Here is a 117,901-nt window from a genome sequence, read left to right as displayed (position 1 = left end):
CTTTGGCGCTGCCTTTATGTTGTTGTGTCTGTATTTTTGGAGTGTAAGAGAGATGAAATAGAAATTGATGTGTAAAATATAGATTTTATTGTTCACAAAATAATGGTGTGAAAGGGAATTAAATGGGTGTTTCTTAATTGGTGTTTTGGGCTACACCTATATGGGGACCCCATATAGGTGTCATTATTATCCTGCCAAATAGACTGTGCAGGCAGGTCAATTTTGGCATTAAAAACTGGCTAATAGGCTGGGGATGGCAGCAGTATTTCCGGAAGCTTCATCTTCATTTGGCTTAGTCAAAATCACCGAGCCCGAGTGTACACCCCTTTAGGGGTTGGTGTTACTGTATATCTGCATTCTGTTTGCCTGATGGATAACAGCTGCTGATGCACAAGGTAATTAACCTCTCTTAAAATAATTATGCTTTATCCTATAATAATCCTAGGAACTTTATGTACTATCTTAAACAGCAAGTTCAAATATAGCAGGTGATTCAGTCCTGCTTGGTGCAAGACAAATTTGTTACTGTGTCCGATTGTTGGAGTTTGCAGATGCGCGGATATGTGCATGTGCAAACCCCTTCGGCGAGTTTCACACTTGCTGGAGCGTTCACTCCAGGATGGATAGGCCGGGGGTGGACATAGGGGACCATCCAGCATTTCATGGGCCGCACCCTTAGTAAAAATGGGTGTACTACTGCGACGCAGTTGTGTTGATGCCTACTTGGAGTGCATGGCTGACGTCAACACCCGCCCCGAATTTGGCCATCTCTGGCCAGAATAAAAGTAAGTCTAAACCAGGCATAGCCAAACTGGGGCCTCCAGCTGTTGTGAATGAAAAAAAATGAACAGGTCTGAATCAGGCCCATAGTCTCCATTCCATCTATTCAAATGAAGTAATTGATACTAGTGGAATAGGCTTTTTGCACCAAATCAGTGCGGCTGCATTAAATGTTGGAAACCTATTCGTGAAAGGGTTTACCTTCTCTCAGTATGCCTTATCACCTCTATGGCAGCCATAATGTATGGCTTAGTCAATAGAGTAGAGAAAGTAAGTTAACACCTCTGGAAAGTTTATCGTGACAACTCCTTCCCCTGTATTCGATTTCTCAGTTGAGTAACAATGTGTGGCCATGTTGTTTTCTTCTGTCTGGTCCCTGAAATGCACCTCTGGGAGTGATAGCAGGGATGGCAGTGGCTCCCTGAGGACATTTAATGCTACAAGCATGGAGCCTAGTGTCTGAGCAGTGTTCTCCTGCCTGGTTTCTCATGATACTGCTCCTCAGTCAGAGGGCGTAGGCAGAATTATGTTGTTCCTTGCACCCTTCAATAGCAGTCTGAAGTGATGATTTTTAGTTCTGACTCATTTCCCTCTAGTGTGAGGTCAGGGGGTCACTTTATTATTAACCCCTTCCCGACATTTGACGTACATTTACGTCATGGCCGGGAGGTACTTCCCGACACATGGCATAAATGTACGTCATGAGTTTAAACTGTCACTGCGTCTCGAGACGCAGTGACAGAGGGACGATGTCTGCTGTCCCTGACAGCAGACATGTCCCTGCATGCCCAGGGGGGGCTGCGATGTCGCCCCCCCGTCGGCGATCGCTGTGATTGGCTGTTCAGTGTGAACAGCCATTCACAGCGTTTTCCTGTGTTACCAGCGAATCGGACGCTCGGTAACACAGGTGTCAATCACCGCCGGGCGTCAGGGGGCATGAGGGGGTCATCGGTGACGATGACACCTCACCCCACCCTCACCCCACCTGCCCCCAAGGCTGTGATTGGTCCGTGGGACCCACGGACCAATCACAGCCAAGGCGCGACATTTAAACTGACGGTGACTGCGCTGCAGACGCCATTCCGGTCTGGAATAGCGTGCAGAACGGTCACCGTGCCTGCCTGCCGTGAATACCGACCTGATCCTTGCTAATACTTACCTGATCCTTGCAAATACCTTACCTGATCACCTTATCACTGCTTGTAGCGTGCTGGACGCTTCCTGGATCTGACTTCCTGAGACTTCCTGCTGCTGCTGCAGTGTGATAGAGAGATAGAGAGATAGAGAGATAGAGAGAGAGATAGAGAGAGATAGAGAGAGATAGAGAGATAGTGACAGAGAGAGCTATATTTTGTGTCTGCTACCCCCCCTTTTTGGGGGTGCAGGGGTTTTCTATATATATATAACTGTCAGTGCTGCTGCTGCAGTGTCATACAGTGATAGATAGTGATAGATAGTGATAGATAGTGAGAGGTAGAGAGATAGAGAGATTTGTGTCTGCTACCCCCCCTTTTTGGGGGTGCAGGGGTTTTATTTTATATATATAACTGTCAGTGCTGCTGCTGCAGTGTCATAGAGTGATAGATAGTGATAGATAGTGAGAGATAGAGAGATAGAGAGAGATAGTGACAGAGAGTGATAGAGAGTGTATATTTTGTGTCTGCTACCCCCCCTTTTTGGGGGTGCAGTTTTTTTTTATACATATAACTGTCAGTGCTGCTGCTGCAGTGTCCTAGAGTGATAGATAGTGAGAGATAGTGAGAGATAGAGAGATAGTGACAGAGAGTGATAGAGAGTGTATATTTTGTGTCTGCTACCCCCCCTTTTGTGCTGATCAGTATATCTGTGCTGATCAGCAACTTTTTGGGGGCGCAGAGGTTTTTTTTTTTATATATATACCTGTCAGTTGCTGCCAGTTGCACTGTCAGTTGCACCAAAGGTTGTGCACCTGCTGTCCCTCACTGGTAATCAGTGTCGCATCACTGATCACCTTTTTTTTTTTTTGTGAGTGCTGTGGGGTCTTTTTTTAATTTTTTTTTACACACACTGATTTTGTGGGTGTCCTGTGGCCACTGTGCGCCGATCAGTGACGTACATCACTGATCAGCTTTTTCGGTACAGGGTTGATCAATTTTTTTTTTTGATCAGATTCCTGTTGCCTTTGAGCGCTGTTCAGTGACAGACGTTACTGACCAACATCTGTGCTCAATTTTTGGCGCAGGACCTTTTTTTTTTTTTTTTAACCCCTTCAATTTTTTATTTTTAACCCCTTCATTTTTTTTTTTTTTTTTATTGGTATAAAGTATTTTTTTTTTTCTGCACCACATACACACTACATACCCCCCGGATTGAAATAAAGTTTGTACCCCCCCCTACACTATACACGTGTTGAAACATTTCACTACCAGTAACACAAAAATAAAAATGGCATCCCAAATGTCCTCCCAAATGTCCTCCCAAATGTCCTCCCAGTCATCCAGGAGAATGTATTCAGTGGAGGAGGCATATGCCATGCTTGCCTCTGACTCTGACACAGGCAGTGATGCAAGCGGGGAATTTGAAGGATTCGTCTTAAGCTCCTCTTCCTCCTCTGGTGATGAGGGACCCCCTCAAAGACGCCCCCGTAGATCAGCTGAGATTCCCCCCCCAATAATTGATCTAGTATGGACCCCACCACCAGACAATTTTGAGCCCCAGGTTCCTGAGTTTTTGGCCATGCCAGGAATCCAATTTGATTCCACAGGTCTCAGAGAAATTGACTTTTTCAAATTATTTTTCTCTGATGATTTTATAAATTTAATGGTGGACCAAACTAATTTATATGCCCAGCAGTTTATTGCTCAAAACCCCACGTCATCATTTGCTAGGTGGACCCCTGTAGATGCAGTAGAGATGATGACGTTTTGGGGTCTGGTGTTTCATATGGGCATAGTAAAAAAGCCAGAAATTAGGCAATATTGGAGTACAGATGTTCTGTACAGTACTCCATTTTACCGTATGGCCATGCCCCGGACTCGATTTGAGACAATTCTTAAATTTATACATTACACCGATAATGCACAGTGCCCACCCAGAGATGATCCCACCTTTGACCGGCTATTCAAAGTCAGGCCGGTCATTGATCATTTCAGTGCCAAATTTGAAGAGGTGTACATCCCTGAAAAATTTATTTGTATCGACGAGTCCCTTATACATTTTAAAGGAAGGGTTAAATTCCGCCAGTACCTTCCCAGTAAGAGGGCAAGGTATGGCATAAAAATGTATAAACTGTGTGAAAGCACCTCAGGGTACACCCACAGGTTTAGGGTTTATGAAGGGAAGGATTCAAGAATTCAACCGCCAGAATGCCCCCCCTCCCTCGTAGGTGTTAGTGGGAAAATTGTCTGGGATTTAGTGCACCCCTTCCTGGATAAAGGTTATCACCTCTATGTGGATAACTTTTACACTAGCATCCCCCTGTTTAAGGCCCTTGGTTCAAGAGGTACAGCAGCTTGCGGTACTGTGCGCAAGAACCAAAGAGGCCTCCCAAAAACGCACATTGCCCAAGTAATGAGAAGGGGTGAAAGCAGGGGAATATGCACCGAAAATATGTTGTTGGTCAAATATAAGGACAAGAGGGATGTCCTTATACTGACAACAATTCACGGAGACAGTACCACCTCCGTCCCTGTACGAGGTACCAGTACCCACACCTCCAAACCTAATTGTATCCTGGATTACAATAGGTACATGGGCGGAGTGGATCTTTCAGATCAGGTACTGAAGCCGTACAGTGCCCTGCGGAAAACAAAAATCTGGTACAAGAAGGTGGCCGTGTATATCATCCAGATGGCACTGTATAACGCTTACGTGCTATTCCGTTCTACCGGCCAGAGGGGGACATTTATGCACTTTCAAGAGGAAGTCATAAAGGGCCTAATATTTGGGAACCAGCAGGCAGAGGGCCCCAGTACTTCTAGTACTGGCCCCCGTATTGTACCAGGGCAGCATTTTCCTGATGAAATCCCCTCCACTGGAAAAAAGGGCAGGACACAAAAAAGGTGCAAAGTTTGCTATAAAAAGGGAATAAGAAAGCAAACTATTTTCCAGTGTGACACTTGCCCCGACAAACCCGGCCTATGTATAAAGGAGTGTTTTAAAATATACCACACATCTATGGAATATTAGGTTCATAATTTCACCGTGCTTCGGGGGTCTTGCTAATGCCACATAGCACCCACCATTCATTCCACCAGAATCTGAGCCGCAAAATCCAAAAATCACTCCTTCCCTTCTGAGTCCTGCCATGCACCCAACTGGTATTTTTTGGTCACATGTGAGGCATTGCCGTACTCGGGAGAAATTGGGGCACAGATTTTGGGGTGCTTTGTCTCCTTCATTCCTTGTGAAAATGAAAAATTTTGAGCCAGAACTGCATTTTTGTGTAAAAAAATGTAATTTTTCATGTTCACTGCCCAGTTTTATCAAAATTGGTGAAACCCCTGGGGGTTTGAAATGTACACTATACCCCTAGATGAATTCCCTGAGGGGTGTAGTTTGCAAAATGGGGTCACTTGTGGGGGGGTTCCACTGTATTGGTGCTTTGGGGGTCTTGCTAATGCGACATAGCACCCACCATCATTCCACCAGAATTTGTGCTGCAAAATCCAAATATCACTCCTTCCCTTCTGAGTCCTGCCACTTTTTGGTCACACATGAGGCATTGCCGTACTCGGGAGAAATTGGGGCACAGATTTTGGGGTGCTTTGTCTCCTTCATTCCTTCTGAAAATGAAAAATTTTGAGCCAGAACTGCATTTTTGTGTAAAAAAATGTAATTTTTCATTTTCACTGCCCACTTGTATCAAAATTGGTGAAACCCCTGGGGGTTTGAAATGTACACTATACCCCTAGATGAATTCCCTGAGGGGTGTAGTTTGCAAAATGGGGTGACTTGTGGGGGGGTTCCACTGTATTGGTGCAACATAGCACCCACCATTCATTCCACCAGAATCTGTGCTGCAAAATCCAAAAATCACTCCTTCCCTTCTGAGTCCTGCCATGCACCCAACTGGTATTTTTTGGTCACATGTGAGGCATTGCCGTACTCGGGAGAAATTGGGGCACAGATTTTGGGGTGCTTTTTCTCCTTCATACCTTCTGAAAATGAAAAATTTTGAGCCAGAACTGCATTTTTGTGTAAAAAATGTAATTTTTCATGTTCACTGCCCACTTGTATCAAAATTGGTGAAACCCCTGGGGGTTTGAAATGTACACTATACCCCTAGATGAATTCCCTGAGGGGTGTAGTTTGCAAAATGGGGTCACTTGTGGGGGGGTTCCACTGTATTGGTGCTTGGGGGGTCTTGCTAATGCGACATAGCACCCACCAAAATTCCACCAGAATCTGAGCTGCAAAATCCAAAAATCACTCCTTCCCTTTTGAGTCCTGCCATGCACCCAACTGGTATTTTTTGGTCACATGTGAGGCATTGCCGTACTCGGGAGAAATTGGGGCACAGATTTTGGGGTGCTTTTTCTCCTTCATACCTTCTGAAAATGAAAAATTTTGAGCCAGAACTGCATTTTTGTGTAAAAAATGTAATTTTTCATGTTCACTGCCCACTTGTATCAAAATTGGTGAAACCCCTGGGGGTTTGAAATGTACACTATACCCCTAGATGAATTCCCTGAGGGGTGTAGTTTGCAAAATGGGGTGACTTGTGGGGGGGTTCCACTGTATTGGTGCTTGGGGGGTCTTGCTAATGCCACATAGCACCCACCAACATTCCACCAGAATCTGAGCTGCAAAATCCAAAAATCACTCCTTCCCTTCTGAGTCCTGCCATGCACCCAAATGGTATTTTTTGGTCACATGTGAGGCATTGCCGTACTCGGGAGAAATTGGGGCACAGATTTTGGGGTGCTTTGTCTCCTTCATACCTTCTGAAAATGAAAAATTTTGAGCCAGAACTGCATTTTTGTGTAAAAAAATGTAATTTTTCATTTTCACTGCCCACTTGTATCAAAATTGGTGAAACCCCTGGGGGTTTGAAATGTACACTATACCCCTAGATGAATTCCCTGAGGGGTGTACTTTGCAAAATGGGGTGACTTGTGGGGGGGTTCCACTGTATTGGTGCAACATAGCACCCACCATTCATTCCACCAAAATCTGTGCTGCAAAATCCAAAAATCACTCCTTCCGTTCTGAGTCCTGCCATGCACCCAACTGGTATTTTTTGGTCACATGTGAGGCATTTCCGTACTCGGGAGAAATTGGGGCACAGATTTTGGGGTGCTTTTTCTCCTTCATACCTTCTGAAAATGAAAAATTTTGAGCCAGAACTGCATTTTTTTGTAAAAAAATGTAATTTTTCATTTTCACTGCCCACTTGTATCAAAATTGGTGAAACCCCTGGGGGTTTGAAATGTACACTATACCCCTAGATGAATTCCCTGAGGGGTGTAGTTTTCAAAATGGGGTGACTTGTGGGGGGGTTCCACTGTATTGGTGCTTGGGGGGTCTTGCTAATGCGACATAGCACCCACCAAAATTCCACCAGAATCTGAGCTGCAAAATCCAAAAATCACTCCTTCCGTTCTGAGTCCTGCCATGCACCCAACTGGTATTTTTTGGTCACATGTGAGGCATTGCCGTACTCGGGAGAAATTGGGGCACAGATTTTGGGGTGCTTTTTCTCCTTCATACCTTCTGAAAATGAAAAATTTCGAGCCAGAACTGCATTTTTGTGTAAAAAATGTAATTTTTCATTTTCACTGCCCACTTGTATCAAAATTGGTGAAACCCCTGGGGGTTTGAAATGTACACTATACCCCTAGATGAATTCCCTGAGGGGTGTAGTTTTCAAAATGGGGTGACTTGTGGGGGGGTTCCACTGTATTGGTGCTTGGGGGGTCTTGCTAATGCGACATAGCACCCACCAAAATTCCACCAGAATCTGAGCCGCAAAATCCAAAAATCACTCCTTCCGTTCTGAGTCCTGCCATGCACCCAACTGGTATTTTTTGGTCACATGTGAGGCATTTCCGTACTCGGGAGAAATTGGGGCACATATTTTGGGGTGCTTTTTCTCCTTCATACCTTCTGAAAATGAAAAATTTTGAGCCAGAACTGCATTTTTGTGTAAAAAAATGTAATTTTTCATTTTCACTGCCCACTTGTATCAAAATTGGTGAAACCCCTGGGGGTTTGAAATGTACACTATACCCCTAGATGAATTCCCTGAGGGGTGTACTTTGCAAAATGGGGTGACTTGTGGGGGGGTTCCACTGTATTGGTGCAACATAGCACCCACCATTCATTCCACCAGAATCTGTGCTGCAAAATCCAAAAATCACTCCTTCCCTTCTGAGTCCTGCCATGCACCCAACTGGTATTTTTTGGTCACATGTGAGGCATTGCCGTACTCGGGAGAAATTGGGGCACAGATTTTGGGGTGCTTTTTTTCCTTCATACCTTCTGAAAATGAAAAATTTTGAGCCAGAACTGCATTTTTGTGTAAAAAAATGTAATTTTTCATTTTCACTGCCCACTTGTATCAAAATTGGTGAAACCCCTGGGGGTTTGAAATGTACACTATACCCCTAGATGAATTCCCTGAGGGGTGTAGTTTTCAAAATGGGGTGACTTGTGGGGGGGTTCCACTGTATTGGTGCTTTGGGGGTCTTGCTAATGCGACATAGCACCCACCAAAATTCCACCAGAATCTGAGCTGCAAAATCCAAAAATCACTCCTTCCCTTCTGAGTCCTGCCATGCACCCAACTGGTATTTTTTGGTCACATGTGAGGCATTGCCGTACTCGGGAGAAATTGGGGCACATATTTTGGGGTGCTTTGTCTCCTTCATACCTTCTGAAAATGACAAATTTGGAGCCAGAACTGTATTTTTGTGTAAAAAAAATAATTTTTCATTTTCACTGCCCAGTTGTACCACAATTGGTGAAACCCCTGGGGGTTTGAAATGTACACTATACCCCTAGATGAATTCCCTGAGGGGTGTAGTTTGCAAAATGGGGTCACTTGTGGGGGGGTTCCTAACTTTTAGCATCTTATGGTGCCTAGAAACCTACATGGTGCCTAAAAAATAATCTCATAAAAAGGAGGCTCCAAAATCAAGTAGGTGCTCCTTCTATTATGAAGCCTGTGGTTTGGTCACCGTGCACACTAGGGCCACATATAGGATATTTATGAAAACAAAAGAATTGGGGGAATCAATTTTCAGTCACATTTCTCTAGTAAAATGTACTGTGTTCCTTAGAAAAATGTATTAAAATTGCAAATCTGCAAAAAAAAAGAAATTTTGAAATTTCACCTACACTTTGTTTTAATTCCTGTGAAACACCTAAAGGGTTAACAAACTTCCAAAATGCTGTTTTGAATACTGTGAGGGGTGCAGTTTTTGAAATGGCATCATTTATGGGGGTGTCTCACATACAAGTCCCTCAAAGTCACATCAGAACTGAACTGGTCCCTAAAAAAATCAGTGTTTGAAATTTTCTTGAAAATTTGAGAATTTGCTATTCATATTTGAAGCCTCCTAGTGTCCCAAAAAATTAAAAGGAAGTTGAAATAATGATGTCAACATAAAGTAGACATATGGTCTATGTTAGTTATTCACTATTTTGAGTGGTAAGATTATTTGTCTCACAAGCAGAAAATTTAACATTTTGCAAATCGCTAAATTTTCCATTTTTTCACGATATTTTGGTATTTTTCACAAAAAAACACAGACTGTATCGACCCAAATTTACCACTAATTTGAAGTACAATGTGTCACGAAAAAACAATCTCAAAATCACTGGGATAAGTAAAAGCAAAAAAAAGTTATCCCCACTTAAGTGAGACATGTCAGATTTGAAAAAAAGGGCTCTGTCAGGAACGCAAAAACTGGCTCTGTCAGGAAGGGGTTAATAATTTGTTGTAGACTTGTAAATCCAGATGAAGACAGGAGGCATGGCCCAATGTGCCTCCATAGAGGGCAAACATTGCAACTGGGAGTGTTGACAGCCAGTCCTACAAGAGCACACATACTTTCCCTTCATCAGTGCGCGTATGCAGTGACCATTTTTATTTTCCTCTCATCTCATTACTTAAAGATCTGCATGCCACTGTGATCAGTACTATGCTGAGGATGGATGAGTGTTGTTGCATACATTTTGCATACGTTGCATCAATTAAATACAGTTCACTTTGTTACCTAGCACTGCGTGCAAATCTATAAATACGTTGGGCTGTATTCATGTAAAGAATTAAATCGCAACTGGATAATATGATTAATATCACTACATAACTTATGGTGTGTACACACGACAGATCCTGCAGTGAGATTCGAGTCCCGATGCGATCAGATTGCATCGGGACTCGCATCGCACGGCATGCATGAGTGGCACAATTTAGACTATATAGTGCAGATCTGCACTATATAGTCTTGCCTGCCTTTTCTATCTGGCTGCTGATTTGCGCTCACACGGGAGCGCGCATCGGCAGTGCATCGGGCTCGCAAGTCTTAAAAAAGCATGCGATTTGCATGCAATATAGCTTCCGATGTTCACTATATCGGTAACATCGGAAGCCAAATCTTACCATGTGTACACACTATTAGTGTATCATATCGATGTGATTATATAGTAGTGTTTTGTAGCCGTTCAGTGGCATCCCCCCAATAAGTAGTCCCTCCAGAATCCCGGTAAGCAGCAAATTTCATGAGGATGGTAACTCTCCTTTATACTGCGCATGCATCGACAATCTTCAACTCCAGTCCAGTTACTTCTCTGGAATTGTATTGTCGACAGCGACCATGTTGATGTTCATATCTATCTTGATCATATGTCAACATGATAAACTGTCAACATAGTGGTTAAGTGACCTTTTGCCTGCTCCCAGAGGCAGCTTCAACATCTTCTGGGTTCTGGTGGTGCGAGCTACAGTCCTCCTGCATAACAGCCTAACCATCACGGTCGGCATCCTGAAACTAATGACATTTCACATGTTGACATTTAAGATGTTGACAGTTTGAGGATGTTTCTCTATTGCCTGCACTTTGAATCATGTAAATACTCTGATGTTGACATTATAGTGTTGGCCCTATGAACATCAACACAGGGTTACTGGCAACCATTCAACCAACTACTATTTTCTATATACATCATTTTTTATAGTACTAAAACATTGTTCTTTATTTGATGCCCTCTCCACATGATTGCACACCTGATTCCACCTGAGGATAACCAGTTTTATTTAGACTTGTCGAGAATATGCAGGCTGGGGTGCCATAATAAAGTGTGCTTGTGATAAACTGATGATCAATATAAAGTTATGTGATGGATGTATAAAGTAGATTAGAATAATATATGTAACACCTAATGTTACTCTGTACATTTTTTTTCTTTTCATTTAAAGACACACATACTCCATAGCATGAGCCTTCTCAAGCAGGTGGCACTTTTACAGATGCATGATATTTCACATGGCTGAGCTATCTCATAAATCATGTATTATGTGAATCTGGGTGAAGGTCTAACACTGGAAACATAATATATGTGCAGATATTTGCATTTCTGAGGTTAGGTATTTCTCACCAGTTTGGGTGCTCTTGAAGTTCCGAGCTTGCTTGACTCTGGCTGAAATGCAGAGGGCCTTTGACATGCTGCAGTAAAGACTTATCTCTCCAAGCTCAGGGAAGTTGGTTAAAGTCCAATCTAAGGCTATAGATGCAATTAATATATTAGCATGAATGTAACAAATCTATACTAAAAATAATACTCTAAAGTTAAAGTGCATATTAGCATTTATTCTATGAAATTCATTGTCCCATCAATTGTGAAGGTAAGTGATCAACTAAATATTTGTGTTACATTGTGAAATAGAGATTTCTTTGCTGAAGGAGCTGGTTAACGTGTGCAAATAAGAGTTTTTAAATGTAAATGCTCTCTGTATGCGTGCATTGACTTCTACAGGAACATAGTATATTGTTACAATTCTATTTGTTCTATGTAGATTAAATCAGTTTATTCAGTTTCACCCAGAATGGTTTATGGACATAGCTGCACTTAGAGACACATATAACATGTGTAATTTACCTTTCTAAATTAAATGTCATATTCACAGTTTGTTGAAATTGTCCTTTTGCTTGGTACTTACAATATTTTCTATTAAGTTTTCCTTTTAATCCAGTTTACTGATAAATATATTTATTTCTTATATACATGTTAAACATTTTCATACTGTTAATTTGTCGGTCTATCGTTGGTCTATCGGAATTAAACATTTGTCATTTGATTTTATTTTTCTGCATTCGTTGTCTTTAATAGTGGAGTCAATGCCAACATTAATGTATACCATAGAGTGCACAGGGATATTTTATCTTTATGTAAGTATTGTTTATTTATTGCATATGAGACATTCACTGGATTTCTGGATCCCCAAATCTTTTGAACTCTTGGATTTATGTTCTTTGGTTTTATGGATTGACAGAGTCAGATGCTTCTAAATATGTGTGATAGACTTTTGCTTAAATGCAGTCAACTAGTATTACAGAAAGCACGTGTTCCTCTGGTTCCATTAATATAATGCTGATGCAAAGCTATATGTTTATCTTTATACTTTGGGGCAGCACGGACGGTGTAATGGTTAGCATTACTGCCTTACAGCACTGAGGTCATGGGTTCAATTCCCACCATGGTCCGAAATGTGCAGAGTTTGTACATTCTCCCTGTACTTGCGTGGGTTTCCTCTGGGTACTCCGGTATCCCCCACAATCCCACAAAATATACTGCTAGGTTAATTGGATCCCAACAACATTATACCTAGAATGTCTGTGTGTGCATGTACATGTGGTAGGGAATATTCTGTAAGCTCCACTGGGGCAGGGACTGATGTGAATGTTCAAATATTCTCTGTAAAGCGCTACGGAATATGTATGCGCTATATAAGAAACTGTTAATAATTATAATAATACTTAGTGTGATTATACAGTAGAACCAGACACCTTGTATTGGGGACTTCTTATAAAAGCTGGCCATACATCAGATCAACTTTCCGCTAACCAGTTGGTTTGTAGAATAAAAATCTGGTACTGGATAGAAGCAAATGTAATTTGTAATTCAGTAATTTGTCCCAAATGTTGGCCTAGTGTTTGGTCTAGTTAGCTTGTTGCCAGCATTATAATATGCTGATAGGCAGGTGGCTGATAGAAGGGTGCACGGAAGGCAAAATAGATTTTTAAAATCAATGAGTAGTCCACAATTTACATGTGCAAAGATTATTAAGTGATGATGACATTTCGAGTGAAGGCCCAAGTGTAGTTTACAGAATGCATCTTGTTTGTCATTTAAAAATAAACATTAAAGGGATAATGTATCAAAGTTTTGAGAGTTAAATAAAAACAGCCTAAGCTTCTAACTTGATTGGTTGGTACTTTGTCCCTCTTTACTTTATCTTTCTCCAGGCCATAAAAAGTCTCTTCCCTATTTATTCTAAACTCTAAAATTCAACAACTTATAAATCATACCTAATGGCAGGCTACCCATGCCCTGATCAAGCAATTGTGAAGACCTTGACGTTTGTACAACATAATTAATTTTGTAAATGAAGATAAGGGGACAATAATTTACTTTTACTTTTAATATCATTAAAAAGAAACCTTTGAGGACACATCAATATTAACAGATAGTCAATACTTAAAGAAGATCTTATGGATGCCTTTTACACCTACGTGTGTACTTCACATGTTCTTGTGATCTGTGTGCATAGTCCTTGGTGCACTGAATCCCCCTTATTATACTGCTTGTGTTTACAAAACCCTTAATAAGTCGTTGTCTGGCAAGGTGGAATGTCTGGCTTTATCCCAGCAGCCATACATACCAACTGTTTGATGGATGTCCATCAAAGTTGTATTTGTGTTTACACTATGGCAACGGATTGTCTTATATTTATAATATGCCAGATAGATACACCATTCTACTATCAAAGGACTTCAGCAGCATATGCTCTTTGCCCAATGTAATTCCCCACAAAAATGCACAGAAAAAATGTATTGTCAGCATGAATCATGGGAACAAGGCTGAATTACTTGTTATGTGCCCTGGGTCTCTGCCTATGACCCATGGGCTCCTCGGGGACCTGCCTGCTAGTAGGATTACGCTGCTTGTTTTTATATTTAGTATAATACCCATCTAAGTGCACTTAGGAAGGAGGATGGAGTGGGCAATAAAGGCATATTGATCCTTCTGCTGTGTCGGCACTGCCAATCATTGAGTTGTCCACAATTTACATGTGCAAAGAATATTAAATTATGATGACATTTCTAGTTTTGCCCAATGTAATTCCCCACAAGAATGCTTTTGCTGGATAGACCCAACAGTTATACTTTCAGGAATGGACCTTGCACTTAAGCTAAGTACACACACAAACATTTATCTGTCCAATCTTCTGGTGGGAACAAAAATCTGGAACTGTAAGGGAGAAAATGACAATCAATCAATTGCTCCCAAACACTGGAAAATTGATAAAAATTATAGTTTGGTTTAATTTGCTAAATCAAACAACTTTAACCAATTAATCTGAATTACTATTGTTTGTTTTCCAGCATTTAGAAGAAAATGGTTGTCTCATAGGCTCCCATACATTTTTGTTCCCACCGATAGATTGCACAGATACATCTGTAGGTGTGTACCCAGCATTACACAGTTGTGTGTTGCAATATCTTATCACCTCTGTTCTTACCAGTACAGAGAACGTACCATTTAACTGCATCCGATCCAGCATGACCGATTCTCACTTAGATAATTTTCAATAGATTGCATAATTTAGTTTATGGAGATAGTAGACCAATATTTTGAAACCTGTTACACTTCAGTATATGGGGAACTACAAGCCACAGAATGCCTAGCATACTGTTATCTGTAGTTTCACAGTAACAGGACGGAAACATGCTGCTTCAGATTACTTTTCTTCTGAGCCTGGATAGCATAAGTAGTAGAGTTCTTTGGGAATGTAAAGATGGCTGACTGGGAAGACTGTGGAGGTCAAACCCACCACTGCTTTGTATGCTAATGACTGGCATTTTACATACCCCAAGTATTAGTTAGAATATATATCTAAAACAGTCTTGGTATGTATTTCGGGCAATTTACATTTAATAATATTCTAAAATATAAATTAGGATTCTTCACTTTAGCTTGGGCAACCATCAAATCAAATCATACTAAGAACTACAGAATATTCAAAATCTTTGCAAAACTGTATGTCCAATACAATTATTAGTGACTATTGATTACATATTATTATAAGCTGCCATATAACTCAAACTTTACAATGTTCTATATAACTAATGCTGTGTAAATAACTAACTGTATTATACACTACTACAGTGAACTCACTTGTGGTATATTACTTAATCCTCATTTTGAAAGAAGCTATTTATTTAAAATTCAGAGTAGATGTCATTTCTCTCAGGATGTAAACGTCACAGTGTATTTGCCCCTCACATTTATCTGCAGCCAGAAGCTGGGATGGTCTGTGTCCTCTGTAGCATCTACTCACACTACTTTATGGTATCTAAGTGATTGGATTTTTTTTTCACAGCAAAACTTTTTTCTCTCTGAATTATACCAGCTCTCCTCCCAGCCATTCCAGGAGGGTAGACAAGTATTCTATGTCATTATTCTGAAACATTAATACGATTTAAATTTTACATTGTTATACTCATACATAACCAGAACCTATTTATAGTACTCTGCAGTAGGGGCCTTTAACATGGTCATCTTTGGTATGGTATTTGCTAAAACCTTTCACATCCAGGGGGAGGAGCAAGGAGGGTGGCTTCATACTGTCACTATCCACACCACCACCTATTGCCTGTAGTAACCAGTGTACATTTGAACCTCTGCCTTTTACATGATGGTCCTTTCTCCAACTTGGAAATAAATATAGAAATAGATCTTCTGCTGGAGAGCAGTTGCCATTTTCTTTTAGAGCACATTCCACCATATCCATGGTGGGTGGAGAGTGATGATATCATCCTTTTTTTGTACACATCTAGCCTCAGCTCAGGGTTCGGGGAAGTCACAAAGATTGCCGGGAATGTACCCGACATTGGGCCTGATTCAGTACTGGTTGTACTTTTGCAAGGATTATGGGCTGTGCCACCATAATGGTCGTTCTCTGACTTGCATTGTCCCGACCTCGCTCCAGAAATGGTCGGTTACCACCCCCATCATTCCTTAGACTGCGGTCGCAATGTGTATGTGATTTTTTTTTTCAGACCTGCGGGTCTGGCTGGATTGGGCCCATTCAGTCAGCAAGTAAGAATTACATTTTGTTGGCATAACATCCCAGTTTGCCTGTGTTTTCAATGCAAATATATAATATATTCTGGTGATTTACATATTTATTTCTTTGTAAATCTCTGTTTTCTTATTGCAGGGTATGTGTGCAAAGGGGAAATATGTTGCAACATGGCTGTTCGTGTGTTCACTGCTTTGCACGCAGATCAGTCACATCGATGCACAGGAGGATTCTGAAGAGCAGTCAGGTAAAAACCGATTTTTTTTCTTTCTTGGACTAGGAAATTATTTTTTTCTAGAATTTTATTTTTATTCCTTTAATTATTTAGCAAAATTACAATGTGGTAAACAGGGTTGCTGAAATATGATACTGAGTGTGTGCCTGAGAGGCATAACCACACACCCCTTTAGCAGCTGGCCCATGCCCTGCAAAAATGCCCAGATTCTAGATTGCTCAGAACACGTCAGCATTATGGGTGTGGTACAGTGGTCCGACAGTCAGGATCCCGACAGTCATTAGCCTGACATCGCATCCCGACTGGCCGGACCCAGACAGCATGGTGAGCGAAACAAAGCCCCTTGCGGGCTCGCTGCAGGCTACGCGAGCCACCTATTCTATTCTCCCTCTATGGGGGTCATGGAACCGTCGGGAACCCGGCTGTCGGTATTTTGACAGTCGGGATCCCGGCATCGGGTAAATGCCTGTTGGGATCCCAACTGTCGGGACCCCGTCCAGCACCCAGCATGATAGCTCAGCTCACAGCATGCTGGATATTAATTGCCAGGTTATAGCGATGCATGGGACCATGCATCACTATCACTATTTTTTACCTATTCATAACCCCACTATCCACTATGCATGGAGTTGATGTTATATAGTGTGGCGAGCGCAGCGAGCCACCGAGCCCGAAGCGTGGCGAGTGTACGCGGATTACTGCGCTCGCCACACTATATAAAATCAACTCCATGTGTAGTGGATAGTGGGGTTATGAACAGGTAAAAAATTGCATGGGAGCACATCGGATCAGCCGATATATATCGGCCGATATCGCATCCGATATATTGGCCGCTGTGAAATGAAACAAGTACCCTTTTAACTTACATGCTAAACAGCCAGCGCTGGTAATATATTATATACGAGTTACTGCATCACTGACCCCTTAATACCCTACACTACAATAGTGACGCTTCTATACTCTAAACTTAATCACTGACTCCTATATTCTCTAAACTACATCACTGACCCCTCGATACCCTACACCACATCACTTGCCCCTCAATACTTTATACTACATTACTGATCCTGGTGCCGAAATGCCAACATCGATGAGGCTGCTGGCACCAGAATCCTGAATGTAAATATGTGGGGAGTGGTAGCAGTGGCGTAACTATAGTCCCGCAGCCCCCGCGGTGGCGGGGAGGCGCTAAGAAGGTGTGGGTGCCGGGGGTCTGCGGGGCTATAGTTACCTGCTGTTGTCCGCCCGCCGGTGCTTCTGGGTGCGGGGAGCCGGGGGCTGGCTGCTCCTGTGCCGGGTTTTCCGGCTAGCTGTCAGTGTGGCCAGGACCCTCCCCCTGCTGCTCCGGCCGCCGGGTAGGTGAGACGCGGCTTCTACTTGTAAACACGCTCCCCACATTGGCTGCCCGGATGCCAGCGACGCGCACCCCGCCAGCTGGTACCTCCTGCCGCTGGCGCTTCTGTCGGGTCCCGGGCCGGCTCCGGCTGCTAACAGAAAGTGTCACTTTTTATTAGCAGCCGGAGCCGGGAGAGCCGCGGGGACCCGTCAGAAGCGCCAGCGCTAGGAGGTACGGGGGGGGGGGGGGGGGTTTGTAGAGCTTGTTAACTATCCTTGGGGGGGTTTGTAGAGCTTGTTAACTATCCTGGGGGGGGTCGCTGACTAAATTTGTGGCAGGGGGGGCGAAAAATTTGTAGTTACACCACTGAGTGGTAGCATTAGGCCAGGTGTGTGTGTGTGTGTGTGTGTGTGTGTGTGTAGGGGGGTTATTTAGGAAAAGAAAGAAAGGTGAGTATGTGTGTGAACTTGGTTGGGGAGTATGTGTGTGAACTAAAAAGGCTGTTATTAAAATTATACTTCTCTGTTTGTATGACTCTTGCTTTACACATTCTTTTTACAGGTGAACTACATGACCCAGCGGGCATATTAATGCCCCTCCATGGTGGGTCTTGTAGTTCTATAAAACAAATGTTTTTTGTTTTTTTTTTCAAATTTTTACACACATCAGTCTGGCATCCACTGGCCTGGGTCCCCGGGGACAGCCCCGGGCTTCAGCCCTGTATGGGGGAACCCCCTTTAATGGGGGGTTCTGAGTCCCCCATGGACCCCCTGACCAGCCGTGGTGCGCATGGTATGGCTAGAGGAGCTTATATAAACAGTGTCCCCTGGCTGTGGCATGACAACACTGGATGTTGGAGCCCGGTGCTGGTTCCAACATATGGTACCACAAAAGCTGTCATTGATGATAAATGGGGCAATACACGATATTAAGAACTGGGGTAGGTAAACTTTTGATCAGGGTCATTTGGGCAGTTCCTGTTGTCATTATGATTTAAAAAGAGTAAACACAGTTGTTTGACAATAATTGGCTTCACCCAACCACTAACCAGGAGTGAAAGAAAAGTTTGTGAGTTATCATTCATATTCTCTCACAAATGGCCAGAAAATCACAAATTCTGCTAGGGTATGTAAACTTATGAGCACAACTGTACTTTTAAAGTATAAATTTCATTACTATTTCTTTTTATTGTACAGGGGCACTAATCTTTATATATTAGAATGGGTGCACTATGGCCCTTATTCTGAGTCGGACGGCTGTGTGTTCGGTTGGACGGCCGATGTATTGTGTTTGCGCATGTGCAGAGGCGTTTCTGCGCATGTGCGAACGCCGCGCACGTCCGAATATGGCATGAATTCCGTACAGAAAACAATCGGTCTGAACCATCCGAACAGGGGGTGGAGAGGGGCGTGAAGGGCTTTATGGGCTCATTATCATAGGCATACGCCCCGCGTTTCATGGGCGTTCCCATGAAAACGCTGGGTTTACGTATGGTAATCCAGCCGTGATGCACGTGTGGGGGCGGACAGCTGACATAGCCGGATGCCAGCTGCCCGCCCATATCCTTGCGTTCACACAGAGAAATGTCTGAGTAGTCTGGAGCACTTGGAGCTGTCTGACCACTTGGTCCATCATTCGATGGTCGAAGGATGGGGGAGTTCCCACAGATGGGGGAGTTGTTCACATGAAACATCCACTCGCGGTCCGTTCGCTCTGCGTCTTACCGCATTCGGACGGTGTGAGCGATCCGTACGGTAGGCAGGGCTAATAACACTCGGTGGCCGTTTGAAATACGCATCCGTCCGAATTAACTAGAATAAGGCCCTATGTTAGGATGAAGCCACTATGCTTTATACAGTGTATCTGTTTTATTTATATTAAGACTGGCACACAATTCTTTATTTACGTTCGATAAGTTGCCTTATGGGGCCCATACACCCGCTGTTTATCTGTGCAATTCCCCAATCCCCTGACCCTTATGCCTGGGATTGGGGATATTAAACATGCTTAAAAACCCTGATTCCCTGATCTAAGTGGGGATTGCGGAATCTGGATTTTTTTTTACATGCTAAATAACCCTGATCCCTTGGCGGTTCGACTATCATCACTAGTCGGCGGGACGGAAATCCAGCAGATCGGGGGAATGGAGGTCAATGGTGTATGGGCCTCACTACTCTTTATATTGGGATTTTGGCCACAATTGTAGTGCACACTGTGCTCTTATGGCATTGCAACTTGCATGCTGGCACATGTAGTGCTGTAGTAGCACTATATTTTGAGAGTATTAACCAGCCAAGGTTCTTAACCCTTTGAGTGCCAAGGCAAATTGTTGAAATACGTGTGAAAATTGCCAAGCAAACATTTTTTTTCATCATAATGACCTGTAATATTTACCTTATACAGGAAATATAATCTTTTTGTAATCAGCATTTTTAATCTGAATTTATAAAATAAATGTGAGCAGCGCGGAAATTTTTAACGGATAGTTTGCGCAGAGATGTTGGCACTTAAGGGTTAAGATAGTTTCAGTGCTAATCAGCGTTTGACAAGTTCGGTACTCTATCAGGCTGGGCTTTGACTAATTGTTCGGTTATTAGTTTTTACATCACTTATTTATTTATTTAGTTTCTGTTGTTTAGTTTATTTTATGACAAGAAAGACAGTTGGGTATATGTGATAGGGCCCGAGGTGCGGGATGCTGGACAATCTGAGTTTACTGGAGGCGCGGGATGCTGGACAATCTGAGTTTACTGGAGGCGCGGGATGCTGGACAATCTGAGTTTACTGGAGGTGCGGGATGCTGGACAATCTGAGTTTACTGGAGGTGCGGGATGCTGGACAATCTGAGTTTACCGGAGGTGCGGGATACTGGACAATCTGAAGAAGTGAGTGAGATATGTCCCTCTGTGCGCCTAGGCAGCCTGAGGGAAGGTACACCTAGATGATATCCCCAAAATATCATATGACAACAAAATACAAGAAAAGTGAAGGTGTTCCTCCCAATGGCGCCCTGATAGGAAGAGTACGTCCCTATTACTAAAGGGACGGTCCTCTTCTCCGTGTGTGTGAGATAGTGTATAATATCCCAACGTTCCTCCTGATGGAAAAGGGGTCCTCTTCTCCGTATCAAATAGATAAGCCAATTGTAATACTGATTCCCTTGGACCACCCGCAGGGGACCGAATTCCTTCCAAGGATGTAGATACCGGAAAAAAAATGGATGAAAAAATGGTACATAGAATAATACCATTTATTGAACACAACATAAAATTCCACAAAATGTGTTCAATAAAGGGTATTATTCTATGTACCATTTTTTCATCCATTTTTTTTCCGGTATCCACATCCTTGGAGGGAATTCGGTCCCCTGCGGGTGGTCCAAGGGAATCCCGCAGCATCCCGCACCTCCGGTAAACTCAGACTGTGATGTTAATCCCGCCTGCCACTCTGCACCCCATACCAGTCAACCCGCACAAAAGATGTTGTTTGTTTTTCCCCACTGGGGCATGGCCACACCCCCTCCATTTTACTGGGGCCCGACCGACCTGTCGGCGCCTCTGCCTATTACAGATATGCAGTGGCATAAGTTCGTCCCAGTTGCCCGGAGGCAAGATAAATATTGGTGCCCCCCCCAACACACACACACACTATCTTATATAAATATATGTATGCATGTGTGTATGTTATGGATATTATGTTTAGAATAAAGTGTGACATCTATGGTCCTGCTAAGAGGAGGAGTCAGCCACAAAAGCAATATCAACGGCTTTCAATTAACTGATTCAAACTCGCAGGGGAGGAGAGGTGCCCCCTTGGGAGCAGGAGCCCGGCGGCAGATGACTCCATTGCCTCCCAGAGTTCTGCCTCTGCAGATATGCCCCAGTATGTGATTTGAACTATCTTGCTTGTCAGAGCAGATGAACAGATGGAACAGGTTTTAAACCATACCACCTATCATTCTGTGTGTTATTATGCAGGGTGGTCTATTTGAAATACAAATAGGTCCTTATTAAGGTTCTGCACAGAAGTCTGAAAATCAAAATCACAAAAATCGCACCCCAGAAGGGATGATTGTCAAGTGGGGGGCAATGTGGCAATTGCTGGGACTGCGCCGATTCCTGCAATGCAATTGCAATTAGAGTGTGATCTCAGTGCAGGGCGGAACTTCTCATACCGGCCTGCCTTGTCCTGTGCTGGGCGCCTCCCACCCACATGCAATAGAAAGCAGTTGAGTTGAGAGATAGCACACATATAAATTCTGTATTGACAAAGCGTATTACAAAGAATCAGTGAACTGTGTAGATTCATCAACACAGAGAAAACATTAATTGTATTATTCATTTTTGTATCACTTATTAAAGGGAAATGCTTATTTAACCATAATTCATGACAATGTCACATTATAAGACAGGCAGCATAGTGATATCATTTACCCATGATGCAGTACTATAATTATAATGGGCAGTGACCACCCTTTATGTGACGATTGCAAGCCTGCTCTAGACTTATTCTTTTATGATATGTAAATAATATTACTGTGAAAGTAAGGCATGCATTCACATTAAATGATGTATTTACAAGTCTGCTAATTACACAACTTTCTATGACGTGGGTAACCTCCTGACCTGTTCAGGGATACGTTGTCTGGCCTTGAAAGGTGTCCTTAATCTGTCTGCAATGGAATCTGCAATATGACATAGGGGAAATTAATGCTAACAGCCATTTCCCATAATTGCAGCAATCACAGCTTGTTAAAATAAATAGTGACCAAATGGGCCAGTAAATGGCTGCATGATTGACAAGCTGCACCAACAATGTTAAAAGGGTGCATACAATAATATCAACTTTATCTATTCTATATTAAAATTACTATTACTGGAATGAAGGCGACAGCTGCACTGGCAAAGATAAATCATTTTGTTGAAACTCATATCAAAACGCGGTGAGGCTAGTGCACTGTGGTTCATGTCATGCTACTAAGTGCAAAATCACATCTTACTGAGTCCCCATGGAAATGTGTATATGTAAAGTGACCTTTGCTAACATAAGTGATTAATAAACCAAGTCACAAGGAGGGCCGGTGCAAGGCACCGGAGCGCCCCAGGCCAATCAGCGTGCGCCGTGCGGCCAGTGTTTTCAAAACAGAAGCGCTTCCTGCGCCGCCGCATAGCGCTAGCGGCTAGTTATTTCTTATTCACTGAAGCTTTATACTCAGCGCCTCATGAATTACCCGCGCGGCAAGGACACCACTGCAGGCTTCTGTCAGAAGCCGGCATGGACCCCCTTTGCACGGGGGGCGAGGGGCAAACTGCCGCCCTCCAGTGGCCGGCGCCCTAGGCAAATGCCTAGACCTGCCTAGTGGTGGCGCCGGCCCTGGTCACAAGACATTTTAATAAAATGCATTTTTTTAAACTTTAGGCTATGTGTGTGTGTATATGTATGTATGTGTGTGTGTATATATATATATATATATATATATATATATATATATATATATACACACACACACACTGCTCAAAAAAATAAAGGGAACACTAACATAACACATCCTAGATATGAATGAATGAGGTATTCTTATTAAATACTTTGTTCTTTACATAGTTGAATGTGCTGACAACAAAATCACACAAAAATGATCAATGGAAATCAAATTTATTAACCCATGAAATCCTGGATTTGGAGTCCCACTCAAAATTTAAGTGGAAAAACACACTACAGGCTGATCCATCTTTGATGTAATGTCCTTAAAACAAGTCAAATTGAGGCCTAGTAGTTTGTGTGGCCTCCACGGGCCTGTATGACCTCACTACAACTCCTGGGCATGCTCCTGATGAGGTCAAGGATGGTCTCCTGAGGGATCTCCTTCCCAGACCTGGACTAAAGCATCCACCAACTCCTGGACAGTCTGTGGTGCAACGTGGTGTTGGTGGATGGAGCGAGACATGATGTCCCAGATGTGCTCAGTTGGATTCAGGTCTGGGGATTGGGCGGGCCAGTCCATAGCATCAATGCCTTCTTCTTGCAGGAACTGCTGACACACTTCAGCCACATGAGGTCTAGCATTGTCTTGCATTAGGAGGATCCCAGGGCCAACTGCACCAGCATATGGTCTCACAAGGGATCTGAGGATCTAATTTCAGTACATAATGGCAGTTAGGCTCAGGGCAGCCGAGAGGAATGCCGGGCCCCGGTAAAATTTTGGGGGCGTGGCCTAAGTGTGTGTGTGTTGTGGGAACCTCCCACACTTAGGCCACGCCCCCGAAATGTTTAGAATAGGGTGAAAGAAAACTCTAAAAACTGTAATCTCAGAAGCAGCACACACCTACAGCATGTGCTGTGCTGACAGCAGGCTCAGCATGACCTCTCACGCTGTCAGTGAGATGCTGTCAGCACAGCACATGCTGTAGAAGTGTATGCTACTGTTGCTACCCGGGAGGGATGGAGGTGGAAGGGAGGGGTCAGACCAGGGCCCCTGCGGGGCCCCTTCAGCAAGCGTGGGCCCGGGTAATTAGTACCTGCTCCCCCCCTCTCTCGGCTCCCCTGGTTAGGCTACCTCTGGCGAGCACAATACAACAGCAGAATTTGAGCGCTAGGGACTGACTATGATGTGTCGTGAGCAAATGGCTGCCCTGTGGTGGAGGGATGCCACCCTCAAATAGAGCAAACAAGGAAAAGAACCACTAGGCACCATTTGCACACACAAAGTAACAATTTAATAACACATTAATAACAATTCACAGTAAAACAATAAATTGCATGCATGCAAATAATTTTAAAAAATTACATTAATGTAAGTGCACTTAATTCTCACAATACTAAGCGCTTATGGATAAAGGCCTTAGTTACCACTGTGGTTACGAGGGTTGCAGGTTACTGTGCACCAAAGTTTGTAGTGGCTCGCTGTCACTCCCAGGTGTAACCAAAAGTGTCCCAGCAGTTGACAAGAAAAGGGGGGTTCAATTGTAGCTCACAATTGGTATGATTGAGAGTGTATTGCTTACACTTGTGAGCCCCTATATTGCAAGCAACTTGTGGCACTCCGTATGGTGAAAAGAGTCCAGGGCAAACGGGGTGGGGGGTTTGAGAGCAGGCACAGATGCAGTACTCACTGACTTGAGATGGTATCAGTCCATTGCTGGCGGTGTTTAACCAGCGGGTCAGCCGCTTGATGCGCCTGGAGTCTGCTGCCGCTGTGCAGCGTCTGTCTGCCTCCACGCTCTATCACCCTTCAGCAAACCAGGTGTATGCTGGATGAGATGGATCCCAGCACGTCCGTTCTGGCTGTGAGAGTTCTTGATGTACTCGCAAGGCAGGGTGACCGTGCAGCTGAGTCTGTGCAAATGACCCACCAGTTTGTGCGCTGGAAGTGCCGTAGCGTGAGACCGATGTAGAGGGTTGCAGGTGTCAGCGGCAACTCACGGACCTCAGCTTGAATGAACAAGGATCCTCAAAAACGCGTTTCGCCGCGCTCAGGGCGGCTTTTTCAATTCTGACCTCTGGCGAGCACATGGAGGACTGTGCAGCCCCCCAAAGAAATGCCACCCCACACCATTACTGACCCACTGCCAAACAGGTCATGCTGGAGGATGTTGCAGGCAGCAGAATGTTCTCCTTGTCATCTCCCAACTCTGTTACGTCTGTCATGTGCTCATTGTGAACCTGCTTTCATCAGTGAAGAGCACAGGGCGCCAGTGGCAAATTTGCCAATCTTGGTGTTCTCTGGCAAATGTGAAACATCCTGCACGGTGTTGGGCTGTAAACACAACCCCCACCTGTGAACGTCGGGCCCTCATACCATCCTCATGGAGTATGTTTCTGACTGTTTGAGTAGACACATGCACATTTGTGGCCTGCTGGAGGTCATTTTGCAGGGTTCTGGAAGTGCTCCTCCTGTTCCTCCTTGCAGAAATATTGATATTGGTCCTGCTGCTGGGTTGTTGCCCTCCTATGGCCTCCTTCACGTCTCCTGATGTACTGGCCTGTCTCCTGGTAGCGCCTCCGTGCTCTGGACACTACACTGACAGACACAGCAAACCTTCTTGCCAAAGCTCGCACTGATGTGCCATCCTGGATGAGCTGCACTACCTGAGCCTCTTGTGTGGGTTGTAGACTCCGTCTCATGCTACCACTAGAGTGAAAGCACTGGCAGTTTTCAAAAGTGACCAAAACATCAGCCAGAAAGCATAGGAGTTGAGAAGTGATCTGTGGTCACCACCTACAGAACAACTCCTTTATTGGGAGTGTCTTGCTAATTGCCTATAATTTCCACCTGTTGTCTATTCCATTTGCACAACGGCATGCATAATTGATTGTCAATCAGTGTTGCTTCCTAAGTGGACAGTTTAATTTCAAAGAAGTGTGATTGACTTGGAGTTACATTGTGTTGTTTAAGTGTTCCCTTTATTTTTTTGAGCAGTGTATATATGTATGTGTAAGACAGAACAGACTTTTGTTTGCGCTGTGTGTAGCAGCTGCGCTCTACAAGGTCCCCCTGTTAGCGGAGGACAGTACAGTTGGATAGAAGTGGAAATAGATATGGAGCGCGCTCAGTAGTAGCCACCACCTTTATAAACAATTTATCAGTGGATATAAGTTTTTTTCAAATTTATTAAAACATACCAGAAGACAAATATACATTATGTCCATTGAACAGTTCTTTCAAGATGGAAAAGACCCATGTTTTTGTATGTTCTAAAGGCCCCCATCCACTAGGGGGAGGTATCGTAAGCGATATCCCTCCAACTCCCCTTGCAGCAAGATCGCATACAATACATCGATTCCGGCTTTTTTGCATACAATTATATATTCATGGCAGCCCCGCTGATCTGCGACTGCGATGCACACGGGAATGTGCAATTGCAAGAAAAGGTGATGCGATGTGACACTTTTCATGCAATCCGTCGCATCAGTTCATCGGAATTCAGTGACGGATTGCATGAAAAGTGTCACCCCCCCCGCTCCCGCCCCCCCACCCGCATACCATGCTATATGGTATATGCAGCGGCCAGGCACAGGCAGCAGGGCATACATGCGCCCCCCTCCCCCAGCAGACTCACCTCTCCTCGGCGGTGACAGCGGCGCCGGACTCCACGCTGTCGCGCTGCTGCATCCTATCCAGGTGGGCCCTGCATGTGTGTGATTGGACAGCGGATCCATCACTGGATCCGCTGACCCAATCACATCTGGGGGCGTACATTCATACTGGTGCCCCTGTCATTGCGGCACCAGTATGAGTGCCGCTTCCCCATTCATTTTCAATGGGCTTTTACAGCCCATTGCTGCACCCTGCCCCCTGCCCACCCCTACCCGCCCCCCGCTGCCCGGAGTTTTAATGTTAACAGCGGGAGGCACCTCTCCCGCTGCTTCCCACCCTCACATGCAGCAGTGTAAGATGGTAGGAGGCAGCTGGAGAGGTAGAAATGATGAAAATAATAAAAGAAGATATATAAATATTTTCTTTTTATTATTCACATCAGTATGACAGGGGAGGCTCTGCCTCCCCTGCCTTCCCTGACTGCACGTCCCTGTCGGAATTGCATGAAAAGTGCTCATACCATACTAGTGGATAGGGGACTTTAGATTTATGCATTCTCCTCTTTCCATACTTGATCTGTTTTTTAATGTTATAAAGCAATATTATATGCATTGATTTTAGTCATGATAATGATAATAATGAATGTACCAGGCTTAAGAGTTAATATGCTAGTACACAGATGGCAAGAAGGTTTGATAACAAGTTATCGTGTAAGTCACCTGTTAGAGTGAGTTGCTTTAACCTGCTGCAGCACAAAAACAAAAGGTGTCACATCCCTACACTACTACAGAAATAAACAACTAAATTAGCTGCGCTAAAGCAATAGAATAAAAAAAAAAATTGTAAATACACATCATTATAACAAAAAAAAAAACAATTTAAAAATAGAAATAAAATATAAAAAGATACATAAGGTGCATTTAAAATGGTATATTCCCCCGCAGGATTTTTTGGTAAGTATCCTATCACTAAGTCCTAGTATTAGAAGTCCTTCTGTGAGTCAAAGGGGAAGAATGAATAGGTCCAGTTTCCTCAGCGATTGTTGGCGAGGTGGCTTGCCTCTTTAGGGATGAGATGTGCTGTATGGTGTCAGCAAGCTTGTTTTAAATCTCCTCCTGATGCCAATAATAAAAGTGAGGTAGCTCCTGGGCAGTCTCTCCACAGCTGTACCACTGTATTATTGCAGATGTGGGGTCCGTTAGTGGTGAATCGCAAGGTAGTGGGTGATATAACGCCTTTCCAACTGACGTGTTTAGTTATAATTTTTTTTTTCAGACCTTGATAAAGCTGTAACCCTACATCTGCCCAACCTGCGGTGCAACATGTTTTTGGCCAGTGAAAAACATGAAACAGACCCATAATACATTATTCAGTCAATAGTTTAGTACCATTATTCCGTCTTGTAGATTTTGTCCATATACTGTCAAATGGACGTCGGAACGTCCTGACTGTCGGAACTGTCAAGCAGTGGCGTAGCTATAGCTCCGCATCCCCCACGGTGGCGGGGAGGCACAGAGAACCTGTGGGCGCCGGTGATCTGCGGGGCTATAGCTACCACTTACCCGCTGCTGTCTGGTGCCCTGCCGTCACGGTCCCGTATCTCCCGGCGCCGGCTCCTGCTGCTATAATGAAAACGGACTCTTAGAAAATGGCTGCCCCCATACTGCAGACAGTATGGGGGGGGGGGGGGGGGGGCGACAATTAGGTAGTTACGCCACTGCTGTCAAGCTTGACTAACTTGACAGTTGGAATGCAGTGTTCTGGCTGTTGAGTGTCATGGCGTCATCAGGCGTGTTTGCGAAAACGACAGTGGATTGTCGGAAAACGTCCGTGAATTCGATAATTAGCAGCCGTTTCCGACAAAACAGATCTGGCAGAAATAGCGGCCAAGATTGAATCCTCCCAAAGTGTCTGATTCAGGGTGGAGCGCACTGCCGATGTCAAACTCATAGAAAGCCTTACATGGATGAAAAAACACTGCACCTGCCATATTGCTGCTGTTAGTTTTGATGGTACAACCGTTAATGGCGTCTAATAACGCACCAGTTGCTATTACAGCTTTTACAGATGCTGAGAGTGAGCATCTTAGTCCTTGCATATTCAGGGGCATGGATGTTCACCAGGAAAGGACTTTGGGGGTAATTCCCACAGCGACCAATTATCGATGATCCGAACATGCATATGGGCCGCAATGCACGAGCGGCATTTATCTGTTCTCAGGCCTCTGCACTTCGCTCAGCAGCGATCAGGTCTGAATTAGGGCCTTTCTAGGAGCATTTGCATAAAGAGACAGAAGAGTGGCCGTCCATAGATGTAGACAAAGCCACTTTAGCATCCACTTCTAAATCAGCCCCCCAAATGTCTGAAAATATGATTGGGTCAGTAGATGTAACCAAAGAGTTTATTACACATACATATTTTGTAAATAAGGAAATTAACTGCTTAAGTTCTTCCCCTGATGTGTTCTCTTCTCTACAACTAGGTGACAATGATTTCCAGGAAGAGATATATTCAGAAGAATATGATTATGACAGAGGTCCATACAACGGCCACCAATCAGGAGATGATTACTTAATTACAGGAACAGATGTTCCAGATGAAGTTACGTTTTCTGGCTATTATCCCGACACTCAGCTTGAAACAGAAGAGCCAGGCCCTTATCCAGCTCCTACAGAATCCTTTTTTGCAGCAAGAGATGTAACTCCAATTACAACAAGACTTCCATATCACCGTCATACTACTTCAAGTGAAACGGAGGACAATCTGCCAGCACCAGAACTTTCCTATCAGGATGGGGGTATTTATTTTACTTGCATAATTATATATAATTCAGCTAATAAAACATTTGTTAAATTCCATACTAAAATCCTGTCATTGCAAAGATAATCTTATTTTAACAAATTACCTCTATTGATTTGAATGTGACAGCAGTTGTTGCTGGGTCTTATGATGGGATGTGGTCATTTGGTCTACAGCATGATGGTCGACAGTCATTAGGTTGACACCATTAGGTCGACATGGTTCTAGGTCAAAAGGTCATTAGTTCAACAGGTCATTAGTTCGACAATGTCTAGGTCGACAGTCAAAAGGTGGACATGGGGTTTTTCACTGGTTTTTGAGCCAACATGTGCCGACAGGCGGTATTTCATGCCCTATCATCCACTAGGGCATGGTGGGAGAAATATTTAAAAATAGTGTGCCGAGCGTAGCGAGGCACTGTGCTCGGTGCATTGTGAGCACAGCGAACGATGCGAGGGGATGGGGTGCACTTTGAACTGTGTCCATGTCAGTTGACATTCAGGTAAAAAAACTGTAAAAAAAACCATGTCGATCTTTTGAGTGTCGACCTAGACATTGTCGAACTAATGACCTTTCGACCTATAACCATGTTGACCTAATGACTCTCGACCATCATGCTGTAGACCAAATTATCCCAACCCCTTATGATGTATATATTTTAACTTTCTAAATCCGGATTCAGTAAAATTGATTTGAAGCTTTAGAGAGATAATAAAATATAGGATATCTCAGTAGGGTGCTATCGTGCTTTGGCATCTATATTATTTAGAAATAATTTGTCAACATTCTTTTCATCTGCTTTAATTTTTGAGTCATAGAATATGTTCAGGGCCAGCAACAGAAATATTAGAGTTGGGACACTCAAGTCCACGCCAACGTGGATAGTGGGGGTATGAACAGGTCGGGAGGACGTGTACTGCATCCCCTCGCCACACTTCGGGCTGCCGTGGATAGTGGGGGTTTAAAATGGAGGCATTTGCCCGTATGTAACATGGAGCACTGGGAAATGCATCCTTTATTGTGCATGAGATGCACTTTCGCCCGCACCCCCTTTGTACACGAGACGCATGCGCGACCAAACCCCTAACCCTGACAGTCTCCCTGAAGCGGACATGGCCAGGCTTGCCATACCCTGCCCCGTGAATTACTGAGACGCACTTCCCTATGAGACGATCGTGTGTCTCAGGCAGATGGTGGTGCCGTGAAACTACACAAGTACCTTGCCTGGTATACCGGTCCCCCTTGTACAGTCTGCACCGTTACTAAGCCTGAATATGGCTAACTTTTTTTTTAATGCTTAGATGTTAGTATGGTACATAGTAAATACAAGAATACTTCCAGTGTTTGCTCATCTGTCTTTATGTGCTCTCTTACTTTAGCAACGGATTTAATTGACGAGTTTCGGGTGGCCAGTATTTCTGGAGTGAGAATCACTACAGGATCACAAAGTACTTTGAAAGCATATCAGCTTGGGACTAGAGCACATGTTACAAGACAATCACGGTAATGTATCTTCTAGTTCAGACATTGGGGTCGATGTAGTACGGTCTGAGTTTGGAGGTGTGGGGTGTTTGATCTCTGACGTATTTTAAAGCAACAGTCATTTAGTTAGCGTTTTTTTGATTTGTAAATGATTGCCGCTTTAAAACAATGCCGAGACAGGCCGGCATCCTGCACCTCCGGCAAACCCAGACCCTATTACATATGCACCATGTCTTAAATCTAGCTATAAGAGATTGAGGGGAAGATTTATCAAAGTCTGGAGAGATGAAGTACCAACCAATGAGCTCCTAGCTGTAACTTTTAAAACACAGGCTGTGATGACAGACAAGATTGATTGGTACTTTAGCTCTCACTACTTTATTTTTCCAAGCATTGATAAATCTCCCCTTATCTGCCAATCTAACAATATTTGCCAAACATCATTGTGTCAGCTGGAAAATTATCAGCAAACGTAATTAATTCCGATCAGGAATGATTGTATTCTGACCAAATGTACTCGATTTCAAGTTGGCTGATGCCAGGATCTGCCCAGGTAGATATTTCCTAGGTGCCCAAATGTCATATTGTTTTTCAGGCTGTCCATTTAACAAATGGATCTGTTTAATTTGAACAATTGATTTATGGACACAATCAAATAATTTGGGGATCATTTCATACTACAGTACAGTGTATGCCCAAGTATGAGCAGCTTCTAGATAACAGACATACATATGGTGAATCTATGCTGCAGAGGGTATGGATCATAGGGTCAACAGCAGTAAGTTTGACATACATTGTGTCTACTGAAGGTCGACACGAGTCAACCCATGGGAAGGTCGACATGTCATTATGTGGACACAAACATTAAGTCGACATGGGCTCGGTCGACAGTCAAAAGGTCAACATGGGCATTTTCACTTTTTTTATCCCGAATGTCAATACAGTTGACATAGCACTAAAAAAGTGCACCGCCTCCCCTGGTGTGGCTCGCTGCGTTCGCCATGCTGCGTGTACACTATTTTATTCTACCACCATGCCCTAGTGGATGATAGGGCATGAAATACCTGTCAGCTCAAAAAAAGGGAAAAACCCCATGTTGACCTTTTGACTGTCGACCTAGCCCATGTTGACCTAATGCTTGTGTCGACCTAATGACATGTGGACCTAAGCCCATGTCGACCTTCCCATGTGTCAAACTTGGCTCATGTTGACATTCAGTGGTCGACCCAATGCATGTCGACCTTAGTGCTGTCAACCTAACAACCATATACCGCTACAGAAAGCATTCCATATGACCAAAGATCAACTTCCGTATAATGATGTAGTCAGAACTGTCCTATGCTCTTCAGTCTCTCACAGCTGAAAAAGTGGAGAAGTTGCCGATAGCAACCAATCATCTTTTTTAATCATTTGATAGAATATACTTGAGAAATGATAGTTAGGACTTTATTGGTTGCTATGGACCAATTCTCATCTCATTCACTATTCAAGTCTTTAGAAAGTTTGGTACATTTTTCCATGTTGACTCAGTTCCCTTCTGTACATCATCATGACGCTGTCTTTAAGCTGGCCATACATCTACAGATAGATTGTCAGATTGGGCTCGTTGGAACAAAAACCTGGTAGTATCTGAGCGACAGTTTTTGGCAGTTTTCCAGCATTTCAAAGCAAATGGTCAACTGTCATTTGCTCTCATCCATTACCAGGATTTTGTTCCAACCAGCCCGATCTGACAATCAATCTGTAGATGTATGGCTGGACAGATGGACAGATCACCATCTTCCACACGGATAGCACACTACTTCTGCTGTAATCTGTACTGCTGTGAGAATTTTTGTTATACAGTTGTCTCCATGTTTTTTAATCCACAAAATTTTAAAATGTAGGATACAATTGACACACACATGATGAATTATAAAGCTATTCTAACTTGTCAAAAGCCTAAATAAACTGTACAGCTCTGGCACATTGCATATTCAGTGGTACAGGCTTTAATTGTCCAAATGTTTTTGTGATCATGGCTCATCACTTAGTATCCTTGATTATTGTAAAAATAGGTGATACTAAATAATCTGATTTCATGATTAGCTTCATTTTGGTTCTGTCTCTCACATTTTAGGCTGATTTTCCCCAATGGATTACCACAGGAATTTGCTCTGGTCTCTACATTCAGAATGAGTGAGAGAACAATTGAAGACATGTGGAACCTATGGGATCTTCAATCAAGGAATGGGGCGGAGCAATTTAGATTGCGTCTTTATGGAGAGATGAATGCTGTAGATGTATACAATGCAGCAGCCACTGGACGAGACAAGGTCACAACATTTGAGAATGTGGAGTCACTCTTTGATGGAAAGTGGCACAAACTGTCTTTGAGTGTCCGGAGAGATCAGCTAACTCTCTATGTTGACTGCAAGCAAGTTGGATCTTCTCCAGTCAGTCTTTATGGTACAATTAAGACAGATGGAATCAGTACTTTGGCTCGGAGGATCAAAGATGATGTAACAGTTAATGTAAGTGAACAATATACATTTAAAGTAATTCTAAGCAGGGGTAACCCAACAAAAAGGTGGGTGGGTCAAAATAAAGTCCAAATTCCTTGCAGCCTACTGACTTATACAATACAGAGAGCATTTCAGTGACTGATCTAGGATACAGAGAGCATACAGTGAACACTATACAATAGAGAGTGTAGCTTGCATTGTCGTAAATACATAAAGCATTCTAGTGACCACAATATAATACATAGAGCATTCTAGTGACTGCCACAAAATATAGAAGGCATCCTTGTAAATGCCACACAATAATACAGAAAGCATTATAATCACCACCATCCTATACATTGAGCACCTTTTTGCCTGCCATACAGAATATAAATCATGTTTGTGACCATCCCAGAATACAGAGCGTATTCTAGTCACAACCACACAATACATAAACCATCCTTGTGCTCCAATACAGTTTGAACTCTAGTGTCTCACACAAAAAACAGGGAGTATTCCCCCACACAGACATATCATGTCCCTTGTATGTACCTGTACTGCTGGCAGTTGCATAGATGCCTGTTAGAATGTAGCTTTTTCTGCAACATGAACAGTAAAAAAACATTCCAAAGGGTATAAGTGCTAATGTGCTGGAACCGGCATGATTTCATCAGTATTCAGATCTAGCCATGCTCATGTATACCATTGACAAACCTTAAAATCTTGCTCTAGCTCTATGGCAGGTGTAGATTTTCCATTTTGAGTATGGTCTGCTATGTGGCTTGCTGTGTGTCTCTATATGCAACTACCTTTAACGACACCCATACGACAAATGTGCAACACTACCCTTAAGACACAATGGGTGAGATTTAATAGGATGAGAGATTCAGAAAGTGAGAGATTTGGTAAGAAATCTCCAGGGTTTTTTTAAAGCGGCAATCATTTACACCTAGATTTACAACTAGTTTTACAGTGTAAATGATTGCCGCTTTAAAAAACCTGGAGATTTCTTACCAGATCTCTCACTTTCTGAATCTCTCATCCTATTAAATCTCACCCAATACCTCAGTGCTTATTTTAAAGCATGTCACCTCACAGTCATGGACCATGAACGCCCTTTGCATTGATGTTACCTTGTGTCTAAATTTGTTCTGCTGCAATGTAATAACAAAATTGTGATACAGACACAGTGTAACGCATTTGCAGATGACAAACATTACTGTACAGCATCCTAATTTGCAGCTGTGTACAATCCGAATGCGGATCACTGTGGCTTAATTTGCAGCTTTGTCGTATCAGTGGCCCTTATTTAAATCTGATTGTAGTACATATTTGTTCTCAAAATGGGCAAAACCATGTGCACTGCAGGTGGGGCAGATGTAACATGTGCAGAAAGAGTTAAATTTGGGTACGGTGTGTTGAAACTGAAATCTAAATAGCTGTGTAAAAATAATGCAGCCAGTATTTACCCTGCACAGAAACAAAATAACTCCCAAACATGTTACTCTCTCTATACATGTTACATCAGCCCCACCTGCGGTGCACATGGTTTTGCCCATTTTGAGAACAAATTTGTACTGCGATCAGATCTGAATAAGGGCCAGTATCAGGAGAATTGCGACCTAATTCATAGCTGTGTCCAATCAGAACCATAGTTTTTTTTTTTTTTTATACTATAAGTCCATATAAGTCCATTATACTTGTATTGTGCTGGAATACAAGTCATTTTAATTTGTTACTGTAGGTTGACTTACAACAGCTTGAACTCTCGGCAGACGCACAAAGAGCAGGAGAAGCCACTTGCTGTGAATTGCCTGAAGTAGTGAGTATGGAGGATCCACATTGATTCTAGCTGTTCAATATTGTGTTTATCTAATACAGAAGACCCACATTCAATGATTAAAACCATAAAGACAAGTTGCTTTAAATTAAAGAGTTACTGAATGACTACTCTGTTTATTGGGAATATTATTATTATTACATTTCATTTATAGAGCGCCACAAGTGTTTTGCAGTTCCAAAACACTAAAAGGGGCACATTAAGCAGCACAATTCTTAGTGCACAATACAGCTGAGATGTAGATAAGCAAAGAAGTTGTCCACATGCTACCAGGGCAGGATGTCATTGGTAGAAATGAATGGACATGGTGGCTTCAGAGGAGGCACAGTCCAAAATTCAAATAGGGGAGCACACTGACTGCCAGTGATTTTGTTTGGAATGGCAGTTGGTGAGGCTCCCCTATTTGTATTTTGGACTGTGCTGCACTTTCTGGAGCCACCACTGTACACGAAGAGATGTGGGTATAGATGGTAGCTGAGTAAGAGAGCTGTAATTGATGTACAAGAAAGAAGGCTGTGTGTACAGGAGGGAAGAGGGTCCTGCTCCAAGGGGCTTACACTCTAGAGGGTGGGGGTGACACAAGGTGCAGGCAAGGAGGCTTGAAGGCAAGAAGTGAGCATGGTAGGGATTGCCAGGACATGAGGGGGCAGATAGGGATAGCGGCCTTGGTACTAGGTTATGCGGAAGGGAATGCTTTGATGGAGAAATGGATTTCATTGCGCGTTTGAAACATTGCAAGGTCGGGGAGAGTCTTATAAAGTTATGGAACTCTCTAAATTGAAGGGGGTCAGCATGGGAAAAATCTTGGATACGAGATGCAGTGACCAGGTTATAGGAGATGCGATGGTCATTGGTAGACTGGAGAGGTCGGGAGGGAGTGTGTAGGGAAATGAGGTTGGAGATGTAGGGAGCAATGGAGATGCTTCGAGTGTTGCCAAGGGATGGATACCTTTACATATTATAATATATAATATAGTACATATTATAATGCTGTTGTATATTTGGTCAAGTTGTATATTATTTGGTTTCTGAATCTCTCATCCTATTACATTTCACCCACTGAGTCACTGCTGGTAAGTATCAAAATCATTTCTGGAGCATATTCCTGAGTGTGTGCATGTGTCCTGCTACAATAAACATTTTGTTTTAGCGAATATTAACAAAAAGCCATATTGACACTTTATCCTTTTTTCTTTGTGCAGAAAGATGAAAGGGTGAGTATCCATATAGTATGCTTACACAAACTAAACTGAGCAGCTTATGGATAGGTTTAATTAAGCATTTTATTTTTTTCTTCAGTGCTCAGAGCTTGATGAAAATTGCAACTGCCTGCCTGGTGAGCCAGGTTTTACTGGATTCCCTGGATCAAAAGTAAGACTATACAAGTAATATTGTACATTAATAATGCTTTACAGCATGCCAGTAATAGCATCTGAATGTGTCTGGTTTATTTCCTAGGGAGAAAAGGGCAGCCAGGGACCAACAGGTTACATTGGAATTCATGGTAGACAAGTAAGTAAAATAAATGTAATATAAATGTAAAATTACGCATAATGTACAATATTTGTTTTTGAAGCCCCCCAAGCAACAGTATAGCATTCACAAAGCATTGGGTCGAAGTGAAAAAAGAGCCTATCAATGGGCTTGTTGTTTAATCACTACTGTGGTAGCTGTGGCTCCTGTGACCTTACACTGCAGCTCCCATAGTCCTGTTCCTTTAGTTTATCCAGTAGAACAGTGGTTCTTAAATTCTGTTCACCGGACCCCACACAGACCAGGTTTTCTAGGTCACCTGGCAGGTGTGCTGTGTATCACCAACTGTCAATTTAAAAAAATCTACAGGTGACCTGGAAAACATGAACTGTGTGGGGTTCTGAGTAGGGTGGCCAATCCTCGGATCGGGATCGACTGGATTCTGGGATTTGGTCCCAAAATTGACAGGATTTGAATCCCAGGATTGGAGATTCGAATCCCGGGATTTTTTTGGGGGGGGTTAGACTGCACCGACTGTGCCCGTCCCAGCTGTGTGACTCTGTGCAGAGTGACCTGGTCAGAGGTCACACTGCCTCCCCTCAAATAGGGGAGGCACACCAACTGCTATTCCAAACTAATTAATTGGCAGGGGTGTCAGATGACGCACCAACCGTGGAAATTGTGACAGTCACTATACTTACATCAGAATCCCGACTGTTAAATGCCTGACAGTTGGGATCCTGACTGACAAGGCTATTCTCCCTTGTGGGGACCCCCATGCTGCAGCCCCCCACCCCCACCTCTGGATGGATATATAGCAGAAAACGATTGGCTATTCAAAGTAGCAAACAACTATGTAATACTGTTTCTTTTTCATTTTATAGGGTTACAGAGGCTCTAAAGGCGGACAAGGAAGAAGGGGTGATACAGGGCCCAGGGTATGTAGGGGTGCTAAAGAACATGCAACTTTCCTTCAGCTTGCTAGAATTGCTTTGAATATCTTCTCTTAAAACATTAATCAGTTGATGTATCAAATAGTGAAAAGAGCAGAGAAGTGGACCAGTGGACAAGTTGCCCATAGCAACCAATAAGCTTACAGGTAGCTTTGATCAATTACTTTCTATAAATTAATAGGAGTAAGCTGGTTGGTTGCTATGGGCAACTTATGCACTTTTTCCATTTATCCACTCTTCTTGGCTTAATACATGAACCCTTAAGGTTCAGTTAATATGTTTTTCTCTGTTAGATTTACATACAATAGTGATTAATCAAAAAGTGTTATTACTTAAGTCCTACTTTTAGAACTAGCATCATTGTACCTTTTTTCAACATTTTGTGTATAAATAAAAGATTGTTGCTTATTTTTGTATATGTATTATATGTATTTTATACATGCTTTTTTATTATTATGTAGCTATCTCCAATATATCTTCATACATTTAGCCTTAATATGCCATTCAATGCGAGATGCGTATGTGGCTAGGACACACGAGGAGACTGTGCTCATTAATAAATATGTAATACTTGTATATTTATATACACACACACACACACATACAGATGTGTCCATATTGACTGTGGCTGTGATGTGATCGAATTGCAGTACAGGGTAAAATTTGGCAGCTCCTGATTGTAGCACTATGTAGATTCAGAGACTCAGTAGCACACAGATATGCAAGTGCATACCTCTCAACTTTCATTGGTGATCCAGCGGGCCCTTCTGGCACGGCGCAGCCACGGTCCCGGAATTTTGGGGGCATGGCCTCATGGAGAGTGGGTGTGATCTTCAAATCACGTCACATGTGCAAGGCCACTACCCCTTTTGCCGCTGCTGCCTGTCTGACTGCAGGGAATAGACACTATGCGCATGCACACAGCATCTATTCCACGCTGACAAGCAGGTGGCAGCGGGGACTCCCAGCTACCCCCCCCCCCCCCCACCACCACCACCACGGGACACTGCTGGGGCAGGCCGCGGGAACGTCCCCGAAAACTAAATTAATCTGCACAGACTGCTCATGTGTCCTAGTTACATTGATACATTTTTGGTAAAAAAAAAAAGAAGAAATCTAGATGCCCAAAGTTTCTCATTCGACCTGGCAGGCATGCCAAAAGGGGCTGTCTGTTGTGACTGCAGCAAAGGGGTATGAGGATATATCTATATATACTCTAAATTACTCCTTTTTATACTAAGCCAAGACCAAATGTGTCAAATTAAAGTTTCTTTATTAATACAGTAAATAGAATCGAAACAGCTACAGTAACCTTCTTTGTTGCTTATTTTATCACACTGTATAACCTGGTTGCATGCTGTAAATATTTAGGTATTTAGGTATAGGTATTTAGTTTTCTTTATGTCGTACAGTTAATATATATAATATATTTCACAATGAGCTACTTATTTCTTATAAGATTGTCTGCCACAATAACTATGTTGTAAATAATTGGTTACTGTTATCATGATTATAAGTAGGGATCTATTCATTGTCCAACAGGGAGACCCAGGTCCCGATGGCTCTGAAGGTCCTTCTGGATTCACAGGAGACATAGTAAGTACAAACTCATTTATTTTAGCTAGATAACAGCAAACTCTTACAAAATGCATTGCCGTTTCTCATACTAAATGCTAGTTATCAACTTGGAAATTTGATAATATGCTGCTGTCGGTGTTTATGCAAGGTTTACCACTCTGTAAGCTGCCCTATCTCAGAAGAAAGGACCACATATACACATCCTTTATATAGATGTATATAGGTTTACTCAAAGTTAATCAAAATCCACCTACTGTACATTTGTGGAGAGATCATTTCCTTGCTGGTGATGCACAAGAAATGAACCATGTTCATGTTGGATAATAAACTTTTCATAAGCAAGATAAAATAGCTTGCATGTGTGTGTGTGTTTTTTTTTACAGGTTTAGTAAATAGAACATATATATTATTGTTACCAGTTTTTTATATAGCACACACATATTCCACAGCGCTTTAAAGAGAATACTTGAACAATCACATCAGTCCCTGCCCCAGTGGAGCTTACAATCTATGTTGCCCACAACATGTACACGCACACACAGACATTCTAGGGTTAATTTTGTTGGGAGCCAATTAACCTACCAGTATATTTTTGGATTGTGGGAGGAAACCAGAGTAGTCGGAGGAAATCCACGCCAGTATGGGGAGAATATACAAATTCCGCACAGTTAGGGCCATGGTAGGAATCGAACCCCTGACCTCAGCGCTGTGAGGCAGTAACACCATCCGTGCTGCCCGCATATAGAGAAACTTTTTTTTATATGGATGATAAAATTTTGGTTCTCCTACAGTGGGTCATGTTGGGAGGGATATAATAGTATAGATATGTTAAGTATACCATTAAAGGTTCTGCAGTTTCCCTGGATTGTACATACACAGTATATCAATTGCAAATATAAATTAAGTAGGCTGATATATAATTATATAGACCGAGTTCTTAAACATGATGATATAGAACTTGGATAAACCATCAAGGGAAGGTCCTCAGCAACATGTTTATTGGTACCTACTTGTTCTAGGGTTACTCTGTGATAGGTTAGTAGATACAGAACTTCCCACAGGGAATCCGGAAGATTCACTGTGAGGTTGAATAGGTAATCATCACTTTTGTGTTCATTCTACCATCCTGAGACTTTCACTAGTGCCTTATTCCCAACTTCTGTATTGTTACTTGTTCCAACATGAGTTCTGTCACTTATATTCCCAATGTGCCAGAAATATTAATCCTGTGCAGGACGCTCCCATGCCTCCTTCTGCTTATGACGGGCTATGCCTTAATTACTGCCTTTGCCCATATTTCTCTATGCTTGAAATCTCATATGATATATTGCTTATATCTTATATGATACAGGGACACCACCGATTTGCCAACACCCTTGGTCCCAGAACTGTGCCAGATTATGCATTTTAGTGATAATGTTAAATACATCTTGGACTAATGATGCACCTTCATCACATTTCTAAAACAATAAATTTTACAGTTTAGTATTATAGAACAAACACAGGAGTGTACAGTACGCTCACAGCAGCATCCTGACGGCTAACTATGTAGTCAGAAACATACCACCACCACCACCAACACCTGTGGGCATTGCCTATGTGTGGGAAATTTGTCTGGATAAAAAGAGGTGTCGGGCCATCAGTTATTGGAAAATCTGTGTTGTACCTGTGCTACTATCAAGGGACGCATACAGCGAGCTAGTCTGATAAATGTCTTCAATTTGTGCAGGGTTTTTATGGTGTTCCTGGAGAAAAAGGTGTACAAGGTATACTAGGAAAGAAGGTAAGAGATGACCAAGATGGCACAGTAACCCCACCAGATCATAGGAGGTTCCAAAAGAATTATAGATTAGGTCTGACATTTAGGGCAGACCAGTGTGATGTAGAAATGTCAGCAGTTCAGTGCAGTGCATGGAATAATCCAACACTGATAGATTCAACCAGTGACTGTCCACATTCCCAAGGCAGATATGGTCCCTAAGAACTATAGGGCCCTACAAATGAGTGACATCCCTTACGAATTTTTTCCAAGTTATCTCCCTGGACAACAGCTTATAAATTGGCATTACAATCAATGTCTTGTTAGCAGCAGAAGTGCTGATGGCAAAAAGTCTGATCATAACTTTGTGATAAGAAGTAATGTGCCACAGCAGAGCTTCTAGAGGAGCCAGGTGGCAGGAACACAATGTGATCTGTTTCAGCATAAAACTACTATAGAGAATTATGCAACAATTGGAGAGGAGAGTTTTGCAATTGTGTGGGCAAAGGACAAACTACAGCTCTATTGGTTCAACTGGACCTTTACAGTGGTGAATGATCACCTTAAGGGACATTGACATCCTTTTGCAATTGAACCTTGCACTTCAGATGAATTACGTTAGTAATATCCACAAACAAGGAATGCAATAATGAATAAAAGTATATTGAAAAGAATGGGTAAGTAGATACAAAATGCTCGGGGGAAGTGGGCGGGCAGCTGACATCCAGTGATGTCAGCTGCCCACCCCCCCGCATGCCTGCCTCGACCGCATTTGAATTAGAATGCCCAGCGTCAGCGTTCTCATGGGAATGCCCGTGAAACGCTGCACATTCCCATATGCTAAATGGCCAGCCCGGTGCCTCAAGCCCCCGCGCTTCGCCCGAAAAGATGGGTGTGTGCACCCAGCGAACAATTTGTTTGCCATGGGTGCACATACCCAGCACATGCACATGTGCAGAAAGGCGCAAAGTGCAAACAGTGGCCCCGTGTGAACGCACGCGGACCAACAAACAGACCTGAATAAGGTCCTATATATGTAGCAAACGTCAAATAGTAAAAAACTAAATAAAACACTGACTTTATTGACTTTAAAAAATCATATCAAAACAAAATCAAGAGAGATATGCTTAGAGAAAAAATAATTACTATGTTATTGTCATTATTTGTATTATTATAACTACTGCTAAGGTGCATACAAACGGGCAAATTTCAGCCCTATTTCTAAGCGATCTGACTAGATCATTCAAAAAAGGAGCACGAAAAATAAAAATAGGCAAAGCCCCGCTCAGCACGAATGCTCAGCACAAAGCATTGCGGTGTGCTCAGGGGGTGCACTGTGATGTCTGCTGAGCGTTCCTGCTACCAGCACAAAGCATTGCGGTGTGCTCAGGGGGTGCACTGCGATGTCTGCTGAGCGTTCCTGCTGTAGCACGCCGCTCAGCAAAAGAACAGGGTCGCGCCATGTGTACAGGGCTTTACAGTACTAATACTATTATTATTACTCATAATGGTAATATTATAGCATATCTGCTAACTGATATTGTACATCCATGTGACAAACAGAATGAGACTGTTAAAATTTACAGTATGTGTCCCAATAAGAGTCCACTTTGGCTGTGCCAATTTTTGTACAACCTTAATGTTGTGCTGCCTACTGGATTATGTTTGGGGTTCAATCGGCAGCAAATATTTTTGAAAAACTCATGTTGACCATGTGACTCTAAAGCTGGCGTCTAACTTCCGTTACTGTCGATCTAGATGCGGTCGACTATCTTTAGGTGTCTAACTAGATGGGTTTGACTAAGGGTGGTGGACCATAACATGGTTGATCTAGACAGCATTGATCCGTATACCATAACCCTCTATGACAGAAGGAGGTGACGTGCAGAAGGCTCCTAGTAGGAGAGCACCACCTTGTGCCAATAGTGCTAAAGGTTGCCTACCAATGTGAGCGTATATATGAGGCTATATGGTGGTCTTGTACCAGATAGGGCTGTTACACCACAATTAAGAATATCATCTTTTCCTTATAGCATATACGGTATATATGTTGAATGTATTTTTTCAACACTCTAATTTAACAGTTTTCCACTACAATAGATTAGGCATAGAATAAATGATCCACAAATTTTGAAGATACTAGATTTGTGGCTCTAATAGTACTTGCTATGTTGGGTTGCTGTTTTGCATAATATTACCAATGATCTGCTATGAAATGCAGCTTGTTAGCAAATACTTATATCAGAATAAGACACTGATCAAAAGAGTAGTCTGATATGAGTTGTTATATTACAGGGTGAGCGTGGACTTACAGGACCACAGGGAGAATCTGGGGAGAAAGGAGATGAGGTAAGTTTTTAAACTACGTAAGAAGATAACAAAATGGCTGAATACAAAACACATTGCATTTTTTTCCATTGATCATTAATGGGACTGGGCTTAAATTCATGAAAAAGAGATATCGGTTCTTGTTTAGTTTCACGCCGGTTTCCGGGTTCGGCGCTCGGCAAACTTTCTAAAATAAAGTCCATGCCAACGTGAATAGTTCATACCCCCACTATCCACGTTGGCATGGAGTTCATTTTAGATAGCGTGGCGAGCGTAGTGAGCCACTGAGCCCGTAGCATGGGCAAGCGAAGCAAGCCCCGCAAGGGGACACAGACGCTGCTGCGACTGAGACGCTGCCGCCGTGAAACTAAACAAGTACCGAGATATCTTGTTACTGTCATTTCAATCATTGCTGAGTCTTGCGTCTTGTGTAACAGGTGCATGATATATTGCTGCAGTATGTTCTTATCACAGTACATAATATATTGATTTTTCCAGAATATATTTTTCTATGGTGCCATTTGACGTAAAACTCATGCAGTGTCATTCTTAAACATAAATGTATTTTATTTTTTAAGCTCCAGCAAAATAATTATGTAACCTGATATCTTAAGCCCATACAAACGATACAACTTTTTTTTACAAGATATCAATCTTTTGAAAGAGACCTTTAAAAAATGTTTTTATTATGTACACTCAATAGCGTTAACGATGTGCACTCCTGCACATCATTAACGATGCCTCTCTTTATCGTCGAAACATGCAGGTCAATTTTGGCTATGTAGCCAAGGACTTGCATGTCCAGCGGATGCGGGTGAAGTCACTGGACGACATCATCGATGATATTGTCCAGTGTGTATTCACAAAAATGGCCGTGCTGTGTATGGAACTTTAGACTATATTTTGAGATTTAATCATAACATGACAGCTTCTGATTGTTGTCTCATCTTACAGTTATACCCCTTTTCCGCCTAGGATTTTTTACCCAGAATTTTGCCTGGTGGTTTCTGGCTAAGACCCTGTTTTCACTGCACAGTAGTCCTTAGTTTTTGCTGGGTTGTCTCTGTTGTCACTGAACCCTGTAAAACCTGGGAAAGACCAGTAAAACCTATAGATGTCATTCAAAATGGTTACATCAACAGTCAGCACTTTGGAAGGACCAATGAGCATCTTTTGGATTTACCCATGTATAAACTCCCAGTAAAGAGCTGTTTCCACCATTTGTTACAGGTATACATGGCAATTACCCAGTTTTTTCGGCAGTGGAAAAGGGGTATTAGATATTCTATCATAGGTAGAAACATGTATACCTAGATTAATATAGCAGCATACATGTTATACATGATGTTCTTTTCTATTTTAGGGGTATATTGGTAAGATTGGTAGTGATGGCATTGATGGACCTCGTGGTGAAAAGGTAAGCAATCTCTTTATTTTAATAGTTGACAAATATACACCTTATACTTGCTTTATTTATGTCCTTATACCATTTTATGCCGTCTTATACTGCTTTTAAGCCACTGTTTCCCTGTTTGAATTGAAATTTGATGTTTCTTACATGGGGCACAAAATTCTGTTCACGAGGTCACAGGGGCCCTTATTCTGATTGAGTAGGATGGCTCCGAATGGGGGATGGATGGCCGATGGTTGGTGTTTGCGCATGTGTGGAGGCGTATCTGCCCATGTGCGAACGGCTTACACGTACGAACATGGTGTGAGTTCCGTACAGAAAATGATCGTACGGAACCATCCGATCTGGGGGTGGAGAGGGGCGTGAAGGGCTGTTTAGGCTCATTAACATATGCATATGCCCCGCGTTTCATGGGCGTTCCCATGAAACCGCTGGGCGTACGTATGGTAATGCGGCCGTGACGTACATGTGGGGGGCGGACAGCTGAAATAGCCAGATGTCAGCTGGCCGTCCATATCCCTACTTTCATTGGGATAAATGTCCATGTGGTCTGGAGCACTCTGCTGCCTGGCCACTCGGTCCATCATTCCATGGTCGGCGACCATCGGAGGATGAGGGAGGTTCCCACAGATGGATGAGGTGTTCACGTGAAACATCCACTCGCGGTCCGTTCGGTCGGCGTCTTACCGCATTAGTTCGGTGTGAGCGATCCATATGGTAGGTGGGGCTAATAACATTCGGTTCTTGTCCGAAAAACACATCCATCCTGGGACAGAGATTTGTACTGGAGTTTCCAGCAAACGGACAGGCAGACACTGTATGCTTGGACCTCTACTACCTGTTTCTTTCAGCTGTCCTACACCTACCACAGAGCTACAACAAAAATGAACTGATTGATACAACATTTTATCATTTATAATTATTCAATTTTAAAAAGACTGCAGAACCATTTACTCCAAAGTGTAAAAATCCAATTAGGAAAGTTTAGAACTATCATCATATGGAGGTATGGTTAGTCACTGATTATTTTGAGTTAGTTCTTCACTATGGTGTACAGAGAAATGTAGAAAGGTATAAAAACTTAATTTACTGCATATTGTATGTTTGTTTTGTCCCTTATATAATGTACTTCACTAAATATTTAATGGAAATGCTAATAGAATATTATTTTTAAAGGGATCACAAGGACCATCGGGAAAGCAAGGACCAGAGGGACCAAAAGGACAGAAGGTATAGACTCCCTTATTCTTCATTTTGCAAATATTTCTGTTTAAAAGATTAGGGATAATGATGATAATCATACTGAGATATATCACTGGTAAACAGTTAGTCTTGGGTAATGTACAAGGTTTAAAATGTTCCAATGTCTTGGCAAACTAGGGAAAGTAAAGTGGTAGCCAACTGAAAAATCTACATTTACAAGGCTATATAGACATGGCGTGTATATCTATTTCCAAATGAAGTTTCCAGTCGAGTCTCTGAGGAACAGAAGGGCTCTTTCTTCAGATATATGTGAAGTAAAAGTTTGAGAAAAACAAGCTTACATCAGTTGGCCACTAATCATGAGTCCATGTCTTAATACTCAAGGACATAAAGTGGAGTCAAAGACTTTTCCTATTCTACGTTGTTTACGAAATTTGTTTTATTGAATTTTTAACAAGTTCAATTTAAGGATTTGTTAATAGCATTGTATTATTCAACATTGTTTGTTTTAAGCGAAGTTTGACAAGCGAAGTATCCTTCTACTTACATTTCTGTTGCAGAAAAATAAGCATTAATAAGCATTGGATATACGCTATGTTCAGTGGCGTAACTAAGTTTTGGGCGCCCCCCCGCCGTTAGGGGGGGCGCCCCCTGCCGCCCATGCAAACCCCCCCCCCCCAATCCCCTGAAGCCTTACCTATCGCGCTGGTCCCGGTGGCTCCGTTCTTCTTCTGCTGAGGACCACCACAAAATGGCCGCCCCCATACAGCAGACAGTTTCAGAGAACTGTGTGCTATATGGGGGCGGCCATTTTGTGGTGGTCCTCAGCAGAAGAACGGAGCCGCCGGGACCAGCGAGATAGTCTGCGGGGGATTGGGGGGGGGGGGTGTAACTATAGCACCGCAGCCCCCGGCGCCCCCACATGCACAGCGCCCCCCCGCGGTGGCGGGGGCTGCGGTGCTATAGTTACGCCGCTGGCTATGTTCTCCATAATGACCTATGTCATTAATGTGAATCTCATACTTTATGAAGTAAAAGAGTGTGCCAGCGCTGGCTGTACCAATAATTAGACTACACGGTTCTCTAATAAAAATAAAGACAATTTTATTAAAAATAAATAATTAGGTAAGTGAATCGTTAGACATTAAAAATCTAAGTGCACATGTACTTGTTAAAAATTTATATCACAGGGATATCTTGCGTAATGTTTGTTTGTAGGATTTCCCAATAAACAAAGCTGATGAATTATTTTAAGTATATTACCATCCGAAATCTTCTGCTAGAATTGTATCCAGATTTTGGTGACACAATAGTCCTGGGTTGCCCTATAATTTCAAGGGCTCAAGCTTCCCAATACGACGATCTTCCTCTATAGGCTGGAATAATTAGGAATAGTGCAGGTATCCCAAATTGGTTTGTATCCAGATGATGGTATATCTGCACTATTCCTAAGTATTCCAGCCTATAGAGGAAGATCTAATTCTTTTAGGAAAAAGATATAGGGCGCCTATGTGTTGGTTCTCCGCAATCACAGAGAGGATCTGTGATGTTCCAACAATTCATCATTTAAGATCAGTGATCTTTCATTCAGTCCTCCCTTGGTAATGTGCACTTACCTGTATTATCTATCCAATCCCGTGAGTGAGCTCATTAACTAAGATTATTTTTACTTATATTAATTTTATGTATTGAAATGTAAGTGTATTTTTAATATCTATATAAAACCTTTATTATACTTGTTGTATAGTATCATTCATTGAAGATGAGCGCTGCTGTACTGTATATATTTTTGCCTTGTTTCACCCCGTAGGGATTGACTAGACCCCTACACTTTAGCAGCTGCTTTCTGAGAACCAACATATATCATAGGCGCCCTATATCTTTTTCCTAAAAGAATTAGATATCTTCTCCCTTTGATATCACTTCTGTGGCTGAGTTTTGAGAAATATACTGGATGAAATATGTGTTATCTCTCTCTCTTTCTATCTCTCTCTCTCTCTCTCTCTCTCTCTCATATATATATATATATATATATATATATATATATATATATATATATACCTATCTCTCTTTCTATCTATCTATCTATCTATCTATCTATCTATATATAGATACAGACATACATAGATTGTGATATAGATATATATAGAACACACACACACACACATATATATATATATATATATATATATATATATATATATATATCAAACAGAACAGACATGTATTAGGTTGTGGGGGTGCACAATATATATCTTGACTCCGAGCGAAGTTACACCACTGGCAAAGTATATTTGTTTTTATAGTTTTATGGTGCCCACACATGGGGCCTTATTTTGGTTCATTCTTTCTGACAAAATCCTTCTTAGATAGACAAAACCATGTGCACTGCAGGGGGGGGCAGATGTAACATGGGCAGAGAGAATTAGATTTGGGTGAGTAATTTTGTTTCTGTGCAGGGAAAATACTGACTGCTTTATTTTTACACTGCAACATAGAGCTCACTTTGAAGTAAAACCCCACCCAAATCTAATTCTCTCTGCACATGTTACATCTGCCCCACCTGCAGTGCAAATGGTTTTGCCCATCTAAGAAGGATTTTGTCAGAAAGAATGAACCAAAATAAGGCCCATGGTGAGATGTGTGCTAGGTGCGATTTGTGCTTACAATTTGGGCTGTACACTGGGTGCGATTGTAACTACATGAGTTACAGGTTACATGCAATCTAGTTTAAAATACCTGCCTGCCAATACTTTTTTATCTTGTGATACGGACTACGCAGGAATGCGCCTTGCATCGCAAGGCAAAATAAACATGGTGCGATTTGAACTAGACGTGATGCGATTTGAACTAAAAATCGCATGTGATAATCGCAGTGTGTGAGCACCATTTATCATAGATAATTGAATATGCCCAAGTACAGTCATACACTTGGCGTGGGTGATTATAGTACATTTATTGACAACCTGTCTGAAACTCACACAAATGGTATAACAGGTGCATTTATGTTTTATGCCATTTGTACATCCTACCACACATCTTCAAATTTCTACATCTCTCCTTGTGGGCATAAGACATAAAGCACACTTGTGGTTATTGATATTTAATAGAATAATAAGTAAACATTTAAAGTAATTACGGTTTTAATACGTTCACTTATCTTAAAGTTTTACTGTAAAACAAATTTATGATGTAGTTGTCAGAAAGTCCTAAGGTATCTCATTTTTGTTTTCCCTACATAGTCCCAGCTGTCAATATCCAAAATAAATAATGTGTCATTATGCTAGTAAGAAGTCTCACATGCAACACTGTTAGGCGAGGATTAATGATGCATCATTTCTATCATAACAGGGGAGCAAAGGCACTGTTGGATTTCATGGAAGCCAAGGAGAACGAGGATATTTGGTAAGCAGAATTTACTTGATTAAGGTGCTTACACATCAGTAGACTACACGTAGGTTTATTTAAACTAGTATTTGAATACATGGCTTGATAGCCCACTGTAATAGCTAGTATTGAATTGTCCTTTAATGTCACACACATTTATAATATTAATAATAACAATTGAGTGTTGTCTCTTAGGGAGAATTCAATCGCTGGTAAAGGGTGTAGATAGTCACTGTCATTTAAATGCTGACAACAGTAGCCCATCTTGCTCCCTTCACCTAGCTTGATGTCAGGTCAGGTTCACACAAAAGTACTCGCTACAATATGAGGCATCAAATACTTTTGTGCAAGATCAACTTCTATTGAAATGCTGATTTGGCCAGGAGAAAGGATTTGCCAGCAATTTTTTTTTCAAGTTCTTTATTAGTGATCCAGTAGCATATTACACACAACAATTTATGGAATTTACATATTACCAAAATCCAAGGAAAAACATAATAAAATTATATCCAACATTGTCATCACTTATTCATTCATACAATAAATTTCTCATCCCTATGGAGCATGCTTGTGGGGCTTACCACTCAACGACTCTAGAACAACAAAAAAAAATTGCAAGCAATTTAATTTCCCCATAGCCTGTAATAACAGGACCATATTGTTATTGCATGTAAAGCAGGTCTCCCTTCCAAAATATAAAGCCACACTTTATTTCTTATATTCATAAATGTACTCTGGCAAATATGATATGCAGTATTTATAGCAACTTGACCTATGTTCATCTACCAATCTAAGCTTTCATTTTTTCCTTCAGGGCTACCTAGGGATTACAGGTGATCCAGGAGAGCAAGGAATAAAGGTGAGGTGGTCATGCAAAAGCATAATACAGTATATAGAGGGGAATGGAATGGGTGCCGGAGGATTCACTGGCAGTTGGGATTCCGACAGTCATTACCCCGACGGCAGAATCCTGACTGCTAAAAGCCTGACACACAGGCAGCGGGTATTCTCCCTCATGGGGTCAATGACCCCCATAGAGGTAGAGGTAGAATAAAATAGGGGGCACCTTGCATCCAGCCCCCAGGCACCACCTTTTTACAGTTGTACAAAAGTGGTACTCCCCCTAGCTCAGGCATTCCCAACCATGGTCCTCAAGGCACACCAACAGTGCAGGTTTTCTAGATATCCAGGCTTGAGCACAGGTGACTTAATAAGTATATGAGGGATTCTGATTAAACCATCTGTGCTGAAGCCTGGATATCACTAAAACCTGCACTGTTGGTGTGCCTTGAGGACCGTGGTTGGGAAAGCCTGCTATACCACTGGGCCTCCCTGCTTTAAAATTCTCTGAATATTCTCCTTTATGAATCTAGAACATGGATTTTCAGTATTTGTTTCTGGAAGTTTTACGGTTGCATGCAGTGCAAACCTACGTGGTTGTATGAAAGCAAAGGGACATCATTCTGACCAAGGAAGCCTGATTCACAAACCTGCAGAGGGGGTGTGAGCACAGGGCCGGTGCAAGGTTCCACAGCGCCCTAGGCATACTGTCTGCCCCCCCCCCCCCCAACTAACACGGCAGCCTTGTTTAGACGCTGTTCCTACCTTGTTGAGGTGATTCCTGTGACTATGTTGATGATGAGATTCCCATCTGTAAGCTTTTTTTTTTGTATCTTATATAGGATGCTTGTTATACTATGTTTTAGTGCATCCTAGTAAAATTGTATTTTATATGTACTGTAGGCTCCTTGATAAAGGTCCGTATCTAAAGGCCCGAAATGTGGGGGCATGATGGATAAAGGAACATCTATTAAACTGATGTTCAAGTTGGAATAAAAATACACTATTTTGATTTTTATAACGAAGTTTGAATTACTTGTTATAAAGGAGAATGCTCCACATCCCACTGCTAATAGTGGGAACCCACAGACTATATATATATATATATATATATATATATATATATTAATCAGGTTTGCTTGGCACTCCTGCTTGATTGTACAGCTTGGATGGTGCCCGGTTTTCCAAACGGAATATGTACCAGATACAGATATCACCGGCACTCATCACAGATCATGGAAGTCAGCGTGAAATAAATGAGCTCAACCCACTGTATTGGGCTCATTTATTTTATGCTGACTTCCATGATCTGTGATCAGTGCCGGTGATATCTGTATCTGGTGTGTATATATATATATATATACACATACATACACATGCGCGCGCGCGTATAATCGGAGAGGCAATCACCCTTCCACCAATCTTTACTCAGGTGCCCTAAATAATAAATAGGTATTGTATATAGAAAACAGCGGCACTCGGAGACTGAATAAGTTTTCAACAATTCATATATTCAAGTAAAGTGCATCAGTGTTCAAAAGTGCATAAATGGACCAATGTTTGGGGGCCTTATGACCCCTTTGTCAAGATGAAGTAACCATGAGATCCCCGATGTTTTCCATTTATGCACTTTTGAACACTGATGCACTTTATTTGAATATATGGTTTGTTGAAAATGTATTCAGTCTCTGAGTGCCGCTGTTTTCTAATCACTGTGTGTGTGTATATAAAAAAGGCTGCTCTTGCTCGGCCTCCCTCCCTCACCTTTAAGAAAAGTGCGGGGATTCAATCTGGGTGCTGGTCGGCTCTCTTTCCTGGGAGCCACTGCCAGACGCCCCTGTCCGTGTATGTGATTCTGGTCAGTCACCTCTGCTACCGGCCGCGGCCGCCCGGCTTCTGCCTGTGTGAATGCCAGAGGCGGCGCCACTAAGAGCAGGCTGCGGTAGCGTCAGGCTGCTCAAGCGTGCGGGCGATCAGGCGGATAGGGAGGGTAGCAGTAGTGGGCAGACGGGAAGATGGGGAGGGTAGCTGACGGATGGATGAGGAGGGTAGCAGATGGAGGGCAGAGAGGCTAGTTGCTAGTAGGCAGTCAGCAAGTATCTTGAAGCAGTGGCAGATGTTGCGTCGGCCACTGTCTTCTTTTTTTCTACAGGCAGTAACAGCGTAACCCCTCAGGTTCCAGCACCCATAGGCTGCTGCCTTATGGAATGCCAGCCCTGCGTGGGCAGCCACCATAGAGGCTTAGCTAATCATTAGAGAGTGCATGGTTTGGGTCCCTTGATAAATATATATATATATCAATATAGTGTATGTATAATAATGTACCAAATGCAATGTAGAAAATATACCATAGCCCAGTGCAGTATAAGGGAACATATATAATAAATACTACAGTGGCACAGTCTGGAACCTGATCCCTAGAGGAGCAGGAGAGGCCCACCAGTGATTTCCCCAATATCCCTGTGGGGTCAGAACAATACTGCTCACAAATCCCTTGCCTTAAAAGCTTGGACTGCTACATTTAAGGGGATTCTTTGATTAGCGGTGATGATTCTGATCGACATTCATTAGAAAATGAATTCCAGAGAATAAAGTCTGTTTTTTTTTTTACATTGATGTAATTGCACAAATCAGGTCACACCCAGTACTTTACAAGATCAGGTTGTCACACTGGTAGCCATCTTAGTTCACCCACTAAGAGGGGGCAATGACATACAGTAATTAGGAGGTGATTTCATGTGTGATGTCTCTTAAAAATAGAAATCCTAAATGTAGACACATTTCCTGAACTTTGGGCTAAAAACAATACTAAATAAATGAAACTACAACTTGTAGAACCCTTCCCAGGCCCCTGCTTGTGTGGAAAGGAAGACACCTGCATAGTCACATGTGTATGTCACCTTCTGGGTAGGCACATATCTATTCTATAAAAGATGCATTACCTAAAACATTGCAGTACGACAACATGCTGGGTGAATGAATCCTTTCTCTTTTTTTGGTAAACTAGTTGTTTATCTTTCTCCTCAATTTTTACCAAAAGTAACCTCCCTGGTCTACTGCTCTGAGGAAGTGATTCTGCTTACCTTATGCAGCTCTGTCTAAAAACTGAGAAGGAAAAGATTCTGCATTCACTAGATGTCAAAATAAGTCTAACAGAGCCTATTCATAGATTTTTCCTGCCCAAGGAAAGCTTTGGCCGCCTCGAAGAAGATGATAGCCAGATGGCTGCTGCAATCGACTCAGGAAGCATACATTGCTGCAAAGAAGCGGCCCTTTTAGAGGCACATCCATGATGCCTATTTCTACATTCAGGTTGGAGAATGTAAGACAGCAATCTGTATTACACAATGCATTATAGGGTGATTGTCAATACATCAGAAGTAGCTGATCATTTGGTAAAAAGTGCGGCAAGAAATAGTTAGTCTTCCTTATGCAGACATTTAGTATTATCTTCCAGTGTGTACAAGATATGAAACATCTAATTAATTTTTCCTCACATTAAATATGACCTTGCTAGTACATACCTGAAGACTACACCCCTCTAATCTATCTGTCTGGTTCTGGAGACAGACACAAGACTCTCTCACTCCTCGTCCTATACTGTTAAGCAAGAGTGAGCAGCAGAAGTCCTGTGCACTGTGGAAATCCCATGTATGTAAAAAGCTGGTGGTCACCAATACTATATTGGAAACTGGGATACCATCAGCTTTATAACATATGTAATATAACACTGATCACTTTGTGCACTATAGAAACCAGTTAATAGCAACACAATTTTTTCAGCAGTATTGTTCACAACCTTTGTCACTATTAAATCCTCTTATACAGTTGTGGATAGATGATTTTGTATTGCTCTCTATCTGATATTCATGTATCAGGTTTTCAGGGTGAGGGTTACAAGTTCACTTTGCAATGCCTTGCACCCTTGCTAGTGTATACCTGAAAGGCCACCCCCTCTACAGGCACAGACTCTCTCACACCTCGTTCTATACTGTTAAGCAAGACGAGTGAGAAGCAGAAGTCCGGTGCACTGTGGAAATCCCAACTTATTGTCAAAAGTTGTTTGTATATCATCGTTAATACTACATGGAAAACTTTATATAATTAATATATCTTATGTCCAATTGTTGTATAAGACCAATAATTATTTCCTTATCACCAACTCTTATTGAATGATACTCACCAAAATACTGATTAAGGAGATATGATGGTCATTTTTCTACATTTTTGAAATTTTTATATCAGTATCTTACAATTTTTTTTTAAACAATTGCATATGAATTTGAGCCATAATTTTGTTGGTGCAATCAGTACTACAGGTTGAGTATCCCGTATCCAAAATGCTCGGGACCAGGAGAATTTTGGATAACGGATTATTCCGTATTTCGGAATATTTTAATATTTCAATGATGTATTTTGAAGTATCTTGCATTTATGCTGTATAAACACATAATATACACACAAATATATTTTATTACCACATAAAATACACACAAATATATTTTATTTGTTCAAAAAATCAAGGTTTCAAAACGTGAAACAAAATGTGTTTACTATCTCAGCACTGAATTTGAATGCCAAGCAATCATTGTCTTGCACATATATAGTGCCAGTTACATATCATGTCCCCAGTGATGCTGTTACAAATGTCCCCAGTGAGTTTTTAGCAAAAAAAATAAAAAATTTCACTTTCTGGAAAGTCCGTATTTCGGAATAATTTGGATAACGGATATTCGGATACGGGATACTCGACCTGTATTAAAAATATATATACACAGGCTAATTAATGCACAAGATAATTTTTCTTCAGGGGCACTTTATTTCCATACGTTAAAAATTATTTTCAATAAAATGTTTTAACTGTATTTAAACATATTAGATCTATAGATCCAGTGTGCACCCCACCGAGTTTCTTTTTCTTCTTCTTCTTTTTTTCTATAAAGTAACTTAGCCATAACGTAAGGGGGGCACCATTGACCATCACATAAAATACACCTGGAGCAAGTGTGTGGGCTGTTGGTGAAGAGTGATTAGATTATCTCTAATAAGGTCAGTTAGGATCCCCAGATCCAGAGGCGGAACTACCATTGGTGCAGCAGGTGCATTGCACCGGGGCCCATAAGGACTAAGGGGCCCACTGCTGCCAACCACTGCTGTGTGGCATATTGTGAACTTATGTTGGACTGGAGGTAGGAGGCCTAAATTATATTTTTGCACCTGGGCCAACCACTCACAAGTTCCGCCACTGCCCAGATCATTATTATTGTTTCAGCAATACAATTATTTCCCTAAATACCTAGTGCGGATCCCCATGCTCTCTCTCCATATTGACATTTGCCATGTTGATACTACTGTCAGTAGGTCAACAGTGTGCTATTGCTGGAAGGTCTATCCATAACACTTCTCCTAATACATAAGCATAACCCTAATCCTAATGTTAATGTTGACACGTGGGGGAAATTTACTAAAGGAAAGTTGTAAAAAAATAGGTGTATTTGTATCTAGAAATACACTTATTTTTGACATTACTATCCCCAAAATACGGCAATTCGTATTCGTATTGATGTTCTATCAATACGAATACGAATTGCCGTATTTTCGGGATAGTAAATGTCAAAAATAAGTGTATTTCTGGATACAAATACACCTATTTTTTACAAATTTCCTTTAGTAAATTTCCCCCACTGTGTCAACATTTTTCAGCTGTCAAGATTCTGATGACTGCCCTCACCAGAGGTGTAGGATGAATTTTAGCAAGTTTTAACAAGATTTTAAATGGTGCCCATTAAATTACAGCTAATCCTAGTCCCACATGTCAACAGTTCTTGGTTTGTTAAGACAGTTAGTAGATTTTAAGAAAACAAAAATGTATGACTAGATGGGCCTGTAGTTTATTTAACTTCTCTACATTTTATGTTTCTATGGGCAACAGCACACCTTCTAGGGCATCTGTTTTAGCTTTAAATTAGGCCAAAATTAAGCCTTAACATTAAATACCAAAGGATCATTTAAATGATTATTCCCAGTGCATAACTGCTACAAGGGTAATGCTCTGACCAGGAAATATTGTCTTTCATCACACACTGCACATAACCTAGCCTCCATCTGCTGAAAACCTTGGTTGGGACCTTAGGCTAGAGCCCTCTACTGGAAGCCTCGCCCACTACGCTCAAAGCCCTGCCCCTTTGGCGGTCCCAAGTCACAGAATGTGAAAATTGGGAGGTATGCTGCAGCAGTCTTTGTTCAGGATATCAGCCACTGTAGCGTGTAGCTGAATTATGATAATCACGGTAGAAGTTATCAGTCCATGATGGTGATGTTCGTAGGATCCCTACCAAGGCCAGTCCCACAGATAAGGACACCAGTGCTATTTCTGACAGCTATCTCAGGGGGATCACTGCAAGCTCATAATCAAGTACAGCACATCTCCATGCTAGAACCACAGTGTAAATTCAAGTGAATGGTACTATAATGATGATAATATATTCTTGCTGGCTTTATAAATGTAAAAAGGCTTTCTAGTGAAATTCTGTATCCTAAGACTATAGTGTATTCACTACAGTGCATTGCTGTATAAATATTTCTTAAGGGGCCCAGACCATGCACTCTGTAATGTTAACCAGGCCTCTGTGATTGGCGAGCGCAGCGAGCCACCGTGCCCGAAGCGTGGCGAGCGGACGCGGTCTCATAAGAAAAACGGGAGCCCAGATATTACATAAGTACCAGTGTCTGGTACTTTATCACTGGCTAATCGGCTCCTAAATTTCAAGTTACAGACTGGGTTTCAAAAATGACAGTAAGGAGCTGTTTAGCCATGATGAAGTACCTGCCACATTATCACTTAATTGGGCTTAATAAATCTGCCAATGAACTGCATTCCCCTAGTCTAACACTGCATGCATATACAGAAGCAGAGTTCAGTCATGCATAGAATTAGCCAAATGGGCTTGAATGTCATGGGTGACCATTGTTTCTGCTCACATTATTGTGAGGCATCTAACTGAAATCTGCAAAAAGCCCTGTTTGTTCCCACATTTGTGGCAGTGCATAAAACAGTGTAAAGGGTTTAGCTGCTCTATACGTCTAAACCCAACAACCAGTTACTTGTGCCCAATTAGCAAAACTGAATATATTCCCACCACTCTGACCAGGCAAAACCGTGCCTTGTAGGCGATAGCACCTTTAAAAAGACGTATGAGTCCGCCTGGTATCCGTGCACTTCTGCCAAACTCCCCTGGCATTACATTCTGCCCAGGGTGTGCATATATAGTACAAAAAGGGTGTATTTTGTGCAAAAGAAAAAAACACGCTTGTTTTTTTAACTCATTTGTACTTATTCTAGAGCAGATTATGATTGTTTAGCAGCATATAGGAATTATGATAAAATGTCTAGTGTCAGAAAGCTAAAAAAATTACCTAACCATTAATGGGTTACATAAATAGTGTAAGCCTAAATAAATACTATGATATTGATAATAAAGGAGTGGCCAAGTTGTAGACTTTTCTTATTACTCTATCAGAACATTATTATGTGTCCAAGAAGGTTTAACACTTGGCAAGACTGACAACTTAGTTATAATAGTCCCATTTATAATTAACTATTACTTTTGGGCTCTGTCATATTTATGTAGCGAGCGATCACTTTGTAATAATAAGAAGAAAGTGGAGAAACTGAAGAAATATTTTTGTTCTAATTGGGCAAGTCTGACTAACTCGTTCTTTCTAGACATAGAAATGAGATTATACACTCTTATGGGGATTGGTTACTCCTAGATGTTACCTGGTGTAGTGCCAAACTACATTGTGCCAGAAAAAATACCTGCAGACACAGACAGGCAATTAGCAAGCAGTGATTATAGGGACCTTTGATGTTGTCTTATATCAACTGTAAATATACAACTATACTGTTATATTTGATGGTAAGTTTACGTATTTGGTGGGTGTTTGGAGGATCATTAGGCATATTGTGCTGCAGAATGCTGGTTACTGCAATAGTTGTGGATCATGTAGCTGCATAGGTGCTGGAACAGGGGGTTGAGGGGGCAATTCAACCCCTTCCAGAATATTAAAGAATCAGAGTACTGGTTGGCAGGGCATAGTGTGTCCACCATCTATAGTTAATACAGGCAATGTCAGGATGGTGATAATACCCTTTCCAGCTGCTCCATCTACTTATTCCCCACAGCCCTTATCTGCCTGCCTCCAGGGCCCTCTTACACCCAGCTCCAACCCTACAGTGTCTGGCCAATTACTGTGGGCTGGACCCTCCTCTGGTAGTACTCTTTGCACCTCTCACCTCCCAGTAAACATATTATCCTCCCTTCAGCTCCCCTTTGTCCCACCACCATTTTCCCTTGCGGCAGTTCATGACCTCCAACCCTTCCCAACCGGGTTTAGCTGTATTATATTTATTTCCACACACAGCCTCGACCAGGGTAAATTTTTGGAGTGTGGCCTAATTGCTGGAGGCATGGCCCTGAAATTAGGCCACGCCCCCAAAATGGGCCCGGGTAATTAGTACCTGCCCCCCCCCTCCTCTTGGCGGCCCTGCACATTACTGAGATGGCCTATTATCAGAGCATTTGTCCTTGTTTGTGATTTTTGATACATGTGGCCAGAAATGTATTTCTTATTGCCCAAATAGCAGCAATAAGAAATTCTATTTGTTGAGTATAAACCAGTGGCATCCAAACAGGGATGCAGGTCCCTCCCATATGCCACCCAAGGATTTACAGGCCAAAGGTTAAGGGGTGGAGATTCTTGTGCTCCCTGAGCCCCTCTAAGTGGGAGTGCATGGAGGTATTAATTCTGCAGTGCAGTAGTGCGGACACATACAGGGGTAGGACGGGAGTATTACAATCAGCTTTTAAAAGTTTCTCAGAGTCCAGTACAACAGGACAAGCACACTGTACAGTATATTATACACCACAGAAAACCATGATCTCACTGGGGCTGATGTAGACTATAAGCATTCTTGCCTAGAATAAGAGAGATTACAGTAGGAGGCCTTGGGGCAGATGTATTATAGCAGCGCTAAGCGCTCCGCTATAATACTTCCTGCTTCGCCTCATTAACGAGGTGAAGCAGGAGGGGAGACCAACAAGATGTATTAACATCTTGGCTACAGAAGCAGGAGAGCGCTATCTCCCCCCTCTGGTGATGTCCCCTCCTGGAGATAGCGCATCAGTTTACACTGATGCGCCATCTCCTTCCCCTCGGCCGGCTGGACTGGGCATGCGCGGTATCTCGCTACTCACGCGAAATCCCCAGCGCAGCCCAGAGCCAACAGCAGGGACATCGCACTTGTATGGTACCCATGTCAATCGATGTCGACAGACACCAAAAACTTGAGAAACTCATCTGTCGATCTATAGCCTGTCGACCAATAGTGGTCGACCCATTGACTGTCGACCTTATTACTGTCGACCCTGGGACCCATATCCTCTACAGAAGTGGTCATTAACTGTACTGGGCTGGGCTGTATGAAAGCCAGCACAGCCCAGTCTGAGGATGCTGATACTGTTCCTGAGGCCGGAGTCCCTCACTGTCAGAGTCCAAGTCTGTGAAAGAAGCTGCCCCAGAAACTGTGGAAAAATGCAGCTTGCCGTGGTACTTCCAGCAGCCAACTGAATTACCGCCGCTGTCAGAATCCGAATGTGTAAGTGCAACGTCACCCAGGAGGCAGAGTAGACTGGCATGGTGCTGCCAATGGGACCAGTGTAAATGTGAACTCCCATATCCGTAGCTTTTAATATCTACCTGCTGGCCGGCCTCCCGCACGCCAGCGGATGTTACACACTGAGCCTGCACTTGTTTTCATGCAACCTGGCCCCAGTTATTAATAGTGGGCTGGGCAGTGGAGGGGGAGAAAAAAATTATACACTTGGCGGACAGTGGCCCCTTTTTGCGTGTTGGCTCACTGGGAACCTTCTGTGTGGGCCCTATGACAGTCCTTTCCTACTTATATACTGTATATGTGTAAGTTATAATGGGAAGCGTATCTTTGGGTGCAGTTTAATTGTGTTGCCATGTTCATACTGTACTGTAATTGTTCTTGACCCAAACACACACATAAAATATTGATAATTCTAATAATGACACCAGTGACACTTTTTTATGTAATAAATGGTCATATGTCCAACTCTAAATCAGGTCCTTTTGTTCATAATTATGGGTCATCTTCATTATAGAGTATTTATAGAACATTCCACCTAACTAATATACACATTTGTTTTTACTTCAGGGCATAACAGGATTGTCTGGTATTCCGGGTTTCCGAGGTACACATGGCAAGGATGTAAGTTACCGGAGAATGTGTTCATGTTTAGTCTGATACCCTATGTATTGTCTCGTAACTCTACCATCTGTCAATTTCTAGGGAGCTACTGGTGTAAGCGGAAAAGAAGGGGACATTGGAGTTATTGGACAGAAGGTAAGTTATTGCATACCTACTGGCTGATATTAGGGTTAATATATGTGGAGTGGTCCTGCCATGGTTGCTTGCTAAAAAAAATAACTATTTTTTTCTGTGTGATGACCCCTGTAAGTTAGTAGTCAGAAACCACCATTACTTTATTTTATTTACCTTCATATAAAGGTGGCGCCCATTTCTGTATCATGGCTGTTCATTGGACCGTTGGGTTAAATGCAATATCTCAGCTCAGAAAAGCCACAGAAAGCTGGGATAAAAATCATTATCAGCACATTTCAAGCTACATTTTTGTCAGATGTTTTAAAAAGACTATATTTAGCATTGTATTTCAGTGGGAAGAAACAACTTTTTAGAGCTGTAATTTTGTTTGACAATAGCTATATATGCAAATATTTTCCAATTTAATTTTGAGTTATCTATCTTGTCTATTTTTTTTTTATTAGAGCACTTTGAAATAGATTTTTTTTGTTATTTTTGATCTCTAATATCTCTGGTCGGTGACCTGATAAAAATTTTAAATTCAGAATATATACAGTACTCTATGAGCGTTAACTATAAAAAAAAGAAAAAAAGAAAACTCAAAGAATACATACATACAGAAATGCAGAAATTGCTTGTTGTTATCCATTTCTATTTTTATTAATCTCATTTTACATTATGACTAAAAAATGTTTTAAATGTAGACTTTTTAATTAACCTTAACCTGAACATTAACCTTTAGAGGAATTACATATATTTGGTAATATTTTGCAGGACTGGAGTGAAGCGGTTCAGAAATCCAGCATGTACTATTTCAATCCCAATGAATATTAAAAGGGTGCTAATATATGTTATTGGTGCAAATTGAACCATAACTTTACATAGCTAATATCTATTATTAATATTATTATTATTATTAGTGGTAGTAATAATAATAATTATAATAATATTAATAAAAAATATATTTACGTTATGTAATATGATGTGAAATTTGGGAAAAGGTTTGAAAATAATTATACTTCCTAATAATGCATACATATCTATATAACACTCATTAGTGTTATAAACCGACTGTTTATTTGTATAATTTATTTGTATGTCACATTTGTTTTAGTTTGTTGATGATCTCCAAAAAAGTATCTTTTAATTACAGGGAGACAAAGGAGACCAAGGACCACCTGGCCCCCCAGGTATTGAAGGGCCCATGGTATGTTGCAGGAAGATGTGTTTCAGTTTTTATACTGTATATATAGTAGTTGCACAGTTATTGCATTCATATTTTTATCTTGCCTTTCTTCATTTATCTATGCGACGGGTTCTCAAAGTCGGTCCTCAGGACCCCACACAGGGAATGTTTTCCAGGTCTCCTCACAGAATCAAAAGTGAAATAATTAGCTCCACCTATAGATGGTTTTAAAATGTGTCAGTGAGTAATGAATGCACCTGTGAACCTGCCAGGTGACCTTGAAAAATGTGAACTATGTGGGGTCCTGAGGACAGATTTTGAGAACCCCTGATCTATGCAAAAACTAAATCCTCACTATTTAAAAAATATACAGTATCTTCGTAGAAACAGATAATTTCTGGAGGTCCGTAGAAGTTGGTAGTAGATTTTTTTCTTATCAGTTATTTCTAATTGCAATTATTGATCATACAAGTCACCAATACTGCGTGGATGTCTGTGAAGGTTTATGTACAAAATGACCTGTGTAACTATTGTTGCTTATTTAAATAATCATGCTTGACATGGACATTCCTCAATTGTGTTTGTAAGTGTGGAAATTTTAATAATAAAAAAAAAAGGTCTTTTGGCATGACCCAGGAGGGACTGATTGCAGTTCCCATTATTTTTACACATGCAATTCAATTGAAATGTTTCTTGGTAAATACTGTGCTACTACTGCTGTGATATTATTCATATTAAAGGGTACCGCAAGAAAAAACCCACTGCCAATAGACACAGGCAAAATTTTAACTGGATTTAAGATCATTTAAAATATTGTAGAGCTACTGGAGCTTCACGTGATTACTCAAATTCTTTTCTCGTACAGAATTTTTTTTTATCATAGTTCAGGACCCTAGCTAGCAATGAAAATCTGGAGTATTTGAGGGTTTATAATAACTGTGTAAAGAACTTGAAGTAGCTCATTAGAATTCAGGAAAACAGTATTTTATTTTATTTGCCTTTGTCATTAAGGGCCAGATGTATTAAGCTTCAAAAAGTGATCAAATTTACAGTAATAAACAACCAGCTAATCAGCTGCTACCTGCCATGTTACAGTCAAGAGGACAGGTAGGAGCTGATTGGCTGGTTGTGTATTACTGTTCATTTTATCTCTTTTTGAAGCTTGATACATCTGGCCCTAAGTTGTTAAAAAAAAACACTCAAACTTTTTTGGTCACTATAGGGTTCAAAAGGTGCAAGGGGTGATGCTGGGATCCCTGGAAAAGCAGGACCACAGGGTCTCCAAGGTTCCAAGGTAAGTGACCTTTTCATGGACAGCAAAAGTTAAGTAGTCTGGCATAGTAACTATAATTCATTTATTTATCTGTGTGTTTATAGGGCTCACAAGGCGATACTGGAGATGATGGAGCAAAGGTGAATTTTATGTGGCCATTTTCAATTTTGTTCTTCTGTCACAGAGATAAGGTTTCAGCACACATGCAAGTTGCAGCTATATTATTCAAAGAAAAAAAAACAGACCCATTCAAGCATCCCCAAATTGGATTATAAATATTGCAAATTACTATTTATTTCATATTAAATTGTCCTCTGTAGGGCAGCTCCCTGAAATATAGATTTACTAGCATTCTTTTTTTAAGCTGGTGGATTTATTTATTAAAACTTTGGAGAGAGATGTGATTTTTTTTTTTAAACAAGTGATGACCAGTATAATTTCTAGGCACTTTGAAGACATGACCCATCACTGTCTTCTGCTCGCAAGTTATTTTTGTACCCATTTTAAATGAAATCTTTAGAAGTGATCATGGCAACATTTATATATTATTTGCCTAATTATCCTGATTAAGTCATCAGGATTCTTAGGTTTCTCTCAGTAGATAAAAACAGAAATTTGAAAAAGTCCCAAGGCGCAAAGTCCGATTCCTCCTGCCACACAATGGAAGTAAGGACCAGCAAAAAGTCCTTGTTTTGATCTATGGATGAAGATGAACCGGTAGTGTAGAGGCGCTTGAATCCTTATTTGTCCAAGAATTGTGTATCCCGGTACGAACTGATTGTCCTTATCATCCACCCTTACTATTGGTGACCCAGCCTTGAAAAAGATACCTTGATGCACTTGAACACCTACCACTTTGTGTGAGTGAGGGTACGCTAGCCAATATTGGGCTTCCCCCCTTAATTCTTTCACTTTTGGTTAATTTTTTTTGACTCGGCAGTCATTGTTTTTCTTGTATTTGTGTTTCCTTTCTATCGTACATGAGAATCTTCATGTGAGAGTTTGCCATCTATACTTGCTCAGAAGGGAATCACAATTCTTGGACAAATAAGGATTCCAGCGCCATTACACTACCGGATCATCTTCATTCTTTCAGTAGATTCTGATACTATGAAATAGCCTTTTATTTGGCCTAGCTAAAAGTTGGGAATACTTAGCCTATGGGATACATTTATCACTGTGCAATTTTCCTGGTGATTTGCAAATTAACAGCAATTTACTATTTTGTGCATGTATGTGTGTCCCCCAATCTGAATACACTCTGGACAGGTGGACTTAGCCAGTTTAGCCATAGTTTAGCCAGATTTTGAATTTAACTGGACTAGTAGCTCTCTCTATTAGACCTGCAGCCCTCTTTATTGAGCTGACAGCTCTCCTCACAATATCCACTTCCATTGAATATTGGTGGAATATACACTGGCTTTGCCCCTCTCTGTAGTCTCTCTCTTTGATACTCACTCCCCCTTTTGGTGTCAATTCCTCACTCTTGGACACTTCTGGGGTCAATTAATTGTTTCAGGCTCCTCTGGGACTGTGTAATTTCAGCACCTGGGAAAGCATAGTGCTGTCCCCTGCGAATACTCCTCAATTATATTTCCACAGGGCCGGCCCTGACCAATCTGGTGCTCCCCACATTGTTCTCCCCACACCATACTTTGTTCCCCATCCCACACTCTCATACTCCCAATCCCACATAGTACTATGGATGGATATCACATTTATACAAGGCAGGAATGTAAATAATGAGTAAACAAAGTTTGTGAAGGATATAAAATAAGGTGGACCATGGATACTTGCAATACACAATATGCAATAATATCATATGTGCCACTCCGTCCCCTGCATCCTGTTTACAGGTGCTATGTGCTCAGTCTTCCCTGAGTAAATAGCACAAACACATTTTTTTTTAAATGACCACGAATATAGCACTGAAGAAATTAAGTGACAGAGAATAATGAAGTCAATAAATCACTCCCTGGATTTGTGTGCCCATGCTGCATCTGATTTAAACAAATGTGGTGCTGCTGACCCAATTTCCAAATCCAAGCTCAAATGGCTCCTTGGCATATTACTAAGGGACGAAGGGATGGGCTGGTGGCTGTAGTGGGTTGAACTAGTGCAGAAGATGGAGCAGGATTGGCAGGACAGGGGCCAGGCAGCAGGGGAGTCTCTTCTCTTCTTCACACTGGGTGGTGGAGTGTAGATGCTCTGCATGTAAAATGAGGTCTGACATCCCACACAGTGTGACGTTCCCCTTTCCCTGAATCTCCAGTGGCTACTGCCAGTGTCACCAGAAATTGCTTTGTAAGAAGAGCCATGTTGACATGCTGTTGATGCCAGCATGTTCAATGTTGACATTTCAATAATGTGTATATCATAACTGCCGACACATGTCTTTATGCCCTTAAAGTGTTATGAAATTTCCTAGAGCCCAAACTTATTATAAATCAGACCCCTTAATCTGGAAGCAATGCTCAGTGTTTCTACAGCAAGCAGCAGCAGTTATTTTTGTTTCACGAGTAAAGCACACTAGGCTTTTAAGCATACTGGCGGCGGCAGGGTGTCGAAATCGGTAAGTGCATACACTGATGCCAGCAGGGAGGGAACGATGGCTGGGGAGTGTCAGGGGGAGCAGCTGCAGCATGACCATCTTTAACGAGAACCAACCTCATCTGTAGATTTAAGACAAGGGAGGGGGTTGGTTATGACATGGGGAGCGGGCATCATTATCGATATTGCGTGTACAAACTAGACGAGGAAAGTATATTACGGGGTAAGATTTTGCGATAATAGGACAAATAAGCAAACAAATTGCTAGGACTGTTTTGAATATCTAAAATATGTATCTTGCAGGGAGACAAGGGAAGACAAGGTGCCAAAGGAAAAATTGGAGCAAAGGTATTTCTGATCAAAATGTTGTAAGATGCACTAATTATGTGTAAAGCATAAGGTCATTGCCTATGGGAGATATATTGAAATTTCTGATAACGAACATTTTTTTATTATTATTATATGCATCAAAGCAAAGGGGGTTGTTCAAAGTTGATCGCTGTTGTGTGAATTTACACAGTGAATGATTATCAAATGACTGTGAATGTGTTTGGATCGCACTATGCATGCATGAGGCCAAACAGAGACAAAATATTATGAAAAATCGAATTGCAATCTCCTCGCAACTTGCTGCTGTTTATTAGCGGCAACCTGCCATTTTCTAGGAGTGTCAGAATAAACACAGGCGTGCCCAGGCGTTTTCACAGAGGGTGTTTGACGTCCGCTCCAGCCACGATTAGCCTGTCTCTGCCGCAGGGTTGTGGAAGGATCAGAGTTACACTTCCATTGACTAGGAAAATAAATTGATGGGTGAGTGATTTGCAAATGGACTTGCAGCTGGCAACCAATCAGCGATCCATTAGCAGGTCATTCGCAGCCTTGGCACTTTTCGGGCACTATCTGATCGCAGGGCTCTGCAGATTCTGCACAAATAGGGTTGACCGATAGAGTGCATACACACTGACCGTTATAGTTTACGATATCGGTCATTGACATCACCCACCCCTCTGCTCCTTACATTCAGTCTCTGATGATATTGTAAGATTGAGCTGCATGTACAGATGGCAGGGGGGGGGACATAAATGATGCTCAAGAGCTCGCATTGTTAACAATACACGTCACTTTATGCTTTTGCAGGGTTGGAGTGGCCCACAGGGGCAATCCCCTGGTACATTGTTTGCACTGGTGTCCCTGTCACTTAAGGACATAATAAAGCACATACTTCTGTTACTAATGATGAAATAGTCTTATGGACAATTATTGATATGTAGGCCCCAAAGTCTCTAATTAATCCATTGTATAAACTAAAATAGTCAATAACTATTTATATACTTATATCACAAAATATAAATATTTCTTAATATTATATCAGTCAAGCTAAATAGCCATAACCTTTGACTAGCGTTTTAAGCATTTCATATGATTTAGTTGTATATTTTAATAGGTCTATTACAATGGACCAGTAGAATATTACCAACGGGTGCAGGGTGCCCACAGCCAGCCCTGGCCACCCACCACGCACCCACCATTTTACACTGCTGCTGTCAATAACCTTGCAGTCAGACTGTGACTGAGGCCTAGCAGATGCCGATGCTGACAGGGATATTCCTTTCTTTGACTGTGAAATAAATGTAGGGGTGTTTTACAAAGTGTGGGTTTATAGAGGTGGAAATGTTGGCCATAGCAACCCAGCAGTTTCTACATATCATTTTTCTAGCACCTACTAGAAGATAATAGCTAGAATCTTATTGGTTGATTTTGGCTACATCTTCACTTCTGTAACCCTGCTTAGTTATGTCCATATAGGCAGCTGCACAGTTTTGAACTCAGCCCCTGGCCTCACATGTTGCAGCTCTCCTCATTCTGGACATTCAAGACTTATTGGCCCTTATTCAGATCTGATCGCAGTACAAATTTGTTCTGAAAATGGGCAAAACTATGTGCACTGCAGGTGGGGCAGATGTAACATGTGCAGAGAGAGTTAGATTTGTGTGAGTTATTTTGTTTCTGTGCAGGGTAAATACTGGCTGCATTATTTTTACACTACAATTTAGATTTCAGTTTCAACACACCCCACCCAAATTTAACTCTCTCTGCACATCTTACATCTGCCCCACCTGCAGTGCACATAGTTTTGCCCATTTTGAGAACCAATTTGTACTGCGATCAGATCTGAATAATGGCCATTGTCCTTGAATACATTATAAGACCTTATGTATTAAGAAATAAACATGGTTTCGATTTTATTTATATTTTTAAAAATGAACAATGCCTAAACATATTGTTGTTCTCAATTGACAGTTGAATAAATGTTTAGTGTAATAATTGTGATCCTTTGTTTTCTTTACATTTTATTTAAACAGGGGGATGCGGGTTACTATGGAGATAAGGGATCAGTAAGTAACTTTTACTTTCTATGATGATCAAATCCTTGAAACTACCGAAACACAACAATTCATGTCCCACATTCCAAGGTTTGAGTATTATGTTGGAATCATAACAGATACCAATGGCATTCACATTTATACAGATAACTAGCAAAATACTAAACCTATTCATCAGTGCTCAGTTACTGCATGTAGTTGCTGTAATTAAATTAACATGCCCCCTTTTGTAAATCTAAGGGTCTGATGCTGGTACATACTAAACTATGTACCCAGCATGGCATCAGGAGCAATGGGAACCTGGCATTGGCAAGTGCGTACATGTTTGCCGATGCCAGCCATGATAAGCAGGGGGGGGGGGGGGGGGGGGGGGTGGTGTTGTTACTATCCATGCTTTCCCCAGCCATTAATTCTCCCAACCAGTTTCTTCCTGTTAATTACTCTGAGTGCGATTACAGGGCACCTTGGCACACGTGCTCTGCAATCTCGGCACGGCAATCTGCCAATCAATCTGTTGCGTGAACATCAATATTGCGTACAAACATAATCTAGCCCAAAGTTAGAACGTCAGATGAGAGCACTGCTTCATTATTTTGGACTTTCCCACTCTCTAAGTTCAGCTTTTCCCATTTTCTTCAAATGTATTGCTCACGTGACTTCCATTTAGATCTCATCGGATCTGGGATATTATATGGGTATCAGGGCAGCCTTTACTACGCACTTTATATTGATTTTGTCATTTTTAATATATTGATTCCTTCTGCTTACACCAAGTCACTAATTTAGTTCGCCTTGTGTAAACAGCAGTTTATTTAAATAAATAATTTAATTTAAATAATAAAAAAAAACCTGAACAGCTTCTGAGTAGGGGTGTAACATTACCCCACCTTCATAATGCATGTAACTATATATGTGTGTGTTTGTGTATAATCTTTTAAACTTTTTGTTTGCTGCAGCAAGGAAAAAGGGGTCGTGTTGGACCAGTAGGTTCACTGGGCATGGTAGGCGTTCCTGGATCCCCAGGTCCAAGAGGCTATCTTGGTCCAATTGGAGAACAAGGAGAAAAGGGTCTTCCTGGGCCTCCTGGATTACCTGGGCTTCTGGTAAGCAACAATTATAGGGTGGAGAAATGCATATTCCTATATCTAGGTGCTGCTAGACCAGGTCTGTAGACAGCTGGAATAGCTAAATAATGAGCTGAAAATTACCAAAATGCCCCTCTGACCCTTTTACATGCCTCGCATATGTCCCTGCATGTAATCAGACTTCCCCACATGCCTATCAGCCCCCCAACATACTATCAAACTACCCCATATGCCCCTTATAGGCTCAACATAACTCCCACACATACTGATCAGACTTTCCCTACATGCCCATTAGATCTCCCCAAAAGGCCTCTCACCTCACCTCCTGGTGTAGTTCATACAAAAAACAGAAAGGCAAGAGAGTGCAGTCTACTCTCTGCCTGCCCTGATTGGATGACCCATTTGCCTTGGGGCAGATAGCTTGTGCTGGGCTGGGGAGTCCCCTGTGCTGACCCACCAAATGAAGTCACCTGGGTGATGTTGGTGAAAATTATGCTAAGCACCTCAATATTACTCTATTAATTTGAAGAGTGTATTATTTTTATTGTTCTAATGAGCAGTGCTTATTAAAGTGTGCACTGGCATTTTCTTTGTTTTCCACATTTAAATTGACAAAGAACAGAATAATGTAGAGTGAAGGGAGATCACCCCATTCATTCATTGCTGTGTGTTCTGGTAAAGGCTATTACTCTCATAAAGAGACTTTTTATAATTAGGCAGAACGTCTACAGCAGGGGTGGCCAACCTGTGGCTCTAGAGCCGCATGCGGCTCTCCCCCTGTTAAAGTGCGGCTCCTGCTGCCCGCCGCCCACCGTCTGTCCTCATCGCTTATCTCTCCTACCCCTCACTGTGCATCCTTGTGACTGGGTCATCCGCCAATCAGAGCTCGAGGGCCGGCAGCCAATCAGGAGCCGGCCCGCGAGCTTTGATTAGTGGACGGCCCAGTCACAGGGAAGTGAGGGGGGGAAGGAGACGCGCGGTGTGCTGTGCTCTCCTCCCCTCGGTGACATGACAGGACTGCAATGGGACGCCAGACTGTCCTCTCCCCGCCCGGCAACAGCAGCAACAATGGTGAGTGCTGCTGCTGGGAAATTAGCACTGTGGGGCATAGCAGTTTGTGGCACTGTGGGGGCATAGCAGTTTGTGGCACTGTGGGGGCATAGCAGTTTGTGGCACTGTGGGGGCATAGCAGTTGTGGCACTGTGGGGGCATAGCAGTTTGTGGCGATGTGGGGGCATAGCAGTTTGTGGCACTGTGGGGGCATACCAGCTTTTTGTGGGGGGCATACCTGGCACCGTGGGAGCATATGTGTATCTGGCACTATTGGGGGCATATGTATATATGGCACTGCACTATTGGAGGCATATGTGTATCACACCCATCCAAGGGGTCCAAATAGACCATGCCCCTTTTTTGGCACGCGCGTCAAAGGCGCGCACACATTGTTGGCTCTTTTGCTTGACTACAGATATTTTTCGGCTCTTTACCTCTGACCGGTTGGCCACCCCTGGTCTACGGTATCTGAAAAATATTTTTTTCCAGGTTTACAGCTTTGTGCCTTTCATAAATAGACCTCTAAATAACTGCACAACGCAGTATTGTATGGTATTTAACATATAAGCAGAAACTGAGCCAGATTCCAGGCCTACAGCTCCAGGCCTTAACATAAACATAGGCCCTTCATCCTAACAGCATGATGATGACCAGCTGTCCAGTTGGAAACACACTTGGCCAATAATCATAAGTATCCAAATTTTATTTCCAAATTTTAGGAATTTATGAAGACAGTGGGCCTGTTAGTGTAGGGCTGTACATGTCTACATGTCACTGGCCACACCCACACAGCACTGGCCACACCCACACAGCATGGGACACAGCTTTTCCACTTCTCACTTAAACATTTTCAGCTCCAAGCTCATGTGGCCTTTAAACCATGGCATGGCGTCAATGGGGACCATTCTACACAATAGGGGTATTGCCTACATTCTCTACATCATGGAATAAATAAATAAATGGCAGTTGGAAAATACACAGTAATTCTTTATTTTAACTCACAGGAAAAAATTTCAATTTTCAAGACAAATATACTGTATAATGTACTGTATGCCACATTATTTCTTTATTTATTCTGTAGACTAATATAAAACAGACCTGTTACATGCCTATTATGCCATTTTAGTCCCTTTTTCACCATTGTACCACATGCTGTCGTTTTGATTTAGATTAAGATACTGAAATCTAAAAAAAAAAATTTTTTAAATTGAATGTCTAATTTCTTCTGTCAGGGACCTGACATGCCAGATCGTATAGTATACGAGCTGTGCCGCAAGGTGGTAATAGAAGCAACATCTCAGTATGCTGCAAGTATAAGAGGAAAGTGTGCAAGTGCCTGTCCAACTGCTAATGCAGGATTGATTGGACCACCAGGAGTACCGGGGGCTACAGGGAAAGCTGGAAAGAAGGTGAGAACAAACAATGCGTCTATGAATGAACATGTGGTTCGTAAGAGGTACACTTCTGGTTTCCTCCCATGCGATAAAAATGCCATTATTGATTGCCATATATTGCTCTTTGAAACCATGTTTTTTTGCAGGACTTTTGTTGTGGCCAAGTTTAGCACAAAATATATTGTAAATACTTCACTTGTACTCCTTGGTCCTAATTAAGGAGGCCAAACCCAGGCTGTTTTTTCAAATGCTGGGATTTGAGATGGAAAAAATGCTCAATACCAGGAATAGAGTATGGATCGCTATAGGGAGCAAGTGAAGTTGGTGTGGGGAGCAGTGCAGATGGGTGGGTGTAGGGAGCAGTGAGGTGTATGGGGAAAACAGACACAATGAATGTAGGGATTGTTCACATGACACTTACTATCAGGTGGGTAGCCATAGAAACAAAGATAGTGCTAGCAGGATTTTAAATGTACTGCTGGCCACAGCCAATCAGGGCTGCTTGGCCCAACTGCTCATGCATAACATAATCCTGTGAATCCTGGGATTGGAGGTTCCAATCATGGGACTGGAGGATTCAAATCCCAGCATTTTTGGGCTAAGATCCCACCGTTCCTGGTATAGGCCTCCCTTGTCCCCGATTTTCTGATAAGTATATAAACCTGCACTAATACAAATATCTGCAGTTTTGAATGAAGGATGAGCATAGCACCATTTCTCTTTCCACAATGTTGACGCTGCTTTTGTACCAATTTATAATAGTGACCTACCCAGAAATTATTATGTATTGTGTAAAATAGTAGTTATACAATATACTTATTGTCACTACATTTCATATGTAGAACTACTGTACAATATTCAGATGTATTTGTTTTAACAGGGAAAAACAGGTGCTGCTGGAATAAATGGAAAGAATGGACCTAGAGGTCCAGTTGGTGTTCCTGGACCAAAAGGAGCTGATGGTGACCGAGGTGAGCTTATGGTGATGACATTTTATACTGCCAGGACTATTGTGAATAATTATCATTTTTATGTTCTGATGGATTTTTTTTAGGTAACAAAGGAGAGAAGGGAAACAGAGGAGATGCAGGTATTGGACTTCCAGGCCCTGATGGAGTGCAGGGCCCAATAGGTAAACTAACCTTCTCAGATCTGGAGACAGCCATTTATGCTATGTGTGTTTATGTACATATAATCTATCTACCTATATACAACTGGGCTGGCCAGACCGGTCCTCGAGATCTAACATCTGCCAACAGTTCAAGTATTCACCTTTTCCACCTTTTATACTCCTCCTTGTGCAGCCAGTCCCCCGGACAGGGAATGATGTCCTCACCTACGTTACGCACAAAATAGTGTGCGTGTACGCGAGTGAGCGTCGCCCGGCAACCAAAATAATAATACTAATAAACAAATCATGTTTAAACTGAAGGACAACAGATACTACCACCAAAAATTTAAAACATGAAAAACAAAGCAAATACATTATACATAAATGTATAAAGTCAATGGGACCAGAGAGATCAGTGCAAGTACATGTGAATTTATAAGACCAGAGCTGACACTGGTGTCTAAGCGATGTGGAGCAGGAGGACACAAAGTAATTGTTAGTAAGAACATGGACACAATGTGCTCCAGTCTGCATTTATTGCCAATGGAATGCATAATTAATGTGTGTCAGCATTATGCTCCAGGTCGTAGTCTAATGCACCCTGTACTCCGTAGCATGCGGAGAACCTAAGTGAACTAAGTAAGTAGGGATAGAGAATAAAGGGTGCTCAGGAGAGTCAGAAAACACCACACGATAGGAGGGTGGAACAAATGCTATGCAGGTTAACTGTATCTAACATATAGGCGGAATGCCTTATAATGGGAGAGAACAGACATAGGGCCAGATTCTGTTTGCATCGCTCCCCCGCGTGTTTACATGGGGGGCGATGTTTAGCATTTGCGCATGCACATTTATGTGCATGTGCAGATGCTTGGTGCAAGCAGGCACGTCAAACTGCTTATTCGCCGTCCTATTTGTACCTGGTGGCGGCAACGGGTTGTGCCCATGGGAACGCCCTGATGTCAGCGGATGCCAACTGCCCGCCCTCTTCCCGAACAGGGAGGACGCATACAGTATCTAAGACACCAGATTTGCGTGCACCTTCCAAATCATTCGATGGTCGGCGACCATAAAATGAGTTCTCCCCGCACCCGAGGCTGCGAATGGATGTTTATGCTAAACATCCATTCACAGCCGTGCAGGGGGAACTTGGCAAGTGAGAGGGGATGGCCATTTGTGTGGGCGTCGGGGGTGACTTATTATCCACACATAGTGTTCATTCTAGCACCCGCTATCTTTGAAAACCCATGCAGTTCCTCTTCCCTGCCTGGGATGTCGCTGTCTACTGTGGTGTTTCTAGCACAGGTCTGGTTTGCATATCAGTGCTGATATACATACCACACTGTGCTAGAAGCACCACAGCAGACAGCGACACCCCAGGCAGGGAAGAGGAACTGCATGGGTTTTCAAAGATAGCGGGTTCTAGAATGAACACTACACACAGAAAGCTGCGAAATTCACATCTTTGCGTGTGGACCAGAATAACCTCCATAATGTGCAGAAGTGCAAAACCCTAAACTCTCATGTCTGATAGACCCTATGCTACATCTGTATACAGCAGGTCATTGGCTCAGGTTGGCTGTAAATACAAGTATAGGTAACATGGTGGCTACAGGAACGCAGAAAACATGGCATGCTCGGACCAAAAAACTACATTCTGTAGTATAAATTGACTGAGGCAGGTAACCTGTGTGCAACCTGGAGAAGAAATATACAGAATTTCTATGCCATCAAGTCCAATGGGGCATGTAAGATATGTACCAAAGGGGTGCCGGACGGCTCCCCGACAGTCGGGATTCCGACAGTCATTCCTTCGACGTCGGAATCCCGACTGCTCCCTCGTGGGGGTCCACGACCCCCATAGAGGGAGAATAAATTAAGTGGCGAGCGCAGCGAGCCTGCAAGGGGCTTCATTGCGCTCCCCCCGCTGTGCAGTCGGGATTCCGACGCCTGACTAATGACTGTGGGAATCACAACTGTCGGTATAATATACCACACCCGTACCAAGGTTAATGGAGTAAAGTAAATAGAGCAATTGTTCCTGGTCATGCAAGTTCAGCAATTCATAACAAACAGTTCAGGAACAAACTTTTGTTCAGGTAGTGCGGAGAGACCATGTTCCGGCTGTGTATGAAACATGCTGTAGAAGTTTATTGCTCTTGTCACCTCCTTTAATGCTGGGTTGTATTGTACCTGGTCAATCATTTTCTTACCTAAGGGTCGCTAAATTGTGTCTGGCTTCTCTGAAGTGTCCTGCCACTGGCTGTTCCTGGGAGGGACCCTCGAGTGCCTTTCTGATAGAAGTCTTATGCATAGACATATGTTCTACAAAGGTTACAGTAGTTTTTCCTATATACATGAGTCCGCACTGGCATCTAATGAAATAGACCACAAAACAACTGCTACAATTGCGAACATGTTTGATGGGGATCTTTGTACCCATATGTGGATGGTGAAAAGTGCTGCGGGTTTCCATGTAGCCACAAGTGGTACAACCAGTGCATTTATAGAACTTTTTTTTTCTGGTTAAGAAGTTGGTGGTTGCTGCAGGTTTCAGGGTAATGACATCATTTTTTACTAAAAGATCTTTGAGGTTTTTGCCCCTTCTAAAGCTGGGCATTAGGGACCAATCCTTGGTAAAAGGGAGTTCCGGGTCTGCTGTTAACACACTAAGGAGATTTTTAGCAACGTTGGGACCAGGGTCGTATTTGTCACTAGGCCGTGAGGCACGGGCCTAGGGGCGGCACCTATTATGGGCGGCAGCTGACAATCCCTCCTCTGCACCCATTGAAGTTTTTTTTCAATATAGTACTGCGGGCAGTCCCGCGCTCCCCTCTTCAGCACCGCAGACTCAGAGGAAGTATATAGAGCCACCCCCCCTCCAGCACTGCTCCAGTCCCACGCTCACCCTGTAGTGCGGTTCCAGTGTACTCCCGCCAGCAGCACCTCCCCGCACTCCCCCCTGCCTCCAGCACCGCAGCTGAAGTCACGATCCGTGTCCAAGTTCCAAGAGCCAGTGAGCCAAGGTCCTAATGTAATCCAGCAGCATCACTTCAGTCCTGTTCGCACGTGCCGTTCCATGCTCCCCCACCAGTGCTGGTGAGAGGGAGAAACTGAGCCGGTGAAGGAAGACCCGACGACCCTGAGCAAACCCAGCGACCCTGTGCTGCCATGGCTCTCAGGTACAAAGTAGTGTGACCAATACTACTGTGTACTGTGCAGGGGATGGGTGGGATGGGATATTAAGAGGTATAAGGTGTTCCAAACCCCTGCGCGCTCTCTTCTTCCTCCTCTGTCTCCCCCAAGCCCTCTTCTCTATTTTTCTCTCCTCACATACCTGTCTCTCTCATCTCTTCTGTGCTCTCTCCACCTGCCCTACCTCTCTCTAACTCTTTCTCCCTTCTCTTGTCTCCTCTCTTTCCCTCTACCCCGATCTCTCCCCCAGCCCCCCTCATGCCTAAAAAGGGGGGCGGCCAAAAGAGTTGTGCCTAGGGGCAGCCTGACCCCTAAATCCACCCCTGGTTGGGACACAGAGTGATACTGTTGCATAAAGATCAATCTGTCTGAGGTTTTAGTGTTTTTTTTTTTTGCTGTAAGCAATGCATTTCTTGGTAGTGCCAGGGCTTTAGATGTGGCTTGCAAAAGTTTTTTCTTGTTATAGCCACATTGTATGAAATGCTGAATCATCAAGTCTATTTCATTGCTGGCTTGATTCACCTTGTCCAAAATTCTGCAGAATTGAGAGAATTGTAACCCCTTGATACATACGGGTGGATGATGGCTGCTGTGATGTGTTTCTTGTGTATCAGTTGGTGCAGCTATGTGTTCCCCATATATCAGTGGGTGCAGTAATGTGTTCCTTGTATGTCTATGGATGAAGTGATGTTTTGTATCTGGGTGCAGAAAAGTGTTCCTCCTGTATCTGTGGATGCAGTAATGTGTTCCTTTTGTATCTGTTGCTGCAGCGATCTGTTTATTGTATACAGTACCAGTCAAAAGTTTGGACACACCTTCTTATTTAATGGTTTTTATTTATTTAAATAATTTTCTACTTAAAAACTATGAAAGAACACATATGTTGTGAAAAAAAAGTGTTAAATCAAAATACAGGTATGCTTTACATTCTAGTTTCCACAAGTAGCCCCCTTTTGCTTTGAGGACAGTTTTGCACACTCTTGGCATTCTCTCAATCAGCTTCATGATATAGTCTCCTGGAATGGTTTTCCAACAGTCTTGAAGGAGTTCCCAGAGGTGCTTAGCGCTTGTTGGCTGATTTACCTTCACTCTGCGGTCCAACTTATCCCCAACAACTCAATTGTGTTTAAGGTTAGGTGATTGTTGAGGGCAGGTCATCTGACGCAGCACTCCATCACTTGGTCCAGTAGCCCTTACATAGCCTGGAGGTGTGTTTGGGATCATTGTCTTGTTGAAAAAATGCTGGTCCCAGTAAGCGCAAACCAGATGGCATGGCGCTGTAGAATACTGTGGTAGCCATCCTGGTGTGTCCAAACTTTTGACAGGCACTGTATCTGTGAGTGCAGCAATGGGTTCCTTGTGTGTCTATGGATGCAGAATTTTGTTCCACATTTTTGTGTCTCTATAGGTGAAACAATGTGTTCCTCATTTAACTGTGGGCACAGTGATGTTTTCATTGTGTATCTGTGGGTGCAGTGATGTGTTCATCATATATCTGTGGGTGCAGTGATGTGTTCCTTGTATCTATCAGTGCAACTATGTATTCCTCATGTATCTGTTGCTGTTCTTGCATTTCTATGGGTGTAGCAATATGTCTTTCGTGTGTCTATGGGTGCAGTTATGGGTTTCTTGTGTATCTATGGGCCCAGGGCCGGCTCTACCACTAGGCAGCTCTAGGCAGCTGCCTAGGGCGCCAGGATATAGGGGGGCGCCACCAAGTCTGCCTATCAAAAAATAAAGGAGGTCTGTGAGGATCCTTGTTGTACTTAATGTAGGTCGGTTGCTGTGGAACCTCTACGACCTCACCTCCATACTTTCTCTTGAGGCATACTTCCCTATTTGGCTTCCCTGTCTTCCTGTACTCTGTTGCGGGTGGCAAAAGGGAGGGTGCTGGGGGCCTCCAGAGAAAGCAAGAGTCTTGCCCTCCTACCTGGGGGGCTGGGAGGACCACTCAATTTTGGGAGGCTCCCTGCTATTCCAGAATGTTAATCAATTATGCATCAAGGGGTTGAAAAATGTTTATTGGTGGCAGTATGGGGGGGGGGGGTGTGGCAGTGGGCTGGAGTTTTGCCTAGGGTGCTGAGAAGCCTTACACCGGCCCTGTATGGGCCCAGCAATTTGTTCTTTGCAAGACATAACATTTTTCATGGATTCTAGGTTGGACAGTAAACAAGATGATACATATGACCATGAAAAATTGGAAATGAAACCATTTTTACCTCAGACACTAAAGCAAAAAATGGAGAATCTATTATAATACATTTATTACAAATGAATTAAAACAATGCATGAAAAAAATATCACAAAGTGTATTTCATATGAGAATTCTCAAAAAACATGATATGGGGAATTTAAAATTAAGAATGGATTCCAGCTAACTTTCAGATGTGTTGGAGAGAGTCAATTGTTATCCCGAGAACACCATGGAATGTATATTTACCAGAAAATGTAGATGTCCTTGAATGAATCAGGGCTTATACCAAGTCCCGGTGATTGGCCAGTTGTGGATGCCAATATAAATACTCCAATTTGGAATGGTGCCGTTTTGTGGTATAACTATACTCAAATTGAGTCCTGCAGAGTGGTCCAAAGTGATGGCAAAGAAACTGGTCCGGATGGAATCTGGTGTAATGGCTCCAAGTTGGAGAAAGGTGTGGGATGGGATGTCTCTCCAAAGATGAGCTGGAATACTGGTGCTGTTGCTCTGATGTGATATTTTATTCATGCATTGTTTTAATTCATTTGTAATAAATTTGTTATAATAGAAACCTAGCGCTGTATCATAGATTCTCCATTTTTTGCTTTTGTACCTTTTGGGAGCCTCACACCCTCCCGATACAGCTGCTTTAGCAACACCAGTGGTTCACCTTCCTTTACTTTACCTCAGACACTGACTGCTGCTGTGCGGTGCACTCAGAGACTTTGGCTGGCATTTTTTTTGTCTCTGGTAGTATAATGTACTGCATATAGAACTGATTACTGTTTCTTTCTATAGGTTATCCAGGATATCCAGGTGTTGCAAAGGATGGAATAGCTGGACCACAAGGTCCACTTGGTAACAGTGGTCGCCCAGGCCAGCAGGGCCATCCAGGCTCAGCAGGTGTCCCAGGATTCTGTGAAGCCAGGGACTGTGGAATTAATGCTCCATCAATGCTGAGTGAACAGGGACTGAGGAAACTTTTCTAAGTAACCATGAGGTAGACACAGTAGACGACAAGACAGTAACTGGGTTAGTTTTTTCTCTGCTTGTGGGGTGATTTCAACCAAGGATTTGTAGTAATAAGGCTAATGGACATGCAGAAACAAGGGATAATCCTACAGCCATGCAAACACTTGTTGTGTGGTCTCTCGTGCTGTTTCCATAAGTGGATCCCTTTCATCTACCTAATTCTACATTTCCACTGCACTCCTTGAAAATCAAGAAATAGTAGGACAGTTCCCCTTATTGGATGATTGTAATGAAACAAAGAGAAGTGATTTCAATGTATAATTGTGAAAAGAAAATCCTATTTAAGAATGTGTTTATATACAGAAGGTCCCAAATACGTAGGTCATATTCCAGCCACACGTATGGCCTCATGATATACTGTAGTTGTAAAAAAAATGAAAATAAAAGCAACTACTTTGACCTATTTGCCAAAAAGATCAAGTGTAAATGAATAAAATAATATTTGTATTGTATTGTCTACAGAATGATTTATTCGTATTTAAAAATCATTGAAATACTTTTCCTTCCTAAACTCATGAATTCATTTTCTAACAATGGGGCAGATGTATTAAGCCTTAACAAGAGATAAATCCAAGGGTGAGTGATAAGGAGAGATAAACGTCCAGCCAATCACCTGCTAACTGCCATGTTACAGCCTGTGTTTGAAAAAAGTCAGTAAGGAGCTGATTGGCTGGACGTTTATTTCTCCTTATCACGCTCGCATTTATCTCTTGTTAAGGCTTAATACATCTGCCCCAGAGTGCGATGTGTTTCATATGTAGTTACTTTGTATGTGGCACGGAAGCCTGACTCGCTGTATGCCATTGAGAAAATGCAAAGAATCAGGGCTGGAACTACAATGAATCCAAAAGAACCAATTAATGGATAAATATGTTTATAGATTTAAAAGTGATATCACGTAATTAACATTAATATACACATACATGTAACAAAATACAATTAAAAGAAATATAAAAAAAATGGGTAAACCTCACTCGCAGGATGGAAAGTAAAGCCAAAGAGATTTTATGGTTCTATAGTGAACAAACCAGTTGAAGGTAGGTATAATTTACCAAAGTGGTTTATATTGGTAGCACTGCTTGTAATGGGATGCAGTTAAAATCCTGGCGGTCGGGATCCCGGCGTTCAGAATCCCGACGCCGGAATCCCGACCGCCGAAATGCCGACACATTCTCCCTCCCGGGGTGTCCACGACACCCCTGGAGGGAGAATAAATTAGCGTGCCGAGCGTAGCGAGGCACCGGGCCCGCTGCGTGGCGAGCGCAGCGAGCCCGCAAGGGGGGGCGATCCACGTCCCCCCCTTGTCGGCATTTCGGCTGTCGGGATTCCGGCGTCGGGATTCTGAACGCCGGGATCCCGACCGCCGGGATTCAATACTGAATCCCTTGTAACAATAGTAAATTGGGTCTGGAAGGAAGTCACTGGTCCTCTCTATTTATACGGTATCCCAATCTGGTGCCGCTGGAGGAATCTGTGGAGCAACAAATGTACACAGACTTTCAGATGGTGCCCAGAGTCCTCTCTGGTGATGCGGCACCTCCAATGGCCGCTGGAGGATGGTGGAATGGGCAATTTCAATGAAATGATGGAATCGTCCTCTTTTAGGTGACTATAGATGATAAAGTTCACCTAGAGGTGTCCAAATGTTGAATATCCAGTTGGGGTCACAAGGAGTCCTGTAAGGGAATCCCAGGGAACAATGATCAAAGTTGATATAAAAGCAGCTTCTGGTAATTGTATATCCAATCCTGGAGTTGAAGGGGTAAACGCTGACGAGTTTCGCCACTGGCTGTGGCTTTTTTAGAGGTCTATATGCCTTTGTAAGATTCCGAAGGGCTAATACAGAGATTTGTGCATATGCATGCGGAAAGCCGATCCGACCATTTACTTTATGCCAGTTGTCCCAACTGTAATTTCTAGTTTTGGCATTTGGCCCATGCCTGGTACAGGAGATCCATCAGACTTCCCTTACCCATATACACATCCCTGAACCACACAAGCATTACATACGTTTCCATGTCAGGGCGGTTCCATGCTCTAGCATTATTATCCAAAACACCCATTTTCACAGATAGATACTGTAGATCTGGCCAAGTTCCAAATCAGTGCATACATTTGAATGTGCTCTGTATGCAGAAACCTACCATTTGCGTTGGTGAACAGAGATCCATGCAACTATATATCAGCCCCATTGTCACTAGTACTTTTTTTTTATTAAATAAAAGGCTACAAAACCTAACATATGAAGTTACTTTATATAAGAGAGCTACTAAAAACACCACAACCTGTTTGTAATTTACCTTTTATAACAAAAAGTAGAATGTGGAAACACTAGTATATTGAACCTACACCTACAGGTACCAGAAAATGCAGAGAAAGGTGTATTCCACCATCCATACTTTATGATTATACTTTTCGGAGGACCGACATTTCTTTATTTAAATTATTTTTTTTTTTAATGATTTCATGTAATATTCTATTTTGGTTTTGGGGTTTTCATAAGCTGTAATCATCAAAATGACAACAAATAAAGGCTTAAAATATCTCACTTTGCAAGTAATGAGTCTATGTAATATATTACTTTCACCTTTTAAGTTGAATTACTGAAATAAATTAACTTTTGCACAATATTAAAATCTTTTGAGTTTCACCTGTATGTATGTATGTATGTATGTGTGTGTGTGTGTGTGTGTGTGTGTGTATGTATGTATGTATGTATGTATGTATGTATGTATGTATGTATAGCCAAGCAATTAGTGTGATTGTCCACACACGCAACTGTTAAATTGTCCCGTCCAACAGTTTCAATCGCACTCAGGGTCCTTGTATTGGCCCGGCAGCTCCAAATCACCTGGATTCCGCAGGTGTACAAATCTAGAGAGATGAACAAGAGCGCTTCATAGTGCAGTATGAAAAATTGGTTGGAGTGGTTACACTCGTGGGTGCTGGTGCTTCAGACGCATCAGATGGACAGACTCCAACGCCAGGCCACGCCCCAACGCGTTTCGTAGTCACGTACTTTGTCACGTACACCTGAATGACTTCAATTCATAAAGGAGACCCTACACGTTTCGTCCAGAATAGACTTAGTCAGGGGTGGATGGGATCTATTCAGATCTAATGAAGGAGATCCTTTTTTCTCAAAATCAGGTATGGTAGGTGATGGTCTTAAGAGCAGGGTGTGGCAAATAATGCCATAAAATAGACAAAAAATGCTCCTAGTGCCAGAAAAATGGGTATTAACTCAAGTTATTTTTCTGCTCGGACAATTCCTCCAGATAGCTTGTACCTAGCGGTACGTTCAGGAGATTGGAGTAATCTGTATATCCCGTCTGGGATATATATAGTGAATAGAAGAAGTTTTTGTACCTGCGCACTGAATCTATTTGTGTTTTCTTTGACTAGCAGCTGCACTTTGAACGGATGACTGGGTCCGTTTGTACAAGATACTGGAATGGGTGGTGGTGCCGCGCTCTGTCACTGAAATTCTACAGATGTTTGATAAAATGATGTTCTTTATTTGTTTTTGTGAAGGAATTGCATTGGCGATAAGTGAATTGTGACATCCTCTACTCCACAGTAATTAATGTACATTTTAGCCCTATTGTTCCCTATGTATGTCTGTATTTCCCAGGACTTTATTCATGTAAGCATTATACCATTGATACCATTTGCCCGTGCCCTGACAGGAAAAGGGTTATCATAAACTGTCCTCCCAAAAGGCAATCTCCACAGGGGGTGATCCAATTACCCTGCTATTTTGCTGCTATTTACAGGAAAGAGATAGCAGAGGAACCATCTCCACAGGGGGGTTTACAATTCTTTGTAAACCTCTGGGCTCTAGCAGACTTTGTGGAACCAGACACAGCAGGGGTTGGGAGCAGCAGTTGGACAACTGTGGATTGAAGGTGGGATATACCTTATGCTTGAATCCACCAATCAGGAACTTGGGCAACCCCACAGATGATGCGATCACCGTGGGAATTTGAAATGTTTTAAAAAGTGTTTTTTGGTCAGACCAGGGAGAGCTGAAGGAGAAGAGAGGAGGAAGGAGGTTAGTCGCAGTCTTAAGGTTCAGAGGTATGCTCTACCTGTGTCTTGTGGAACGCCTCATCCTCGCTTCTGTGGAGTTGCCAGTGTTTTGTGGACTTATACAGTTTTCTGCTATCACAGCTGTGTGGACAAGTGATAGTTTGCCCTGTGGAACTGATCTGGGACTGTGACTATACAAGGACTGTCTGTTTGGGCCTGCTACCTGAATATCTTTCTACTCTGCAATTTACCTTTGCCACTGTTTATTGTCTATTTGTGCGTGCTGTGGAAAATAAACCATTCTTCTGGTTTCATCTGCTCGGTGTCTGAGTGATTGAGGAACTCGTACCCTCACATTTGGCGGCAGCAGCGGGACCACTCAGACACCAACCTTCGAGCAACGAGTCATAAACACCTCAGGGAATGGATCCAGCACCACTATGCTACCGATACAGCAAAAAGGATCAACTGCAGGATCTGTGCCGTACGAGGCAGATTGAGTTTGAGGCATTGGACACCAGAGCAGCATTAATGGCAAAGCTGGCACAATGGGACCAAGAACACCCTGGACAGGAGGACGATGAGGACCCCGTCCTAGAGCGGAACGAGGTGCAGGGGGCCAACAGGACAAATGCTTCAGGGGCTGCGCTGCCTGTTGGAAATGCAGATCAGTTGCAGGACTTGCTGGCAGCTCTGGGACAAGGAGCCTCAGTTTTGGGAGCTGCATTGGGGTTGCAGTCCTCTATACCCACTACGGCAGCATCAGTAAGCCAGGTGGCCAGGCTGAGATATAATGACATCCCACCTTTTGATGATGCCGGTTCGGATATTGATACCCATTTGCAGATGTTTGAATCTGTTATGACTTTGCATGGAATTGAGGCAGCAGAGTGGCCTCGATTTCTGTTCCCCAGTCTGAGAGGAAGGGCTCTGGAAGCATTCCATGCCCTGAGCCCAGAGCAGGTGCTGGTATATGAGGAGGTACGAAGTGTCCTGCTTGCTAGATATGCGGTGACTGCTGAATCATACCGTGTGAAGTTTCGCACCATAACCCGAAAAGGCGATTCTTCATTTACAGAGTTTAATAACCTGTTGCGGAGGAACTGTGATAAGTGGCTGTCCGTGAAGCAGGCCCTTACTGTAAAAGATATTAAAAATGCTTTTATCTTGGAGCAGCTGCTGAACAAGATGCCTCTTGAGATCAGAGAATGGGTAGCAGATCGGACCCCTACCACCCCCGAGAAAGCGGCACAACTAGCGGACGAGTTCACAGCTAACAGGCCTCGGTGGAGAGGGGCCAACATCGAGGAAAAGACTAATCTCCGACGGGCCCAGCCAGATCGGGATCTACCGGCGGCCCCCCAACGCCCAGCTCCACAGCCCCCCAACCCCCGGCCTTGGGGACCCGAGCTACCAGGAGCCCGTCGCTGCTACAACTGTGACAAGGTGGGTCATGTCCGCCGAGATTGCCCCCGGGGAAGAGGACCATTTCCAGGTGCCCGACATGCCTTGCCTCGAGTAGCTGTGTGCCAGGAACCATCATTTGGGGGAGGGGGAGGGGAGTACTGTCCTGATGCGCCAGAGGCGGAGGAAGTAGTATACCAGGTGGAGGTGGTAGCAGCTATTGGAAAAGCCACCCCGGATAACATGAAGCCACATCTACAGCCTGTAAAAGTTAATGGGAAGGAACTGCAGGGGTTAAGAGATTCGGGTGCCTCCATCACCCTTATCCGCCCAGAATTAATCCCCCCCTGCCAACTACTGAAGCAACGGAAAATTAAGATCTCCATGGCAGGGGGGCAGATCACTGTCATCCCCATGGCCCGGGTACACTTGGATTGGGGTCAGGACTCTGGGGAAGTGAACGTGGGACTTCTGGAAGGGCTCCCCACCCATGTTATTCTAGGAAATGATTTGGGTGGTGGATTGGCCAGTTGTTTCGTGGGAGCTATCACCCGGAGCCAGTCACAGGCTGGAGAGATAGCACCTGAGGGCCCTCTCCCGCCAGCACCAGGAATTACTGCTACAGCCCCTGAGCCACCGCCGGGTAAAGATCATGGAAACGCGGATGGCCTATCCCGTCAGCAGGAACCAGACCCAGTGCCACCTAACACCAGGAGACCAGCCCTTGCCATTACCCAGGACACCAGGAACATGGACTAAAATGTGGGGGAGGAAATGTGAAGGAATTGCATTGGCGATAAGTGAATTGTGACATCCTCTACTCCACAGTAATTAATGTACATTTTAGCCCTATTGTTCCCTATGTATGTCTGTATTTCCCAGGACTTTATTCATGTAAGCATTATACCATTGATACCATTTGCCCGTGCCCTGACAGGAAAAGGGTTATCATAAACTGTCCTCCCAAAAGGCAATCTCCACAGGGGGTGATCCAATTACCCTGCTATTTTGCTGCTATTTACAGGAAAGAGATAGCAGAGGAACCATCTCCACAGGGGGGTTTACAATTCTTTGTAAACCTCTGGGCTCTAGCAGACTTTGTGGAACCAGACACAGCAGGGGTTGGGAGCAGCAGTTGGACAACTGTGGATTGAAGGTGGGATATACCTTATGCTTGAATCCACCAATCAGGAACTTGGGCAACCCCACAGATGATGCGATCACCGTGGGAATTTGAAATGTTTTAAAAAGTGTTTTTTGGTCAGACCAGGGAGAGCTGAAGGAGAAGAGAGGAGGAAGGAGGTTAGTCGCAGTCTTAAGGTTCAGAGGTATGCTCTACCTGTGTCTTGTGGAACGCCTCATCCTCGCTTCTGTGGAGTTGCCAGTGTTTTGTGGACTTATACAGTTTTCTGCTATCACAGCTGTGTGGACAAGTGATAGTTTGCCCTGTGGAACTGATCTGGGACTGTGACTATACAAGGACTGTCTGTTTGGGCCTGCTACCTGAATATCTTTCTACTCTGCAATTTACCTTTGCCACTGTTTATTGTCTATTTGTGCGTGCTGTGGAAAATAAACCATTCTTCTGGTTTCATCTGCTCGGTGTCTGAGTGATTGAGGAACTCGTACCCTCACAGTTTTACAAATGTAGCTTTTATACATAGAGCAATTGGCCTTTTCAATACACTGTTCAGTCAATTGGCTGAAAAGAGTGCATTCCTTCAAGGTCAATAGATATGATTTACAAAGTGGTACATGAATGTTGTGCCTGAATTACACAATAGCAGAATACAATTAAATGGAAAAAAATGTGAAAATAGAAAAAATGTTGAAGAATTAAATAAATTGGGTCATGGATTGGATGTCCAATAAATTGTATGGTGTGTACACTCAAGTTGGATATGCACACAATTAAGTGGTAATTCCTGAAAAAAAGGCTTACACAGTCTTGCAATGTGAAGCGGCATCCCGCTATTTGTAATCCTTTATGATTTGAGATGCTTCCTAAAAAGGAAATGATGATACCTGTGCGTGCGTGCGGTGCTTCGTATTTTTCTGCTCGGACAATTCCTCCAGATAGCTTGTACTTAGTGGTACGTTCAGGAGATTGGAGTAATCTGTATATCCCGTCTGGGATATATATAATGAATAGGAGTGCTCCATAGTGCGTTTATCAAAAGGTATAAGAGACGGCTCACAAAACCGTGGTATTAAACAGCATGAATCTCTGTGTATCCTACACAGATTGTAGGAGTGGTTACACTCTCTTTCTCACACTCAGATGACTCTGGGCCTCTAGGCTAGAGCCTAGCTGTGGGGAGGAAGGTTTAGAGTTATGTTGCGAGGGGGTGGGTTGGAAGGCAAGGGGAAAGTAAGTGTACTTACCCGACCCCTGTTGGGATTCCTCCATCATTATGTCCAAGTCGGTATTCTGACCACCGACATTCCCAACACCAGTCATTCATATGTATCCCTTTCTCTGTATCTGGCTCATAGTACATTTTGCAGCACAATGTACTAAACATAATGCTTATGCTAAAGGGAAAACTATTTGAAAGGTTTTGCCTATGCTTTTAACAAGCATTGTTTCTTAATGTTCTTTTGGTACTTGTTTCCTAGAACGGCGCCCATCGCGGGCATTGCATGTACATCGCATGCCATTATAATGGCATGCGATGCGAACGATGCAATGTCCGCGATTTTACATAGAAATGCATGGTAAAATGTAAATCGCGTCGGTCGCATCGCATGCGGCCAAAAAAAATCGCATGCGATGCGACCGACGCGATTACCGATTTTACATAGGGAACAATGTTAAATGGCCCAATTGACCCGATTTCACATAGGGAACAATGTTAAATGGCCCACAGACCCCAAATAGCCACCCTGAAGTGGGAAATGGCCCCCCCAATTGTTAACGCCACCCCACGATCAACGTCAACCCGAAGCGTGGCGAGCGCAGCGGTACGCGTCCTCCGACCTTTTCATACCCCCACTATCCACGTTGGCGTGGAGTTGAGAATAGAAAGTGTGGCGAGCGCAGCGAGCCACCGAGCCCGAAGCGTGGCGAGCGCACGCGGATACCTGTGAAGCCCGCGAGGGGATGCGTATAGCTGTGAAGGTATCCGCGTCCCCTCGCAGGGCTCGCTGCGCTCGCCACGCTTCGGGCTCGGTGGCTCGCTGCGCTCGCCACACTTTCTATTCTCAACTCCACGCCGACGTGGATAGTGGGGGGTATGAAAAGGTCGGAGGACGCGTATCGACGCCCCTCGCGGGCTCGCTGCGCTCGCCACGCTTCGGGTTCACGTTGATTGTGGGGTGGCGTTAACAATTGGGGGGGCCATTTCACACTTCAGGGTGGCTATTTGGGGTCTGTGGGCCATTTAACATTGTTCCCTATGTGAAATCGGGTCAATTGGGCCATTTAACATTGTTCCCTATGTAAAATCGCGGTAATCGCGTCGGTCGCATCGTATGCGATTTTTTGGCCGCATGTGATGCGACCGACGCGATTTTTTTCCTTGCGATGCCTAAGATCAATATCGTGGGCACCGTTCTAGGAAACAAGTACCGTTCTTTTCTATACTATTCAGTTTTTAACACATGTACTGTATAACCTCAAACAGATTACATGAAATCTCAGTTTAATGTAATTTGTTTTCAACATTTAAAAGTTGGTGCTATACTCCTGTGGGCAATACTCACATTAAACTTACATGAAGTCTACTCCTATAAAGAAAGGTGTATTGAGAATTGTGCCAGAAAAGGAAGAAAACTTGGCAAGGATGACATTTACCTCAAGGCGTTTTTTGTAACCAGAACATTCATCAAACCTATTTAATAGCGTAAAATAATATTTATATCACAAGTCCTCTCATCGGTTCTCAAACAGCCTTCCAGGTGTGGCAGTGGAATTTAGGAAGTATGGTTCAATTTAAACTCTTGTTCAACTTTCTTGAAAATTTACAAATCTGTCTTTGTTTGATGTAGAAGAATGTTTTTTATAGAAATGTCAGCAGTAAAGTACATTTGAATTTATTAATTGTGTCTCATAAAGTACACATGTAAGAATGGAACCTGATAGGAATCTAATCTATTAGTTTTTCCAGTGTTTGATTAAGGACTGATGAACACAAGTGCTATTGAACGTTGCACTTAAGCCAGGTATACACTGGGCGATAAAATGAGCAAAATCGCTCATTTTAGCCCTTCTGAATGATATTGCTTAATACATCGCCCAATGGGGGTTATTCTGATTCACTCAGAAAGGCACAATCACTCTCTAATGGACAAAACCATGTGCACTGCAGGTGGGGCTGATGTAACGTGCAGAGAGAGTTAGATTTGGGTGTTTTATTGTTTCTGTGCAGGGTAAATACTGGCTGCTTTATTTTTACACTGCTATATAGATATCCGTTTGAAGTACAAATCTAACTCTCCCTGCACATGTTACATTAGCTTTTTTCGAGTGAACCAGAATAATCCCCAATGTGTATGCCCTGCCTGATAGCCGAAGCATGCTCCCTTAGGTCATTAACAACCCCCTCCATTGTCTGTGCTTGTTAATGATGGCCCCCACTCCCACCCCCCATCGTTTCCTACCGGCTTAGTAAATGTACAGATGTAGTGCCGCTCAATCGCCAGCCCCAGCCAGGGGGCAGCGTGCACAAGATGCTCCTGCTCCCCGTGGCAACAGAGGTTCCCCCGCCATCCGCCATCATCACCGCCGGTCCCCATCGCCGCCCGACCCCCCCTAACCCTGCCCGTCTTCCTGAAGTGGAGACGGGCAGGGTACCGCCGCCCAGTCACCGAGACACACGTGTCCCAGTCTGATGGAGTCCCTTTCTGCCGGCTCTCGCCAGCAGGGACGTTCTGGCGAGAGCCCAGCAAGCATGAGAGGGGCTCCATCTGTATATGTTCTTGCTGATACCAGCATCCCCCTGGGTCTCTGCTGCTGCTGATATCTGTGTCCATGTCGACTATGTCCACATTCGGGACAAAAAATGTGAAAGACTCATGTTGACCTATTAACTGTCGACCTAATTCTTGTGTCTAACTTCCAACCCTGTCAACCTATTTCAGTTGTGGACCTAAATTGACCCAATGACCGATACTCATGTACACTGCTCAGACAATGACATCATAGATATAAGTCACTCATAAAAGTCATCATGCTATAAATACAGTATATAGATTAATATAAACAAAATAATGTATTTCCCCACATTTCTTGCAATTTCAACAATGTCATTGTTGGCAAATAAATGTACATTGACTTAACTAAACTAACTTAGCAATTAAGTCAACTAAATAAATTGTTAGTGCCTAAAATAAGAAAATTGATATTATTATTAGAAGGTTGTATACTTTACTTCCAATGACTCAACTAATTCAAGTTTAGTTTATTTGTTAAATTGAGCTATCAAGGGTACTAAATATTTCTGCCTTCAGGCTTGTGACCTTGTGGAAAGACTCAGTGTTCCACGGACCTCCCTGCAATGCAGGTACACAGCCAGAAAGCCGTTCCGTAGCGTCATCATGTCATTGATTAAAGGAAAATAAAATCCAGGGCTAATGCTAAATTAGTGCTATTCCAGTTGGGGTTGCATAAATGGTCAAAAAATACTATACACATGACCAGAACAATGGGCACATGCATATGCGTTAATGCAGGTTTATGTCAATCTGCCACCGAGATGTGTGACCAGGGTGTCCTAATGTACCCCAAACACAGAAGGTTGTGTCCCTGCATTTACAAATGGATGCCACCTGGAACACTGGCATGTGTGCTCTTACAGAAAGAAATGAAAATGAAAAAGTACATGTATATTGGAGCGCACCTCTACAGAAGTATATAATATTAAATTATAGCTGATATTAGTAAGAATTAAAATCATGACTTAAAAACCAAAATACCCCTTTCACACTAAAACGCGAAAGGGTCTGCCCGGATCCAAATCGCAAGGCCCTTAACCCTGGTAGCTACCAGGCTTATTCCCAGGTCAGGCCTGGGATGCCTCCAGTGTGAAAGGCATAACCAGGGTCACAATGACTTGGGTCATGCCTTAAAGGAGCTGATTGGCTAGCTCAGAAATCTCCATGCGTCCAGGGTTCCATGTATTGTAGAAAGCCTTTGGGTCCAGTGTTATTAGCATAAAAGAAAAAGTAATATTAGGGCAGATGTATTAAACCTGAAGAGATAAAGTGGAGATAAAGCAAATGGTTATAACGCATCAGCCAATCAACTCCTACCGATGGAGCACCTACCAGCCAGCCTGAGGATTCGCTAGATTCCCTGAGCTGGTGCAGGCTGGCGATCAGGAGCTCCATCTGACGGGGATGCATGAGCGTCTCACATGCTTGCGTGGCCCCATCAGCATGGCAGCGTGGAGCGGATTACCTGCCTGTCTCTGCTTCAGGGAGACGGGCAGGGTTAGTGGGGGCTTCAGGCGGCAACGGGGGAGCAACCGGGAGCCGGCAGAGGCGGACTCCGACAGAACGGCACGTGCAAGCATCTCACGATGGCGAACAGTGGCAGATGGTGATTCTATCACCAGGAGCAGCTAAAATGAGAGCTGCTCCATCTGTAACTGTCATTTTTCAAACATAGCTGATTGGCTGGTGCGTTATCACCTTCCACTTTATCTCTTTACCAGGCTTAATACATCTGCCCCATTGTCAGTAAATGGGCCGCTGGCATCTGTAAAAGTCAGGACTCAAACATGATTCAATACTTTATTACACACTCACGTGAACTCACACGCCACACTAACATAGTCCTTGCCGTTATCAGTGCTTGGTCCCTTTGTCCAAGTAGAATACGGTCTTCAGAAAACAATGAAAAGCAGCTTTTAATCCATGCCAGTCATGCTGTACTACAGAATCCAGAACATTTCGACAAATGGTTCTCTTAGTGCAGTGATGACTAACCTTGAGACTCCAGCTGTTGTTGAACTACACGTCCCAGCATGCCCTGAATCAGTTTTAGCATGGCCAAATAGTAAAACTGTATCAGGGCATGCTGGGATGTGTAGTTCAACAACAGCTGGAGTGTCAAGGTTAGCCATCACTGTCTTAGCGGTTAGTGCCACAGAAACACCACTAGCTACTTGATGCATGTGCAGAGCAGCTTAGGAAAATGACATCTGGGGAGGAAGTAGTATTACACTCTCCAGCATCTCAGTGCGCTATGATGCGACTTAATTTGCAAAGGTGTGATGTAACACGCCAAGCTATGACCAGACTCAGACATATAAGGCACAAATAGCCAGGAGAACTATGGATACTAGACATAAGAATAAATATCTGTATCTTTTTGGATGCATTTGTCATGTAGTTTATTCCACCTCTGAGATCTTACAAAATAATATAACTAGTATATAATTAGTATATCCAGCATTGTGTCTGATTGAATACATTAAAGAATATGCACTTTTAAAAACAGGTAATGTCTGATGTTTAAATTTTTGCGTATTCTTATGTCACGTAAAGGGCAGGATGTACTAAAAAAAAAAATCCATTTTCTGGATTTTTACCGCATTTTCATATGCACCAAAGCCCCTCATGGTGGAGCTTCGCTGCGGGGGTTAGGCCAAAACCCATAGAAGCCTATGGGCTTCTCTTCAAGGTGCTGCTGTGTGAGAGATCCGACACGGATCACTCCCAGCATGCCCCGCGGTCGCCAGCTTCTCTGCCCATGGGGGACTTCACGTAAGAAACAAGGAAGTCAAGCAGCGGTGGCGATCGCAAAGGGCGAAAGAGCTGCCCTTTTTTTTGCGTTGTCGGTACATATGGGATGAGCATTGACGCAATGGGCGGCGGGATGTACCACCGCTGCTTAGTACATCCCGCCAAATGCAGGTATTCAATACTTTAATTCTCCTTGTGCAGCGAATCCTGTTTTGGATTCGCTGCACAATCATTAGGTTCCGGATGGCTGCAGCATTCGCTGCCAGCCCTCCCTCACCCCCTATTCAACGCCTCAGGGGCTTGCTGCCCCTGGCGGCGAATTTTAACCCCCCACGGGGAATGCCGCAGGGAGCCGGAGGACGGCTGCAGGCAAGGAGATGGAAGCCTCCCTGCCTGTGCCGGACACTGTGGAGGTGATGGAGGGCTGTCGGGGACACAGGGAGAGCCCCCCAGAGCTGGCAGGGGGCTGTGTTAGGGAGCCGCTACACACTGGTCCCGATTGTGCATATGTAATGATCGAGACCAGTGTGCAGTGAATATATGAATATTAATGAGCAGCTCCCGGCTCGGCCCCCTGCTGGTGAATGTGTAAAAAATAAAAAAATATTGTTTAAAAAAAAAATATTAAAATATATTCATGTGCTGCAAGGACATGAATAAAAATAGCATGCCCCTTCACAGAAAAGAAAATCTGATTTTTTGACACCAAAATAAAAATAAAAAACTTTATTTTCAAAGATCACATTCCAGTTCACCTAAAAAAAAAACGAACGTTAAATGGAGAATCCTGGCGAAAATCACTGGAGAAAGCAGTTCTCCACTTCAGCATTGAATACACTCTCAGCGAATTCCACTGAAAACCCCATTGAAAACCACCGGCAAATCGCGGTGAATCACAAACGGCGAATCGCCAGACATTCGCTCTTCATTTGCGAATTGTGTCCATTCAATAGGGCGAATTGTTTTTTCTGTGAGAAGATTTGCCAGAAAACAGGCGAATTGCCAGATTCGCTGAAAAAAATGGCAAATTGAAGGCATTGAGACTTACCACCCTTAACTGGATTAATCTTTACCACTTACTGTAATTTTGGAGAATCTTGATCATATGTTCATACATTATGGATATATACTATCCCTGCATTACAGTAGTGTAAAAGCATCACTGCGAATATACTTAAATGTGCTGCTTTAGGTTTATCCACCCACTGTGATCAGTATCACTTTTACATAACAGTAGCAGGACTATAGCTGTCCAGGATAATTACAGTATCTACATTGAGAGATGTACAAGAATACAGGTGAAACATCCAGTGATATACCATTCATAACAATAGAAATAACAAGAAAATCAGTCCCAAGGAGCAACCACTCTCTTTCTGCTAAGTCCTGAGTTGGGGATCACTATACAATCCCTGTAGAGCAGTGGTTCCCAACCCTGGTCCTCAAGTACCCCCAACAGTGCATGTTTTGCAGGTCTCCACACAGAATCACAAGTACTATAATTAGCTCCACCTGGGGATCTTTTCAAATGTGCCTGAATAATGAGTGCATCTGCCGGGTGACCTGGAAAACGTGCACTGTTGGGGGTACTTGAGGACCAGGGTTGGGAACCATTGCTGTAGAGTTTGGACGCCAAGAAGAAAAGAACCAAGGGCGATAGAGAGCTTAATCCACAAACATAATCACTTTCACTTAAGGTCTGTCACATCCAAATTGATCTCATTGAAGGATATATAAAAAAAGACAAAAGATAACAAGTGTAGATCGTCTAAGGCTTGATTGACGAATGTTTGTGGATTCAGCTCTCTATCGCCCTTGGTAAGGAGAAAATCCTTACCATTCATAACAAGTTAGAATGTTGGAAAGGGGAGATTTAGCATTTAGATATAAAATACATTACCAACCAATCATCTTCTGTCACGTTTCGAACCATCCTGTAAAAATGATGATTAAAAGCTGATTGGTTGGTTCTTAAAAAGCAAATAGTGGGGGCATACACATAGTAGCAGAAAAAGTACCATATAGTGAAACATTTATTTTACCCCTTTTAAGATGAGTCAGAACCGGGGATATTGCTGAGTGAGGTCCCAGCTCTGTGTAAAAGGTTTGACCCTGGTCTTGCATCCATAGTCCGACTGCTGGGTAGGCTTTAATGTGAAAGGCAGACCCGGTCCCCGATCATTCATTTTAAAGTGCAAAATTGAATAACAAAACAAACAAGGTGCTACAGAAACAAAAAGTGCACCCTAAATTTAAATAAAGTGCACGAAAAATGTATTATATATGACCAAGTACTTTCCTCCTAATTGTCCAAAGAAGAGAGTCCTTGATTTCCCTGTAAGTTTTTTTCTCTCTCGAAATGAATGGTCAAAAGGTCCAAATTGATTGTTCCGAAGTGATGCAAGAAATGTCAAAATACAAAAAACAACAATGTGTAATAAAGTCTTTTTAAATCAAGTTAATTTACCAGTGGTCTTGTTTTTTTCTTTAATTTGTACGTGATCAAAGATCTACCCGACTCACACTAGAAACGTGATTTTAATGTGTTGAAAGGTTTCTTTAAAATATGGTTATCATTAAAGGTGTACTGCAAAGATGCGTACCCTCACTCACATGGGTGGTATGGAGATAAAACATATAAAGGTTTCTTTAGCATCTTTAAGACTAGGAACCATGAATAAGAGGGTGTACCCCACTCACTATTGAATAGGCTGTTTCAATCTTATAAAGGTTTCTTTATCAAGATGTAGGACATAATACATCAATAAAGGTAAGTAACTTCAAATCCATTAACTTGCGTACCCCAGTAACATCAGGAAAGAGAAACCCTATAACGGTTTTCTCTTTGGATGTGAGTGTGCACTTTGTAACAAGCTGCATGAAGTTTTATTTTGCAATTCCACACCCATATTTTTCCACTGATTACCTGGATCATACATAAGAGGCTTCATAAGATTGGCTGGCCCAGGATCCCTTGGAAATGATGTAATCTCTAAGAGCCTTTTGTAAGCAGAGACAGTTGAGCTCTGATGGCAGTGTGAAATGAGCCATGTCCGATCTGTGTTCAGTATCTTGTGCTGGACATGGTTCGGAGTTGGGGCTTCAGTGTAAAAGGGGCATTACTTACAATAACTTTCTGAAGGTTCTTTTACATTTCTTTTTTGCAGCCTGTTTACCTCAGTAATGTTCCTAATGTGTTGATGTGTGCAGCATACTGTATCAATAAAACTAGATAAGTTTTGCTCTTTTACAGTGGCGGCTCTTACCCTTTTGGAGGAGGGGGCTGCCGCCGCTGCCACACTCCCCGCACCTTCCGGTCCCGGCCACCGGTCCCCTGCACGGGGCCAGCGCATGCGCAGTGACTTCATACATACTGTGCATGCACTGGCCCAAGCCTCTATGGGCTGCCTTTGCAGCATCCCCCAGAGGCTTAATCAGGTTCCCGGGTCCGGCGCACGCACAGTCTCGTCTGCGGAACTGCGCAACCCGTTTTGTGGGCAGCCTATAGGTAAAAACCGACATTGCTCTTTTATCTGCTAAAATGTTTTGCCTTTTCCAAATGCCTTGTACATTATAACAGTTCCCTAATCATCCACCAGATGGTAATATACTGCACTAACCTTAATCAGACTATAATGAGATTGAAAAATACAAGAACATATCTAAAACCTGCATCTACTGTATAAACCCCATAACAACAGACTTTAATGCATATGTCCTTGAATATCAACATAATTTGACCACTCATCTCCTCAAAACACCTTCTCAAAGCTAATGTAAAATCACAACAAACACCAACAGATCAGACCCTCTGAAATTGCTGTTTTTTGAGCCCACTGCTTATTGCACACAATTACTCCAACAAGCTCAGATAGGACCAGATGTACTAAGTTTGAAAAGTGATAAAATGAAGAGTGATAAACCTCCAGCCAATCAGCTCCTACCTGTCATTTTTCAAACCCAGCCTGTAACATAGCAGTTAGGAGCTGATTGTTTGGCTGTTTATCACTTCCCATTGTATCACTTTCTGAAGCTTGATACATCTGGCCCATAATGAGAACTGCTTATGAAATAATTTATACCAGTGGAAAGGAATTTCAATTGGCTGAATAAATTATTATACCACAACAGATTGATAGGCTCTCTAGAGAACCAGGAAGGGAGGCCAATCTCAATCTACTTTTTGTATTCCTCGGTTTCCCGCGATCCCAAGTTTGAATTGTACTTCCAAGTAATAGGGAGCAATGAAAGTGGATGTAGGGAAACGAGAGGAAGGGTATAGGGAGAAGTAAAGGGAGCGCAGGCAGCCAAAATGGCGCACGGAGCGGCATAGGGGGGCGGGGCAGTGGCGTACAGCAGTCCGAACGGCATGAGGGTCAGGGGGCAGGCAGGTATGCCTGACCCCCCCCCCCCTTTTCACACCGGGTGCTCCGGCCAGCCAGTCAGGGAGAGCAGGGGGGAGTCTGGCCGGGAGGGGTTTAAATAGCCAGGCCAGTGGGGGAGGCAGCATTCAGCACAAGCAGAGCCAGGAAGCAGACCCCACCCACCCATCCCATCTAGGATTTATAGGGTCCGGGACCCATAAGCATCAGCAGCTTACAGCCGAAGCACAAGCCACTGAGAGGACAAAGGGCAATGTCTCCTTACCTAGCTTTGAGCACCAAAGGGGATATCCATCAGCCAGGGACCAGAGCAGGATATTAGCAGTCTTTGTCATACTGCTTCACAGCTGCGGGCAAACGGAAAAAGTGTGGAAGGGGCTTCAGCGACTGAGGCAGCATACAGCCAGCATCCATACGGCTCGAGAGGAGAGGCCACAACCAGCATATCAGCAGCATGAAGACATGGCTCAGGCAGAGGATACAGACGGAGGAGCGAAAATCACCAGCGGCTTCCAGTCAGGGATCGGAGCTGAGCAGCAGCAGTCTGTGTCATCCCGCCTCGCAGCTGCCAGGAAAACTGCAATAGCAACGTCGTCACCAGAAGACATGGGGAAACCTATCCACGCCATCTGAGTGAGTACAGAAGCAGAATCCAGCCATTTGCCATACAGCTCCCAGGCCTGGTTCCCATAGCCAGCATGAGCACAAGGAGGAAGTGGGGGAGGAGTCCAGCAGGACAAAGGCAGCAGCAGATTCATTGAGGAAGCGGGGGAGGATTTCAGCCACAGCAGAGGAGTTCGGCCAGAAGGGGCTCCCCCTAGTGGCCGCATCTCATCAAAGCGTTCAACATTCACCAGCGCAGAGCAGCTAACACCACAGCGCAGCAGTAAGGGCCGGCTGCAGCCGCACACTTCGTTTAGAAGAGGCAGGAGCAATATTTTTATCAGGGTGAGCATGTTTATCAGCACAGATGGAGGGGATACAGCAGAGGGCATCAGAGTCCGCCTATGTGTGGCGTCAGGAGCCGGGCAAGGAAACACGGCGAGGCTGGGGCCTTGGCGACACTCGTGGATCACCAGATAGGAGCACATCACCACAGATGAGCAAATACCCACACGGAAGGAGCACATTCATCAGGCCGAGAAGGCATCAAGGCAGGCCATCTGGCCACAGCGAACAGGCAAGGACAGCAAAGTACGGGCACCGCTATGATCGGCGTGGCTTCAGCATTCACGGCGTCTCAGCCAGAATCCATTTGCTCACCTCCTTGCGCATTGTTCGGCGTGGGTAACGGGTGGCATGAGAAGAGGGTTTCCAAGATCGAAGCAGGAGCAAAACAAACGACGCACAGGATTTGGTAAGACAAATGTTGATAACCTGAAAAACGTGTAGTATGCCGAGGTAGATAGTATACAGAAAGTTTGCAATACTATGTACTATGCCATGAGCTGTATATACATTATCCAGAATGTTAGCAATGGTAGTTACTGTTTCCCTTGTGGCGCCTTATAAATAAATGATAATAATAATGATAATAGTATGCCAGTATGCATTATCCAGGATATAATATGCCAAGAAAGGGAGGCAATAATTACCCAGAATGTTAGCAATGCTAGGTAGCATGCCAAGGGACGTAGAATGTTTAACAATGCTAGAAAGTTATACATTATGAGAACCAGAATGCTAGCAATGCTATGGGCGACGCTGTAGGGGTGCCTAGGATGGGTTGCAAAATGCACTTATATTAAAAGGCAGGGCCTTCTAGCATAACCCCTGTGGCACCATATAAAGGAAGGATTATTATAATAATAATAGTATGCCAGTATGCATTATCCAGGATATAATATGCCAAGAACGGAGGGCAATAATTACCCAGAATGTTAGCAATGCTAGGTAGCATGCCAAGGGATGTAGAATGTTTAGCAATGCTAGAAGGTTATGCATTATGAGAACCAAATACTAGCAATGCTATGGGTGATGTTGTAGGTGTGCCTAGGACGGGTCAAAAAAGGCACGCGTCCCGGTACAGAGTGACAACAAAACAACATATGTGCAATCTATATTAAAAGGCAGGGCCTTACGGCCATCAAGAGGGGTATAATTTAGCCACCGTAAAACTGTTTTTAAGGACATTGGCTATGGATTGTCGCGCGCAATGAAGTATAATGGACAGTTTAAGTCATTCCTGAGAGACCATAGGAATTCCTTTGTTATACGGCCAGAGGGCAGGTGAGTAGTTGCCACGGTTTTCACGGCAAGAAGTAGCCCTGCTGGCCTAGGAAGGAGGGGGGAGGTGGTGTCCCTCACCCCCCAGGGTGATAACAGCCACACAGATCCTATGCTGGGTCTGGGAGGAAGGGAGAGGGGGGGGGGGGGGGTTGTGTACCTCTCACCCCCCATAGTGATAACAGCCACACAGATCCTATGCTGGGTCTGGGAGGAAGGGAGAGGGGGATGGGGGGTTGTGTTCCTCTCAACCCCCATAGTGATAACAGCCACACAGATCCTATGCTGGGTCTGGGAGGAAGGGTGAGGGGGGTTGTGTTCCTCTCACCCCCCATAGTGATAACAGCCACACAGATCCTATGCTGGGTCTGGGAGGTAGGGAGAGGGGGGGGGGGGTTGTGTTCCTCTCACCCCCCATAGTGATAACAGCCACACAGATCCTATGCTGGGTCTGGGAGGAAGGGAGAGGGGGGGGGGGTTCAGTTCCTCTCACCCCCATAGTGAGAACAGGCACACAGATGCTATGCTAGGTCTGGGAGGAGGAGGGGGGGCTGCGTTCTCCGCACCCCCAAAGGTTGGGCAATCTGTATCGCATATGCAGGGCCATAGGGTATGCATGGTTAGAGAGATCAGTACAAGTAATGTTCTCATGGATATCATGGCATTTCATGGAAGAGTTGGGAGGCAAGGGGGGAGTCCCGGCAGCGCAGCATCCCCTTGTGTGGAAGGGCGCAGGGGAGGGGCAATCAATCACCCCTCGTGCCACGGCAACAGCCCCAACATCGCTCGGCTGGAAGAGCCCAGCGGCATGCCCTTGTGCATGTGGAGCATTGGTAAATGGTCAGAACAGGGCAGAGCGTTAGCAAACAGGCAGGCAGAATGGATTAAGAAAAAGGGAGCGTGCCTAGGGATGGCAGCAGTCAGGTAAAAATTGTTTTCAGCACAGCAGCGTAGGTCTGCAGCCACGGCGCAAGGGGGCACCACAGTGAGATGGATGGTTTTGGGTCAGTTACAGGGCACTGACCGGAGCTACCTACACCAGCCAAGGGGTAAGGGACATTGGAACATCGGCCGAGGTGTTAGTTCACTTACATGGCTTGGTAAGCCCGGATGGAAATGCAGGGCCCTTCTTTAAAGGGCATGCATGTTTAGTCTCCAGCGCTAAGAAGCACAGCAGACAAAGGGGATAATTAGCCAGCAAGAAAATCTGCAGCATCAGGGACTGGCAAATACATGGGCGGGCTTAAGCCATCAGGGAGATTAGCACGAAAATGGCATAGGGTAGGAAGGCAGCGCCTTACCTAACCCCGCCAATTTCGGTCCCAAGGGGTAAACCAGGGAGGCCCGGGCTCAGCCAGCACCCGTCATTTATTGACTCAGCGGTCAGGAGGATAAGAGCGCAGGGCCAGGGAGCACGGAGGCAGACGTTTAGACATTAATTCAGCTTTTAGGTTGCACCCTCAGCGTTTGAAGGCTTTTTAGCCTCAAAACTTTTAGCCTCAGGGGAAGGAGCTTGACGTCTGTTTTCATAGAAAAAAGGTTTGGTTAGAATTGCGACATCTCATGGGTTTCGCTACCAAGCATTCGGCTCCTTCCCGCAGGAGCGCATAGGGTCAAGGGCGATAGCATGCCTCCGATGAGATCCGGCGGGGCAGGGACCCCCCGGGTCATCGCTATGCTGTCACTTGCGGTGAAACCTACAGAATGCCAGTCCTGCCAGAGGCGCGGGGGGGGGGGGGGGGCATTACGTTCCCCTCGTACCGGGCCACAGAAATTGACACGGTCATTCCCCCAGTGGGAGCCTGGGTAAAAGTATTAGGGCAAAGAAAGTCATGCCGCGGGCAGTCAGTATTGGGAAGTTTAAATTCCAGTTATTCGTAGATGCCGCAAGGGCCAGAAGCTGCGGAGCTGATGGTCCACCGGAAGAGCGGTGGGCGCTGAGGGGAAACCCTAGTGGGAGGCCATGGAGCAGCATGGAGCTATGCCCAATAGTTGTGCCAGCAACAACTTGGGCAGAGAAGAGCTCACCAACAGACTGAGTCAGTCTGGCGGGCGACAATCGGGCAGTTGTTCAGGCGGTGAACAGCCAGCAGGTAGCAGCACCGCCGCTCATTAGGTGTCCTGGTAGTCGGTCGCAGCATCCCGGCACAGCACCAATATTAAGTTTAGGCCAAAGGAAGGCGCCGGAAGTGGGAAACGGTAGGGAACGTATTATCCAGCCGTAGCTAGGAGCACGCAAGGTAGCAACTCCCCATGCGAGCGCAACAGAACATGGAGGGCGTACAAGTCTGCCCAGTGAAGCTGGATTCAAGTGAAGGGCAGCTGCAGGAGGTAAGCTTCCAGGCAGCGGCTTGCCTGATGATTCTAAAGGGAAAGAAGGCCGCCAAGGCCTGGGTGAGCGCCATGCGGGCGGCCATAGGTGTGTCGGGAATCTAGATTAAGACAATGCAGAGTCTTTTTCAGTGCAAGCAATAATAAGGGGCAGGACATGGAAAAAGGCAAGCATTCGAGCCTCGACATCTAGGGGTAGATATTCATGCTAGAAATGTCGACAATCCGGCCAGGTCACATTCAGTGAAGCAGCACAGGGGCCTTTAGCGATGCATGCCGGGTTACCGAGCCCCTAGCAAGAGCTAAGCTCGCTGTGGGGATGGCGGTAGCGCAGAAAATGTGGCGGTAAGCAGCAGCAGGGGCCAGTGCAAAGTGCATAGACACAAAACGGATTGGTAGGGTAGAAGCTGGGCGCAGCCGTACGGGTGCAACGTGGCAGCTGTACAGGCGCAACAAGGCCTCGGCATGCCCGGGGCAACCGGCCCCGACTACATGGAAATCAGGCCGCCGGGTGAGGAGCAATGCCGGTGCATAGCAAGGGCTCCCCCCCGGACAAGCGACAGTTTGCAGCAATTCCAAAGAGGGCATGTTGGCTAGCAAATCTAAAGGTTTGGCACACAACTCAGGCAAGCTATATGTGAGGCCGGTCATCAACAGTGCAGCACAAGCGTGCCGGGTAAGCACAGGGCCCAAAGAGGAGAGGCATGTACGGAGCGGTGGCCATTCCCGCATGAATAGGGTGGAGGCCAGGGCTGCAACTAGACCATATGGTCAGCAGCCTGAACTAAGGTATTTTTGGTCAGACAGGTGCACCTGTCGCTGGGCGATAGAGACCCGTTCGGCAATGCACGGCAAAGGTGCCGGGGGGCTAAAATAAGTGGAGGCGGCAGGGTGGGGGTTTTTCGGCCCCTGGGCAGGTAGAGGGGCCTCAGTGGCGGGAAGAAGCAGTGCGCAAGGCATCGGGACAGGAGGAGCCAGCTGAGGTTTGCAGATTCACCCTCGGTCGGGCCGCACGCCAGGCTCCAGCTGTCGACGGCGGGCCAACCGGCTGCGCGCCAGCCAACGGGTGATCGGCGGGGGCTGGCTCACAGGTAAGGGGCGTAGCCAAGGGCCTACAGCGTAGGCGGGGGGCACGCCCCGCGGTTTAAGTCAATGTAGGCCATTGACAGGTTTCTTGCCTTGCCCACTGTTCTCTGTCCCTACCCTGCAAAAGGTAATTAAGGTGTGGTAAATAAACTGTGGCCAATGATTCAATCCCACGCACTGTCTCTGAGTATGATTTCGGTTGGGGTTGGGAGTGAGGTTACACGAGGGACACAGCACACAGCCCTCGCACCCTTAAGGGAGCGCAGGCAGCCAAAATGGCGCACGGAGCGGCATAGGGGGGCGGGGCAGTGGCGTACAGCAGTCCGAACGGCATGAGGGTCAGGGGGCAGGCAGGTATGCCTGACCCCCCCCCCCCCCCTTTTCACACCGGGTGCTCCGGCCAGCCAGTCAGGGAGAGCAGGGGGGAGTCTGGCCGGGAGGGGTTTAAATAGCCAGGCCAGTGGGGGAGGCAGCATTCAGCACAAGCAGAGCCAGGAAGCAGACCCCACCCACCCATCCCATCTAGGATTTATAGGGTCCGGGACCCATAAGGTAGCATGCATTTAAGTTGTGTGGTATGTAATGATGTGATCTGTAATGGTGTGATATGTACTGTATTATTCAAAAAATAAATGAATTAAAAAAAAAAAAAAAAAAAAAAAAAGCTAAGTAATAAAGGTAACAAGTAAATTAACGGGATCATGTATGAATACATTGGTGTTTCAAAGGGAATGTATTGTATTCAAGAAAGTGTTGAGCGGGGGTTGGGTAACCAGCTATAAAGGGAAAAGGTTTTAATGTTATGCAATATTGTCACAGTTGAGTGTTGTAAGCATGTCGCAGGGCGGGAAGAACTGCACTGCACTGCGCGCAAGGCATCGGGACAGGAGGAGCCAGCTGAGGTTTGCAGATTCACCCTCGGTCGGGCCGCACGCCAGGCTCCAGCTGTCGACGGCGGGCCAACCGGCTGCGCGCCAGCCAACGGGTGATCGGCGGGGGCTGGCTCACAGGTAAGGGGCGTAGCCAAGGGCCTACAGCGTAGGCGGGGGGCACGCCCCGCGGTTTAAGTCAATGTAGGCCATTGACAGGTTTCTTGCCTTGCCCACTGTTCTCTGTCCCTACCCTGCAAAAGGTAATTAAGGTGTGGTAAATAAACTGTGGCCAATGATTCAATCCCACGCACTGTCTCTGAGTATGATTTCGGTTGGGGTTGGGAGTGAGGTTACACGAGGGACACAGCACACAGCCCTCGCACCCTTATGATTGGCGTAGTGAGCAAGGACAGTAGTTAGGGGAGCAGTGATGAACTGTGTAGGGAGCAGCAAGTGAGGGTGAGTGTAGGGATCAGTGACAGAGGCTCAATGCAGTGGGGGAGGGTTAATGTAGAGAGTAGGGAGGAAGGGTAGGAGTAGTAAGCAGTGAGAGAGTAGTAAGGGAAGATGGGAGTAGGGAGCAGTCAGGAAGGCTGCAGGGAACAGTGAGAAAGGGTATGTGGGGAACACCCGATGGGTGTCCTGTGTTAACTTATGTGTACATGAGGATTAGACAGGCAGCAATAGAGACACAGACAGCTTTGGCAGCATTTCAAATGTAGTGCTGGCTTCCTGCCAATCGGAGCTTGCTGTCTGTCAGCCAATCAGGAGCTGCTACTGTGGCCAATTCCCTGACTAGCTGGAAGTCTGCAAGCTCCAACTGACTGGTGCCTGGTTCTACAATTGAAATGATGCTGGCGCTGTTTGTGTCTCTATGGTTGTCTGCCTATACTATAATGTTACCCAGGTCACACAGCGGTGTTTGAGCCAATAGCTGCTAGTACACACCGCACACCCTGAACTCATACAGTATACTCACCTCTCCATAGTCCAATGGCAGCGCTGCAGAAATCACCAATAAAATGTTGTTGCCACCGTTTTACATGAGAGTTGAGCACAGTGCCAAAGTTTACTTACAACTACACTGCAAAATAGGAGTGGATACACACTGAGCCTGCACACAGGTCTCTCTATTGATTGTATTGTAAGGTTATTTCTATCCTTCAGGGCTCAGTCTCTCAGGTACCATACCTCCCAACTGTCCCAATTTTTGAGAGACATCCTGTTTGTTTGGGATGGTCCCACCTGGGGCCGACAGTGTTCCGCAGTAGGGGGGGGGGGGGATTGGCACCCTCCCCAACTACCCAATGTTAAAATATCACAAAAAATATTTTCTTATTTACTCAGTCATTACACCAGCCATACTGCCACAATGACCTGTATTTGAGGTCAACAAGAACCTTTGCATATACCATACTTACCTTCCCCCCCCCCCCCACCCTGGAATGGCCGGATGGCTCCCCCCTTCAGCCCCCTCCTCTGCCAGTAAAATATTGGCATTTTAGCCCCTCCCCTCTTCATGGAGGGGAGGGGCTGAAATGATGCAGATCACACCATTTTAGAGCTGCAAATCATTTACTGTAATGGGGAGGGGATTAAATACATCAAGCTCCACCCCAACCCCCGGAAGTGCTTCAGAGTCTCCTCTCCGGGCTTCTCCCGGAGCGGAGATTCAAATAGTAGGCAAGTATGGATTCGGAATATACACAAAATGCACTTACTCAGTATACTGTATGCTTCCTGGTAGTGGACAGTGTTGACAATTATATGCCCAGGACTCAGTCAGTAGCAGTGGCGTAACTACCTAATTTTCGCCCCCCCGCCGAAGATTTTTCGGCGCCCCCCTCCCCTCGACGTACCTGCCCAGCCGCATCTGCTGTCACGGTCCCGTCTCTCCCGGTGCCAGCTCCTGCTGCTATAAAACTGTATGCAGTATGGGGGCAGCCATTTTCTAAGTGTCTCTGTTTTCATTATAGCAGCAGGAGCCGGCGCCGGGAGAGACAGGACCGTGACGGCAGGGCACAAAACAGCAGCGGGTAAGTGGTAACTATAGCCCCGCAGACCCCCGGTGCTCACATGTTCTCTGCACCTCCCTGCCACCACGGGGGCTGCGGAGCTATAGCTACGCCACTGGTCAGTAGGTTAAATACTTTGAAGTCTAGCATTCCAAGGCTAAACAGTTTAGTTGTTTTAGACCAAATGGACAGAAAACTTAAATGTTAGATTTAATATACATAAATACTACTTACTGTACTTGACGATAAAATGTGTTCTCTGTACCATGGGGGTTAATCAGTAAGGATCTCAAAAGCAAAATCTTTCTCTTATGCTGCTTTCAGACCGCAAAACTGGCTTTGACCCTGTATTTGAAAACGTTTCCAAAAACGGGTCTGCCAGGTAAAACCCCTTTCACACCGCAACTCTTAAATGGTATATTACCGTTTAAGTGCGTTTTTTTTTACACTGGCAGACCCGTTTTTGGAAACTTTCCAAAAACAGGGTCAAAGCCAGTCTTCAGCGTCAAAACAGGGTCAAAGCCAGTCTTATAAGAAAAGTGACTTTCGGAAAATGGCTGCCCCATACGAAAGACCTTTTTTTTAAGCAAGTTTTCCTCCTATGGGGCAGCCATTTTCTGAAAGACACTTTTTTTTCATGAGTGCTTCCAACCAAACTGCACTGCCGGGATCCGCAATTACCGAGGTACCGGCTGCACGGGGGGGGGGGGGGGGGGGTTCTTAATACATTGCAGGGGTGGGTGGGTGGGGGGAGTCGACCCACGAGCGGGGGGCGGCTCCAGTGCTGTGAATATTTAATGAGCGCTCATTAAATATTCACTGCACTGAATTTAGGACCTAGCTCATTGACTGGGTCCTAAATACCGTTTCAGACCCGATTTTGATGCCAAAATACCGGGTCTGAAACGGGTAGGACCCTCCATTTTAACCATTTTACAAAATCGGCTTTTGTAAAACGGTAAAGTGGTCCTGCACCTTTCAGACCGCACAGATTACCGTTTTAAAACGGTTAAAAATCGGCAAAATACCGGGTTTTAAGTGAAGTCTGAAAGGGGCATAATGGGCAAAGATAACATGTGCAGAGAGAGTTAAGGTGCGTACACACACGGGGGGCGATTATTGCAAATATCGATGGAAATATGGTCGCTGAGCGACCATATTGCCCACGATGGGAGTGTACACCGGCGATATATCGCCGGGGGTGCGCTCCCGATTTTTTCCCCGTAGTAGTCGCTGGTCGCAGGAACATGCTCCTGCGACCAGCTGATTTCTACTCCCGGGCTCCCCAGGCAGTTTCTTTTTCATCAGCGACCATCTCTGGTCGCTGATGAACAGGAGACACAGAGCAATATATTGCTAGCAATATATTGCTGAGCAATATATCTCCTCCGTGTGTACACAGCTCTAGATTTGGGTGAGTTATTTTATTTCTGTGCAGGGTAATTACTGACTGCTTTCATTTTTACACTGCAATTTAGATTTCCGTTTAACACACCTCACCCAAACCTAAAGGTCCATACACACTGGGAGACTATGCCCAGCGTGTATGGACAGCGATGATCGCTATCATCGTTGTGGGGAAAGCCGCTCAGTGCACACACACTGAGTGGCTTTCCCTCTGCCTGGCGCAGACAGTGGGGGGAGGACGGCGGTGCATAGCGCAGCGCTATGCAAAGCCGCCCTCAAAGCCGCTCATCTGCTGGTATAACCAGCAGATGAGCGGCTTTCCCGGCGATGTTGCGGGAGTGTGCAGAAGTGCTCACCGCTCATCGCTGGGGCATACACACTGGGCGGCTTTGAGCTGAAAGCCGCTCAAACCTGCTGTTTTGAGCGACTGTCAGCTCAAAGTCACCCAGTGTGTATGGGCCATAGCTCTATTTCTGCAGATTACATCTGCCGCACCTGCACTGCAGCATGGTTTTGCAGAATTAGAGAAAGATTTTGCTTTAATGATCCCAAAGCTGGCAATACATCAGGATGACCTGCAAATGACCTGATCATATGCAGGTTGAAAAGAGGTTGAGCGATCATTTGTATGCGCTTAAAAAGGACATATGCACGATCTGCTTAGGACTGCATTGAAAGCTGACAATCGGACATGCAGCACTTCTAATCTGGGGGCTGACCTCTCGACCCGCGGGATCGCGCATTGTAATAACATTACGCACGATGTGCACATGATCCGTCTCTCGACCTGTCGAGATTGTGCGATCTGGCCAAAGTTCATTCAGGAGGCCTTTACTAAATGACCCCCTATATGTTGGAAAAATACATGTGAAAAATATAGAAAACTGAATGAATGACTTATTTCAATTACATCTGTTCTATATTTTCTGATTTGCTGTCCACATTGCCAAATGTTGTTTCTTTCCACATTTAAAAAAAAAATCAATAATCAAATATAAAAAAGAAAAGAAAACTTAGTTTGTTTGATCACTAGATAGTAATATTATCCAGATGGACTAGGTGGTCATCTTTGGTGGAGTCCATCGCCTTTCCATAATTGTATGTATATATAACTCAATAAGTTTTCTCTACCTTCTTTTTTCCTACCTAGCAGTATAAACATTATAGTATACATGTCAATACAAACAATTGTAGTTTATAACATTCAGCAGAATGCCTTCAATACCTTGTTGTACTTTGTCTTATACTCATTTATGGTTATTGTATAGCGCAGTGATTTTCAACCTTTTTACCTTGCGGCACACTAAATAAAATTTAAAAATTGCCAAGGCACACCATGAGATCCCCACAGGGCAAACCACATTGGCCCCCACAGGAAAAAAAACAAGCCTATTGGCCCCCATATAAAAACAATCACACTGGTACCCACATGTAACAAAAATAAAATATGAAAAGAAGAGACAAGTAAATAGCAGTTGAACTGGAGTTTGCTGTAAAGTGTGCCACTGTGCCGTGGCACACTAGTGTGCCTTGAGCTGTTCTCAAGTGTGCCCCCAGATCTAGAGATGCCCAAACCAGTTTACAGCCACCACCAGTTCAACTGTTATTCACTGGTCTATTATTTTCATGTAAAGGGCCAATGTATTTTTTTTTGTTACCTGTGGGGACCAGTGTGATTGTTTTTTATATGGGGACCAATAGGTTTTTTTTTTTTCCTGTGGGGGGCCAATGTGTTTTGACCTTTGGGGATCTCATGGCGTGCCTTTGCAATTTTAAAATCTTATTTAGTGTGCCGAAAGGTAAAAAGGTTGAAAATCACTGGTCTAGACGCTGTCAACGATTTTTAGGTGTCTAAACAGACGTGTCGACTAAGTGTGGTCAACCATAATATGGTAAATCTAGACACTGTCGATAGAATACGCTCATATATATAGTAATATTACACATTTTTGGCACATACTGCCAACAAATACAGACTGTTTATCTATGCCTAAGCTATTTCAAACAATGTCTTGTGCATATTTGTTTCTGGAGTTTTTACTTTCTGCAAGTGTTTTGTCTTTGGCATGTAATCACAGCTGACTGCACATATGAGGGCAAATTCATTCAATAAAAGATAAACTAAGACTTGCCCACAGTACAGTCCTAACCCACAGCTTCTTAGTCCTGTGGTATGTGAAACATCTTCTAAGTATCCAGAGCAATGCAAACATAGGGGGCAATTCAGACCCGCTCACAGGCTGGATGAAGTTGCTCCCTTGTCCGATGTTTGAAGTTTGCACATGTGTGAATATGCAAACCCCTAGAGCAAATGTCTTTGGCAAGTTAAACATTTGTCGGGGAGTTCGCTCCAGCATGGGAGGGCAGGGGGCAGTTAGGTGGTGGACACAGATGACCGCCAGCGTTTAATGGGCATGCCCATAAAAACGGTGGGTGAGCCCATAGAAACGTTGGGCATACCCCTGCGAGTACAGACGGCTCTACGTCACATGACATCAGCGCACGCGCCATTCTTGGACATTTCTGAGCCATAATAAAATTCAGTTTAGACTTTCGGGGGAAAAATCATTCAAAGGTCGATGACCATTGAATTATTTCCCCCCCCGTACGCTCGCATGCGAATGGATGTCAGCATACACACCCATTTGCATGCTTCTGATGGGATTCGTGGGATAGCAGGGCCGGGCATACGTTCGCCCAGTGGGTGGCGTTAAGCCGATTGCTTAGCAGTGAATGACCACTTATTAGTGAGTGCTACTGAATCAGGCACATAATCTGATTGGTTACAATAGAAATCCCATCTATTTTTTCCCATTGATTGTTTGTTTATATTGTTGAGCATGGGCTTAATTCTGAGGCAGACGCAGCTGCGGTGCTTTTTCCTACAGTCATGGAATTCTACTTACATTCATATGCAAATACTGTACATGAATCTGCTGAAGTGTGCTGGTAATGTACTCATTAATTATTCAACGGAAGTGAGAAGGAATGCAAGAAGGATACAAAAAAACAACTGTTCAGAAATAATAAAACTTGTGTACATGATTACAGATAAAGGTTATCGGAGTACTGAAAACCTCTATATTATTATTATTATTATTATTATTATTATTATTATTATTATTATTAGGTACTTGTGGAGTATCACGGCTCCCATCGTATGGCATCGTATGCCATATGTAGTGGCATACGATGGCATACGATGCGATGCGATGTTTTACCGATTTTTGAGCATTTTTGCTCAAAAATCGTATACCATCGCATGGCATCGTATGCCATATGTAGTGGCATACGATGTCATACGATGCGATACGATGTTTTACCGATTTTTGAGCATTTTTGCTCCAAAATCGTATGCCATCGCATGGCATCGTATGCCATATGTAGTGGCATACGATGTCATACGATGCGATACGATGTTTTACCGATTTTTGCGCAAAAATGGTGAAAAATCGGTAAAACATCGGATAACATCGTATGCCATATGTAGTGGCATACGATGTCATACGATGCGATACGATGTTTTACCGATTTTTGAGCAAAAATGGTGAAAAATCGGTAAAACATCGCATGGCATTGTATGCCATCGATGCGATACGATGTTTTACCGATTTTTGAGCCATTTTAGCTCAAAAATCGTATGCGATCGCATCGGATGCCATACGATGGCATCCGATGCGATGCGATGGCACCCGATTTTGCACTGAAATGCATCAGAATGCATTGAAATGTGTATTAAAGTAGTGAAATGCCCCCAAATGCCATTTTTCATAGTGCACCACCCCCACTATCAACGTGAACCCGAAGCGTGGCGAGCGGCGGCGGTACGCGTCCTACGACCTTTTCATACCCCCACTATCCACGTCGGCGTGGAGTTGAGAATAGAATAGTGTGGCGAGCGCAGCGAGCCACCGCGCCCGAAGCGTGGCGAGTGCAGCGAGCCCCGCGAGGGGACGCGGATACCTGTAAAGCCCGCGAGGAGGCGCGTATAGCTGTGAAGGTATCCGCGTCCGCTCGCCACGCTTCGGGCTCGGTGGCTCGCTGCGCTCGCCACACTATTCTATTCTCAACTCCACGCCGACGTGGATAGTGGGGGTATGAAAAGGTCGTAGGACGCGTTCCGCCGCCCCTCGCGGGCTCGCTGCGCTCGCCACGCTTCGGGTTGACGTTGATAGTGGGGGTGGTGCACTATGAAAAATGGCATTTGGGGGCATTTCACTACTTTAATACACATTTCAATGCATTCTGATGCATTTCAGTGCAAAATCGGGTGCCATCGCATCGCATCGGATGCCATCGTATGGCATCCGATGCGATCGCATACGATTTTTGAGCTAAAATGGCTCAAAAATCGGTAAAACATCGTATCGCATCGATGGCATACGATGCCATGCGATGTTTTACCGATTTTTCACCATTTTTGCTCAAAAATCGGTAAAACATCGTATCGCATCATATGACATCGTATGCCACTACATATGGCATACGATGTTATCCGATGTTTTACCGATTTTTCAAAATTTTTGCTCAAAAATCGGTAAAACATCGTATCGCATCGTATGACATCGTATGCCACTACATATGGCATACGATGTTATCCGATGTTTTACCGATTTTTGACCATTTTTGCTCAAAAATCGGTAAAACGTATCGCATCGTATGACATCGTATGCCACTACATATGGCATACGATGTTATGCGATGGCATACGATTTTTGAGCTAAAATAGTCAAAAATCGGTAAAACATTGCATCGCATCGTATGCCATCGTATGCCACTACATATGGCATACGATGTTATGCGATGGCATACGATTTTTGAGCTAAAATAGTCAAAAATCGGTAAAACATCGCATCGCATCGTATGCCATCGTATGCCACATGCGATGCGATGCGATTTTTAGCATACGATCTGCATACGATGCAGGTCGTGGGATCCGTGATACTCCACAAGTACCTATTATTATATAAATGATAAATATTAATTAAATAATGATACAGTCTATAATTGTCAGCCTTACAAAATGTGAGGGAGTCGGGTATGGTGTGGGGCCAGCTGACATTCAGGTGTAACAAAATCAAAGATGTGTCTATAATAGCACAGCTGCCAATCTGTACTAATCTTTAAAGGATTCAACTCTTCCCTTCACCAAGATAATGTCACACAGAAGTTAGAATACTACTTAACCAGCACTTGGTCTTGTTCAATATAGTAAACTCCAGGTTCTGAGTTCCACAATCAGAACATAAATATGGGAGAAACAATAGAGTACATAGTGATGTACCATTTTAATATACAACATATAAAATTACATGCAACAAATGAAATAAAATACACAATAATGGATAAAATCTTTGAAGAGTGAGAAGGACAGGTAGCCAGTGTCGGACTGGGGCATGAAGGGCCCACCAGGGAAATGCACTCACAGGGGCCCACCAAGGGGCGTGGCTTTTTTGAAGGGGTGTGGTCACCTGACCAGAGAGGAGTGGCTATACACTATGCGATTTTGGGCCAATTTCATCCAATTTCGGCACTTTGGGCCGATAATCAGGAAAAATCGGGCCAAAATCGCAGGTGTGTAACATCTGATCCATAAATCCCCCACCCTGATAATAAAGCACATAGGTACCACAGATAATAATACAGCAAATAGCCCCCCCAGATATTACAGCACATAGGTCCTCCACACACAGATGATAGTAGAGCACGTAGGTCCCCCCACATATAATACAGCACATAGGTCCAGGGCCGTTTCTAGATAATTCAGCTCCCAGGGCAAAGAAATAAAAATGCCGCCCCCCCCCCCAAATACATAACATGGCAGTGAAGAAATTGCGCGTGCCGCAGGCGCGCCAAAATAGGGGGTTTGGCGTAATTCCCGCACTTAAGTTGGCGGGCTGAAGGCCACACAGTGACTTAGTACGCCTCACAGATAAAGACCAAACAATGACATGCTACTTAAATCATTATACACTGTTTATCCCTGATACCAATTACACATTACGCCGCACACTGTGATGACAATTACACATTACGCCACGCACTGTGATTTTAATTACATATTATGCCGCACACTGTGATGACAATTGCACAATATGTCGCACACATGATGCCCATGACATACTATATAACACTCCGCAATGCCCATGACATACTATATAACACTCCGCAATGCCCATGACATACTAAATAACACACCGTAATGCCCATGACATACTAAATAACACACCGCAATGCCCATGACATACTAAATAACACACCGCAATGCCCATGACATTATATATAACACTCCGCAATGCCCATGACATACTATATAACACACTGCAATGCCCATGACATACTATATAACACACTGCAATGCCCATGACATACTATATAACAAACTGCAATGCCCATGACATATTATATAACACACTGCAATGCCCATGACATACTATATAACACACTGCAATGCCCATTACACATTTGACACATAAGTGCCACTTACCTACATGCTCAATGCCAGGGGCTTCATGCTCGATGCCAAGGGGGTCTGAATTTGCTTGTTGCCAAGGTGGACAGAACTGTGCAGCGGCCTGCTCCCGGCCGGTATTTTCAATTCAGCGCACCGCCGGTGGTGTGCAGCAGGGAGGGAGGGTGGGAGCGGTGGTGTGTGCAGCAGGGAGGGAGGGTGGGAGCGGTGGTGATGTGCAACAGGGAGGGAGGGTGGGAGCGGTGGTGGTGTGCAACAGAGAGGGAGGGTGGGAGCGGTGGTGGTGTGCAACAGAGAGGGAGGGTGGTAGCGGTGGTGGTGTGCAACAGGGAGGGAGGGTGGGAGCGGTAGTGTGCAGCATGGAGGGAGCGGTAGTGTGCAGCAGGGAGGGAGGGTGCAGCAGGGAGGGTGGGTTGCAGTCATGTGCAGCAGGGTGGGTGCAGCAGGGTGGGTTGCAGCAGGGTGGGTTGCAGCAGGGTGGGTGGGTGCAGCTTGGTGCAGGGTGGGTGGGTGCAGCTTGGAGCAGGGTGGGTAGGTGGGTGCAGCTTGGAGCAGGGTGGGTGGGTGCAGCTTGGTGCAGGGTGGGTGCAGCAGGGTGGGTGGGTGCAGCAGGGTGGGTAGGTGGGTGGGTGCAGGGTGGGTAGTTGGTTGGGTGCAGGGTGGGTAGGTGGATGTGTGCAGGGTGGGTAGGTGCAGCAGGGTGGGTATGTGCAGGGTGGGTAGGTGGATGGGTGCAGGGTGGATAGGTCGGTGGGTAGGTGCAGCAGGGTGGGTGGGTGGGTGCAGCTTGGAGCAGGGTGGGTGAGTGCAGCTTGCAGCAGGGTGGGTGGGTGAGCCAGCAGCCGGTTAGCTGCTCACTTCACCTCTCCCCCTGCCTGTGTTGCATGCTGCGTGCTGGGCCCTGAGTCCCCCGCTCCCCGCTGTGTCTGCGAGAGACTCAGTGAGACGTGCTGCTGCTATGTAAAATTTACATCTCCCGCTGGACCGCTAGCCAATAGGCGCTCGCGGTCCAGCAGCCACCAGTTGATTGGCTGCTGGACCGCAAGCGCCCATTGGCTAGCGGTCCAGCGTGAGACGTGAATTTTACATGGCAGCAGCACGTCTCACTGCCCGCACCCTCCGCCTCCAGCTGCCCGCCCCGCCGCCTCCAGCTGCACGCCCCCCACCCCCGCCTCCAGCTGCCTGCCCCGCCGCCGGGTAAGTCATCTAGCTATTGACTACCCGGCGGCATATTGTGAAGCATTAGGCCCCGCCCCACTGTAAAAGTGGGCGGGGTCTTAGATGACAGGGGCCCACCGGGGAATCCCCCGGTTCCCCCCCAGGCCAGTCCGAGCCTGCAGGTAGCTAATACCGGGGTAATGTGAACTGAGAGGCAGTTCTACATGAGTCTGATACTGGATCTGGGACAAATCTCCAGAGTAGTTCCCCACAGTCACCGGCAGTGTCTCAGCTAACACTAGCCGTATTCTCCACCAACGCGTTTCGATTCTTAGTAAATCTTTTTCAAGGTCTAAACTAGTGTCCAAAGAAGTCCTTTATATACCATCCTTAATTAAGCCCTGAGTGGCGCGTATAGTTCCCACACTATAATCCCTATACTGCCCATGGCTTCCACCATCATTTTGTATCCCGACTCTGGGATTGGTTGGGGTTCATTGCGTCACATCCGGGAAGCGGTTTTCCTGTTACCATGGTCACGGGGACCTCTTTCACAGTGAAATCTGCAAGTCCCATAATGCTGCAGTATTGCAAAAGGGAACAGCAACAAAATTAAAGAAACTGAGATTAATGGGAACCATTTTAAAATATTGTTTTTCCTAACTTGTAATTCCAAGAACATGGTATATAGCATTGATTTGGATGTGGGCTTCAGTGGGCTTCCGACTTCTGCTGCTCACAGATGGGGTTTGCTAGCAAAAAAGGTCTGCAGCTATGGTTTATTGTATCCTCCTCTTTTGTAGTGCAGATGTTTCACACCCTACCGTAGTGATTCAGATGCAGGTCGGGAGCTCAGTGTACCCGGGCCTGGTAAAGATGTAATCATTTACAAGGCAAAGTTATATCATACTTTTTTGTTAGTGTGTCATGTTTTATTTTGGGTATTGGTGAGACCCCGATGAGCCACCCTCTCCACAAGTCTCCTGAGTCTCTCTCCTTTTGGGGAGAGCCGAAGATTCTGTTCCCCAGGGGGATGTTTTTGATAATCCCTGGGGAGAAATTGACAACCCAGAGCCATGAGGCGGAGGGAAGCCTAAAAACCCTTGTCCCCTAAATGGCTTTTTGACTCCAGGAGTCAAAGATTTAAGGGTCCCCCCCAAATTTATTTAATGGGGAACCTGAAGATCCTCATTTCCCCTCATTGGGCCTTCTGGCTCTTAGGGGATGGGGAGTAATGGGTCCCCTCTTTGGAAAGGGTCTAAAGTCACATGCCCCCAGCATGGTTCTTTTACTGTACTGGGTGTTCTGAATCACGCACCTTGAGTTTCGCAAAGAAAGATGGATATTGAATATAAATATTAATGAATTCCTGGCCAGTTTCGAATGTCTTTGCAGTCAGTGTTCTACCAAAACTATAGGTATTTTTGAAAATGACAAAGCCTTGTTTGTGGTTATACTGTAAGATGATTTATAAAGACTTCCGGTTCCGGCTCCCTGATGAGAGGAGGCTGAGCGCTGCAGCTCCGCTCAGAAGGCAGCCCAAACAACATTTACACGGCGATTTTCGCCTCCCAATAGACACCAGCCACCCGCTCCCCCGCTCTGGAAGCCCCCCCACTGCATGGAGCAACTTTCTGAGGCTATGCCCAGCACGAAAAGCCGCGCACAGCGCGAGGCAGAAAAAAGGGCTAGAGAATCCAAGATTGCGCCTGCCAACGCTGACAGCGTGCACAAACCCCAGACTGCTCCTACAGACACCCCAGCAAAGCGGACTCCTTCCCAAACCCACTCTGAAGTGAGCGCTGACCCTCTCCTTCAAAAGGATACCTCTACAGACACCCTACTGGTACTCCCACCGCCATCACACCCAGTCACTTATGGGGATATGGTACAAGCCATAAGGGCAGCCATAGGCCCCCTATTGAAGGAGCAAACTGCTGACATTAAATATCAGATTGCACAGCTTAACCAGAGGGCTCTGGTCACAGAACACAGAGTGGGAGAAAACTTTGGGGCTATTGCAGAACTGAAAAAAGAATCGCACAGACATACAAAGGAACTGTACCAGGTCCATAATAAGCTACAGGACCTGGAGAACAGGTCCAGGAGGAATAACTTGAGAGTTATTGGGCTGCCAGAGGCGGTCAAAGGACAGCACTTATATGATTTTATAAAAATCACCCTCCCCAAACTGCTGCAAATAGAAGACCAATGTCAAGATATGGTTCTGGAACGGGCCCACAGACAAGGTCCCCAACGACCACAAGAAGGAGCCAGACCTAGAGCTATAATTTTCAAACTGCTGAACTACCTCCACAAGGAGTTAATATGGAGTGCATCACGCAGACAGAGGAAAATAGAGTGGGAGGGAAATAAAATCCTCCTGTTCCAGGACTTCTCTGCCGAAGTGGCTAAAGCGAGAAAATAATTCTCACCCATATGCTCCAGACTAATCAAGGTCGAGAGAAAATTCGCCCTAATATACCCGGCAATATAATATACCCTTTTCAGGAACATCCTTCAAAGATTTTTCAACACCTCAGGACGCAGAGCTTTGGCTGGATGAAGATGATAACACACATACGACCCCCCGCTCCATGTCAGAATGTGACTGAAATGTCTCTCAAGCCTAACCCGGTCAAAACTACCCAGTACCAACCGCAGTCAGCCGTTACCCCTCATCCATACAACCACCTACATGTTCATGACCCCGACTCCGCAGACTCCATGGTATACCCCCTTGTAGGACGAACTCCCACAGACAAATCAGGCTGACATACTACCATGACTCCTCCATACATAAGGAATGCCACCTTTCTAATCAAGCTTCACTCCCAGGATCCTAGGGCCCCGACCCTACCATGCATACAGTGGCGGATTCAGGGGGGGGCACCCGGGCACGTGCCCCCCTGTCATTCATTGTAGCTGAGGACCAGGGCTTTCCAACGAGCCCAGCCCCGTGTCTCTAGCCCCCCGGGAACCGGAGATATCGCCTGGCAAACCTGTAACGTTTTTTCCCCATAGGATATATGGGACCCGTCAATTCCGACCTCCACCCGGTTCCGACGGCTGCCAGTTCCCGTCCTGGCATCACAGAAGCTTGTGGTTGATTTCATTCAATTCCAAATCGCTGGGCCTTCAATATGATACCAGGCTGGTCCAAATCGGTTAATCGGTTCCAGAGATATTGCGTGTAAACCGATTTCTTTATTTTTGAAATGTAATTTCATGGCTGTTCATGTGTTTGAGGGCAGATTACTCTGGAACCAAACGTTCCAGTTTCACTGGACCAAAATCATTCAAAGCCCACTCAAAAGTTATTCAATATAATACTTGTCTCATGTAAATGGGTCAGTTGGTTCCAAAGATATAGCCAGTTAAATGAGATAACTGGTTAAAGGGGGGAGGGGTGGTTTTCTCTCCCCCTCACACCAGAAAATGCAGGGACTAGGCTGGTGTAAAAGGGAGTGAAAAGAAGATAGGTGGGATTCCTGTTGCGCAATATAGTCGCAGATTATAGTGGGGGCTTAGGAGGAAACACCAGACCTCCAATGGGTGTACGAATGTCTAAAAATTGGTAAGCCCTTCACCAAGGATAAATAGATATAACTTCCCTGTTTGTAGGCCCGTATCCGACTTCTGTCTTGGAGATACTCAATTGGGGAGATATGAAAGACAGAAAACAGAAAGAGAGCTCTGCCCTCGTATAATACTGTTATGTACTGTACACGTTTTTGTATAATAAA

At 43.9% G+C, this 117,901-nt stretch overlaps 1 protein-coding gene across 1 annotated transcript; it reads left to right on the top strand.

Moving 5' to 3' along the window:
• The first annotated feature begins 14,951 nt into the window (after positions 1–14,951).
• On the top strand, positions 14,952–79,462 carry LOC146005729 (uncharacterized). The gene is made up of 28 exons (XM_083145156.1): positions 14,952–16,316; positions 29,157–29,471; positions 30,853–30,976; positions 33,075–33,468; positions 35,183–35,260; positions 36,481–36,492; positions 36,578–36,649; positions 36,737–36,790; positions 37,636–37,689; positions 39,247–39,300; positions 41,012–41,065; positions 43,337–43,390; positions 44,733–44,786; positions 45,957–46,010; positions 49,335–49,388; positions 50,185–50,229; positions 60,454–60,507; positions 60,589–60,642; positions 61,775–61,828; positions 63,030–63,101; positions 63,185–63,220; positions 65,934–65,978; positions 67,994–68,026; positions 68,971–69,117; positions 71,385–71,561; positions 72,427–72,517; positions 72,601–72,678; positions 78,848–79,462. Exons 1-28 carry the CDS (start codon positions 16,211–16,213, stop codon positions 79,036–79,038), a joined length of 2,610 nt encoding a protein of 869 aa, XP_083001282.1. The 5' UTR covers positions 14,952–16,210; the 3' UTR covers positions 79,039–79,462.
• The last annotated feature ends 38,439 nt before the right edge of the window (positions 79,463–117,901 follow it).

The sequence above is a fragment of the Crinia signifera genome, chromosome 5 (assembly GCF_055691185.1).
Source record: "Crinia signifera chromosome 5, ASM5569118v1, whole genome shotgun sequence".
NCBI lineage: Eukaryota > Metazoa > Chordata > Amphibia > Anura > Myobatrachidae > Crinia > Crinia signifera.
The sequence above is the reverse complement of the archived record's forward strand: the minus strand, read 5'-3'. Positions and strand labels throughout refer to the sequence as shown.

Coding starts and splice junctions, on each gene's coding strand:
- LOC146005729 (XM_083145156.1), top strand. CDS start 16,211: ATGTGTGCAAAGGGGAAATATGTTGCAACATGGCTGTTCGTGTGTTCA. Junction 49,389..50,184: donor AAGGAGAACGAGGATATTTG/GTAAGCAGAATT, acceptor TTTTTCCTTCAG/GGCTACCTAGGGATTACAGG. Junction 63,102..63,184: donor AGGGTCTCCAAGGTTCCAAG/GTAAGTGACCTT, acceptor GTGTGTTTATAG/GGCTCACAAGGCGATACTGG.